This window comes from Vigna umbellata, chromosome 4, assembly GCF_029865625.1.
Source record: "Vigna umbellata cultivar VRB3 chromosome 4, Vumbellata_1.0, whole genome shotgun sequence".
Classification (NCBI taxonomy): Eukaryota; Viridiplantae; Streptophyta; class Magnoliopsida; order Fabales; family Fabaceae; genus Vigna; species Vigna umbellata.
The window spans coordinates 36,592,429-36,736,607 of record NC_142168.1 but is presented as its reverse complement, the minus strand read 5'-3'; the positions used below and the strand labels follow the sequence as shown (position 1 = coordinate 36,736,607).

The following is a 144,179-nucleotide window of genomic DNA, read 5'->3' as shown; positions in this document are numbered from 1 at the left end:
GATCTTATTGACTTTGGTTTCATTATGCAAGTACAGGCTCGCCTAACGAGAACCAAGTCAGAGACCACTGTCAAAGTAGCGCCTAACGCCATTATCCTGCACCCAACGCTCTGGAGCGAAAATGCTCCCAGACTTTGAAAAAAATGAATTAGCACTCAGCGCCATCGCAGAAACCAGAATTTCATTAGGAAAATTTTTCTTGATTTATTGAATCTAATTGGTATTTTTCACTTCTTCTTTAGTTCATATAGATGGAAAATAGTTTCTAACTAGTATCAATTAGACCAATTTCTCAATTTAGAATCCTCTCATTCAATTTCATCATCAACCACAATCCAACAAACCAAACAACATATGACAATACAATTATATCACATAAAGCATAATTTCTACACTACATTAACAATGATCCAGTAGCATATAACGACACCAAAGTGTCAAGCCATCAACATGCATTGTTCAATTCAAGCCAAGCAAAAACTAGAAAATTAAAGACATAGACTAGCTTTCCTTACATGACAAAATTACTCAAGATAACTCCAAAACGACACACGTATACCTCCAAACTCACAACATGCTCTATTTATATGTAGTTATATGTAGAAACATCATAGAGAATCATACAAAAGACTTAAAAGTCACAGACAAAGGAAACAAGTTTGGATTGAGAAAAAAATGAAAAAACAACTTACTTAGATGGAGAAACTAATTGGATGGTTAGGAAAATCTCGACGCAAGGATCACTTTAGCGGTCTTGAATATTTGAACATATTAGTAGAGGATAAAAATACTAAAATATAAGTCAGAGAACTCTAGAAAAATTGTTTCTAAAGAGATAATGTCTTTTAAAGTAATGAAACTCATTTATGAAATTTTTATTTATACTTAAGTATTTTAATATTAAAATAATTGACTCTCAAAAAAGACAATATCAATTCTAAAATACTATCTTATAGATCCTTACAAAATACATTCATTTTCAAAAATAGAGTTTAAATGAAATTATACTATCAATTAAGTTTCAAACTTAAAAGCATAATATATTTTCTTTCAAATTGTTATTTAGTATTTGTTTTCATTCTAAGTCCTTCAAAGTGTATATTACATTTTCTTTAATATTTAAATGCATTAGAATCAAGCAATCCTTTAAAATAAGTTGTGTTGTTATTCATGGTGGTCGTTCAAATAGATGAACATAACTAAAATGATAGTTTTGATGACACATGGCAAATAATGTGACATGAATATCTTTTACATGTTTGTAACTTATATAGGAACCAATTTTAAATAATGCTTGATGTTAATATTTAATTTTTAAACAATTTTTCTTTTTTTTTTCCTTTTATTCAAATAAGATATTTTTGGTATTCTTCTTCATATGCGTTTGTTTGTCCTTTTTCATTTCTTCTTTCTTTTTCTTCCATTTTCCATCCTTTTTTCTTTTTTTTTCATCTTCTTAATATATTTTTTATTTTTCAAATCTCAGAAAAATACACTTTAATAACCTCCTAAAGAATAAGAAAGAATGAGGTTAAAAAATATGTCCCTAAAAAAATGATATCACTAACTATTATATCTCCCTAAAAAAAGTTAGAGAAGAGAAAGAAAACGAGAAACTATCGTAAACTACCTAAAAAAAGTTAGAGAAGAAAAAGAAGGACATGAAAGAAGATACTGGAAAATCAAGAAGAAAAATCAATGAAAATGAAGAAAAGAACAAAAAGGGGAAAAGAATAGATGAATATAAAGAAGAAAAAGAAGAAAAGATAAAAAAAAATTATTTCAAGATGAAGGAAATTTTATTTAAACTATAAATAATTTTAATTAATTATATATATATATATATATATATATATATATATATATATATATATATAATATAATATGATATAATCTTTGTGTTGAGAGACTGTTTTAAAAGACCTCTTAAAAAAATTATAATAATCATTCAAATTAAAATAATAGGCCATTCTAATTAAAACACAATTATAAACATAATGTATAATTAACAAATGAACACAAACTAACGTATTTTCTTCATTACACAAAGAAAGTCTTTTGTTTTGGAAAGAATAACAATGATAAATTATTATGAAGTTGTTTCTATCCGTTTGGTGAGAAATGGGCAGAAAAGGTTGAAAACAAAGCGCTGAAATGAAAATAGAACTTTCACACACTACCACCACACACCTACGAACATGTTACACATGTAATCTTATTTTTCAACACAATGATTATTAAGTTTTGACACTTAAATATATTTTTATTCTTGAATTCTGATTTTGTTCTTTATATTTTTTCTATTTTTTTTAAATTATTAGTTCTAATCCTTACAAAATGTATGAATCGTAATCTTTGCAAAATATTTTTATTCATTTCTAAAATTTAAAATCCCTAATTGAAAATGTATTAGAACTCTAGTAAACACCATTTTAAATAATTACTTCACTTTTTTCAACACACCAAACATCACATGATATATTAGGATAGAAAAAACAATGATTTTTAATTGAGGAATTAAAAAAAAATGCACATAAGTTTATGTAATTATGGAGAAAAAGTTTCTTTAAAACCAAACATTAAGTTAAACATATTTCATTAATATTTTCAAGAATTAGTCTTTAGTTTTCAGTTGAAAAGTATATATATATATATATATATATATATATATATATATATATATATATATATATATAAGCTTGAGTGGTGCATGTTGACATACAGGTAATTTTTTCTTAATTAAAAGAGACATGGAAAATGAAGTTGATTATGAAAAATTTCTTATTCAGACAACGTATACATGGTCCCTTTGACAGCAAGGTACGAAGATGCTTTGTTTAAGCACTTAAAAAACACGAAAACTATTGTTTCAAAGCACTTTGAATGGTCGTGAATCATGCATGCTGATATTATTATTGTCTTGTTGGTTTCAACTCCAACCAAACCCTAACACAGAGAGATTGAAGCCTTTGTAGCAAAGAGAAAAGTAAACCTAGGTTTTGTAGCCCTAACATGTGGATGAAACTGGTTGGCTTGTATTAATATATGATATCCCTAAGCTCTTGGATAAATGTTTTTGCCTCTTTTAAGGAGACATCCACCATGTTTCCTACTAATGTTTACTATTATATTTCAAAGATTCGATCTGTTCATGATTTGGTTATTAGACTATTTACATGTTTAGTTCTCTAACCTTTTTCAAATTATAATTAACACATGTGACTAAAAGTAATTAATAATTGTAGTGATCAATTTTAATATTAATTTATAAATTACAAATTATTAATAATTAAAATTATTTTTCTATAAATAAAAAATTATAATTGATTTCTAAGTGATAATTAAAATAGTTTTATGATAAATTAGTTTCTAAATTGGGTATTCACATTTATTATCAAAAAATTTATTATTAAAAAAATAGTCTTTAAATTAGTCTCTAATTATGAAATTTGTTTCTAATATATTTTTTGTCACTAAAATTGATCATTAGTTTCTATCTTATATATACTTTAATTAACACATACCTCCATTTTTCTAGCATTTAAAACATAAATATGATTTTTTCTCATAATTTTAATCTATAAAAAATTTAATTAATCAAAATTCATATTTTATTTCACTAGTGTAAAAGATATTTTTTATTTAAATTATTTTATCAAATTATAAGTCACCCAATATGAAAAAAAAATAGTACATCTATGTCATACAAACATAAATTGATGTAAAATTTACTTTAAATAATAATATTATAACAGCCAAGATTTAAGATTTGGTAAACTTGACCTAAGAAGGTGCAATTCCTAAAGTAAATAAGGATAATTATGTAGGTTAAATATTAACTTTTTTAAAGTTTGTTTTGTTTCCAATAGTAAATGCGCATTTATTTTTACTTTAAATTGTATTTTTATAATGTAATGAAAAGATATTGTAATGTAACTCAGCAATTACACTATCTCAATATAGACTGTGGTTCTTTTGAGGAATTGTAGTTTATGGTTAGATTGATTACGATTTTAACTCAACCTTAATTAATTTATATTTTTTTATAGTAATTTTAGAAATATCAGTGTTTCAGCATAAACTACATTTTTATTAATTGTAGTCTATCCATAATTATTTCATATATTTACATTAATATTTATTTACATGTAGTATTATAAATTTAATATACTTTATAATGACTTTTTATTTTATTTTTTTCATAATGGATTTAATAATAATTTTTTTATTTAATTAATGATAAAATATGTTTCATAACATGGAAAGGACACGCATGTGTATAAGGAGATTACGTATAAAAGTTGTTCATAAAAGGATTAATTATATTATTCACAGTATAGATTTGCATATCCTCAAAATATTTTTTTTATGAATAATATGTTTCTTAAAGATTTTCAAAAAAGAGCTCACTGCAGTGTGACATACAGCTGTAGAATGGATTTAATAATGGGATTTACTTGATGAGTAGGATTCTTGCCATAAACTATGAATTTAAATTTAAAATTATTTTTCTTTTTCTCGTCATTTAGGAATAAGTTCATTTGTAAAACCTATCTATAACTTTTATTTATTTTTTAACTTACCCCTAAGTTAATTTTAATTATATTTAACGAAAAAAAACCTCTAATTATTTTTATAAAATATTCAAATCGAAAATTTAACCATAGTTCATGCTTAGTGATACTGATTATTATTATGATAGCAACCATAATATCAAACAAACCATTATTCCTTCAAATTTTTCTCTTAAAATCCTTCATAAAGTTAGATATTTTTTAATTCAATTTCTGTCAAAAAATATTATTTCATTGGGTATCTAAAATTTTTATATTTTTAAATTGAATATATATTATTTGATTTATCATCAACTAGGTTTGTGTGATTGTTACTTTGAATCGTCGTTGTTTACTTGTTTGCACATTAAACAGAAAAATGACATAATTAAGTTTTAAGTCCATCTTAAATTTAAATATTTTTAATTCAGTATATGTTAAAAATATTCTTTGTTCAGTGTAAAAAATTATTTTATTTTTTAATTGTCTCCCTACCATCAACTAGGATAACATGAATGTGTGATTTCGTAAGTTGAAACACTACACCACAAATTTGAACTATTAGAAAAATAAAACTCCGAAATCTTGACTATTATTACCAAACACAATTTTTCATGTCTCTACATTGTTGATTTTATCAAGAGAAAAAAAAATTTCTTAGATCAAATATTTATCTTTTACATAAAAGTTATAATATGTAATTATATTTTATTTTAATATTCTCATTCAAGTTGGAGAATAAATGTTGATGATTTAACTTGTCAATAAATTATGAAAGACATAAGAAGAGTCTTTGTGAATTTATAAACTATTTGATATGCTCAGTTATGAATATGAATGAGTCAAGTTGTTTTTGAACAAGTTTACCAAATAAAATGATAGTTAAAGTCTATAGTTTTGGATTTCTCATAGATTAGGAGCAAGGTGCATGACAAATTGATTGTGACAAAAAGAATATAATTGTGTCAATTGAAACTTCAAAAAAATTTAGTAATCACTCTAGCGAGAGTATTTCATTGGCTACTAAAGATAAACACAATATTATGATTTTGATGAAGACTTGAACATGGTACCTTATTGACAAACTTTCACGATATTAGAGAATCACTAAGAAAAGCACAAAAACTAGTGATTGATTTCCTTATATATGAATATTTGCCCTAGTTTGCATAGCATATGCTGAAAGATGAAATTGTTGTTGGTTAAGAAAAAAGACCTTAACTTGAAAAAAATGGTCAAATACATAAGTTTTCCAATTAATCTTTTATATGGTGAATATATTAGGACGAATGAATTGTCTTTCAAGTAACTCTTCTAATTGTTTCTTTAGTTTTATTAGCTTAAAAGGTGACATACTATATAATGTTATATAAATTGGTCTTGTTCTAAGCATAACATTTATTGAGAATTCAATCTTTATTGGGTGACAAACCAGGAATATCATTGAGAAGTCTTTAGGAAAATATTGAACAACTACTATATTTTTCAAATTGTTCTCTTTTGTTTTCATAAAGGATAATAACAAATATTCTTAAATTTCATTCTTTAAAGACTCACTAAGTTAGTAGATGAATTTAAGAAATCCTTATAATTTGAAAATTTTATCAATTTTTCTGCACAATTCTAAAGGACTTCATGAAAAAATAACCAACCTATATCTAAGATAACATCTAATTAAAACAAAGGTAGACAAATTATATTTACAAATAATTTTCTATTTTCAATGAACATAGAACAATCTAGACAAACTTTATTGGAAAATTACAAATTTACTTGTGGGAGTCATAACAATTAAACTAGTGTCTAGGAAAGATATTGATAAATCCAAGATGTTGAACACAATCATTAGTTGTGCTTGAGTCATACAGTACATTTAAGTTTTCTAAAAATACTAGAATTTTCTAAAAAGTATTGGTTGAGTTGAGATCTCCATTTGGGCCATTGTAAGGTTTCTCTACGTGTTGTCTCTTTTTATTTGGTTGGGTCCAAAATATATAGATTTATTGTTTTCCAAATCTTTCATAAATCTACACTCGAGAATAAGCATATGAAAATAAAATAAAAAATTCTAATATTCCTACTAGTTTTCTCAATTCAAACCTAAGTTCATTCTCAAACTTTATACACTTCACCCTCTCCTATAGGTAATAAAAGATAGTAGAGTATTTTTCTCCTAAATTCAACTAAACACTGTGAATTAATGGTTCCTTCAAGTCTTTGGTTCCTTAATAAAGTAACAATAGTGTCTCTCATAATTTGTACTGCTTCAGTCAATTCATTCTTCCTCTTATTTCATATGAAATTGCATAAGTTAGTATACAAATCTTATAATGAAAAAATTTCACAGGTCTCACATGAAACATTACTTTGATATTATTTAATGTGACCTTTATTCAGCTCGTTGTTTTGTAGTTAATGAATTGTATTAAAGAATTTTTTTAATTACAAATAAAATTCTCTTTTTATTTTTACTAATCAATTACTCAACTTATAAGTTATGTATTTCTAAAATAAAATATAACACTTTTAATTATTTATTAAATAATTTACACATTTTCATTTCTATATATAAGTATTTCACATGATTCCTAATCGTAAGTATACATTAATACTTACCTATTTTGAGCTATACACATACCAACATATATTTCAATAGTAGGGTTTTAACTTTATTTCATCTTTTTAAAATAGACTAGTCCAAGGACATAATATACGAGTTTATACGATTTAATGTGGCGGTCAATTAAGTATATTATGGACGAACCATTAGAGTGTCACGAGTATTTATCATTGTCTCCTAAAAGTCACAGTATTGTTTTAAGCATCAACATTCCATTGCATATTTAAAAATGTAACTTGTATCATGATGAAGATCCATCTTCATTTCAAGCGTATGCGATGTTATGGTGATTAAGTAAGCTCAAAAAAGATCCCCACTAGATATTAAGATAACTAAGGTGTTATACTAAAATTCGAACAATAACCTTTTCAATTGCATCTTTTATCATTTTTCATAAAACCTAAATTATGTATATATATATATATATATATATATATATATATATATATATAGATATATATATATATATATATAATAATAATAATAATAATAATAATAATAATAAGATATTAACTTTTACTATAAGGACAAAACAATAATTTATATTTTAATCTATTAAAACTTTTTTATCTATAATATAAATTAAATCACAAATTTTCATTACTTCTGAATCTATTCATTTTCACTTCAAAGAAACAACACAAACTTTACATCTAAATCCATAGCTCACTCTCCTTAAATTCAAAAGGGAATATATACCGTAATGGTTCACCCTAATGTATAATGATTCATCTACCTTACCAAATTTCAATTCTTGCATAGTTGATATTTAAAATTCAATGTGCAACACATCTCACCAAGATTGAATAGAATAAATTTAGCATTCTAACAAATTAAAAATCAATCCAAGTTGGGAAAAATAAAATGTTATTGATTAATTTGGATTTATGATTTAATTTTAAAAAAATGATATATAGATTTATCTCATTCTTCTTCACTCCTAATCCATTTTTGGTTCCTCTCTACTTCATATTAGATGGCTCTCATCGTTTGTTATTAAATTATAGTCTTACAATTCATCGTTGATTATGTTGATATTCTTTTTGTTTAAGAGAGTAAAATCTTACAACATTAATCTTCTATTGGAGATTACAATAATACACGTTGAATGCTATATACATAAGACTAGAGAAAGAGAAAAATCACAAGACTTTGGCCCGTAAGAATATTCAGATTCTATGGGCTTTCATTAGTATTGAGCAACACATTTAATACAAGCCCATAACATTCGTAGGTAGTGTACATAGCAATATTACTGTTTTATTAGAGTAAAATCTAATGTTTGTTCCTATGCTTTTTTTTTCTTGTACTCACACATACCTGCATGCTGTTATGGAAAGACAGTCATTACAATTATAGAACAACAACAAAAGGGTTAAGTTATTCTCTTTAAAACATTTCTAATTTATTTAGTTAACAATTATAATCAATGTCATTCATTGTCTACCACAAAGTCATCACAAACATCACTAAAATATAAATACTATAATATGACTTTTAGAAAATCAGATTAAGTTCAAACTAAGAGATCAACATTTATCATATATCTCTTCTATGTGTCAGAAATCATATATCCACCTTATTAGATTACATGTATCAATCTCATAAGATAATTTCTTATAAATCTGATTTAATATTAGAAACTTTATCTCCAACTATAGTATAGAAAAAAAATTATCTATTTCTACCATTTATGAGTTTGACTCACTTGAGTTATGGTTGGTATATTGTCTAAATACCATATTAAATGACCATTTTAAATGATTTTATAAATTATAATATATCACTTTTAAGGTGTTCTTTTTAAAAATATACTAGAGAATAATATTATTTGGTTGAGATGTTTTTATTAAGCGATATTCTTTTAAGGATGTTAAAAATTTCATCTTATAAATTGATTTTGTAATATTGAGTTAGACATAAACTCATTTGTTAAAATGATATCAAAGTCATATTAAATAGTTTATCCTAGTCAAGTTCACTATAACTATTGCTCCACTTGCTATCTTAAAAGTCTCATCGTTCAAGGTTAGGAGTGACAAAACTGATTGATTTCACCCATTTTGATTTGGCCTGTTTATACAACATAGGCAGAGAATACAACCCATCCCATCTTATTATGGACTAATGGGTTAGACCGTCTAGCTTCTCCTTTTCCAACACCTCCAACTCATAGTTCTCTCCATTTAACCATTTCTAAATTCCAAATCTAATCTCTTCTCTCAAACACAAATTACACTAAAAAATCCTAATGGAGAGCACTAGAATCAAAATCTCAAATAAGAAAAAGGGAAGAACAGAAATTCACAACACTAAGAATCAAATAAAATGGGCAACACAAAGAAATAAGGTTGAATGATCATGGAAATGGAGGAGCGGCGATTGTAGCTTCCACCCTTAGTCAGGCCAATAGCAGAAGTGGTTGTAGTAGGGTTTGATCATGAAGGCAGCGCGACGCTAATAACATCTTCGGATATGGTGGCCGTCACCTACGTGATCGTCGTCCTCATTAGTGAGCTTGTTGCCTGTGTTGTGCATCGATTCTCCTCACGTTCTTCTTCCCGTCTCACTAGGAGGTCATAGAGCATGAACGATTAAGGCAACGATCATCCCCAACAAGAAGAGAAAAAAAAATTGTACTCCGTGAACACACTTGGGTCATAAGTCATTGTGGGTGACCATCATCGTCGTCAACTCGCTCGTCCCCATTTGCATTCTTCTTGGATTCTTAGTGTGCCTCTTGTTTTCTCCTTCTTGAGTGAAGGTGTTTTTGCTGCTTTGTGTAATGTGAGTGAGTGTATTAACCTAAGCACATAACACAAATAATTTAATGATACAAACCATGATGAGCTAGCTAAATTTTATACACTAAATCAGGAGACGAGCAATGTGTTCTACAACTCAATAGGTTGATTGACTAAATGGGTTGGGTTAATACAGGCTAACAAACTACAAATCTTGACCCAACCCAATTTTTCTCCACGGACTAATAAGTTGATCCGTCAAACCCAACCTTTTTTGTCATCTACTCAAAATGTAAATTAAGACTTAAGTACTAAAATTTGTAACTTGAATATTAGTGTAAACCTTTACTTTTATAAGAAAGACAATCAACTCTCTCATTCAAATATCATTATTTGACCTATGAATTTCTAAAAAATAATAAATGTCAATGTAGACCAACATGTCACCTAAGTGACATATTTGAGTATAAATCTAATTATAATAAATTTTAATTATTTTTTTAAAATAAAAAACCAATTAAAAATCTAAAATTAAAGATTAATGAAGACATAATTATACACTTGTAATTCATTATACACTCCCTTTTCCAGTAGAATACAACACTTTTATACGGCTGAGTTTTTTTTTTTTTTCTGAGTCCTACTTGGTACTCCCTTGACGAAAAGGTGTGGTGAAGTATCATTTCTATTTTCAAAAATAAAATAAAACAAATTGATTATGTAATTCAAGAATCCAAATATTCTTTTTTATGATTAAAATTTCAATGACAAATATGTTTTATTATAAAGAGTGTGTTTGTTACAATGAATAAGTTATTTACTAACCATTAGTTTGATTTATATAAAAATATTTGATACATATATCAAAATAGTTCAATAATCTTTAGCTTTTTTAATTTCTTTCAATTAACACCTTTCTATTTTAATAATTTTTTTTATTATCTTTAATTTCCCTTTACGTATTTCTTAATCCAATTTTGAGAAATAACTAACCATAGTACTATTTTAAGTATTTTTCAAATTACTTTTCAATTTTGTATGTAATTTAATTAAAACAAATTTAATATTGTAAATTGAAGCAACTACTCTTTCATTACATTCACAGATTGAAAATTGTAGAAAACAAATTCAATGAAACAATAGTTTAAATTAAGAAATTAAAATAAATAAATAATATTAATAATCAAATCCAATAAAAAAGTATATATATTACTTTTAAAAAACAAATAAAAGTAATAAAAAATGTAATTATTTTAAAATGAAAATTATAATTACATAATATATTTTTATCTAACAACACAAATCTTAATTATATGTATAATAAAATTTATATAATTATATTTTTTTTATCAATTTACATTTATTATCTAAATTTATGAGTTCAGAACTTATAAGCTAGTTTCCAACTAAATCATAAACTACCAACTATCTTTTAAAAAGAAACAACTAGATGGGCTTTTGACTTAGAGTTGTTTAAACTTTTTTTAATTTATTTTTTTAAGCTACTGATTTTAAAAAGAAAATAAAATATTCTATCAAAATCTTTTACTAAACTTAAATTAAAAATAAAAAAAAATGTGAATAGTTTATCTTTTCTTAAATTTCTTTCTCCAGATAAAATTGGGATAAATTAATCACTAATAATTAAAAAAAAAATGTAAGAAAAATATCCTTAAGAACTTGAGAGCACAAATAACTCGTATAATAAAAAAAATAAAACCCTACATCTTAATTAGTTTAGTTAATCTTTTTTAATTTTTTTTCTTGTCGAATCCTAGCAAATTGAAATGGTAACGGTGTGATGCCAATGCCATTGGTGTGAACATTTACCACTTCAGTTTCGGTTTCACTTTCTCCTAGCCTATCCCAACTTTCAGGTTCTAGAGTTTAATGGCGGAGCCACCGCAGTCGCCGGTGACGCCGCCGGCAACGACGATAACCGATCTGGACGAGGACTCCATGGTTAACTGCGCCACCTACCTGAGCCTCCGAGACGTTTGCAATTTGGCGATGGCATCCCCTGCTCTCAAACGCCTCGCCTATTCTGATTCCATCTGGCAACGCTTCTTCAGGTCACAATGCCTTCTTTTACATTTCATTCTTTCAATTCGCTTTCTGTTATTGAATTACTGAATTGAAACCGAATGTCGCAGCGAGCAGTGGCATCAACAGTTTCCTTCGCATTGGAGTGGAAACGGAGCTAGGGAGGTCTATCTGGCCAGATACGCCGCGTTGCGACAATTCAAGTTTCTCGATCCCTTCCTTCTGGAGTTTAGTGAGCAGGCTAAGCCTTGCAACCACTTGCTCCTCTGCGAAAATAGTCTTTTCTTCTCACAGGTTGGTTTTTGTATCAAAATTGATTTTGAACGTAATTGATTCAAGGCTTAAGTTAATTACTGGTTTGGTTTTTGCACAACTTTGTCATTCCTTTTAGTTCTTTGTCGTCCAAAATTATCGAGACTAATAAAAACATTCAAGTTTTTTAATGCAATGAAATATATTATAACAGCCTAAATTTATCCCAAATTTAGTAAAAATTCTCGGTAAGTAATGGCTATCTCACCTATGGAGACAAAAAAGAGGTAAAATTCTAGGGATGGGTCAAATACGTAATTCTTTAGGTGCTGATTTGACTAAGGAGCCTCAACATGTCCAAATGGCAAAGATGAATGTTGATACAAATTCACAAAGTGCAGAATGACTTCCTAAAGAGTGGAAAATTCCCACTGATTTGTCTTTGGACAATGTCCTAGGAGATGTTTCAAAAAGAGTATCCACATAAGACAATTAGAACAATTATGCAAGAGTCTAGCTTTTATATCTCAACCAAAATGTCTGTTGAAGATCTTTAATTTAAATGACGAGTATTATTTTTTGGCGTAAGAAGAGTTAAATCAATTTAAAAGGAATGAAATCTGTCAATTAGTCCCCAAAAACCAATAACTTATTGGAACTAAATCGGTGTTTCGAAATAAATTGGATGACACTGGAACTGTCATGAAAAAAACTATAAGGATACTGCTAGCTATAGCATCTTAATAGATTTTAAGCTTTTTCATGGATGTGAAGAGTGTTTTCTTAAATGGTTTTATTAAGGAAGAAGTCTTTGTAGAATAGCCACCTGATTTCATTGATTTTGATCCTCCAAATCACATTTACAAGCTAAAAAAAGGTTCTATGTGGATTGAAGTAAGCACCTAGAGACAGACTTAGTCACTTTCTTATTCAAAATATTTTAACAGAGGTAATGTTGACTCAATTCTATTTGTTAATAAATCTGATAGTGATATGCTTTTTGTCCAAATATATGTTGATGATATCAAAGAATCATAATTTAACTGTGCAAACAAAATTTAAACAGAAGAAAATATCAAAGAATCACAATTTTTTTTTATACAGGTTCGATTATTCTCAAATTAACATTCAATTTAATCCAAGCAACTTTAGCTGGACTTTTTACAAATTCTTGATAAATATCTAATTACAAGATTCTCTTGTGCAACTAGATCAAGAACAAAACAACTTCCTCTTGAAACATACTTCAAGAGAGAAAAGAAAATTACAAGATAATGGATACAATGAATTACCTACAATATCACAGCAAGAATTCAAAATGCAAGAAAAGTAAAGGAGAAATATCACCTGTATTGTCATTGATTTACAATGAAAAATCTATAATATTGAACATTCTCCCTTGATGAATCTTGAGAAAATAAAAATTGATTTTTACTGCACTACATTCTTAGATATCTCACTTTTGCACTTTCTAATTTCTGGAAAAGAAAAATAGTATCTTCAATTTGAGAATTTGAGAGAGGGAGTTCTTTTAAAGATTATCTCCAGTTTTACTTAAATTCAGTTGATTGTATTGAATCTAGATTTGTCTAATTATCTCATTTGGCCCTAGCCCATATTGGTTAGAACCAAAAAAGCTCACAGCACCAAACAAATCCTTTATTGAAAAAACCCACGTGACCAAATATCTATAAAGCCCCTATGGGTTAGGACTAACCATAGATCTTCTTTTAAATTAACTATTTTATTTTTAAGAAGTTTTCTGATTAAGTTAACATATTGGTATATCTGAAGTTGTAACTTAATAATATTCACTAGTCATGCGTTCCATTGTATTAACATCTAGTTTTTATTTTTTTTTTAATTTTATAAAATTGAGTGTTTTTTTATTTTTGATATACGAAAATGTTTATGTTATATTAACTCTATTTTATAGAAACAATTAATTATTTGATTTTTTTATGGATGATTCTTTTAAGAAAAATCCATTTCTTTTTAAACTGAAATGTCCTTATTATATTTTAGATGTAAAATCTAAAAGTAAGTTAAAAGCTTAATTTTATATATAATCTTTTTTAAATAGTTTATCAAAATAAATTCATAAAAACTTTTAAAACACGAAAGAATTAAAAGAAAATATGCTCCAAATATAAGTAATTTCATGGACTTATAAAAAATGACTTATTTTGAACATTTTTTTCTTTTAAAATTACCTTATTTTTAAGTTTAAAAAACTCAACATATATTATATTTTCAACTTTTTAAAATAATGAAATTATGTATCTAAAATATAATTACAATTAAAAAGTTTTTTTGAATAACTTTTTATAAAACTAATATTTATATATTCTTTAGGAATAATACATTAGAAGCAAATATAAATTAACTTTCATATTTCAAAATCTTTGCAAAATAATCATTACACTAATTTCTATCAAAACTACCTCTTTTTTATTAGATAATAAAAAACTACCATTGTGCAATAAAATTCTTAAACTGCAATATTTTTGGGTATTCAACCTTGCAGAAAGATGTTTGGAGTGAACAAGAAAAAAAAGATATCATTAAAATATCATGTGAAAATTGTTGGGTAGAGATTGCAAAGCAAATTGAAGGAAATAATCGAAAAAACATTAAAAATGAACTAATTTAATTTTGGGGGGCTAGCCCCACCCTAACCTTGTCCCAACCCATTTTATGTGTGGCATTGGAGACTAGGGCTTTTAAAAAGCTTTGTATTAAGTGGACTAGAAAAATAAGACTTGATTCTACATGGGGTAGGAGCTCAAAATGACAGCAATAAGGCTTGATTCTACATGGACTAGGAGCTCAAATGACAGCTCTAATTGAACCTAATAAATTATTTGCACATATAAGAAAATTTTCTTAGCTCAAATATAATTATATTTTATCCTAATCGATTATTTTATTATCAGATTAAAAACGCAAGTCTTGACTTATCACAATTTGAGTTGATTATGTAGTAAACTTAATCGATTATTTTGTTTATGAAAATATTTTGTCTTCTTGGAAACATTTTGGGAGATATTTCAAACTTTACAAATATTAAACTACCCTAATAACTATTTGTAGAAACCCTTATGAATATTTGGGGTGAGGACATCATGAAAAACTTCACATCATGAAAAACTTCAGATTTCATGGATCACCAACAAAAATTGTGTACATGCAGAGACTAAAATGAATATTTTCTAGGTTTAAGGATTAAAACACAAAGATTGTGTAGGTATATAATAATGACCAAATGAGTTACTAAATTTGATGTCAAGAGATTTATTTTGCTTTAAATTGGATTTGAAGTAAAGTGATTAATGTTTGTTTTTTTTTATATTCTAAAGGTAAGTTAGTAAAATAAAGTTTATTGGTTTTGTCTATCCAAAGCGCAAGCTACATAGAGTACTCCATTAATTTCTTTGAACCAAATTGATTCCTTAATGTGGAATACATGTGAAAACTTACCTCAAATTATGCTTAGATATTTCTGAGTGAATGTGTAGTAGTAGTTCAAGAATTGAGCATTTTCTGAAGTTTGCTTCTTCACAATTTTGCTCTCTGCTGATTTGTCGGGTGTGGTGTGGTGAGCAGGGTTCACTTGTGAAAATGATGGATTTGGATGGCTATCTGAAAGGAACAACAGATTTTTTCCACACCTTAAGTGATCATAAAGCAAGAATCACCTGTATGAGGTAAATTAGGTAACCTTTGTTGCTGTTACCTTTGTAGTTTTTATATTAGGCTCATTACATGTTTAAATTAATTTCTATCATGACAGCATGTCCATTTCCTTGTAAATTACGTTCTCACTTTCATTCTTTTTAATTCGATGCCATACATACTGTCATTTACATGCTGTTGGTTCAAATCTTTTTCTTTTCTTTATAACTTTTGGTGAATTAGCTTATTTTTTGAGCCTAGAATAAGAGAGAGACTAGGATTTTTAAGAACCAATTTGGTTTTATGCCTGGAAAGTCTATAACAAAAGTTTTTTATTTTCTAATGAAGGTGATGGGTAGTTACTGAAGCATAAAAAGAAACTTATATTTAGTTTTAGGAAAGATATATGATTAAGTGTGAAGGGAAATATTGTCGAGAATTGATAGGGAGTTGGGTTTTAAGGGAGGACAAAGTCCCACAAGGTTAGGTCGACTGCATGAATCACTTGATGCTCTTCAGCTTATAAAAGATGACAGAGATTGTGGAAAACATGATAAAATCAGAAAAGGTGATTTGGACATGTGCATATAAGGGAACTGAAATCACCTGTGAAGAGAGTAGATTGTGGGTTGGGCATTGGAGGAAATTGGTAAGAGGTATCTCACTGTGAATAGTATCCCTTTGATTATGGTCTTCTACAGAACTCACTATTCATTTAGCTGATCACACCTAGTGAGATATGACTGTAGTTGTTAGTAAATTAGCTGTACTTGCTTCATAAAATAATTTGAATGGTTTGTTGGTTAGTAACGATATTCCTAGAATTATTATATGTTATTTTGATTTTCCAAGTTAGATATTTTTCCCTTCTAGAAACTAAATTTCTGTGGAATTTGGGGTGAATTGGCTTAAGCTGAATTAAAATAATCAAACTGCAGGTTGTTTTCCCTTAATGAAGCGACTTCATTATTTCGAGGCAAAACACTGGGGGAAGAGCAAAGTGTTTTAGTTACCTCCAGCTGCGATCACTCCATTCGCCTGTGGTGGAAGGTATCACATAATTTACGACATTCTAGAGACCCCCAAATGTATGTCAAGTCAACGTTGTTATTCCTATTATTCCATATGCTTTGGGTGTTCCCATTAGGAAAGGAGAATGGAGAGTGAGAAATGAAAGGATGGAAATATAACAATTTTCCCTTATAATACTTGATAAAGAAGTTGAATGACGATTTCCGTGGTAAGTAGGTATATCCATCTTTATCTGTATCTGTGCGATCAAAAGTAAAATATATATAAACAAATACTTGAAGTTGTTTTGGATTACAATTCAATTTTCTGTCCCTTGTGTTTTATTTCTAGTATGTACTGTGTTCTACCAATGAACAAAGTACCACAATTTGATCACTTATGCTTGCTCCAAGAAACACTTTTCTTTTTGTCAAATTTTTCTTGGATTCACTTTAGCAAGATGAACCTTGACACTATCGAGGAAAGTTATTCTTATTCTTTTTATCATGTCTATTTTTACAGTGTTTTTCATCTTTTCCTTTGTGTAGGGTTCAAGCTTGAGGTGCTTTAGAGGCCACAACGGTCCTGTTTTGTCACTGTCAAATAAATTATTGGGTGAGGATAGCAGCAAAGTTTTAGCAAGTGGAGGAGAAGATGGTACTGTTCGACTATGGTCTCTTAGCTCGAGTGGTGGACGAGGACAACGTGCTTTGAAGGCTACACTTTATGGGCACGAAAAACCTGTAAATATAATGTCCATTGCTGGGTACGAGTTGATATATTTTGGTTTTCACCGTTACTATGCTTTTCTTTCTTTGATTTTGTGTTAGGGTAGTGAACTATGGGGGTCCAATGTTGGTAAGTTAATCACAGTATTCCAGTAACATGTCATGTCTGTTTTTATGCATTTTATTTTTATTTGCTTAGAACTTAAATTTTTATATAATTGATATGTATCATGTTCAAGGAATTGTAGTTCTTATACCCAGGGGAGGGTTATTGTACTGAGATTCATTTGGATTTACATTTTGTTTATTTATGTCTCACCCTGTAAAATGTACTTTAATTTAGAGATGCATGGTTGGTTTAAGTTGAATACTGAGAATTCTTATAATTTTCACCTGTATGTTCTGCCTGATTAACTTGTAGTGATGCAATTCAACTGTGTAAAGGTGTTCATATTAGTCATCAGCTACAATGATAGATCCTTCATGCCCTCATTTTTCAGGCACAAAACTTCACTTTTGGCGACCATCTCAAGAGATTCTAAGGTAATCCTTATATTCCTGTCTTTTACGTTGTCATGTTAATTTACTTGTGTGTTAATTACCTTTGTTTCCTAAAGGATAAACATAGCATGCATATTGTGTCATAAATTTATCAAAAATGAATATGATAACAGTCAACATGTATGGATACAATGGTATCTGCTTTAAAAACTTAATTGGAAAAAGCTTACCTGAAATACATAACTTAAAATAGTTTTTTTAATATAGAAGTAATCGAGCTAACCAAGATCTTGTGTGTTTTCTTCCTAAGGTGTGATAAGTACCTCCTGTTTGAACTAGTTGAATATTTTCTCTGTCTAGTATGTAAGATACTGGTTTATGAAAGGGAAAAAACTGCAAAGACAAAAATAGTGGAGACTTTTTATTCAAATGCTATTTGATTGCTAGTATATCAAATTCATTCCCTTGGAAAGTTAAACCTTATATTCCAAACCTTTTTTCTTTCTGCTCAAACAGTGCGAAGAAACCTCTATGTTTATCCAACCTTGCTTTATGCTTTTTTTAAGTTGTTGATCAGGATTTGCTAAAATATGATGTCTGTTGGCAATTGAGGTTAGATCTGGTTTGCAATCGATGATTTTATTGTTTAGTTTACTGTAGCAGTTAGAGAAAAAGTGGCGCATTGTTATAGTAACTAAGCTTAGGTTTTAAACCTATAATCCATGTTTTCAGATTTCTTTTTAAGTTGACAGTTTTTAAAATAGATCACACTGTATGGTTCGGTGGTAAATATTGTTTAGTGAATCAAAATAAAACCTTAATAATATTTTTGAAATTTGGCTATTCTTTTACAATATTGGAGCTTTTAAATCTTAATAGGTGAGGGTATGGGATACTGCTACTGCTACATCATCTGCTGTTCGTGCCTCCTGTTGTGTGGGCATGACTTCTGTTCCTGGTACGCCTGTGAACATGAAATGCCATGAATCACTATTATATGTGGCGGCTGGTTCCTCTGTCACTGCAGTTGATTTAAGGACAATGCAGAAAGTTGTCACCGCAGCTATACATCAACCAAAGTTGTGTTCATTTGATGCGGTTCCTTCAAAATATTTAATATGCACAGGTGGTGATGGCAGGTATGATCAGTTACTGTTTCGAGAGAAGAAACTTTGCTGTTGTTGCCAATCGTCAAAATTAGTGAATCACTCTTGTCTCTTTAGTTGTTTGTACTCTGTGAAGATCATGGTGAAACATCATGTTATGTTTTAGTTGGTAGTATTTTCCAATGGATGGCACTGACCACAACTTCAATGCTGCAGGGCAATGCTCTGGGATATTAGGAGAAATCAAGAATCATTAAAGCCAGAGCCTATAGCTGAGTTGGATGGACATTGTGGACCAGTAACTTTACTGTACATGGATTCACACAAAATAGTTACTGGGGGGCCTAAAAATGCTGACGTGAATGTATGGGATGTGGACACGGGTGTACAAACAAATTCCTTGCCTTGCTCTTCAACTGATGGTGCTGGATCTGGCTGTGATGCCATGGCCGTAGAGGGGTGTAGAATTACTACTGCTAGCTCTTTTGAAGATTATTCTGTTGTGTGTTTCAGGGACTTCAACAATGCTACCAATCCTGTTGCAAAACAAGAAAACGAACTGACATCAAAATTTTGGGACTCTATATCTGATGATGACTGAATCTTGGTGGCTCCCAAAATTATATAGATGAATTTAATTTTCTTTTTCAGTTTGGTTAGAAAGTTAGTTTTACACAGAATCTTAGTGTTATGTCTTTCTTTAGTAGGAATTCAGATTGAACTCGGCATGGTATCATCGCATTTGGTTATTTGGTATGTGACCAACTTCTTATATGGACATGACTATATCTAATTCCAATCAGACTCGACATGAACATTTTCTAAGGATGCCAGTTTTGTTTATGGTAACTATTTTTTTTACAATCCAAACAAATGCGTTTTTAAGCCAAACAAATCCTCTTTAAAAATATAAAATTATGAGTTAAGCATAAATAAATATTATTTGGAATTATTTGTGTTTTTCATTTTTAGATTATAGTTGAGAATACACTCCATGACTTCGGTGATGGTTCAAGATAAGAGAAATATAGAAATTCAAGACCTTTTGATGCAAAGTCAAATTGGCCAAACCGGTGAATTACACCATGTATGTTCAGTGTAGTTTGTTGAATTACGACCAGGGAATTACTTTTTTTATTCCACAAGGAATTATTAAATTCGCAAACGAGATTAACATGAGAAAAAAACGGAAGTAATTCACACAAAATGGTTACTTAGTTTTAAAATCTAACATTAATACTCCAAAAATAAACTTTAGTCTTCAAATTGTACGAATAAAAAAAATGTGATTAAATGGCAACACTTTATCAAATGGAATCTCATTTTCCCATCACGTTAAAAAGTAATTTTGAAAATATTTTAGAGAATTAAAAACACACCAGTCCAATTATTTAAAAAAAATGTATTTTCTAAACCAGAAAAAAACTAATAAGAAATTCAATTAATACTAAATTCTGTCTCTCCATCAGACTACTACCTTCAGTCATTCTTCCCAGTCGCTCCCAAAATGGAGCAGTGAAAGTCCACACTTCTGACTCTGCCGTCCTCCACGGTACCATGTGGCCCTCCTCCGCCGTCGGCCTCTGGGCGCTGTGCGTGGTGGTGGTTCTGGCGACTGCGTCCTCCGCCGCACCAATCATCGGCCTAGACTCTTTCCTCAGCCAGCAATCCCGCAGCGACCCTCATGCTTCGAACGACTCCTTCCTCTCCCTGCCTTCCTCCATAAAAAGCCCTCTATCCCTCCTCTCCGACATCTCCCCCTCCTCCCTCCTCTCCCTCTCCCTCCCCATCTCCCTCACCCTCCACCTCCTCGGCGACTTCCCCCCCGACGCCCACTCCCTCCTCTCCGACTTCCTCTCCGCTGCCGCCCCCACCGCCTTCCAAGTCATCACCCCCTTCGACTCCCACCCCCTCTCCCACTCCCTCTTCCTCTCCCATACCCTCCACCTCGACATAACCCCCTCCCGATCCCTCTCCTCACTTTCCTCTCTCCTCACCCAAACCCTAACCTCAAGCATTCGCTCCACCCCTTCCTCTCTCCGTTCCCCTCTCCTCACCATCCCCCACTCCACCGTCGACGACATCATCCAAGATCACTTCCGCAAACAAAACCCCAACCCTAACCCTAACCACGTCCACCTCTACCTCCTCAATCTCCCTCCCCTATCCGATCCCAAACCCTACGCCTACACCTACTCCCCCGGAGAATCCTCCCCCGCCTTCACCAAATGCTCCGGCACCTTCTTCACCTCCGGAGATCGCTACTTCTGGATCGACCTCCGCGCCGGTCCGGTTGACTACGGCCCCGCAATCTCCGGTGATGGCGTCATCCCCCGCGGCGAGTTCCACCCCCTCGCCGCTGTCCACGGCCGTCCCAAATCCAGCAAGGCCTTCGCCGCCGACCTCGCCTCCCTTATCTGGAGCGCCTACAATGTCTTCCTCGCTCCCTCCCTCCGGATACCTGTTCCGTTCGAGAATTCCCTCACCGTCCAGTTCATCCACATCCACAGCGATTTCGATAGCACGGGTAGCTCCGGCCTCGATTGGAAATTGATCGAGAAGAGCTTTAGGTTTGAGACTGATAACAGCAATAATGGATTGCTGTTAGGAGATCAGAGGTTGAGTTTTAAGAATTATGGAATTAGGTTTTCAGAGTGTTCGATTTGCTCGTTTGCTATAGCGAGGTCGATTAATTCGTATACCTCTAGGTTTTTGTTTGATAATTATACTTTGATTGTGAGTGAGTATTTGGATTCGAAACGGTTGCACCAGATTTTGTTAGATTCTGGTGATGAGTTGAGGAAGCTGGCTGGCGTGCCGGAGGAGGATTTTGGTAGGGTTGTGCCTGTGTATGTTTTTGACTTGGATTACACTTCGTTGTTGCTGCTCGACCGGTATCATCAGTCGGTGGCGTTTAAGGACATGGTGATTGCAGTTAGGACGAAGAACACGCAGACTGTGAGTGATTATAGTTGCAATGGAAGGCATGTGTTCACGCAGACCAGGGAGCTTGAGCGCCCGATTGTTGGGTCGATTCTGCAGAGCATGTGGGGGGTGTCGCCGACGCATTTGAATTGGAGCCCTCAGCATAATGAGACTTTGGTGGATTATACATGGAGTATGGGGCAGACGCCTTTTGGACCATTTTCTGAGATGTTGAGTTTGTCCTTTGTGCAGAAGGATGCTGCCAGGAGGAATGTTCTGTTGACGTCGCTGAATTACAGCATAACCAGTGCGATTGATGTTCTTCAGAGCGTCGAGACTCATGGTGGGGCAAAGAATCTGCTGAAGCAGAAGCAGCATGTGGAGTTTGTCCAGAGGTGGAACTTTTTCAAGTACAAGCTGAACAAGGCTGTTTCTGCGATGTCGCATTTGGATTTTGAGAAGGCTCTGTTTTACTTGAGGTCTTCTGATCATGATCTATATGCCATTCATTCCATCGTCTATCACGCCTCGCAGGAAATAGAGGCCTCCCTTGAGTGCTTCGACGATCCTCCCTTTCCATGGGGTTCCGTGTCAGTTTCTGCGTCCGCTTTCCTTGCTCTCTCTTATGTTTATGCAAGACGGGACAAACTTTTCAGGAACAAAAGGAAGCAATTTTGATGCTCTTGCTAGAGGAGGACAGAACGGAAGTTTGTATGATTTTAAGAAAACACAAAAAACAGAACATGTATTCATTGTACAAGAGAGATATGCTGATGGGTTAAGTATTTAGATTCTTAAACTATTTACTCCCAGTTCAACCATACGTTTTCCAACTTTTTTCGTGCTGTGATCGGTATTGTTTTCTTGGGTTCATCTTCCCTCTTCCTTTTCAGTACTGTGACACTAGTTGATCATTGCTATATAGCATATCACTGATATGGGTATTAACAGAACATAAGTAGATTAGACATCCTAGAATTAAATCTGCAGAATTTAAGAGAAATAGGAGCCAGAAGAAAAAATGGACGAGGATATCTATCTAAGACAGAGCCAGTGAAACAGCCTTTTGTAGTTCGTAACAAGGTACATGAAAGAAAAACCCTTTATTTCTTGAAGTAAAACTGCATCAATTTTATAATCTTATGCTTTTTCGTTCCTTGGTTCATGCTAGACTAGTGTTAGCAACCATCTGACCGCAGTACCCCAAATACTGTCCATGCTGCTGTTGATCACCCTCTTGCTTGCAACGTGTCTTTTGCTTTCGAGTTGTCAAGTGTTAATTGATGTTGCATATTCTGGAGAAATTTATATTGTTACTGATGTGTTAGTGATAAGAATTTTGGCTAGCTGTTGCTTAGAAAGTACCGTGTATATCAGTGATCTAATGAATGATTACCTGAATTTCACAAATTCAAAATTCGTACTTGATGTTTGGTTTTTAACTTTGGATTAATAGATTGAATTTTGTTATGCCAGTGCAGAATTGAGGAGTGATCCATTTCATTTGATCAGTGTTTTGATGAACCTAACTGCTTCTATTTTGAATTTATGCACATGGTGCACGGTACTTGTGAGTTATTATTACTTGTAAATGTTAGAAATGTACAGATGATTTAGTGTAGTGTTATTCATATATAAATTGTTTATCACATTCCTAACTTCTCATAATAACTGAATAACAAACTGGTGGAAAAATGGTTTTATAGAAGTTATAGAATCCGGACGGACATTGTACAAAAGGAAGTTACTACTAAGAGAACAAAGTTGTTCATATTTTATATAGGTGTTGTTTATATGCATTTATCAAGTTATTAAATGTCATAAATACAAAAAAAAAAATAACTGATCAAGTTGAGGATTGGTCCCAGGTTGGTCAGGCCGCAAGCTTTGACGCAATGGGAACAGTGATTTTATTTATCTTTCTTAAATATATGAATGGCTCATTGCATTTGTTCCAATAAGGGAAAATTGTATGAAAGTGTAGGACACCTTGTTTATTTACTGTTTAGATTTTTTTTATTTTAAATTAAATTTTTCTCCAAAATATATTGGAACTGGCTGTCTTATGAGCATATTTTTAAAAACAAAATTGTTACCTAACCCCTCAACAGAACGCTTGAAGAAAATGAGAAGAACTGTTTCCATGTTTTTTTGGTTTTTATAACCCGTATATTTGGCACTAATTTTATAAGTTAATGAAATTTAAATGTAAGCCTGATTGTTGTCTTTTAATTTTCTTACTTTTTTCAGAAGTTGAATACAATTGGAAAATTTACAATAAATTTATTATAAACTTCTCTTCCTATAGTGTTTCATACAACACTACTCCCACTGAAATTTACCAATAAGCGAAATCATATATACACGTGGAAACTATCACCAACAATGTGATTCGCGAGTGGAGAGGATTGCATGATAGCACTATTCATTTTGAATTTACAGAAGGTAGAAAGGTAGATGCCATTAGGTGTATTTTGCTCGTTATCTTTTGTTAAAAGTAATCACTTCTATACTTGAGTTTACCTTCACATCTTCATCGCACCTCCAAACTATAGGACATTTTCATTCCAAATTTCTAACTTAGTCAACTTTGGATTTTATTCCATTAAGATTTTGTAAAAAAATTCGTCTCTAACTTTTTCTCACCACTTTTCACACGTGTTATATATTGAGTAATTGCAGAATTTGATTCCTAAAACTCATCGCATGTATTGTTTAAAGGTTATTTGTTTTACGTTCTTCGGACACGTTGCGAAAAGAGTCCAATCCATATAGCAACTACGCCAATGTTAGGATAGCAGAAAATCGCATTACAAATATTCAGAGATTAACACCTAGTCAACAACCCTTGCAAGAACACTAACATCGACAAATAGTGAATCATGATTGGATTAATAGAATATATTATTCACATAAAATTTAAGGCACGTATTAGGAAATTCAATTTAATTTCTGATTTTTTTGTATATAGTCAAGTTAATGTAGCATAATACATCATCACTTAGCTTCATAATTCTAGTATTCTTGAGGGTCATAGTGCTTTTTACAGCCATCTCAGTCACACTTTAGTGTCACTTAATTTCAACCGAACCTAGACTTCAATCCATCAAAAGAATAATCCTAAGTCTACTTCAAACGTTCTGGACAAGTCACTTCATCATTTTTAGATACTTCAAAACCTTAATTACAGTATATCTAATTTCTTGGTATTTGAATTTTTAAGATGATGAAAGCACAATCATGCTTTATTTCTTTGTTGAACCAACTGATGCAAAATATATTTTTTTTTTCTCTACTCATGCAATTTGTGATAAACATATCTTGTTTTTTTTTTCTCTCTAACTATATATGAATCAATACTGACAATATACAACTATGTTTAAGCTGTTGGTTTTACACCAATGCAAACTCTTCTGTCATTGTTTCTGGTATATAATATATATATATACTTGACATAGTCTATCAGAAGCAGAGTGACAAGAGGACATAGTAGGTCAATGCCACAGGCAAGGCCATGAGCATTCCTAGCAAGACCCTGTGACCAAAACAGCAACAGGTGTTGTCATATATATGCAAAGGTTGTCAAAGAAATATGCTAAGAAGTTTTACTGACCCTGTGCTTAAAATTCCTGGGTGGACATTATACTCTCTAGCAAAAACAAAAGGAACAATTCCTTGGGGTAGAGCTGCCTGCACATACAAAACCATTTCATATTAGTGATTATTTTTATTTTCTTAACTTTACATTTCTTTTATGAAAATAAGAGATGACTATTCAAGTTAATTGATAGTATTCACTGTCAAAGGAGTTTAAGTACCACTATAAAATTTTCTCTGATAAAGAGTACAGAAAAGAAAGTAATGATCACCTGAATGATTGCCACTTTGAGCATTCTATCTCTTAATCCAATCACAATGGAGGCTACAGCCATTATAGCAGGCCCAACAAGAAATTTCAGGCCCATTGCCACCATTGTCATCCTTGGCCCACATGCTATGATTCTGTTGTTTGATGCCATAAATAGACCTGTTGAAATTTCATTCAAGGAATGAGGAACAAGGCTTCATTATCCAACTCTTGATTTGTTATTTCATCAGTTCATAACAGGAATCCATTGATCTACTTTCTCTTACCTAAGCTGAAAGTTGCCATGCCTAGACCTCCACTGGCCAATATTTCTATTGACTGGTTAACAACATCTGGCATATCCACTCCCCACCTGCAATAGATTTGTGTAATCATCATTAGTTCTTCCTAAATTGTATGCAGTTATAAAAGAGTTTGTTTTCTATGCATTATTAGTATAATATTGGAATATTGTCTACAAATCAGAAACCATTATTCATATTACTTTTAAGATATTTATTGTAAAAAGGAATAAATTTACCATGGAAATTGCTGAATGGATGAAAATGTAAGAAATTTACATTGTTAATTAGTTAGTCTTAATGATTTCTATTCTAGCAATGTGAATTGGACTTCTTAGTGTGCTTACCTGAAATGTATGCTTGCCCAAATAAGACCTATGAAAGTTGCATAGGTATTAGGATTAATGATTAATTTATTCCCCACTTTCATAAGAATGATCAACATCCTCGTTTTGCTCTGTGTTCTATGTTCTTCTTCTTCTTCTTCTTTTGATTGTATCTCCTGAGAAGTCTCAGATTCTCCTTCATGCAGAAACCAAGAATGGAACAACATACATAAATAAACCCATTTTCAAAAGCAATGTACTAAAACCAAGATAATGCTTTTTACAGCAAAGCTTGTATCTAAATTTTGTTCCATATAATCACTCTATGGTGCATTATTTGTCTTTTAAGATAATAAACACCTTTAATCACAAATTGCAAAGGTGAAATGATTTTCTTTGTGACAAAAACACTCTTATCCAAAGAGTTAAAAATGCAGTCATAAGTTATTAGCGTATTAAGGTGAATGTCAAATATGAAGACAACACTATCAACATGAAGCTCAGACACTTCAATGACAGAACACAGTCCAACTAATTTGATGCATTGACAGTATGATAGTTTGTCAACTTTTAATTACATTTTAGAGGAATAGGTATTCAAATGGAATCTGATTGAGGAGAGAAAGAAAGAAAAGAATAGAAAAAAAAAGAGAAATTTAAAATAGGTTCAGGCCCCACTTTGATTGTCATGGATTACTTCAGTTGACTGAAAAAGAATAATTTATAAATACCTGTATATAATATAAGACATCAAGTGATTAAACAATGAAGAATTTATAAATACATGCAGGAAAATTGGAAGGAGAAAAAAAAATGAAGAATTTAAAGAGAGCTATATACATTTGTTCAAGAACCTGTCCATTTTTCTCATCCCTTTTTATATTCCATTCTTAGCATACTACAGAATCCTCTTTCCCTCAAGAAAATGTAAATGTTCACCTGAGTCTTGTGATGGTGGTGCAACAACAGGCATGGTCCTTGCAGGAATTGCAGCATCCAACTCATGAAGAAACAACAAGAGATTGTACCAGACCATGCTCTGGAGGAAAATAACCTGTGGCAGGAGAAGAGAAGCTTCATCTCTGTACATGGCCTTCATGAGAGGAATTCCAAGGATCAAAGTGTTGGGAAGTGTTGAGAGTGAGAGACCAGTTATGATCCACTTCAAACCCCCCCTGCCCTTGATCTTAATGATTGCTGTGAAGATCAGGAATGCAAGCAATTTCTGAACACAGTCTGCATAAACCAGTTTGAGGCTCATTTTGTAAATGTTGTTGGATGAAATGACTTGGAATGACAGAATAGGGACTGAGAAATTGGCCACAAATTTGTTTATGCCTGAACATTGTTCTGGGGTGAAGAGCTTCCACCACTTGACTGAGATGTAGGCTAGAACCATGGTCACATATAATGGGACAGTGGCAGTGACAACATGGTAGACATCTGCTAAGGAAATCATGATGCCTAACTAACAACTGTTGAAAGATTTAGGACATGATCTACAGCTTATAATATGCTATCCTACATGCTTTTTAGGCTACTTTGCTGATTTTTCAATTACTAGGATAGAATAATCTCACTAGGAGTAGCATAGAATAATCTATTTTACAAGATGCTTCTTCACAGTGACCTATCACCCTTTTCTCTATTCTCTCTCTATTCTTCTCCCCATGCCCTCATGCTTTTCTCAACCAAATATATAACCCTTTTCTCATACACTCATTTCATTTATGTCAATTCATCTATCATTCATTTTTGCAGCACTAAAATACAATCTTGGTTCCATCATCCTTTTCAGTCCTTCAGCATAAAAACTTCCACTTTCATCTTTTACAGTGTCTCTCTGTTAGACCAAATTGGTTTTTCTGTTAGTTTTTGTCACTAATTTTGACAGTTTTGTCACAAAATTCATCTTCTTATAGTATAGATTCTACGACAATGGAAACTGCTGAAGTTTTCATCTTTAAGTCGGCTCTGCTAGATTCTGTAATATAGATTTTAGTCAACATTTTCCATAGTGGAATAATTAATTTCCTTTTGTACATGTCTCTCCTCGTTTTGCAATAAACATCCTTGGTATGATGTTCTATGCTACACGAATTCTTTTATAGTATTTCTTCAAATTGGAATTAATTTTTTCAATTTGTAATTAACAAATAGATTGTTGCATATATTTTATGCTGCAGAAATCTGTGTTTAACCCTGCTGTATAGAGAATCTAATTGATTTTTTTGGGGATATAATGATTTTGTAATAATGCAATGAAAAAGAATAATAACCAATAAATAAAAGTGAGGGCATTTATGTTCACACGAGCTAAAGAAGATAGATTCTGATTTTGATCTTGACATGTCTTTGGATTCATAGATTCTTTTTGCAAAGGTGGCTTACAAATTTGCAAAGATTTACAATTCCATGCTCACCCAAAGTTCATAAATCCTAGTTAGATTGATGGCAAAATCCTGATCCCTTAATTTTGTTCTTTCTTTCTTCCAAAAAATTATATAAAAAGTTTTAGTCCTTATTCAGTGATAAATGATTTTACCAGAATCATTGTACCCCTTTTTCTGTTATAGTATAGTCTTCTTATTTTAGATAAGAAAATATGTAATTTTGATCCAATCCTTACTAATGTTCCTCTTCTTTGTCATATTTTAAATGTTTAAATAGTTTTTTAATGATATCTTGAATGAAAACATTAAATCTAAGGTTCATTTGAGTGAAAATAAATTTAATTAGATTAAATTGTGAATTTTTAAATTATTAATACTGAAATGACATGAAAAAAAGTAAGTTGGTCAATATAGGATATAAAATAAATGAAGGTGCAAATTCTTTTTTCAAAGTATGCAAGTTTAATGATTATATTTTTGTCAATATTATTGATATAACTCTTCAAATAATTATGATAAAAGTTGACAAATTTGTGATATGTTAACAATTTACGATTGAATGATAATGTGTAGACGACTTACTCAAAATATTCATGTGCCATGATATCCATTTATCTTCTATAAAAAGAAAGTTTTGAATGCAGAGAAGAATAAAGAAGTGAATTGTGAGTGAAGTAATGAAAGAAAGAGTTGGTTCAGAACAATGTGAAGAAGAATAATTTCCCAATTTTGATGAAAAGTGTAAGAATATGTGTTCCAGCAGGCAATTTGCTTTTCAGAGTGAGCTTTTATTTCGCCACAAAAAGAGCCATCACCTCTTTCTTTACTTCTCTATCCATCAAAGGTTTTTCTGTAACAGTTCATCACTTTCCATATAATGATATCACAGATAATGAACAACAATGGAGGAACTATCAGTATATGAGAATACCCTTTTTGCTAAAATGTTGCCAACAAGTTTTTTCATGCATATCTTGGAGGATTCTTCAATGTTGCACCCTTGCAGATTTGTCTGAGGGCATAAATCCTCAGAGGAAAGAAAACTTATTGTCTACACAAAGTTCTTATCAGAATGCTTATGAGCCACACAAATCACAACTTCACCATTAATCCACATTTGCAGGCTTTAATGTTTCCAATAAAGTTTTATTTTGCTTATAAAATATTTCATTTAACACCTTTTCAGTTTTAAATTGAAAAATAGAGTCTCAAAACAAAGAAAAAGAGTACATAATGATAATCAACTTAAGTACTATTATATGCATATATTTATACCAAGAATAGTATATATATATATATATATATATATATATATATATATATATATATATATATATATATATATATATCAGTATATTTTAAACACTCATCAGAAAAACAGTATTGAAAATTCAATAGAAAATTCAAACTCATAATATGGATAAATATATATAGTGTTGAAAGAAGAATAAAGAAGAATGGTATGTTTATATATAAACTCCTTTTCTCCATATGACTAACTTTTATTTTAGCTAAATTTATAAATGTGTGTTGAATGAATTATAAATTTTACCAACTATTATACTATTAAATGTCTTCATTTTAAGATCTTTTGCTGGATTTCAAATTTTTATCATACAAAGATTTTATTATATTTTTATATTATATTCATAATTATTTAATTTCAAAAAAATTTAGTCACATATTTATAATTTAATAATTAGAAAAAACATATGTTATACCCTTGTGCTTTTTATATTCTGCATGAGAGGCTTTTGACTATAACCCTACCACTTAGATTATGAATGCTAAAATATTTAGTCTTTTAAAAGCGATTTAATTAATTAAAAGCCATTTTTCTCGCGATTCTGTGTTAAAGAAGTAAGTAAATGCAAGGCTTTGCCTTCTTTTTCTTTGCCTATTTTTTTATTTTCTCTTTTTCCAATATATTTAGGCTTTGGGAGATTCATCAAACCACAAAATAACATTCCTTTCCCTATTTAAAAGCTTAAAAGTTAGGAACTTTGATTTATTTTTGCATCACTTTTTCTTAAGAGATATTTTTTTGTTTGCAGCTCATATAAAAAACCCTCTTTCTTCTAAAAAGAAATCATAACTTCTTTATATATATGTATATATATCGATTTGACATAACTTTTTATTTAATTATTTTCTTAATCATGGTAATTTAATTTTCTTAATATTTATAAAGTCATACTAATTTTGACCCTTATAGTTTTTTTAGTTGGCAGGGAAATATTAATGAAGGTGTTAAGTGGTGCAAAAAATCCACCTCAAGCCATGTTCCACATAATGATTCCACCACATACATCTACTTGTGCTAGTTAATTGGCACACACATAATAAGAAAAAAAAAAAGTAAAATTGTGTTGTGGTGCAACGACATTTAACAATTGAGTTTTTGAGTTCAAAAAAAAAAAATTAAGGAAGAAGTTGATGGACACTAGAGATAAGAAAGAATCTTAAGAAGACAACAATGATTTTCCCAAAGATGAAGAAGACTTTTGTAATTTTTGGAATGACGTTTGCATAAAATGTCATGTAAGAGGAGAACAATATTTAATAACCCTTTTAAATGTTTTCCAATTGGGGTGTCATGTAGGGACATTCAGATTCTACTTGCTTCATGCTTCATTTTATATCCAATATTTTTACCAAATAAGGGTCACATAGAGGGCAAATGAGATTCTCGGTTCTGTGGTGGGGATTTTTTCTTATTTTTTTCAACATATAGTATTCATTTTTTTTAATTACCTGTATTGTTTATTTCTACATGGTGTATATAAAACCCATTTTTGTTGGTTTATCTAACTCTTAGTTCATTATCCTATTTCAAGGAACAACTTTTTTTTTTATCTTAAAATTTATCACATGGGTGTTATTTGTAGGATTTGGATAATGTGACTAACTGAAGTTGAGGTAAACAAAAAGAAAAGAAAAAAGAAATTGTAGTTTCTAAGTGTTCTCATTAGGATTAAGAGACCCTATAAGCATCTTGTATGTCTTTTATTCTATTGGTTGCTTTCTTTTTGGTTTTCTTCAAGTTTTTTCTAATTTGCTTTTGATTGGTTTTTTCGGAGGTATTTCGATACTCAAATTAATCTTTCTTTATTATCTTTATTGATGATAGCTTTATTTATACTTGTATTTGTCTTAACGATATGAGTTCTAGAAAAGGTCAATTCCCTTCATCTTCTTTGGCACAAAGATAATTAATTGATTAAGGTATATTATACTTAATTTAATATGACTTACATTTTAATGGTTCCTTACGTACTTTTGGTTTCGGTCGTCAATGAGATATAACTTATTTTGATTTCAATTCGGTCGAGTGACATCATTAGGGTTAATCATTTCATATATGATGTATTGTTCGCTTTGAAAGAAATATTTAAATTACTTTTAATCTCGATTTCTAAGTGATGTGGAAGGCATGATAAGAAAATAAGCCCCTCCGTCGAGGTTTGAGGGAAATGTTTAGTCATCCTTAATGGAGAATTTAAGGAATCTATGGTTCGTTTGAGAACCTTGGTGTTCAAGGTAGGGGTGTGTGTATGTGTGTGTATGTGTGTGTATGTGTGTGTATGGGGGGGGGGGGGGGAATTTACCTTCAAAACACTCTCCGACATTCAAGCCAATAAGAGAGTTTGAATTTATGAATATAGTTGTAAGCATGAGTGACTATTGAGTAAGTATTCCTTTTCATATACTATGTTTATAAGATCAATATGGACCATGGACCTATGTTATCATTGAAATAATATTCACCTTAAGTGTAGTTAATAATAACATAATGATACATCGTCATAAATAATAACCATAATACCAAACTATTGAGATTAGTTATGATATGTGGATATCGTTCCAATAGATGTAGGTTTAGGTTGTTTCAAAATGAAAATACATAATGATTCTTTTTGGATCGTGCTATTTAGTATGTCTATTGGATCGGGTAGGGACATGACTAAATTACTTAGCACTAACATAATCAAATGAATCAATATGTGCTCTTGGTGTCGAGTATCTATATTGTTCACTAAGTAAGATCTTTTTATGAATACACATGTAAAGTTAAAATGGATAAGTTTTGTAACTATTATTAATTGTGATTTAGAGATTTATGTGAAGGAAATTTAGAAAAGAAGAAGGTTCGAATGAGTTAAATTTTTTATAGATAATGTGGATGACAAACTTAATTTGGAAAATTGTTAATATTTATGTAACTAAAAGTGTATTGATACAAGTTATATAATATAACAAAATTTTGAATATTTGATATGAAGTCATTGTGCTTTTTCAATCGATCGTTTGAAAAGAATAAATATATATGAAATAAATCTATATAAACAATGTACATTATTGTTAAGTTAGTTTATTCTTTTTTCCTCTCAATCTTTTATAGTCTCCTCCTCAAGCTAAGTAGCACCAAAGCATGAAGATGAGACAATAAAGATTTGATGTATGGAAGTAATGGAATTTAGAGGCTAATGGCTCTTGGTTTTGGTGTTGGAGTGAAGGTATGATGGTGTTTGATAGCTCTTAAAAGAGGTCATGCTAATTCTCAAGGAAGGAGGCTAGAAAAGACCACATGGGATGTTCTAGCCATCACTTTAGAGATAGGTATGATGGCACAATAATTTGACTGTATAACAATATTAATCTCAAAGTGAATTTACATGGGTGAGACACCTTTATAAGTTTAAGTGTAGAAGCAAAACCTTAAAAACATTAACTTTGCTTGGGTAACAAGGCTAAAAATCATATCCACTAAGAGGAGGACATGTGGTTACTATAATCCATTAGTAGAATGACATATAGCCACTACTAAGAGGAAATCATCTCCATTAGGAGAAGGACACTTGGCCACTACTCTCCACCAAAGGAGAACCAATCAAGTCATTGCCTTGCTTCCTAAGGTGGTTTAGGTGGATGTTAACTAAAGTCAACCACAAGAGGCTCTACCTATGAGTCAACTTAGGGAGTTGACTTAGCAAATATTTACAACTTTTCACATCAAACAAGGAAGGATGCTCCAAGACGAAAGACCCAAAAAAGCTTCCAAAACAATCAAGGGTGGTTGGAAAACACTATGCACCAACGACGAAAACTAGAAAGAAAATATTGTGCATTCGTAGACAAATGAAAATGTTTAACTCTTTAACCCTAGAAAGATATATAATGACAAAATGTCATTATATATCTCTTAAACTATATAATTATGATTTCTTTGTGAAGAATATATAACGACAATGTCTCTATTAATCATTGTTGTTTTTCAATTTACACATATAACAACGATCATTTGTAAATTTATCGTTAACATTTTTTCTTGATTACTCTATTGTTACCACTTCATTTATTACTCTGCCAAAGACAAAAACGTTATTATCAATTTTTGCACTAGTGCTTGGATAACTATAATATATATTCTTCTATATATTAAATTATCTATTTTTAAGTATTAATTATGTGGGATTTTATTTTAGTAGATGTTATAAATACAAGATTTAAAATTTTTCCAAAATTCGAATCGAGAATGAATTTTGAGAAATTGCAATCCATATCAATTAATATTTCGGTTTAACTTTCCTAAGTGCTCCATTTAATGTGTTTCTATACCGTGATTGATAAATTTACTTCTGATCTAGATAATTAATTATTGAAAAGGGTAAAAAAAATAATTTATATAAAACTTTGAAGACTAGTCTCATTACTACAAAATTATTAAATAACGATCAATTTTAGTAATTAAAAATTATATTCAAAGACTAATTTTTTAATTAAGGATTAATTTCAAGATCATTTTCTTTGATAACCAAAATATTGATAGTTAATGTTATAGTGACCAATTGAAATACTTATTCATAATAAAAACTATTTTAGTTACTAATTTAGAAACTAATTATCATTTTTTATTCATAATAGAAACTGCTTTAGTTAGCAATAATTTTTAATCTATAAATTAATATATAAATTAGTAACTATAGTCACTAATTATTTTTAATCACTAAAATTAATCATTATTTAAAGATTTTGTCAATGTGTCTAAACTCTAAAAAAACTTAAACAGACGGGTTTAGAGATTTATGAAGTGATACTATATTTTCTCCTATTCTTCTTAATCAAACTTGCTTTGAAGTTTGTAAGTGAGATTACTTGAAACTATAAGCTGGAATCACTTTTACTTATTCCTTCCTCGTAGTTACGGTGAGAAGTTATTAATTTAGTTTACATTTCAAACCTTATATAATAAAAGTCTCTTTAAATAATTCACAAAAAAATATAATAATACTACCCAAAATCATTTTTATTTACTAGAAATTTAATTTCACTTTTTTAATATAATTTTCCAGACATGGATCCAAAATATTTGGTGAAATTCAATATAACAATTACCTATTATCTTATTATATAATGGAGATTATGTTATATGTTCAATTCCTGTTATGAAACTCCGATAAATTAATTATCTTTTAATTAGCAAAGAAGATATTTTGTGTAACATCCAACATACAGTAATAACCATCAATTAGAATTAATTACATTGTATAATCAAGTAGTGCAGTCTTACACTAAAATCATCGTTCAAAAATCGAACGACAATAAGTATAGAGTTGATTTCAATATAATCGAATAAGAAAAGGAGGCAGGATCGAACGGTTTACAAACTTACAATACCGAACGACCACTACAAAACACTAAAATTAAAAAAAAATCAGCTGAACGACCTAAGGCTCGGCCTTAACTTCAATGTCCACCAAGTTCAATAACGTCTTCTAGTAATGCCTCACCTTCTGCTCACATCCACACGGATGATCATTGCAAAGACAGGACAAATGTACAAGGACGAGAGACAACACAAGAAAAAACACAAGGTAAGCTTATGTAATTTAATTCACACATCAACAGATAAAGTAAACATTCCAAACCACACATGAATCTAGTTCAATATACATATATATATATATATATATATATATATATATAAACATACGAACACTATCTCTAGACGGACCGTCCGGACTGTATGAATCTGTGTAGCTACAGGCGCTCTTGCACCCGGGTGACGTAGTAACTGGGATACACTCAACAGCTGCCACCCGAGGTTAGCCCTATCCAAAGTACCCCTAAGGACTAGGACCTCCTGCCGTTCCCACACATGACCTACCCCCTCTACGTGAGGACGAGTACTCACGGAACATCAGGATGAACTGCCAGCATTAGCATAACCACAGTCATACTTTACCAATTCCAATATTCAATACATGAGTCGTTCCTCCCTGGAACGCTCGTTCAAAATCCATAATCGTATATTCATCACATATAATGTTCACCCTTTATAATCTTTTACTTTATTCTCATTTTCATCATTAGTTACAAAGACCTAAAATAACGAACGTTCAACCCTTTTCAGAACGAGGACGAACGTCAATGATACGACCAATGATTCTTCCGTTCGGAACAGGATAAGACCAAGAGAATTACTTTTAGATTTGAGAAGTGGACTGATTAAACTAGGCAATCTGTGACGAATGGTAATTACCATGTGAGTCAGTTAAATGAACTAACTCTCTTGAGTTCAAACCAATACTTAAGAATTAAGTCGAGTATGGAGACCCCTAGGCCGAATCCAATACAAGAAAAAGAATTGAGATGTTAAGAATTATATTTAGAATAGTTCACTTACGGAAATCCAATGTTAGTAAATGACCGAACATGGTAAAAGAAAATATTACTAAAGTTGGACGAACGCTATTTTATCAAGGGTGATTATACAATAGTACGAGCGCTTGGTATAGGACCGAGCACTACATAGGACGGACGCTAGGTGTGGGACAGAGCGTTACTTATTACAACGCTAGGTATAAGACCGAACGTTACTTATTACAAACGCTAGGTGTAAGACCAAACGTTACTTATTCTTAAAGTACAAGATATATATATTATGCTTTGTTTCAAATATCAGGGTACGACTGTGTTAATCCGAACGCTCAATCATAGTATTTTCACATGATGACGTTCGTTCTCGACTAGAGTTCTTTCCAAATGAAAGAATTCCATTTTTAACAGTTTACTAGGGAAACCGAACAGTAAAAGACCGTTCGATGACGAGCGTACAATTTCTTAGAAAGAATTTCATATTAAATTTTTCATCTATTTCTAACTCAACATTTATCACACAGTTCATATCTTATAACTTCATATCAATTATCAATTCATATACTTTATAGGATTCATATTAACAATTCATACTCCACAATAATTATCCATATTCACAATCATACATATCAACCATCATCATACATAACAACCAGCATATACCTCATGCATTAAGTCAATAACGGACGCTCATACAACATACAAGTATCAATTAAATTAAATAAGCTTCCCTTATCTCTAAAGGTTACCGAACGTTCCCAAACGCAGAAACACAACTTCTCTACTACAGGTTCTCCTACCGTCAACGCTCGTTAATCCCAACTACAACAAGTGAACCCCGACACCATCAGATCTACTCATTTTAAGAATGGTGATCAAGGTACGAACTCAGAACTGAGTTGCATGCTTGGAAAACGAACGACAGAGAGCAGGGAAAGACTTACCAATCCAGCTTCACAAACCGAACGGTTTCTCTGGAAGCTCTTGTCACCGTGAGTCCTTCTATGATACCGGAATACTGATCGGAGAAGAGGAAGTGGTTGTGTTCTTAGAGAGAAGGTGGAGAAGTCGTAGACAGAAGAAGGAGAGAAAGGGTTTCTTCAGAAACATGGAAGGAGTGTGCATGCAGAGAGGGAGAAGCGTTTTTCTGAGAATGACTGTTTTGCTTCCAGCGCCGAACGAACGTCCTCTCTCTGGTCGACACGTGCTTTCCACTACTAATTCCTGACTCCTCTCGCCATGACACCTGGCGTCCGTTGTTGAAGTGTCGCGCTCTCCGAGTGACAGCAAACTCCACCGAACGCACGTCATTTCCGAGACCTGACATTTTGTATATATTTTAATCTTGAACTAGTATTATAAATTGAAGAAGCTAACAGATACTAGTGTATAACATATATATAATAGTAAATACGATTATATTAAGCAAGAGGATTATATTAAAAAGATACCCCTAATGAGGGTGATAAAATATATTGATGAACAAGAGAGGACAGAAGTTACAATGAATCCCCAAAAAGGTGATAAGTAACTTGGAACTTTATTATTTGCAATTTGAACCCCCAAGAAGTACTTTATTCTCTCTCACAAGCTCAAACAACAATGCCTGTTGCATAAGACTCAAGTCTACTCATCCTCCATCTAAAAGCGCACAAACCATACATCTTATGTGATGTCTCAGTAAGCATAACAAAGAAAAACTGAACACACACACGTACGTATATACATACACATGTGTGTATATCTATTGATGTATAGATATAAATATATATTCCTAGCAAGGCAAACCAACAAAGCAGTTGAGAGCGCCAGCATGGCGTGTGAGTCTGCTGACATGAGTGCCATCTCTTGGCTTCATGATGAGACCCTTCTTGTGTGTAATCTTGATGGGAGCACCGGAAGTGTTGAAAGTGGCACCGTTCATGAGAAGGTCCATGTCGGATTGCCACTGCCAGTTCTTCCAGACGTCTGGTGTAGCAATTCTGTGTGTGACCTCCTTTGCAGCGTCGTTGTTGGGAGCAATGAAACGGTTTCCTTGGCTAAGAATAGTAGGCCCTGCGCTTCCACCAATGGCGTACATCATCCAGTGAGTGTAATCGTTGTTAAGAACGTGGAAGAATCCCCATCTGCACCTTGGCATCCTCTGGATCAGTCCCTGCCCGAAATGGTTGAATGCCACTGTTATCTGCATGATCTTGTCCTCCGTGTACGAGTCAGTCGCACCGAACAACATCACATCGTTGTGTCTGGTCATGTGGCAGTTGGAGATGGTGATGGCTGTGGAGCCTTGGATCACATCGATCAGTCCATCGGCAGCGTTAGAGAGAGAAACATGATCGATCCACACGTTGGAGGCTCCGAATAGGGAGATGGCATCACCATCACTCCTCGTTCTCAGTCCAACGTGGTTGTAGGAGTCCCTGATCATGCCACCCTCCTTAGGCACAATGTTCTTAACGCGAATTCCGTGGATGATGACGTTGTTCGCGAACTGTATGGTGAGGCCACCACCGTCCTTGATCTGAACGTTGGCACCACGACCGTCGATGGTCTTGTCGGAGGAAATGAGAAGCTCCTGCTTCAGAGTGATGATCATGCTGCGTTGGAAGATGATCCAAAGTGGACCCTTTTGGGTGACGGCATATCGAAGGGTTCCTGGCTTAGGGTTGACCATGTCCTCGTCGGAGTTATCGGTGACAACGTAAATGGGTCCACCGAGCCCACCCACTGCGCGTCTTCCGAACCCTTTTCCGCATCTGGCCAACCGATACCTGTCGTTGGCCCAGTCTTTGTTGCACCTCCAGCAATTGTCAATGGGGTTGCTGCTGTCACAGCGCCCTCCAACAGGGTTCTTGGCCTCATTCAGTCCCCTCCTTGTTCTGTTTTTCAAGGCACGATGAACGTGGTAATTGAGCTCACCGGTGACCAATTCAGGAGTTGGCACATAGGACTGGAGAGCGATTTCGTGGGCTTCTTCAGCTTGAGCTTTGAGAAAGTCGTCGTATTTAGCAATGCCAGCCTCAAGGCATGGGATGGTGATGGCCAGAGTGACCAACAGGGTGAAGACAACCTTTGCACTACTTCCTCCCATGTTTATTGTTTTCCTCTGTTGATGTTTTTCCTTTTTCTGGTTTTGTGTGACAAGGTTGTCCAAGGTCTTGGGAGATCTCAAAGAACCCAACAAAGACCTTGGCAAGCCTGTGCCAGTTAGAGTAGAGAAGAGATAAGTGTTTGGCTTGTGGCATATTGGTTCGTGAGTTCATCCCTTTTATAGCACACAACTTCTTCACAAAACAACGGTAACCCTTCTATGTTGTGTATGATTCCAAATTTAGAACAAAAAATGTGGCATGCAAAAATAGTTCTGTTAAGTCTCGCCTACAAAATTATGCTATTTTTATATTTGAAAAACAAAAAACCATTATATCTTATTTTTCATCACTATTATACTAAATTAATTTAATCTATTCTTATCAACCATATTAAAACATTAAAATATGCATAGAGAAGTTTTATTTTATAAGAAGGTAAAAATAATTCTTGTTATTATTATTATTATTATTTAATTTCAATCGTTGTTTTTAGATTAGATAAATAATATTAGTGGAATAAATTTAAATATTAATTATTAGTGATAAAATTTTAAAGTTACTACTCTGTCAGTCTCTTGAACGTCCGTCCTGGAGGGGGAGGGACGTTTAATATATATAGACGTCCGTCCCCCTCCAGGACGGACGTTCAAGTGGCTGACTGGTTCAACTACTCTGTCAGCCTCTTGAACGTCCGTCCTGGAGGGGGACGGACGTCTATATATATTAAACGTCCCTCCCCTCCAGGACGGACGTTCAAGAGACTGAGAGAGTAGTTGAACCTGTCAGCCCCTTGAACGTCCGTCCTGGAGGGGGACGGACGTTTAAGATATATAGACGTCCGTCCCCCTCCAGGACGGACGTTCAAGAGGTTGACAGAGTAGTTGAACCAGTCAGCCCCTTGAACGTCCGTCCTGGAGGGGGACGGACGTCTATATGTTTTAAACGTCCGTCCCCCTCCAGGACGGACGTTCAAGAGATTGATGGGTTGAACTACTGTCAGTCTCCTGAACGTTCGTCCTGGAGGGGGACGGACGTTTACGATATATAGACGTCCGTCCCCCTCCAGGACGGACGTTCAAGAGACTGATTGGTTCAACTACCATGTCAGCCTCTTGAACGTCCGTCCTGGAGGGGGACGGACGTCTATATATCGTAAATGTCCGTCCCTCTCAAGGACGGACGTTCAGGAGACTGACAGTAGTTCAACCCATCAATCTCTTGAACGTCCGTCCTGGAGTGGGCCGGACGTTTAATATATATAGACGTCCGTCCCCCTCCAGGACGGACGTTCAAAAGGCTGAATCTTCAACTCTCCCGTCAGGCTTTTGAACGTCCGTTAGAGGGGTCGGACGTCTACTGTATTATAGACGTCCGGCCCCGTCTAGGACGGACGTCTCCACACTCAATTATTTACATTTATGCCACCGGTCAATTATTTACGTTGGGGTTTTGATGGACGGACGTCTATGAGGTGACGTTAAAGATCAATTTTGCACTAGTGATATGAAGAATTTGTTCAACATCTTTTCTTTGAGAGTATGATACCTAACTTCGCTTGTAATTTTTGCTTTAAATAGTTTGGAGTATTAACAACCAACATAGCCAAACTTTTCAACATTTTGATCAATTTTATAGGTCTGATTTGAATATAAAAGGAAATAAGTTTTGGAAGGCGATATGGATGGTTAGGATTAAAAGTATATTAGAACATAGGAATTCCATTGAATTTAGAAACAGGCAAAGGTTAAAAGCTTGGACATGGTTGAGAAATAAAACATCAAAGGCAATTATTTCATATTCTAATTGGTGTCTATGTCTAAAATTATGTATTCAATCTATCCTAAAATATTTCAAAAGTGGGATAAAAATAAGGGTTTCATCTAGGCTTAATTACCTACTTAGTCCCTATGTTCGGAGGTAATTTGCTGTTTAGTACCCGGTTTTAAAAATGTAGGCATTTGATACCTATGTTTTGAAATTTGTATCAATTGAATCCTACCCACTTAACGCCGTTATAAATCTAACGTTTTTCTGACTGTGTATGTGATTTGTGGACGAGCGTTTGTGGACGAGCGACGAGGACGCTCGTCCAGCGAAGAGGACGCTCGTCCAGCGAGGCAGAAGAGGACGCTCGTCCAGCGAAGCGAACACCCAGTCAGGCAGAAGAGGACGCTCGTCCAGCGAAGCGAACGCCCAGTCAGGCAGAAGAGGACGCTCGTCCAGCGAAGCGAACGCCCAGTCAGGCAGAAGAGGACGCTCGTCCAGCGAAGCGAACGCCCAGTCAGGCACAAGAGGACGCTCGTCCAACGAAGCGAACGCTCGTCCATAACCGCTCGTCCACAAATCACATACACAGTCAGAAAAAACGTTAGATTTATAACGGCGTTAAGTGGGTAGGATTCAATTGATACAAATTTCAAAACATAGGTATCAAATGCCTACATTTTTAAAACCGGGTACTAAACAGCAAATTACCTCTGAACATGGGGACTAAGTAGGTAATTAAGCCGTTTCATCTACTATAATATTATTATCTATCATTCTAATCCCTTGTTTTCATCACTTATGATATGTGTTGTTAAGGCTTTTCAGTATACTTTATTGCAAAGGAGGTGGCTATGTTTTGTTTTGTTTGTCTTATTATTATTATTATTTATATATTAGTTATTAATGATAAAAAATAAACAAAATAATAATCAACTTTAATATGTTTTATCCTCTTATGAAAATTGGATTCTGAACAACATGTAATATTGATTGACTATCATAATACAATTACATCCCTTTAGAATCATAAATTCCCAATTAATCAAGTAATTATTTGAGTCATTTTAACTCACATGTATTCACTATCATAGTGCAATATTCAACCTCTATAGAAGAACGATAGATGATTGATTGTTTCTTAGTTTTTCAAGATATTGGAGAATAACCAAGAAGCACCACCCAACCAGTGAAATAACATCTTATAAGTGGACAACCCGTTCAATCTCAATCACACAATCCTTGTAGTTCCAATTTACTATCAGATCGTAGTAAAATACCTTGTTCCAAATGTTTCTTCAAATATCTACCCTTAAGACTACCTTTCAATGCTCTTTACGATGATTTTACATAAATTGAGATAAAATGTGATCTAATCATAGACAAATAGATTAATCATCCAATCAATCTTCAATAGATTTTGGATCTTATGATGTTGATCCATTGGAAAATCCACATGCTTGACACCTAATAAACATGTGTCTTCGATGATTTCTAATACATACTTTCTTTGAGAGATAAACCCCTCGTGATTACGAAATCCCAAAAAATATTTTAAGACTACTAGGTCCTTCAAACGAAAATAATAACTTAAGTAAGTTTTTAAAAAAATTTATAGTTGAAGTTATCCACATAGCTAATCCAAAAGATGTATTTCTCTCCTGTGCAATATAAATAGTGAATAATCTGAATACAATTGAACAAAGTCATACCGCTTCAATATCGTTAGCAAACCAACAACGAGGAACTTATTTTAAGTTGTACAGTTACTTTTTAAAACCTGCAAACTAAAGTTAGAGTTTTGAAAATCTAAAGGAACTTTTATGTAGATCTCCTCAACCAAATCACTATAGAGAAATGCATTATTAACATTTATTTAGTGAATTTTCCACTTTTTAATTTCCGTCACTACCAGAAAGGTACATATAATCTTCGTCACACACACAATAATACATCTCCTAATTAATAATAAAATAAATAAATATAATAATAATATTTCAATAATTACATCAATTTAATTAGCTGGTTAAAATAATAATAAATATCAATAAACGCTAGATTTTATTAAAATATATAATTTTATATTTTTAATGTATTTCTCTAATAAGCTTGTCTTAATAAGGATGAATTACGTATACTTTTAAATAATTAAGTTTTCAAAACTACTTATTTCAAAAACACATACTTTAATTTTTTTTTTAAATTACATTAACTTTTTGTAAATATTACTTTATTTTATTGTTTTGTTCACTCACTTTCTATATATATATATATATATATATATATATATATATATATATATATATATATATATATATATATATATATATATATATATATATATATATTCAAAAATACATATCCTACGTAATAATAACATAAATAAATATAATAATAATATTTCAATAATTACATCCAATTTAATTAGTTCGTTAATTAAAGTAATAATAAAAATCGACAAACACTAGATTTTATTAAAATAAATAATTTTCTATTTTAATGTGTTTTTCTAATAAGCTTATTTTAATAATTTTTCCAAAATATTTATTTAAAAAACAATTTTTTTTTAAATTATGTAAAATCCCAATTTTAGAGGTGGTAGTAGTAGTGAGACTCGATTATTTTAATATTAAATGATTTATTTATAAATAGTTTTGTTATAAACGAGTTTCATTATTTTAAATATTTCATCTCTTCAAAAATCACTTCTCTAGAGTTCTATACCTTCTTTTTAAGAGTTTTAACTCCTAAGTCATCTCTTTGACAATCAGGAGGTACCTAATCGAACACGGCAATAAGGTCTACATTTTTACTCGATTGGTTTCTTCAATAGAGCAAGTAAGTTTTGGCTCCTTTTTTCTTTTGTTGTTCTATTCTAAAATCTATGATTTTTAGGATTGTTGCATGTGTTCTCCTTTATCTATTCCTCGTTCTTTGTCAATCAATCGTCCTAATAATTTATTATGATCTTAATTCTGAGGTTTATAGGCGTTCCTAGGATTTCTTGAGCTTGAAGTAAGGATTTGAAGTGTATAAAGTTTGGTAGTTTTGGTGTAAGATAAGAGAAGCTAGTGTTTGTCTTTAAATTGGATTATAATGTATGAAATTGTGACTGGTGATATTATATTATTGTATATTGTTGGGTATATCTAAAATGATCGTTTTAGTGTTAATTGTGTTTGATTGAAAAGAATAAATGATAAGATTCTTGATTCCAAATCATGTCAAATGCAATATTGATACAACTTCTTATGTATAGTGAGAATAAAAATATAATTATACATATGTATAAACTACACTATAAACTTCTAGACAAAGTATTTTTACTATATGTGTCAAATACACTAACACAAATGTGTACTCATACATTTATGCATGTAATTAAGCTTTTTTTTTTTTTAAATATGACTATTAGAATATGGTAAGGAATTAAAGATAAACATTTTATTACATTCAAATTTAAAATGTTTAACTGTGAAAAAACATCGTTTATTTTTTCTTTTTTATCTAAATAAAAAGTATCATGACGAGATGAAAAAACTATCACACATCACTCAAAAATGTATGTGTCCAACATTTTCACTTTCTAAAATTATATTACAAATAATTCATCCATCGCTAAAGCCCATCAATTATAAAAAATAAATAAGGCATGGTGATAATTATAGTTTAATTTATCATATTATATTCTTAACTTTAAAAAACGTTCAAATATATTTCATTTAAAATGTTATATATTTGAATGTAAATAAATTTTATACGTACCACTTAAGTATGCATGAAATATACACTCTAATTCTCTTCATGATTCTAAAATTATATATACTATCAGAATCATAAGGAAAGAAATCAAAATCATGTATCCATGTATGTATATATATTTAGTTCGATGAATCAACAGTCACAAAAAAAAATATTGTAAATTCATGTGAAAAGTATTTATTCAAATAATTATCATACACATATAAGATGAAATAATGAGAAAATGAAAGTTAATTTATGGAAAGAAATTGTGCTATACCCAGCGATGAGGTTTTTGCACCAAACTAGGCATATTTGCCTTTAATATTATCGAAATAGGTAAATTCAACCAAAATTACGAAAATGGGGAAGTCGTGGGGGACCCAAACGACTTCAATTGAAGAAGTCGTGTTCCCCCTGCACGACTTCACCCTGTTCATTTGACCAGGGTTGAAGTCCTGCACCCCAAAAACGACTTTAGGGTATGGTAATCGATTACCACATGTTGTAATCGATTACCATACCGTTTTTAATAAAAAAATATAAAAAAAATTGAAATCGTAGGGTTCACGCCTAAGAATACCAACTTAAGACCGAACGCTCACAATCACAATTCACCAAGGCCGAACGCTCAAAATCCAAACCTAAGAATACTATCTTAAGGCCGAACGCTCACAATCACAATTAAACTAAGTCACAAAGACTGAAAGCTCAAGATTGAAACCGAACACTCAAGATTGACCGAACGCTCGGGATCATTATCCGAGAATACCAAATTAGGACGAACGCTTATAATCACTATTACACCAAAACCGAACACTCAAGATTGAAGCCTAAGAACACCAACTTAAGACCGAACGCCTACAATTACTAATACAGAACCAAGACCGAACGCTAAAGATCACTCTCTGAGAATACCAATTTAAAGACGAACGCCTACGATCACTGTTTCACGAAGACCGAAAGCTCAAGATTGAAACCTACCAATTTAAGACCGAACGCTCAGGTTCACCAGCCGAGACTACCAAATTAGGACGAACGCTCACAATCATTAATCTACCAAGACCGAACGCTCGAGATTGCTTCATGAGAATACTAAATTAAGGACGAACGCCTAAATCACCAATTCACTTGAATACTGCTTGGACGAACGTCTAATATATTACTAACTTTTATTCAAGGAAGAATCCTACCGCTCGTTACATGAGAATACAAAATCGAACGCTCACTTGGTCTAAAGTCGTTTTTGGGGTGCACGACTTCAACCCTGGTCAAATGAACAGGGTGAAGTCGTGGAGGGGGGGCACGACTTCTTCAATTGAAGTCGTTTTGGTCCCCCACGACTTCACTTTGGGTCAAAATTTGTCCATTTTGATAATAAAGAAGGCATATTTGCCTAGTTTGGTGCAAAAACCCAGCGATGAAGACGATTTTCACCCTTCTTACTTATATATACTTAACCCTTTAACTAAAATCAAGCAACCCTTCTTTTTTTTTCCAGTACTTGAACGTTCCTTCACGTTCAAACACCAAAAACATAACAAACGAACACCAAAAACACAAACAAAATCACAAACCGCAAAAAACAATCCACATAATAACTTAGGATTTCATCAGACATACACAACTTCTTCCACCTCACAGTATTCGACGAACGAAATCACAATCTTCAAATTCCAAAATGGAAAATGGGAAACCAAAACACGTACAGAGCAAACGAAACCTCATTGCAAGTGATTTACGAAAAATTATACTTTAATATACATAAATTTTGTACATTTATTTAACATTATATTTTCTTATTTTCTATTTTTTTTTCTTAAAAAAATTAAAAATTTAATCTTTTATAATAGTGTTATTCTTATATGTTAAATAAATATAAAAGTGTATTCACTACAAAAATCTGTATTTTTACCGGCGGTTATTTTAAATGTTACCGGCGGTTTTAACCCCCGCAAATCATATTTCCCGCGGTTGGAAAAACCGGTGGGAAAACGTCCGTCGCCAAGCAAGCACCGGCGGTTTTGAAAAAACTGCCAGTATTAGCGGGGGTTCCCTGGAACCGCCGGAATTTCCAGGGGTTTTGTAGAAACCGCCGGAATTTCCGGGGGTTTTGTAGAAACCGCCGGGAATAGCGGGGCGAGTCAAAAACCGCCGGAACAAGCTGGGGTTATCTCAAAACCGCCCCTACTTTTGATGGTTTAGTTTACCGGGGTTAAAACCGACGGGAATTTGTATAGTTCATTTTTTTTTAATGTAATAAAATTAGATTATAATAGAAATGGTTTTATTGACAAAACAAACAATAAATTAATATGAACTAAAATTTAATAATATTGTATAAAATAAACTACATTATTCAACCTAATAGCATTCATACAACTAATTGTTCAACCTAATAGCATTCATACAACTAATTGTTCATACATAAAAATTAAAAAGAAAGATGTTCATTACATATGTTCAATATAGATGTTCAATACTAAAAGTATGACTCATAAAAGTATTCAATAACTATCTAATTTTTTTCTTCATTACATCCATTGTTTGGTCCACTCCCTTGATCAGATACCTATAATATAACATAATAGTTAGTCGATAATATATTTAATAAAAAATCGTACAAATAAATTTAACAATTATTACCGATGATCTTTGAAATACTGCAAATTGTGAAGGCAATGGACCTTGATGATTTTGCAACAAAAGTGTCATGATTGCCTTCATTTCATTGACTTGTGATGTCAATGAAGATACCTATAACAGAAAAATTTATTTAAAAAGTTAGAAATATGATACCTAACATGTTAATCTTAAAAGAAACAAACCAAGTAAATATTCATTAACCTGAGATTCCAATTTAACATTAGAAGAAGTCAATGAAGATACCTATAACAGAAAAATTTATTTAAAAAGTGAGAAATATGATACCTAACATGTTAATTTTAAAAGGAACAAACCAAATAAATATTTAAATATTCATTAACCTGGGATTGTAATTCAACATTAGAAGGAGTAGATGAAGATGATCCAATATGAGAACGAGCATGGATTCCAAAGACTTTAGATGGGCAAGGACCCAAACCTAGACCGCGAACACGTCCACAATGCTCTTGGCTTCCTAAAGCATGAGCCAATGAATCTAAACTTGATATTTCTTTTGATTGAGACGATGTTGTAGATTCATATGTTTGAATTTTTTCCTACATACAACGTAATCAATGATGCCAACATTAAAAACATTGCATTTGTATAAAGAGACAAACTATTGAGTTGGCAGCAATATACTTATATTTAAACTTAAGATGTTTGCAAAAACAGTAGCAAGAATTGTCAATCAATAATTATATCACTAAAGAGATACATCATGAATTGTCACTAAAGAGATTATGACAATCCAAAGAAAGATCACATCTAATGCTTAACTGTCTGAACTATAATGGTTTCTTACAATGAATGGCTTTGATTTTACAATATATGAAGCAAGATGATGCTTTACAAGGGAATTCTCATGCGTTATGTGAAGGCTTCAAATGCCTACTTGGGGAAGCAAGAGGATGCTTTAGACTTTGATATTACCTACTACAGTAGCAAGGACCCTATGAGTCCTAGGCTCTATGAAGACATTGTTGAAGAGATTGAGCAAATTGGGATTTTCAAATATGGAGGATTACCTCATTGGGGTAAGAATAGGAACTTGGCGTTTGAAGGAGCCATCAAGAAGTACAAAAATGCAGAGAAATTTTTGAGGGTTAAAGAGAAGTATGATTCAGAAGGGGTTTTCTCAAGTACGTGGACAGACCAAATGCTTGGACTAAAAGATGGGGTGATGATAGTGAAAGATGGATGGGCTTTAGAAGAGGTGTGCATTTGCTCACAGGATAGTCATTGCAATCCAAGCAGAGGTTACTATTGCAGAGCAGGCAAAGTTTACAAGGAAGCAAGGGTTTGTACTCATTTGAAATCCCAATGAGACCAAAGTTTACAAAAGATGATCCATTTATACTGTGTGATAAGTGATGATATTTATAGCTGTAATTTACATATACCAAAGGATTAATAAACGCATTGTGTGATGCATACAAAGTTGAAAGGGTAAGTTATTTGTTGTTGTACTAGCTAGGACTAGTTATGTGAAAAGTCATGCAGTAGCCATTTAGTGAAAGTGAACTATAATTTCTGACAAAGCAAATACAAGGTTTCATTACATATACCAGCCAATGCAAGCAAACAAATTTGGTTTTTAATTTGATTTTGCTGGAGCATGCAGATTTGAATTTAGGAGTCTCGACCAAACATGATTGATTAATTATGTGTTTTTGATCAAAGCTAAAATTGATGTGTTTAAGACCTCTACTATTGTAGAACATACAAGCAAAGCCTACACACTTAAATCCCAAGTTGATCAATCTCAATTCAGAATACAAGAGCAATGATGCAAAAATGACTCTTAGCAAGTGCAATTTCAAGAAATATTTTCTAGAAAATTTCTAAGTACACCAAAGTACAGGGAACAAAATCCAGCCATCAAAGCACTAAAATGAACAACGACTGAAATAACACCAATTTGACATAGCAAACAAATTAATTAAAACGAAATACCCGAAAGAAAAGGAACCGTTGATTTCTTACAAGAGGTGTGTTCATCACAAAGTCACCTTATGAAACAATATGCCGAAATACAACAATTATAGGAAATACTAAAAAGATTGGAACTTACACCAATTTCCAATGAACTTTGTTTCATACACATCCAAGGAGGAAGGTTGTATGGTATGAGAACAACTGGCCAAATACTGTGATTGGTGCTCAAGTTCCCATATGGATTGAACCCATCAGTAGCTAAACCGAGTCTCACGTTTCGAGGGTCTAAGGCAAATTGAGGGTGCATCAAGTCAAATTTCTTCCATGCTTCAGAATCTCTTGGATGTCTTAACATGCCTTCATCCGTACTTTCTGATGCATGCCATCTCATATGCTCAGCTATTTTAGATGACAAAAACATCCTCTGTAATCGAGGCTTCAAAGGAAAATACCTTAACACCTTTGCAGGAATCTTCTTTCGCTTATTAACAACAACATCGTCACCAATTGTATTTCTCTTTTTTGGCTTCCATCTTGATGTCTTACATTTCTTACAAGAATCTTTATCTTTGTCTTCTCCAACATACAACATACAATCATTCGGGCAAGCATCAATTTTGGTGTAATGAAGACCAAGCTTGCTAATCACTTTTTTGGCTTCATAGAATGAATTTGGAATTTTAGCATGTTCAAATGCATCTGCTAGCAATTCCAGTATCATGGACATAGCTTTGTCACTTATTCTGCATAGACATTTGATGTGATACAACTTCACCAAGAAAGAAAGTTTTGAATATTTATCACATCCTTCATATAAGCTTTGTTGTCCATCTTGCATTAATTCAAAAAAATTTGTCCCATCATGACTTCTAGTATGGCTTGACTCTGCACCCATATTATCATTAATCATTTCACACATATTATCATTAATTTCAACTCTTCCACCATCTTCTTCAACCATTACTTGAGGAGCTTCGGCCATTACTTGAGGAGCTTCGACCATTACTTGAGGAGCTTCGGCCATTACTTGAGGAGCTTCGTCATTTACTCTTCTCTCCCCGTGTAGATGCCATACTGTATAACCTTTTGGAAAAGGTTTAATAATTAAGTGCTCATATACTTCTTCACGACTTTGCCATTTCTTAAAATTGCATTTCTGACATGGACATACTATCTTTCCCCTAACACCACTATTAGTGAATGCAAAGTCCAAGAAGGTATTCAATCCTCTCATATATTGATTTGTATTTCGAGGCATGTCTATCCATGATCTATCCATTACAACGACCTCTGTTCATGCCAAGAGGATTGGAAGGTTAGAATAAGTGACGATATTCAACGAAATACACTACATGAGATGAATTTACTAAACTTTGAGAACTAATCCAAGGAAAATCATTTACAATCGACTTTCCTTTTATGGGGAAAGTCAACTCACAATCCCTTAGATCAAGGGATTTATGGGGAAAGTCAACATTTGAAGAAGGAACTTCAGATTTTAAGGAAAGAATATTTTAGGAGTAATATTAAGGAAATAATACACAACATAAAGAAATACAAGTAATTGACAAGAACATTTTTCAAAACTGAGGACAAAGTCGGAATTTTTTGTATTACCACTTGAGATTTTTTAGCAGAATAGTCTCCAAATCTTGTAACACAGCTAATAGGACTCCCTGATACACAAGAAGTGAATACAAAAATGTTGTTATAATATTGATTATGAATTTTTAGATCATCAAAATAAATTAGAATATATACAAGAATACACTTACTAAAAAGAATGAAATTGATCTCTCAACATAAGTTGTGCCAACAAAAAAATTCACAAAATATGAAAAGTTCTAATGTTGATTGAACAAAGCAAAGAGAATTAAAAAAATGAGTGAAGCTTTGATTAAAACTAATGACATAGTGTTTATTTTTAAACATAACAAAATATAGTTAAACACTAACTTAATTAAGATAAATGGATCACTGGATTCAAATCTAAAGACCCATTAATATTAAATTATACTATAAATATTATATTGATAAAATTAATTTATTTACGTTCACATTAATGATAAAAGTAATTATACTAAATTTAAGGATCGGAGTATCTTCTAAAAATACAAACCTGATTCACCTTATTAATTAAAAACAAATACAAAAAAGAAAAAAATTACATACGTTAAAAAATGAAGACCGAGGAAGTTTATGAAATTGTAGTATTTAAAAGATACCTAATTGATCTTGTAAAAAATAGAAAAGAAAGTATATATATATATATATATATATATATATATATATATATATATATATATATATATATATATATATATATATATATATATCCACAAGCAATCGAGTATAATTTCAATGCTAAATATCCACAAATGTACATCTACTGTTTATAAATATAAATAACAGTAAACAAAATTGTATATAGCAAATAAGGAAAAATGATAATATAAGTAAACTATAATGGCTGTTACCCTGCTAATATGCTACTGAAATGATTCTCTTCGCTAACACATGAATAACTAGTTTATAGCCAAAGTATTTGCTGACATGTATGGTGAGATGCATCCCTGAACCTGAAAATAAGTCATTTTTTGTATAAGAAGAAACATTTTCTTAATCATGAATTCCAGTCAGAAATAATAATAATTATTATCGTGTTAAATATCTGTTCGTCTATTAGCTACCATCAGCAATAAAGAATAAACCTACTAATATAAATAACTGAACACATTCTAGCAACTAGTAGAAAAGGCTGAGACAACAGAAAGAAAGCAGATTGAATGAACTTCAACATATTATCTTTCATTTCTGTAATATTATGTTAAGAAGAAAGAAAAAGCATGTAAAACAATATCTTGCCTGCAACAAACAAGAGGGAATTTGAATATAACCCTGTAGCAAGAGGTTGACCTTTTCCAAGGAACTATGTGGCACAGGAGTAATGACATATAGCACACCTTTTACTGTGTCAATGCCCCTCACAATCCCTGAAACATAAGAAATCAAGATGTGTTAAAAAATGATTTGCTTAGAATTATCAAAATGCATAACTACTCAACTAGAACAATAGCCTTTTTGATTTGTGACAGTCATATTCTTGTTTTATTCTCTCTCTTCAACATCTTTGGAAGCATGATAGCCTAGATAGGTAGAGATCTCTCCAGATATACTACAGTTTATGTCATTGCAAAGCTGAGACAGTGGTAAACTTCTCACAACCAATAGACAGATATACAAGATAAGCTAACTCAAAAATGCACATTTAGTTCACAATACTTTTGTCTTACAAAATTTGAAATTGTTTAAGTTCAATAATACCATTTCTTTCAAATAGCATTACCATTTTGTTTACAAGGCATTTGATGTTTTCAAAGACTTGTAAAACATAGAATGGGCATTTTCAGGTAGTTTGCTTTACTATTGCAACCTTATTAGCTTTTTAATCTAAAATTTCAATGCTGCAGAAGTATTTCAGTAAAAAATTATCCTCGGTTTCAGAACAGAACATAATGAAACACTTCAAATTCAGGAAGTTAGTCAAATGACGTACCAAGGCCAAAACACCAAGGTAAATTTTCAGGTCCTTCAGAATCAACAGCTAAGCCAACAATAGTAGCATTCAAACTGAAGAATATTTCAGAGCTTGGGACCTACAAAAATACCGGTAGATCATTTGTGGAGGCAGAAGCTTTGTAGAAATTTGTGGAGGCAGAGTGTGCAAGATAGGAGAACAAGAAAGTAACTCGTATCAGAAAGAGGCACTTCAGAGGCAAAGCATATGAAAAAACCATATTAAGAAAAGAATCAGAGAAACTTGCTTTATTTTCAACAGAAAAATATACCTAATCTAAAACCTATTCCAAAAATGAAACAGAAAAAGGGTAATAAAATTAAACCTTGATTCACAATCAAACATTCCAAGCAACACCACGGACAGATATGGAGGAGGAGGAGCAGCGAGTGCAAACAGCTCCAACACTGTGCAGGTATTTTGGCTCCCCTTTCCTACAGAGTCATAGACGCCTCCATCATCAGATAAATCATCAAATGTTCACATATCTCAAGCAGGAGAAGACGAACACGAAGGAGAGCAGGAGAAGACGAACACGAAGGAGAGCAGGAGAAGATTGTGGTGCGGTGAAGGGTTTGGGGGAGAATTTGATAAAGGCGGGGAAGGAGGTTAGGGTTTAGTGATAGTTTCAGAGAATTAGATTAGATGGATTTCGAAAGTAATGAGTGAAGGCGAGAGCGGGGATATGTTGATAAGTATTTTAAAAATTAAAAAATTATATTTTAGGGGCGGTTTTGTTATAACCCCCAGAAATACATGCGGTTTTAGACATAAACCGCAGGAACTACTCGGGGTTTTTAAAACCGCCGGTAAATAACCCCCCTTAAAATTAATTATTTTTGTAGTGATTTATCCGTTGCTTTAGATTTAATTACCCTTCGTACTACTCAAATGGGCCAACGTTTGTTTAAAATATTAATAAACGCCTGGTGGGTATCTTCAAGTCAACATAGAAATTGTGTTCTCCTATGATTTTGTCTGACTTATATATCTGCTGTGTATGTTTTCAAATATATGAAAAAATATTTTAAATTACCGACATAAGTGTATTTTAAATGCTTCGATATAGGACAGCATAAAAAAATATAAAGAATCATGTAAAGAATCAATGTAATGCTACTCAGACTCAACTCTACTCATCCTCCAACAAAAACCGCACAAACCATACATCTTGTGTGATGTCTCAGTAAGCATAACAAAGAAAAACTGAACACACACACGTACGCATATACATGCACATGTATGTATATCTATAGATGTATAGATATAAATATATATTCCCTAGCAAGGCAAGCCAACAAAGCAGTTGAGAGCGCCAGCATGGCGTGTGAGTCTGCTGACATGAGTGCCATCTCTTGGCTTCATGATGAGACCCTTCTTGTGTGTAATCTTGATGGGAGCACCGGAAGTGTTGAAAGTGGCACCGTTCATGAGAAGGTCCATGTCGGATTGCCACTGCCAGTTCTTCCAGACGTCTGGTGTAGCAATTCTGTGTGTGACCTCCTTTGCAGCGTCGTTGTTGGGAGCAATGAAACGGTTTCCTTGGCTAAGAATAGTAGGCCCTGCGCTTCCACCAATGGCGTACATCATCCAGTGAGTGTAATCGTTGTTAAGAACGTGGAAGAATCCCCATCTGCACCTTGGCATCCTCTGGATCAGTCCCTGCCCGAAATGGTTGAATGCCACTGTTATCTGCATGATCTTGTCCTCCGTGTACGAGTCAGTCGCACCGAACAACATCACATCGTTGTGTCTGGTCATGTGGCAGTTGGAGATGGTGATGGCTGTGGAGCCTTGGATCACATCGATCAGTCCATCGGCAGCGTTAGAGAGAGAAACATGATCGATCCACACGTTGGAGGCTCCGAATAGGGAGATGGCATCACCATCACTCCTCGTTCTCAGTCCAACGTGGTTGTAGGAGTCCCTGATCATGCCACCCTCCTTAGGCACAATGTTCTTAACGCGAATTCCGTGGATGATGACGTTGTTCGCGAACTGTATGGTGAGGCCACCACCGTCCTTGATCTGAACGTTGGCACCACGACCGTCGATGGTCTTGTCGGAGGAAATGAGAAGCTCCTGCTTCAGAGTGATGATCATGCTGCGTTGGAAGATGATCCAAAGTGGACCCTTTTGGGTGACGGCATATCGAAGGGTTCCTGGCTTAGGGTTGACCATGTCCTCGTCGGAGTTATCGGTGACAACGTAAATGGGTCCACCGAGCCCACCCACTGCGCGTCTTCCGAACCCTTTTCCGCATCTGGCCAACCGATACCTGTCGTTGGCCCAGTCTTTGTTGCACCTCCAGCAATTGTCAATGGGGTTGCTGCTGTCACAGCGCCCTCCAACAGGGTTCTTGGCCTCATTCAGTCCCCTCCTTGTTCTGTTTTTCAAGGCACGATGAACGTGGTAATTGAGCTCACCGGTGACCAATTCAGGAGTTGGCACATAGGACTGGAGAGCGATTTCGTGGGCTTCTTCAGCTTGAGCTTTGAGAAAGTCGTCGTATTTAGCAATGCCAGCCTCAAGGCATGGGATGGTGATGGCCAGAGTGACCAACAGGGTGAAGACAACCTTTGCACTACTTCCTCCCATGTTTATTGTTTTCCTCTGTTGATGTTTTTCCTTTTTCTGGTTTTGTGTGACAAGGTTGTCCAAGGTCTTGGGAGATCTCAAAGAACCCAACAAAGACCTTGGCAAGCCTGTGCCAGTTAGAGTAGAGAAGAGATAAGTGTTTGGCTTGTGGCATATTGGTTCGTGAGTTCATCCCTTTTATAGCACACAACTTCTTCACAAAACAACGGTAACCCTTCTATGTTGTGTATGATTCCAAATTTAGAACAAAAAATGTGGCATGCAAAAATAGTTCTGTTAAGTCTCGCCTACAAAATTATGCTATTTTTATATTTGAAAAACAAAAAACCATTATATCTTATTTTTCATCACTATTATACTAAATTAATTTAATCTATTCTTATCAACCATATTAAAACATTAAAATATGCATAGAGAAGTTTTATTTTATAAGAAGGTAAAAATAATTCTTGTTATTATTATTGTACTATAGGATACCCAACGGTCAACCAATAACAACCACTGAAGGTTACTGTAATGACGTTCGACCACACAGCTTGGTCGATCACTTGATAACCAACCGTAATAGCTTACGACCACGTGACGCTCTCGACCATTTGAGGCTCGACAGCCGCATAAGCGATGTCGCGACATGAGACATACGTCCGACACGTCATCCACCTAGGTCGACACGAATGATGATCGACATACAGAGGCTCGACAAACAACCGCATAAGCGATGTCGCGACATACGTGCACCTCCCGAAGATTTGCATAATATCGTTTCTCCTTGGCCATTCGCCCAATGGGGTCTCGACATAGTGGGACCTCTGCCGATCGCCAAAGCCCAAAACAAGTTCCTCTTAGTGGCGGTCGATTATTTCACAAAATGGATAGAAGCTGAACCACTATCTGTCATCAGCGCCCAACGAGTGCAGAAATTCATTTGGCGTCTCATCTGTCGGTTCGGTCTCCCTCAGAAGATCATCACCGACAATGGTCGCCAATTCATCGAACGCAAGTTGGAAGATTTCCTTAGCAATTTAGGCATTAAGCATGTCACCTCATCAGTCGAACATCCTCAAACAAACGGCCAAGCCGAAGCCGCAAACAAAGCAGTTCTGACAGAGCTAAAAAAGCGACTCGGTGACGCCAAGAGTTTATGGGTGGAGGAGCTACCAGAAGTCCTTTGGGCATACAGATGCACTCCCCATGGATCTACCGGGGAGACGCCCTTCAACTTAACCTACGGCACTGATGCCATGCTCCCAGTCGAGGTAGGCGAGCCCTCATTGAGACGCCAAATCACTGATATGTCGCTTAATGACGAGCAGTTACGAACGAATCTCGACGCCCTTCCTGAACGTCGAGAGGTTGCCACCGTCCGCGCTGAGGCCCAGAAGCGCATGCTCTCTCGACGATACAATACCAAGGTCAAGCCCCGAGCCTTCAAAAGTGGCGATTTGGTGTGGCGAAAGCGGGGAGAGGCTCGGAAGAATCGAGCCCATGGCAAGCTTGCAGCTAACTGGGAAGGACCCTTTCGGGTCGCAGAGAACATGTTGAACGGCGCATATCGCCTCCAGCTTCTTGATGGACGACCAGTCCCCAATACCTGGAACGCCACCCACCTCAAACATTACTTTAGTTAATGTCTTGTTCATTCTTTTTACAACACTATCGAATTCAGTTATCGAATAAAGATTACATTTCATCATGTTATTGTTTAGATTCATTTATCACTGTGCTAATGTCGAGTCCCAGGCTTGTCGTACCGGACCCTTCTACACATAAAGGGCTTAAGAGCACACTCACTGGTAGATGTTCACCCTTGAACACCCAGTACGTTCGGGATACACTCCCATTGGTCGATGTTCACCCATGAACACCCAATATGCTTGGGATACACTCCCTCGGGTAGATGTTCACCCTCGAACACCCCATATTCTCCTCACTCGACTATCGCACTCGACTGTCCCACGACACGTTACCAGTGTACTCGACACTCACACTTAACGATCACTACAAATATCGCCACACATGCAAAACGCCTTCTGTTTCAACGTCAAGCATTCATGTATTATCAAATTTCAAGATAATAGTCATCAACAAAATACCCAAGTATGTATGTACAAATCCTTACTACATCCTAATCTATTACAATTTTAGATGTATCGCCTTCAACCGTTTCAGCACTCTCCTTGGCGGACTCATTGACCTCCGTAGCTCGTTCGGGCTCGTTGTTGGCGACCACCTCCTCATCCTCTTCCCCCTCGAGGACAGCGTCCTCCGGAATTTCTTTCAAGGGCTTCAGCTGACCTTCATGCACATCCTTACGAACGTCAAATTCAGCTCCCTTAGTCGATACCTGAAGCAAGTGCCCGACTTGCCTCAAAGCCTTCCTGAAGCCTTTCTTATGTTCATCCATGACCGCATCCTTCAGCTCCTCGATCAACTCCTTGTGCTCAAAGATTTCTACCTTCAGCGCATTTCTCTCTCGGGCCACTATCAGCATCGAGTTCTTCGCTTGATCCAGATCCCTCGCCATCTGATCGCGTTCTTGTTGGAGGACCACCCCAGCTTCCCGAGTCTTATTCCACCGTGCCTCACCCTCCTTCAACATTTCTTCAGCACGCTTCTGCCTGACCTCACAGCCAGCATGGACCTCGGCAAGCTCTTTCAGTTGGGCACGCACCTTTTCTAACTCAGACCGCATCTGACCCCTATCCGAAGCATACGCCAGATGCCAAGCCAGCGCTTGGGCTCGTGTATTCATCTCCAGCAAGCTGTCAGCAATTTGTTGCTCGCTCATGTTCTCGATCACCTTTTCTCTGAAGCATCCAGGTTGAGGTCCACTCTATGACCCGGCATGAAGGCGCGATCCCATATGCCCAGCGGAAGGGGACGTTCAGTGTCTTCAACCACCTCCTTGCTTTTCTTTGACGCCTCGCGGTTAGGGTCGACTATCTTGGCTTTCCTTTTGCGCACAAGGGGCACCTCAACTTGTGTTGTCTCCCCAACCGACGCCACTGCGACTGGAGGTGGACCAGATGGTGGCACCTGGGAGCGTTGTTGCTCAACAGACGACCCTGGCCGATTACCTTCATCCCTCTCGCTATCAATGCTCTGAAACCAATTGATACCCCTACCTTTCCTTCCCATTATCTCTGCAAACACAAACATCCACCCACACTGGTCAGCAACAACATAACAATTTACAAAAGTAGTAGGTAAAGACACATACCAAACACCCTCGCCCCCGCGTCATCGAACTCGAGGCAATCTATAATCTGACGTGAAGAGAAGGGGCGGGGCAACGAGGTCAACACACTCAAAGCCTCCAACTCTTCAATCGTCATCTTATCCTCCGGCCACGAGGTAAATTTCAGAGGCTCCTGTGTCCAATATAAGGGAAATCTGGGATTCCCCTCACCATCAAAAAAGAACCGTCGACCAGCATCGGTGATCGACACCTTAAAAAATTTTTCCTTAAAACCCCTATACGATTGCAGGTAAAGCTCTAACATTGCGTTACCTGGTTCCGAAATCAGTGACACCCACCCCTTCGTCGCAAGCGGGCGACATCTAAAGAAATACAAAAACAAGCCTACAGTAGGCCTAATTCCTAACACCCCACACAACACTCCGAAGGCCTGTACATATCCCCAACTATTGGGATGCAGTTGGCTAGGTGCAACATTCAAGGTTCGCAAAACATCTATTTGGAAAGTGGTGAACGGCAATCTTACATACAAATCGTAGAATAACGCAGCATAACAGTAAAAGAATTCATCAGCAGCATTCTCCCTCCCATGACAAACCCTCTCATCCTCCCGACACGCTACCAATTTCACACAAGTCTGATACCCTAGGGTCCTCAACACACAACTATTCTCAATCCAATCCATAAGGATGGCCCTACTCCTAAATTGACTCCTCAGTTCCTTTACCTCACGCGCCGCCCAGGCGTATTCATCTCCGCTAATCAGAGATATCATGCGTCCCCCTGGACCCTCACCACATACGTTTCCATATACAAAGGCTCTCTCCCCATACGGTACTGTAGTAATTGCGGCACATTCCACCGTAGATGACGGCCCCGGCGTTTCACCCCCAGTATCCTGCCCCCTCCCTTCCATGATCAATAGTAAGTACACTAAGACGAAAGAGATTTTAAGGTTACCTGATTGATTCTCGTAGTAACGCAGGCAATGAGACTGACGGAAGAAGAAGCACTCTCGCTAGCCGTACACGCTCTCAATGTCTGATTTTATGCAAAAGTGACCCTAAACCCCTTCTGAATCGTGCTGAAGAAGCCAAAACGGTTTATTCGTCAAGCGCCGTAGGATTCTTTTGATCTAACGGCTACTAATTCGCGTCTCTTCACTTCCCTAAAGGAGCGGGAAAACCCTAAAATTCGTAACGCCGTAACCAGCTGTCATCCACGTTTTATCCACGTCTCCTCGTTTTCTCAACGACTCCTCGTCTACTCCACGTCTCCTCGTTTTCTCCACCTCCCCTCGACTCTCCAAACAATATTCAAAGTCCTTTGTAACTTTGTCACCCATATACTCGGACTTGGGGGGCATGTACTATAGGATACCCAACGGTCAACCAATAACAACCACTGAAGGTTACTGTAATGACGTTCGACCACACAGCTTGGTCGATCACTTGATAACCAACCGTAATAGCTTACGACCACGTGACGCTCTCGACCATTTGAGGCTCGACAGCCGCATAAGCGATGTCGCGACATGAGACATACGTCCGACACGTCATCCACCTAGGTCGACACGAATGATGATCGACATACAGAGGCTCGACAAACAACCGCATAAGCGATGTCGCGACATGAGACATACGTCCGACACGTCATCCACTTAGGTCGACACGAATGATGATCGACATACAGAATGTGACACCGTGATCTAGCAGTTAAGCAGTTACACACCTTGACTGAATAACGCCGCGAATCACGACCATATATCGTGGAAATAATTGACTCAGTGTCAGCGCACAATTCGACGGTTACAACTTCCACTTCAGTAACTGACCGGATTTTCAGGTAAACGGTTTATTATGTTAATTTAAATATACGAAGCACACCAGAAAAAAGGTACGTTTTTTCCCTAAGAGAAAATTGATTGAGATTTCTCATATTTCGAACAACACCCCTGTTGACTTGAGCGTCGGAGTGCCTTTGCAGGTACCCAGCCCACTTTGCTTACGAAGATCCGAGAAGAGAAAGAGAAATATAACACAGTGAAGCTAGCACCAGAGAGAAAGGGAGTAAAGTTGTTAGGTTCGTATCTTGGTCTCTACATCCCTACCGAAACAATTATTATTATTATTTAATTTCAATCGTTGTTTTTAGATTAGATAAATAATATTAGTGGAATAAATTTAAATATTAATTATTAGTGATAAAATTTTAAAGTTACTATATGTCCAATATCATTTTTTTTTCAGTAACAGATGAATAGTTTCAGCCATCCAAAGTAAATAAAATCAACAGCTTAACACACAGACATATAAAAATGGAATAGACCATATAATTATAATTATCTATTACAATTGGGATACATAACTTATCTTTTTAATATATATTTGTTTTCTTATAACATTACAAATAAGTAATTTTCAGTTTTCTTTGAAAATATTGATTTATATTTTGTAATATATATAGTACGAATTGATTTAGATAACATTTTTATGTATTGTTTTAACTTATTTTATCATGCCAATTCTTATCCTTTTTAATCAATTTCTTTTATTTTATTTTCCATAACTTTTAAGAAACTGTTTATATAAATAATGCAGAAAGGGCTTTAAACGTCTGTTATTTTGGGTTTTTAACGTCAGATTCCGATCCAACATCTTTACGGGTGACATTAATGACGTCTATTAAAGACGTCGGATTACATCAAAACCGACGTCTAAGGGCACTATAGACGTCTGTTAATGCCTTTAACTTATGTCTATGGGCACTATAGACGTCAGTTAATGCCTTTAACCGACGTCTAAGGACACTTTAGATGTCGGACATGACATTAACCAACGTCTACAGCAGCTCGTGTCTTTGGGTAGCGTAGTAGCACCTTCTTCCTTTGCTAGTTTCCTCATAAGAAAAGCTTGTGTCTTTTGGATCTCTTGTGGCATTTCAACCGAAAACCGAATCTGGGTCCTTGGCTAGTTCCATTCCAACCGCCAATGAAAAAGAATACGGTGACATGAGAACTAGACAAGGATCCAGGTTTGATTTTGGGTTGAAATGCTATAAGAGATACAAAAGACGTAAACTTTTCTTACAAGGAAACTAGCAAAGGGAGAAGGTGCTACTACGCTACTCAAAGACACGAGAATAACTGCACGAAAACACAACGAAAACTCATTTTGATCGGTTCAAATGGAACATAATCAAAGACTAATTTAATCAGAGTGTTAAATTTAAACGGCTCAAAAGAGATAAAGCGCACCTGAAAATGTAATGCCGCGGAGAGAAAAGGCGAGGAGAAAGACGATGAAGTGTGCGTAACCGCGGGTTCGCGATTTCTGATTTAACTGGAATCAAGACATCGGTGCCCCCAGTGCCCGACGTCTATTCTCGACCAGACGTCGGCGACCTCACTAATATGACGTCCATTCGATTTAAAAATTAATATTCGCAATGTATATAGATGTCGGATGTGGCGGGATCTGACGTCTAAATGGCGAAAAAAATGACTTTTCACATTCTGGGTTTACTTTTCATCTACCCTGTCAGCCATATAGACGTTTGTTACAGGGTGCCGACGTCTATAATCGCATATAGACATCGGGGATGGCGGGATCAGAAGTCTATATGACGGAGAAAAATGACTTTTCACCTACCTTTCAGGCATATAGACATCGGGTAGGGGGGCTTCGACGTCTATAATATTATAGACGTCGAGGCCCCTCTTAACCGACATCTAGATGTCCAACTTATTTACGAAAATGTCACCGGTCAATAATTTATGTTGATTATTTTGTGGTCTGATGTCTACGGGATGACCTTAAAAGTCAATTCTCCACTGGTGTAATGATACTTTTTTTTTATCATTTTCATAATAATTAAAATTCGTAATTTGCATTCATTTCTTTAATTATCAAAGTAATATAAATATATAATGTTCATAAAAAATAATTATGTTTGTAAAATAATTAATATTCATAATAATATATAATAATTATGTCTACTAAATAATACCTATAATTATGCTCATCCAAACCAATGATGTTCATAATTATATTGATAAATAGGCTAGGCTAAGATATGTTTTTTAATTAATAATCTGTATATATTTGTTTTGTAGTTCAAATACAAAAAAGTTTCATGCTCTCGATAATTGTTTAGTTGTTATTTTTTAAGTATTCATAAGTGACAAGTATGTGTATACACTTAACCAATTAAAGGATAAAATATCACTCCTAAAAACCAACCTCGATAAATGTTCAAACAATATATCTCATAATTAATAATAAAATAAATAACAACAATAATAATATCTCAATATTCCTTCAAGTTAAAACATATATCTTGAGTGCCTAACTTGTACAAAGAGACTCAAATAATATTTTTTTCCAAAACTTAAAAAAAAATGTCTGCTAGCTGTACTTTGGTAGGAAAAACATATCAAAGACAAATGGTGTCAGTTGTTACTTTATTATGAACAAAATGAAAAGAATGCAATTTTCTTACAATTTATGCGCCTTGTGTGGTGCATATGAAGAATTTGTTCAACATCTTTTCTTTGAGAGTATGATACCTAACTTCGCTTGTAATTTTTGCTTTAAATAGTTTGGAGTATTAACAACCAACATAGCCAAACTTTTCAACATTTTGATCAATTTTATAGGTCTGATTTGAATATAAAAGGAAATAAGTTTTGGAAGGCGATATGGATGGTTAGGATTAAAAGTATATTAGAACATAGGAATTCCATTGAATTTAGAAACAGGCAAAGGTTAAAAGCTTGGACATGGTTGAGAAATAAAACATCAAAGGCAATTATTTCATATTCTAATTGGTGTCTATGTCTAAAATTATGTATTCAATCTATCCTAAAATATTTCAAAAGTGGGATAAAAATAAGGGTTTCATCTACTATAATATTATTATCTATCATTCTAATCCCTTGTTTTCATCACTTATGATATGTGTTGTTAAGGCTTTTCAGTATACTTTATTGCAAAGGAGGTGGCTATGTTTTGTTTTGTTTGTCTTATTATTATTTATATATTAGTTATTAATGATAAAAAATAAATAAAATAACAATCAACTTTAATATGTTTTATCCTCTTATAAAAAATTGGATTCTGAACAACATGTAATATTGATTGAGTATCATAATATAATTACATCCCTTTAGAATCATAAATTCCCAATTAATCAAGTAATTATTTGAGTCATTTTAACTCACATGTATTCACTATCATAGTGCAATATTCAACCTCTATAGAAGAACGATAGATGATTGATTGTTTCTTAGTTTTTCAAGATATTGGAGAATAACCAAGAAGCACCACCCAACCAGTGAAATAACATCTTATAAGTGGACAACCCGTTCAATCTCAATCACACAATCCTTGTAGTTCCAATTTACTATCAGATCGTAGTAAAATACCTTGTTCCAAATGTTTCTTCAAATATCTACCCTTACGACTACCTTTCAATGCTCTTTACGATGATTTTACATAAATTGAGATAAAATGTGATCTAATCATAGACAAATAGATTAATCATCCAATCAATCTTCAATAGGTTTTGGATCTTATGATGTTGATCCATTGGAAAATTCACATGCTTGACACCTAATAAACATGTGTTTTCGATGATTTCTAATACATACTTTCTTTGAGAGATAAACCTCTCGTGATTACGAAATCCCAAAAAATATTTTAAGACTAGTAGGTCCTTCAAACGAAAATAATAACTTAAGTAAGTTTTTAAAAAAATTTATAGTTGAAGTTATCCACATAGCTAATCCAAAAGATGTATTTCTCTCCTGTGCAATATAAATAGTGAATAATCTGAATACAATTGAACAAAGTCATACCGCTTCAATATCGTTAGCAAACCAACAACGAGGAACTTATTTTAAGTTGTACAGTTACTTTTTAAAACCTGCAAACTAAAGTTAGAGTTTTGAAAATCTAAAGGAACTTTTATGTAGATCTCCTCAACCAAATCACTATAGAGAAATGCATTATTAACATTTATTTAGTGAATTTTCCACTTTTTAATTTCCGTCACTACCAGAAAGGTACATATAATCTTCGTCACACACACAATAATACATCTCCTAATTAATAATAAAATAAATAAATATAATAATAATATTTCAATAATTACATCAATTTAATTAGCTGGTTAAAATAATAATAAATATCAATAAACGCTAGATTTTATTAAAATATATAATTTTATATTTTTAATGTATTTCTCTAATAAGCTTGTCTTAATAAGGATGAATTACGTATACTTTTAAATAATTAAGTTTTCAAAACTACTTATTTCAAAAACACATACTTTAATTTTTTTTTTTAAATTACATTAACTTTTTGTAAATATTACTTTATTTTATTGTTTTGTTCACTCACTTTCTATATATATATATATATATATATATATATATATATATATATATTCAAAAATACATATCCTACGTAATAATAACATAAATAAATATAATAATAATATTTCAATAATTACATCCAATTTAATTAGTTCGTTAAAGTAATAATAAAAATCGACAAACACTAGATTTTATTAAAATAAATAATTTTCTATTTTAATGTGTTTTTCTAATAAGCTTATTTTAATAATTTTTCCAAAATATTTATTTAAAAAACAATTTTTTTTTAAATTATGTAAAATCCCAATTTTAGAGGTGGTAGTAGTAGTGAGACTCGATTATTTTAATATTAAATGATTTATTTATAAATAGTTTTGTTATAAACGAGTTTCATTATTTTAAATATTTCATCTCTTCAAAAATCACTTCTCTAGAGTTCTATACCTTCTTTTTAAGAGTTTTAACTCCTAAGTCATCTCTTTGACAATCAGGAGGTACCTAATCGAACACGACAATAAAGTCTACATTTTTACTCGATTGGTTTCTTCAATAGAGCAAGTAAGTTTTGGCTCCTTTTTTCTTTTGTTGTTCTATTCTAAAATCTATGATTTTTAGGATTGTTGCATGTGTTCTCCTTTATCTATTCCCCATTCTTTGTCAATCAATCGTCCTAATAATTTATTATGATCTTAATTCTGAGGTTTATAGGCGTTCCTAGGATTTCTTGAGCTTGAAGTAAGGATTTGAAGTGTATAAAGTTTGGTAGTTTTGGTGTAAGATAAGAGAAGCTAGTGTTTGTCTTTAAATTGGATTATAATGTATGAAATTGTGACTGGTGATATTATATTATTGTATATTGTTGGGTATATCTAAAATGATCGTTTTAGTGTTAATTGTGTTTGATTGAAAAGAATAAATGATAAGATTCTTGATTCCAAATCATGTCAAATGCAATATTGATACAACTTCTTATGTATAGTGAGAATAAAAATATAATTATACATATGTATAAACTACACTATAAACTTCTAGACAAAGTATTTTTACTATATGTGTCAAATACGCTAACACAAATGTGTACTCATACATTTATGCATGTAATTAAGCTTTTTTTTTTTTAAATATGACTATTAGAATATGGTAAGGAATTAAAGATAAACATTTTATTACATTCAAATTTAAAATGTTTATCTGTGAAAAAACATCGTTTATTTTTTCTTTTTTATCTAAATAAAAAGTATCATGACGAGATGAAAAAACTATCACACATCACTCAAAAATGTATGTGTCCAACATTTTCACTTTCTAAAATTATATTACAAATAATTCATCCATCGCAAAAGCCCATCAATTATAAAAAATAAATAAGGCATGGTGATAATTATAGTTTAATTTATCATATTATATTCTTAACTTTAAAAAACGTTCAAATATATTTCATTTAAAATGTTATATATTTGAATGTAAATAAATTTTAGGCTTAATTACCTACTTAGTCCCCATGTTCGGAGGTAATTTGCTGTTTAGTACCCGGTTTTAAAAATGTAGGCATTTGATACCTATGTTTTGAAATTTGTATCAATTGAATCCTACCCACTTAACGCCGTTATAAATCTAACGTTTTTCTGACTGTGTATGTGATTTGTGGACGAGCGTTTGTGGACGAGCGACGAGGACGATCGTCCAGCGAAGAGGACGCTCGTCCAGCGAGGCAGAAGAGGACGCTCGTCCAGCGAAGCGAACGCCCAGTCAGGCAGAAGAGGACGCTTGTCCAGCGAAGCGAACGCCCAGTCAGGCAGAAGAGGACGCTCGTCCAACGAAGCGAACGCTCGTCCATAACCGCTCGTCCACAAATCACATACACAGTCAGAAAAAACGTTAGATTTATAACGGTGTTAAGTGGGTAGGATTCAATTGATACAAATTTCAAAACATAGGTATCAAATGCCTACATTTTTAAAACCGGGTACTAAACAGCAAATTACCTCCGAACATGGGGACTAAGTAGGTAATTAAGCCTAAATTTTATACGTACCACTTAAGTATGCTTGAAATATACACTCTAATTCTCTTCATGATTCTAAAATTATATATACTATCAGAATCATAAGGAAAGAAATCAAAATCATGTATCCATGTATGTATATATATTTAGTTTGATAAATCAACAGTCACAAAAAAAAAATATTGTAAATTCATGTGAAAAGTATTTATTCAAATAATTATCATACACATATAAGATGAAATAATGAAAAAATGAAAGTTAACTTATAGAAAGAAATTGTGCTATACCCAGCGATGAGGTTTTTGCACCAAACTAGGCATATTTGCCTTTAATATTACCGAAATAGGTAAATTCAACCAAAATTACGAAAATGGGGAAGTCGTGGGGGACCCAAACGACTTCAATTGAAGAAGTCGTGTTCCCCCTGCACGACTTCACCCTGTTCATTTGACCAGGGTTGAAGTCGTGCACCCCAAAAACGACTTTAGGGTATGGTAATCGATTACCACATGTTGTAATCGATTACCATACCGTTTTTAATAAAAAAATATAAAAAAAAAATTGAAATCGTAGGGTTCACGCCTAAGAATACCAACTTAAGACCGAACGCTCACAATCACAATTCACCAAGGCCGAACGCTCAAGATCCAAACCTAAGAATACTATCTTAAGGCCGAACGCTCACAATCACAATTAAACTAAGTCACAAAGACTGAACGCTCAAGATTGAAACCGAACACTCAAGATTGACCGAACGCTCGGGATCATTATCCGAGAATACCAAATTAGGACGAACGCTTATAATCACTATTACACCAAAACCGAACACTCAAGATTGAAGCCTAAGAACACCAACTTAAGACCGAACGCCTACAATTACTAATACAGAACCAAGACCGAACGCTAAAGATCACTCTCTGAGAATACCAAAGACGAACGCCTACGATCACTGTTACACGAAGACCGAAAGCTCAAGATTGAAACCTACCAATTTAAGACCGAACGCTCAGGTTCACCAGCCGAGACTACCAAATTAGGACGAACGCTCACAATCATTAATCTACCAAGACCGAACGCTCGAGATTGCTTCATGAGAATACTAAATTAAGGACGAACGCCTAAATCACCAATTCACTTGAATACTGCTTGGACGAATGTCTAATATATTACTAACTTTTATTCAAGGAAGAATCCTACCGCTCGTTACATGAGAATACAAAACCGAACGCTCACTTGGTCTAAAGTCGTTTTTGGGGTGCACGACTTCAACCCTGGTCAAATGAACAGGGTGAAGTCGTGAAGGGGGGGGCACGACTTCTTCAATTGAAGTCGTTTTGGTCCCCCACGACTTCACTTTGGGTCAAAATTTGTCCATTTTGATAATAAAGAGGGCATATTTGCATAGTTTGGTGCAAAAACCCAGCGATGAAGACGATTTCCACCCTTCTTACTTATATATACTTAACCCTTTAACTAAAATCAAGCAACCCTTCTTTTTTTTCCAGTACTTGAACGTTCCTTCACGTTCAAACACCAAAAACATAACAAACGAACACCAAAAACACAAACAAAATCACAAACCGCAAAAAACAATCCACATAATAACTTAGGATTTCATCAGACATACACAACTTCTTCCACCTCACAGTATTCGACGAACGAAATCACAATCTTCAAATTCCAAAATGGAAAATGGGAAACCAAAACACGTACAGAGCAAACGAAACCTCATTGCAAGTGATTTACGAAAAATTATACTTTAATATACATAAATTTTATACATTTATTTAACATTATATTTTCTTATTTTCTATTTTTTTTTCTTAAAAAAATTAAAAATTTAATCTTTTATAATAGTGTTATTCTTATATGTTAAATAAATATAAAAGTGTATTTATCCGTTGCTTTAGATTTAATTACCCTTCGTACTACTCAAATGGGCCAACGTTTGTTTAAAATATTAATAAACGCCTGGTGGGTATCTTCAAGTCAACATAGAAATTGTGTTCTCCTATGATTTTGTCTGACTTATATATCTGCTGTGTATGTTTTCAAATATATGAAAAAATATTTTAAATTACCGACATAAGTGTATTTTAAATGCTTCGATATAGGACAGGATAAAAAAATATAAAGAATCATGTAAAGAATCAATGTAATGCTACTCAGACTCAACTCTACTCATCCTCCAACAAAAACCGCACAAACCATACATCTTGTGTGATGTCTCAGTAAGCATAACAAAGAAAAACTGAACACACACACGTACGCATATACATGCACATGTATGTATATCTATAGATGTATAGATATAAATATATATTCCCTAGCAAGGCAAGCCAACAAAGCAGTTGAGAGCGCCAGCATGGCGTGTGAGTCTGCTGACATGAGTGCCATCTCTTGGCTTCATGATGAGACCCTTCTTGTGTGTAATCTTGATGGGAGCACCGGAAGTGTTGAAAGTGGCACCGTTCATGAGAAGGTCCATGTCGGATTGCCACTGCCAGTTCTTCCAGACGTCTGGTGTAGCATTTCTGTGTGTGACCTCCTTTGCAGCGTCGTTGTTGGGAGCAATGAAACGGTTTCCTTGGCTAAGAATAGTAGGCCCTGCGCTTCCACCAATGGCGTACATCATCCAGTGAGTGTAATCGTTGTTAAGAACGTGGAAGAATCCCCATCTGCACCTTGGCATCCTCTGGATCAGTCCCTGCCCGAAATGGTTGAATGCCACTGTTATCTGCATGATCTTGTCCTCCGTGTACGTGTCAGTCGCACCGAACAACATCACATGGTCGTGTCTGGTCATGTGGCAGTTGGAGATGGTGATGGCTGTGGAGCCTTGGACCACATCGATCAGTCCATCGGCAGCGTTAGAGAGAGATACATGATCGATCCACACGTTGGAGGCTCCGAATAGGGAGATGGCATCACCATCACTCCTCGTTCTCAGTCCAACGTGGTTGTAGGAGTCCCTGATCATGCCACCCTCCTTAGGCACAATGTTCTTAACGCGAATTCCGTGGACGATGACGTTGTTCGCGAACTGTATGGTGAGGCCACCACCGTCCTTGATCTGAACGTTGGCACCACGACCGTCGATGGTCTTGTCGGAGGAAATGAGAAGCTCCTGCTTCAGAGTGATGATCATGCTGCGTTGGAAGATGATCCAAAGTGGACCCTTTTGGGTGACGGCATATCGAAGGGTTCCTGGCTTAGGGTTGACCATGTCCTCGTCGGAGTTATCGGTGACAACGTAAATGGGTCCACCGAGCCCACCCACTGCGCGTCTTCCGAACCCTTTTCCGCATCTGGCCAACCGATACCTGTCGTTGGCCCAGTCTTTGTTGCACCTCCAGCAATTGTCAATGGGGTTGCTGCTGTCACAGCGCCCTCCAACAGGGTTCTTGGCCTCATTCAGTCCCCTCCTTGTTCTGTTTTTCAAGGCACGATGAACGTGGTAATTGAGCTCACCGGTGACCAATTCAGGAGTTGGCACATAGGACTGGAGAGCGATTTCGTGGGCTTCTTCAGCTTGAGCTTTGAGAAAGTCGTCGTATTTAGCAATGCCAGCCTCAAGGCATGGGATGGTGATGGCCAGAGTGACCAACAGGGTGAAGACAACCTTTGCACTACTTCCTCCCATGTTTATTGTTTTCCTCTGGTTATTTTATTTTTTTGGTTTTGTGTGGCAAGGTTGTCCAAGGTCTTGGGAGATCTCAAAGAACCCAACAAAGACCTTGGCAAGCCTGTGCCAGTTAGAGTAGAGAAGAGATAAGTGTTTGGCTTGTGGCATATTGGTTCGTGAGTTCATCCCTTTTATAGCACACAACTTCTTCACAAAACAACGGTAACCCTTCTATGTTGCGTATGATTCCAACTTTAGAACAAAAAATGTGGCATGCAAATAGTTCTGTTAAGTCTCACCCACAAAACTATGCTATTTTTATATTTGAAAAACAAAAAACAAAACCATTCTTTCTTATTTTTCATCACTTTTATACTAACTTAATTTGATAGATTGTTATCAGCAATAAAACATTAAACTATATCTACAGAACTTTTATTTTATAAGAAAATAAAAACAATTCTTGTTTTTATTACTATTATTATTTTTTATTATTATTATTATTTAATTTCAATGGTTGTTTTCAGATTATATAAATAATATTAATTGATTAAATTTAAATATTAATTACTAGTGATAGAAATTTTTTAAGTTACTATATGTATAATATAATTTTTGTTTCAATAATCCAATGTAAATAAACACAAAATAAGGTACAGCAGCTTAACACAGACAAATAAAAATGGAATCGAGCATATAATTATAATTATTTATAACAATTGGGATACATAACTTGTCCTTTTAATATATATTATCTTCTTAATATATATTTGTCTCAACACCCAATAAAAATAAAAAAATGTATATAAAAAGAATAATAATTAATGATAGATAAAGAAAAAATAAATAAATAAATTTTCTTAATATATATATATATATATATAATTTTCAACTTTAATTTAGTTCAAGAATTCAATAATGTTATTCATATCTTTATTCTTCTTTGTTTTTTATATTCGACACTAAAAATATATTTTGAAATCTTTAGATAAAGATATGATTTTTTAATATTGTAATAATTTAAATCAATATTAAGCAATATTCATAATGATAATTAGAAATAATATTTTGATATTATACTTAATTTACTGTGTTAATTTATTTTTAAAATAAATATATGATCCAAAAAATTATAAGTTTCTGAATATAATTATAATCAATTTCTTACAAATTATAATCAATTTCTTACATATTATATGATTTTTTTAAAATATGTTACAATCAAGACAATTTATTTACCTATTTTGTTCCTCATCAATTAATTTACAATTAAAATAAGATTATCTGTAATATGTATATATAAATATGCACTCTATCATAAAAATAAATAAACAGAAAAGCACGTCAAAATAATAGAAACATAAGAAGAGAGAAAGAAAATATAAAAAAGAATAAGCTCTCACGTAAAAGGGGATTTGAACCATTATTAAGTAAGAAATAATTACAGTACCATTAGAAGGTGTAAGAACCTATATATATATATATATATATATATATATATATATATATATATATATATATTAAAAGAAGCTGAATTCATTTTTTTAAAATTGTTCCTCTCTCTAGAAAGCTTCTTCTTCTTCCTCTGACTTCTCTCTAGATTCCCAACACCTTGAACCATAGGAATTTGATTTTGGTGCTACCCAAGCGTCCGCGGAGTAGAGGGCTTCATTTCTATCAAACGTCTGCTTCTTTCCGATCGGGGCAGGTTGAGTTTTTGTGCTGTGGGCAGTTGCAATAGTTGTGCTTGGAGAAACCCGAGTAAGGAGAGCTATATTCTTTTCTATGGGTTGTATGAACCATACATGTGCTGAAATCTGTAATATTCTGTTGTTTGATGAATAAGTTTGTGTTTAGAGTGATCTTGTTTTGTATGGATCTGTATGAGTGAATGTGGAACTGAAAATTTCTGTTGTAACTGGGTCTAAGTACATCAAAAGTCGAATTTCGTGGTTGCTGTCAACTGGTATGGGGCTGGACGCCATCTGGTTCGCGCCCAGCGCCTCTACCGGGGCGCCCAGGCGCGAGGTCTTCGCAAAAAGTGGCTTTGTCTTTGTTTTTGATAGTTTTTGGGATTCCGGATGTCCGTTTTGGACGTTCCTTAGGTCATTTTGGAGGCTTTGAACCTGTCTGGAACTGTTGGTGATGGTTTCAAAGCCATTTCTTTATCTAAGTATGAGTTACGGGGTTTTGTGTTGTTTAGTGGTTCTCTTGGGACTGTTATTGTCTGGTAATGTGTATTGGATTTATTAATGTTGTTTGCTTAACATATTGTCATGTACGGTTATGTATGAGACTTGGGTGGTTGGAAAGAACATGGTTGTGAACTATAATGATGTGATTTATGTGGGAAGTATGTGAATGTATGAGATATGTTGGATTCACTATGATAATATGATGGTATCTGGTTAGTTCGGACGAGTCGGTTTATAAAGTAACAAGTCTTGTGATGTTAGTTTACCATGTTTGGGTGACTTTTGCATGTCGTGTGAGGTTGTATAACATGCTTTTTATATCTAGCTCACCCTTGCTTGTTTGTGTTGCTTGTGTATGTTTCTTTTGCGATGGTCACCCACTTGGGTGGGAGCAGATGGCGAGGATGATACTTTGGAAACAGCTTTGATGGAGACGATAGCGCTGCATCTCAGAATGTTAGCTTTTATTTGCTAGCTTTGAAAAACTTTTATGTTTTTAAAGTTTTAAATTCTCTGTAATTTTCAGAGAGAAACTCTAACATTCTAAGGATGATTATAATCCTTAATTACTCTATGATTATAATTCTTAATTACTCTTGACTGCTTTCCTATATTATGAAATGATGACATCTTTATTATCTCATTTTTTTATTTGATTTGGGTATTATATTCACAAATGCCACGTAACAAATACATAGGATTAAATTAGCTTTTTGTATTTTATAAAATTAATCACCTACCTATATAAAAAATAATGTTTTTTACCCTTAATATATAGAAAATATATTAATTTAGTTGTGACATTCACTTTCTTATCAAATTAGTATATTCAATAGTTAATAAATGTAATAATTTAATTTTGATAATTATTTTTTATTGTTAGTTTAAATATATTATTCGAATTAATATCAAACTAAATTACAATATTTAGAGTTTTATAAGTGCTAAAACAATTTATATATATATATATATATATATATATATATAGATATAGATATAGATATAGATATAGATAGATAGATAGGACCATTCTTTCACCCGAAATTTTTTTAGCAAAAAATAATATGAATTTAAGTTTTAAAAGATAATTAGGAGTATAATTTAAATTTTTGAGATAGATACTATATTAAAAAAGTTTTTTTTCTCTTTTTGTCTCATGCGTAATTGTATGCAATTTTTACAATTTATAAAAGTTTTCATACTAACATTTAAACAGTGTTTGGATTGTGTTGAGGATTTGAGAAAGAATAAGTAAATGAATTTGAGAAAATGGATGATGGATTATGAAATTATTTGGATTAAGAGATTTAAGTAAAAATTTAATGAAAATTTGTGTATGATGTGATTAATATGATAGATTTCCAAAATATTTAAATAGATAAAGTTAAATAATTATTAATTTCTTTTTAAGAATAAATATGATATAAATGTAAATATAATAATATAAATTATGAAATCTAGAGACATGTGATAAACAGTAATATTTTACAAAAAAAAATTATTTTTACCAAAAAAAAATTATTTTTTGGAACATTCTTATTTTCTTAACATCTCAAAAAGTAATTTTTAAATATTAAAAAAAATTGAGAAACATTTGTAAGAGTTTAAAAAAGTAAAAATATATTTTAGTATGTATGATTTTTAGAACATATTTGTATTTTTCTAATACCTTAGAAAATACATTATGAAACATAAATATATAATATTATTTTGAAAGTACTTCATGGAGTGTAATGAATATAAAAATAGTATTTTTTACAGCTTTTTTATAAGAGTGTGTGCAAATAGCAAGAGCTAAGGAGTAATATGTTAAAATACTAAACGGGTTTAGGATGTTGAAAGCCCAGGAAAAAGAAAAATCAACCCAACTAATTATCCACTTAAATAATATGTTTAACTCTCACCCAATTAATTAATTTTAAGTCTTTCTTATACTTTAATATAGCTTTAATTAACTGTCCCGCAGATATGATCCGATCCCTAAATTTTTTATTATCCAAACTTTTAATTCTTATTATATATATATTTTTTAAATTTTATTGTAATTTATTCACAAATTATTAATTATTTAGTTTACTAATATTGTTCTTAATTAATTACTATTACCTTTTTAAACTACTTTACTGGAAAGAATATAATTTCGATGCAATTCTTAAAGTTATCAATTAATATACTAAGAAAAAAAGATAAAACATCTATTTATGTAATTTTTGTGAATAAATAAAATTAGAAAAAAATGGCGCTACACTGTGTTTGAATTTTAGTTAATTCAAACTTTTAAACTATACCTTAGATTTGTTTTTTTTTTTAATTCAGAAAAAAAATCCTAAAAATTTATTTAATTTCAAAAATATAATAATAAATTTAATTAAACTTAATTTTTGACTGAAATTAAAAAAATAATAGCTTATTAGCGAATCCCAATTCTTAAAACTAAAGATAAAAAAATTACAATCAGTGGTACGTTTTTTATTTTTAATTATTTAAAATATTGCTATCAATTAGTTAAATATTAGTTACTAGTGATAAAAATCTTAAGTTACTATAGGTCTAATATAATTTGTGTTTCAATAATCCAAAGTAAATAAAAACAAAATAAGGTGCAGCAACTTAACACAGACAAATAAAAATGAAATCAAGCATATATTATTATCTATAACAATTGGGATACATAACTTATCTTTTTAATACATATTTATGTTCTTATAATATTACAAATGAGTAATTTTCAGTTTTCTTGAAAATATAGATTTATATTTTGTAATCTACATAATACGAATTTGTTTAGATAACTTTTTTTTTTATGTATTTTGTTTTTTACATTTTTTATCATACATATAATTTATTATGCCAATTCTTATCTTCTTTGATCAATTTATATATATATATATATATAATATATATATATATATATATATATAATATATATATATATATATATATATATATATCACTTTAAAAAACTTCATAATATTTATAGGTATATATATAAGATAATATCCATAATTATGTTTATCAAATTATATTCATAAATAGATTAATAATTAATAATAAAATAAATAACTTTAATAATAAAAAATTTGCCAATCATGCAAATAATATGTGCATGCTATTTTTATGTTCAAATTCAAAATTAGAATTGAATGACATTTTGTCAATGCAAATAATATGATTATGCTTTTTTTATCTTTAAATTCAAAATCAAAATTGAAAAAGAGAAATATTTATTCAAAATAGAGTGAATATGGAACCAAAAAATAAAAACTTGAAAGCCATTAGTCAAGAAGAAAAGGTGAATTACGCAAATATGACAAAAAGCCATCTGCTTCGTGTTCGACAGTTGTTGGAAGAGAATAGTTTTCGCTGTGCTAAGAGGGAACTGGAAGAGGCCCAAAGATGCTGGCGTATGATTCAAAATAACCCTTCTCCCTCTTCTAGGATGTGATGTGAGGTGGTAACTAGAGAAGGGTGGTTACGGGAGTTAGGAGGAGTTGAATAGCGTTAGGGATAGTTTCTTAAGTAGTAAGGTTTCTTTGTTAGTTATGTTTTGATTATATCTTTTAAGGATGGGTGTGTATTTGTTTTCAGTGTATTTTAGTGATGGTTGAGTATTTGTTTTCAGTGTATTTATTTTCAATAAAATTGTTTCTCACTATTTTATATCCCTTGTCGCTCGCAGTCTTTGATTTAATGGTTTCTGATATGTTTTCATATCCTTTTGAGCATATTTAAAAGCTTGTTGCTAATTAAATTAATAGTCTTTTATTAAACATCCAATAACAAGAAAACATAAAGGACTCTGCCCACAGATGTACCATAATTCAAATTCAATAGAAATAAATAAGTGTAGCCTCCAAGAATCTGAGCATTCACATGCAGAAAGGGTAGTACTTTATTAAGTGCATAAGATTTTAAATCGAAATAGTTACTGAATAAGTTCACAAGCATGAAATTGAATTGGACTTCAATCAACATTCTAATAATTAGTATAGTGATTGAACACCAAAGTAGGTAAAACATTCAGACTGTTTTCTACATTGTCCATTAGACAAATGTTGATCTTTTAGTTTACTACTAAATAAATTTATTTATTTTTCGTGTAGTTCCATTACCTCTTTCAAAATCAAACAAAGAACAATAACTGTTCTGTTCAATCCTTCACCTTTTAGTCAATCACAAAGACCTTTCAAATTATATGGTCGCAGAAAATTGTAAGGAAATGATAGAGACAAAACTCGTTAGAGAGTTTCCTTCTACAATCACCATAAGTAATTACTGTAACATATAAGGATTTACTATGATTTTTCAAAAAATATATACGAATGATGAACAGCAAAGAATAAATTACTTAGCTTTCTCTTGTCATTTTAACAGAAACAACCCCTTCAACATGTATGCTTCTCCTTCATTCTTCACATCCTGCAGCAAAAGAATGCTAATTAAGTGTTGGACAAATATAAAATGCTTACACAAATAAATCACAAAATCACTTCCTGGAACAGCCTCATGTGTTCCATCTTCCTGCAACCATTGATACTTTTAGTTTTTACTTTCGTTAACAAAACAGAGAAATAAGAAACGGCTATAGTAAGAAATTCAAATTTAACTCAATGCCAATCACTGAAAACAAACTTATAAACATTTCACTAATAAAAGTAATAATAATAATAATAATAATAACACATAAATAAAAATAAGTTTATAAACACCTCACTAATAAAATAATAATAATTAATAAATAAATATAAGATTAAAAACACTCTAATGATAAAATAAAAATAATAATAATAAATAAATAAAAATAATGTTATAAACACTTTATCAATAAAATATTTAAAAAAAAGTGGATTATAAATTCTTCATTGATAAAACAAAAATAATACAATAAATAAATAGAAAAAGGTTATCAAAATCTCACTAATAAAATAATAATAAATAAATAAATCAAAAATATTCTTTAAATATTTATTATTTAAATAAATAAATCAACATTTATTATTTCAATATTTTAATATTTAATAATAAATTTATCATTCACTATTTAAATATTTTATTTGTAATAACATTATCCTTCACTATTTAAATATTTTAATATTTATTCATGGTATTTCATATCTTATTCCAAGTGTAAATATGATATTTCTTATTATAAACCTCTATATCTTAATATAATGATTAAAGTGAAGAATACTGTCATAAAAATATGTTACAAAACTGAGTTTAATCTAACTATTAACAAAGTTAAAATTTAATTGTTACTGAAATAACTAAAAAAAATACGACGCTAGTTGAAACTACAAAAATGTTTTTCTTTTGACAAAAGACCGCTAAACAAAAATGCAACAATCAAAATGAAATAACTATGTTTTATGAACTTGAATTAAAAATATCATCAAAACAAAAAATAAAAATTTTATCAATATAACTCAAAACTGAATTGTATGGAGAAACATAACTTTTATACTATAATACAAACTTCTATTTGTAAATTCCACCACCAAAAGAACAAAAATTATTTCTCTTAATACAAACTTCTATTTGTAAATTCCACCACTAGTAGAAAACTAAATTTCAATAATACTTTGTAAAAATTATAATCTAATCTAATAATTCATAAAGTTATAAATACATTTTTTTCCAAACAATTTAGAAATAAGATCTAGTTAACACCTTAAAATCATCCACCTTTTTTTTTCTTTTACCTATTTTTCTCATATTACATACCACAGTGATAAAAAGACAATTGTACACAATCTAATTCAATTTTTTTTTAAAAAAGTAAACTAAAATAATCATCATAAATATTAAACACTTACATTACTTTGGGAATTTTATAAATTTTTTCTAGTCTTACAATCTCTTTAATAAATCCTCTCTTTTATAAACTCAAATTTATAATATAATAACAAGGAGTGGAAAAAATACACTCCTGGCTCCTCACTTTTAATCCTTTTAATTTGTAATATTATATAAAAGTAATAAACGATTTGGAATATATTTCGAATTTGTTTCGTTATTTATGTGTAATTGTTTTTTTAGATTTGTATATTCAATTTTATTTATTTTAAAATATAAGTAAAAGTAAAAGCAAATTATATATATATACATATATATATATATATATATATATATATATATATATATATATATATATAGACATATACACATAAACAAACACTCCAAATAAGAGAATCACTTCTAAATAATATAAATAAATCTCGATCAAAATAAATCTTGAGTCATCTCCCATTCACTCAAAACTTGCATTTATGGCTCAAATCCTTTGATGATAATTTTCTTTCATATCAATATTTGTACCGAAAAATTACATACATTTACAAGTTGAATGGATATCAGTAAAATGAAAATAATCTTTTAAATGACCTCCAATATGTAAGCATTTTCAAAGTTAAACTAACTTCTTTATTCTTGATTTACTTTGTCTTAACTAGTAATGGTTGTCCAAAATATAATTATATAAAAAATAAAAGAAAAAAGGTCTTCTAGTAATTAATAACCCTGGTTATACACAAAATAGAAGACAAGACGACTTTCAGTATCAATATGCAATGAATAAAGTAAGCTAAATATAACAATTTAAACCCTATTCATGCAAAAGTTGAAGGTATATATATGTTACAAGTCCTACATCGGTGGGTCAAAAACCCAAGGGACTATCATTTTATAGGCAATATATTAGGAAATTGGGTCTCAAACACAGACCACTGATTTAATTAAGCATAGGAACCTAATCAACGCACTAAGCTCGTCCTTCCTCTATCGTCGACAAACCAGGCAAACCATCAGAGGACAAAACCCTTGAGTTCATTCACAAGTTATCAAGCCATTTCAAAGAGGAAAAACTTTTGTCAATTTACGGAGCATGTGCGTAGAAGCCATCACCGGTAAGAAATATAAGGAGCCGGACTTACATTAGCTTGCATGGCATGACAACACGTATCTATGGAACTGCATTAACTGACAGTGTTGAGAAACAGCCTTAAGAACTGTCAGAGTCATTTCCAGAATCAATATTCATAGGTTGGGGATTCTTGTAGCCACTGATCTCATCCTTGTAACGTTTTTTATCTTCGCGTGCTTTTGCCTCGTATGGTTCCTTCTCATCCGCTGTGCATTCAATAGGTAAACAATACACAGTTTAGTGGATTTATACATAAACGTAATAAGCTCAGATCAGGAATGACACAGCAGCCATACCTGACATCTTTTTCCATTTCTCTCCAAGTACTCGTCCCACGTCCGTAAATGAAATTCCAGGATTAGTTTTCTTTAGATTCTGCAAAAAAAAAATACTTTCAGGAAATATTATGCAACAATAACTAAACTTGTATAAACCACCCTCCTTACAAGACAACGTTTCTGGTAAACTTTATAAGTCAAATCCAAAACCATATGACAGGATAGAACACACACCTCTCTTTCCAATTTAGAAAAGAACATGAAACCGGACATTGCCCTCTTGGGTGCATTCGGGTCCTTTTTCTTCTTCTGTTTTTTCTTCTTTCCATCCTCATCATCTTTAGATTTCTTTTTTGAAGTAGTCGCCTTAGAAGGCAGGTCCTTCTTTGGTTCCTTTTTGACAGGCTTCTGAAAATTGGTCACTATTAAGGTGTCAGAGGAGCCTTAGATTTAATAGTAGAGAATTATCACAGATAACAAAGGCAAACAAAAAACCACTTGCCTCTTTCTCATCACCACTATCACTACCATCGGAATCATCTGCCCCAGAATCATCAGTAGGAGAACCTTCATCATCCTTGTCAGCAACAAAATCGGAATCCTGTAGACATTTACCACCATTTAATGTATATAAACAGAAACAAGTGCGGGAAAAAACTGCCAAGCTAAGCCCCCAAAGACCAAAGTAGACCAATTTAAATAGAGTCAAGTTATATATGTGTGTGTATGGGTGCAAAAGCAGAAGCACAGAAGAAAGGCACATAAACACTAGAAAACACAAAATGGATAGACACTTAAAAAATAGGAGAAAGGCCAATTGCATGCTTAGGGATGAAAATTCAACAATTGAAAAAAATTGAAACATAAGCTTGCTCAAGTTTTCATGCCCAACCATTTTCAGACGTTAGTCACCCTAACTTAATGTTGTGGCCTTGTTTATAAAACTATAACACAATTTTACTAAATGCTAGTCATTGACTATAAATAAGATGAAAATTATAGAAAAGATCTGTTCGATCACCTCCTCGTCACTTTCATCTCCACCAGCTTCATTTTTAATACGCTCAAGATGTGGATCAACAGCATCATCATCATCATTCTCAAGAACCTTCTTAATACCAACCGTGGGTTGGGCATCTCCCAAATTCATAATTTTCAAGCCCTTTGAACTGCATGTGCAGGCCAAAACAAATTGTTTATATGACAATCAGTTGTATGTAAAATTAGGCAATGGGAATGGGATAACATTTACCTGATAAATTCGTACAGATTGTGGTACTCATTTCTCTGAATATTACGGAATAGATGCTCTTGTTCAGATTTCAGTCTGATAAGAAGGTCGAAATAATGCATATTGGAGCCACCAGCAGCATGCCTCTCAAACTCCACATAGTCAATCTAATAGGAAAGATCAACAATTAAAACCTCCATTAATATCATATCCAATATGAACCAGTAATTGACATTTGATCAAGTCATCAAAGTCAGTCTTCACCTCTTCATGAAGAATTAGAGTGGGAGGTTTAGGCAGAAAGAAGAAGCTCTTCTCAAGAGGGTACAGAATTCCATCTTCAGCTTTCAAAGATGATTTCACTGCATAACCATCTTGACAACTCCTAAATTTTCCAGGCTTAGTCACTTTGGCACCTGACAACCCACGTAATATTGTGGTGAACACTTCATGAATAAGTCCCTGATTATTGAATTGAAAATGAAATACGTCAACAACCACACAATATGCAGAAAGTTACAAAAAGCATGCATCACTCAATCATGTAAAATATGCAAGATGCCCTTTTTCCATTTTTCCAAAAAAACCTTGAAGAGTGGAATCTCAAGGGTTGTACAGATGTATGAATCAATTATCAACAGTTTAACCAAAATACCTTATAAGACAGCTCCAATTTATCCTTATACTTTGTGTTATAAAGATCTTCAGTTATTGCCAATTCACTTTGAACAACATAATCAGTTTCAAACTACACAGAAATTAGCAAAACAATGTTAGAAGCATGTAAAATACAAATCTCAACTTGGAAAACCAAAAACCATTGAGCAAACCTGCATCACAATATGAGGGTACAAAGTTTGTCCCTTCCGAATAGGGGGGTCAAGGCTAATGATAACGAAGGTATGTGGTTGATTAGACTACAGATACATGAGAAATTGTCAGCAAATTTAAAAAGGCCCAAAGAAAAACAGTGATTCATCCTTAATCACTTAATATGAAAACAAATATCACAAGACCCGGGAATGAACCTTAGGAAGCAAAAATAGGCGAACCACACTGCTATACTGAATTTTGAAATCATTAGCTTGTCCCTGAAGCCGCAAGAATGACATGTGTAACTCAACACTGTATCGTCCCCTGCATAAAAGTAAAAATTTCTGTTAATGGACGTTAATGTGTATATATTTATTGAAAGTACAAAAATATTAAATATAAAAAAGAAGAAAACCATGCGAAAAATGCTTGCATAATAATTTTATGTGCATTTTAATACATTACCTTGGTGTAAGGATTGCAATACCCTCAAAGGTAACAACAGCATCTTCACCTCCAGCACCAACATCAGCCATAGACATTATTTTGTCACGGAAAACCTGATATTAAATGTCAGTTAACCTAGAAGTTATTATAACATGAAATCTTTTATATCTGTGAACAAACTCACCTGAGCAGGAGGACGATTTTCATCACCAACGAACTGGGTGTTGGAATTCGGTATATGGAAACTTATCTCCATCAATGAATCTTTCTGAGATCAAAACATAAACTACATTAGACCGTAAAAATTTCACAATCAAATTGAACCTAATAATTAGAGTCTTCAATACTGTAAAACCTAAATGGTGAATGAGAACAATTTTCTTGCAAAAAAGCTGCCAGTTTGACAAAACTCTATGAATTTGCTTAAGCATGTAAAACTATACAAGTGAATGAAAGTATACATATACCTCATTAGCTCCAGTTGTGTCATCCACGTGAAACTCCAAGATCACATCATTCTTCCCTTGAAGCTGTGTTTGAGAGACGTCTGCTAAAGAAACTTCAAAAGCTTGCTTTGAACCAACCATAAAAGCCAGCATATTTCCTGAAATGCAAACAGAAACATAAGAACATCCACTACTCAGTTAGTAGCATAATTACAAAAGAAGTCAAGTCAAGTTATTCAGCAGGATTTGATTTACAAAAGAAGAAAACAAGAATGAGATGAAGTTTCTGCTTGAGAAGTCAACCACCACCCTCACCTTCCAAACACATACAGTCATACACATATACAAATAAAACCACTTCCTTCTCTTAACAACTATTTTTCACTTAAAAAATTGCACTTAATGTGATTACCAAGTGGAAGTAAGGGTTCATTAATGCATTTGACATTTAAGTACACTAAAATGAAACGAAGCAACTGCAAATTAAGGAGGGAGAAAAGCAGCAGCACATAATAAGTATACAAGAAAAACCAATGCTCTCCAAGAACAAACTGGATGATATCAACCGAATTTCTTTCATGTTAAGAGAGCTCAACCCTGTGGTAGAGATATTAGATACCATTTACTCGTGTGCTATCAAACAGAACAGTAATTTTTTTTCCCCAAACACTAAAATTATAGTAACTAAGGATGACAAAGAGTAATGTTTGAGTTATACGTGACACATCATGCACAGAAGGTCAGTTACATGCTACAACACATAAGTCAGTTCGTGTAATATTATCACTAAGACACTAACCATTTAGATCTACTTCTCCCCAATTACGTCCGCTAACAGAAAGTTGTTTCTCCTCTACTGATATTCCACAGGTGTTTTGAAAAAAATTGGTCAAACTTACAACATCCTGCAAAATATTATAAAATAACATAAGAAATTAAGAACCAGCATTTGATAGAAATTCAAGCACAGATTCTCAATATTTAGATCTTCAAAAGTGTTAATGAATTGATAAAAATACAAGAAAACCAAATCAGAAGTTTGAATTCTTTTTCAATGACTACTGTACGACAATGCACATTTGAAGTGGTAGAGAGAGTAACCTGGTCGCGAAATCCTGTGAACTTGTAGTACAACCCATCTTTGATTTGAACCCCAAGTTGGTTAGTCCTTGGAACCTTCATCCATGTCACCCCCATTATGTCAGATTTATCAACTTCAATTAATTTACCGCCGCCCTGTCTCTTCCATATAATTCCTCCAGCATAAATCCTTATCTGCCCAGAATTCTGCAACCCAATTACAAAAAAAGAAGTGTTATACATCGCCATTGCTAATTTCAGTCTCATTCACTGAAAATTTTTAGTTCTTCAACTACAACTATCATTAATTTTTCATTGAAATAACAACGAAATAGACAAAAACTATACATGGGACGGGCAGCACAACTCTGGGTAGGGTATATGCCCAGCATATTCAGTTCATTCCTAAAGATGTTACATAAACAGCGCATAAGACAACCCAATACTTACTGGTACAAGTATAAAACTTGTAACCAAAAACAACTTTTCAACTGCTTGGTACCACTAGAAACATGACACAAAGAAAACCTTTTTTGTGGATTGTCTATTTTCCATCCAGGTTTTTGAGAAAATGTGCATAACAGATGTTTTGGGCGTTAAGGTTCTGGGGTCTCCACAACTGCAATTGTCGCTGATTGGGATCTCCACGACCGCAATTGCCACTAAATAAACTATGTTTGTCAGTACATTCCCACAATACCAGAAACCGCAATAAACATATTTTTTCGTGACTCCCACGATATCAAGGACTCAACAAGCATGTTTGCCCTAAATTTCCCACACAATATAAGAACCGCGATAAAACAGCAGCCACAACTGCAATTTAAAACCCTGTTTTCTATTGTCCCAGTTTTCATCTACTCGGCCAAAGCAACATGTCCTTAGGGATTTAAGAGCGAAACAAAAACCACTAATACACAAACATCCCACCCTAGTCAGTACTAAAGAAACAAGTAAAATCTCAACGAATTTCTATAACAAATAAATAATCTCCAACAACAACACTACGTCAATTATAACAACAGTAATTAGGGTTTAAAACATACGAAAAGAAAACGCAGAACAAAATCCTGATATAAGCTATCTAACCACTTGACAGCGCCACAAATGTAACTGACAAAAGCTAAGTGAAATCGAGAGGTTGAAAGCAAAAGCACAATTGAACGAAGCAAACTAAAACCCTAGGGTTTGGGAAAGAACAAAGAAACGAAGGATAGAAGGAAGAAGAAAAATCGTGTGAGAGAGATTACCGTGCCTCCGCGGCCTCCGAGGGTGATGTTGTTGAAGAGATGGCCGTCGGACATGGCTGACGCGAACGGCGAAGAGCGAGAGTGTAGAACAGAACGAACAAGGGTGTGTTTAATGTTGCAGACACAAAACGCGGTTTTCGGTTTTCAAATATGTCCGGAACCAAACGCTGTTATAAAAAGGAACGCAGATAAATTTTCTGAGCAAAAGAAAGAAGGAATAAATTGGGCCAAACAAGAGAACGAAGAGTTTTCTTGGCAATTGCTTGTTACACTCCCAACATTTCTTTCTGCTCCAAAATATTATTTTTATAACTTAAATCATTTTTTTTCTCCCATATAAATTTACAAAAAATATTTTATAGTTGCCAATATTTTTTTTCTTCCATTTCTTCATCAATTTCTTTTTAATTTTGTTCTTACTATTAACTGATATCCATTAACTGAAGAGCTTTTTTATAAAGTGACGCGTTACAGATTGAATAGACTTTTTCTTTTTCTTTTAGTCCCAATAAATTTATAAATTATGCCTTTTTTCTAAAAATTATCTTAATTTAGTATTTCATTTAATATTGTCATATTGATATTTTTTCATTAAATGGTCGTGTTAGCTGTGAGTATATTTTTTCTAAAATTATTGTATATAAAAAATTTATTAATTTGAATTTTTGTTTATTGTGAGGATGTTTCACTCTGCATATCTAAGGTTGTGTTCTTTTTGATGGATTTGAGAGAGATGATTTGGGGGAGATGATTTGAATGGATTTGAGTGAATTTAAAGATAATTTTTTTGTTGTTTTTTTGAGTGAATCTGTGGGTAATTGAGAGTGGATTTGAGGGTAAAGTTTGTGAGAATTAGGGTAGGATTTGATTGATGTGACAGATTTAAAAAATTAGTTTAATTGGTAGAAATTAAAGATTACCAAAATGCCCCTAGCTATTAAAGTAATATAAAAAGTTAATTTTTAATGTTATATTTAAATGTATAAATGTTAATAAAGAGAGGAAATTAATTAATAATAATTAAAATTAATTTTAAAATATTAATAAAATTATAATGTAGTAAAATAAGTTATTAATGTTATATTTAATTTTAGAAATGTTTATAAGAAGAAAAAGAATTAAAATTAATTATTAAAATGTAAAATAATAATAATAATTATTATTATTATTATTAATTATTATTGTTATTATTAGGTTTAAACCCTCGGTTGATCCTCGTATTTATATGGAAATCTCAAATGGGTCATCGTTATTTTTCGGTCTCAATTGGGTCATATTTTTTTGTAAAAATGAGCCAATTTTACCCTAACCATTAAGTTGTTCTAAACGGCGTTAAATTAGGTTGAGCTGTATTTTTTGCTTTGATGATGTGGCATTGTTCAATAAAATTTAATGGTTGATGTGTTTTAAAATTGTTCACGTCACATCTCAAATCAACTTCTTCTTCTATCTCACCACTTTCTCTCGCTCCCATCTCTTCCAACACTCAAAAGCTGCAATTTTTCTTTGTTTTTTCCTCTTCAAAGACTAAAAGTGCCCGCCAAGAAAGATTTTCCTACTGAAACTAGACCACCGGTAGAAGTGCAGAGAGAGGTCCAAAAGAATATTATCGAGCACTCTGTTCTAAAGGAACACAACAAAATGGGCAGCGGAAAAAGAAATATATTTTTCAGAATTTGGTTTCGTCTTAGAAAGAGGGAGCTAGTGAAGGTTTCTATTGGCTCAATTGCAACAGCTTTCTCTGGTATCTCAAAGCCATTTTTTGGGTTTTTCATCATCACCATAGGAGTAGCATACTTTAAGGAAGATGCAAAAACGAAAGTTGGACTTTATTCAGCCATCTTCACTGCAGTAGGGATGCTTTCATTATTCAGCCACACCGTCCAGCATTACTTCTTTGGAGTGGTTGGAGAAAAGGCCATGGCAAATCTCAGACGTGCTCTGTATTCAGGTATCAGATATCCCCTATTAGAATTTCCATAAATGAACCTCATTTCTCTTTCCTGGAAAAAAAAACTGCTTGAGTGTTGGAAGAGATGGGAGAGAGAGAAAGTGGGGAGACAGAAGAAGAAGTTGATTTGAGATGTGACGTGAACAATTTTAAAACACATCAGCCATTAAATTTTATTGAACAATGCCACGTCATCAAAGCAAAAAATACAGCTCAACCTAATTTAACGCCGTTTAGAACAACTTAACGGTTAGGGTAAAATTGGCTCATTTTTACAAAAAATATGACCCAATTGAGACCGAAAAAATAACGATGACCCATTTGAGATTTCCATATAAATACGAGGACCAACCGAGGGTTTAAACCTTATTATTATTATTAATTATTATTATTATTATTATTGATTATTATTAATAAAAATATGTAACCTGGAAAAGAAATCCCATTGTGGTGTGCGTTGGAGTGTTTCAAACACTTACATCTCTTTTTCCATGCATACAAAGTTAAGAAAATTTTTCAGAACAACAACACAGGCATTTAAGAACAACCATAACTAAAAATGAAAACACACAGAATATTCACCATGCTCAATTTCCCTCACAAATACCAACAAAATCACCATGTTCAACCCAATGAAATACCCCAATACCCACAACGGACCCCACCTGAGATCCCTTCCCTGCCAAAAGTTCAACTTTGTCCCCTTCCCTATGAGCAACCCCTCATTCCTATCTGTGATCCGGAAATCGACCCGAATGTACCATCGGAAATAGTTACCGATCCAGCTCTTAGCCACCTGAATCGCATACCAGATGCCCCAAAATGGAGGTCAAATTATATAATAATTATAGGGCAAATAAGATATTTTGCACTTCATCCCTTCAAATCTCCGCACATCTACGGGTGATGAAAAAGGTATACATCCCGCAAATCCCTTCCAATCCGTCTTTGCATTTCTTTTGAAACGAACACAACACAGAACTCAATTCCTTGCTTGCAAAACTTCGTGAACAGTGAAATCTGTTCAAACGAACAGAGCGTAAGGGTTACATCATGCACTACTAATTTTCACAAATATCATCGTGATCAATGAGGTTACCGAACTTGAACGAGGGTGGAAGTTTATGTACTTCCCTCCTTTGCACCTGGGTGATAAAAAATACGGGTGAACATTTACTTCCTAAGAATAAAAACAGTGGATATGGGATATTTTAATATCTGTTTATAAACGACTCATGTGAGTATTATATTATTGGGAAATATCCGTTATTCGTAAAAAAATAAAAATTAAATTTATATTTTATTAAGTTAAATTTAATCAAAATTAATGTTAAATTATATTTTATAAAGTTAAATTTAATTCAAATTAAATTTTAATGTATATTTAATTTAAATTTTATTATATTTTATATTTTTATTTAAATTTTATTTAAATTTTATTTTAATAATTTATAAAACTATATTTTTTTAAATATTTGCGGGTATCCACGAGTTTTAAAATATTCACAGATATTTTTTAAGCGAGTATTTGTGCAAGTAGTGGGTCAGGTGGCGGTGGATATTTTTTTGTCGGGATGGGTTATGGGTAGGCACTATCAGTGCCCGACCCAACCTATTGTCATCCCTACTTACATCTCGTTTCATTTATGTTATCTCCCTTGCACCCCCTTTTTATTTTCTACTTTGTGGTGGTCCTTGAGAAAGATTTGAGAGAGATTGTTCATTGAGAAGTGTTCTAGACTCATGGTGGAGGTGTTGCTGTGTTGGTGGTTGCCATTGGAGTTGGGGGATGATTTTTTTCAAGCTTTTCATGTCAAACATATGCATGAAATCATTACAAAGCTCACAGGTCTTAATCAGATTTCGTAATTTGATGAAGATCCAGTCAGATAACGAATTATGATTAAATATCAAAATTCGATTTGCCCTTCATCAGATTTTGACATCCGAGAGTCAAAAATTACGTATCAATTATCAAAATTCGAATGACACTCCATCAGATCTCGAAATTCGATTTTCCCTTTATGGAACTTTGAAATCCAATAAAAAGAAAATCGGATGAGGACCATTCGTATTTCGATATTCGATTTTTGGTTTTTCGAATATAATTTTATTTTAAATATTTAATTTATTGTATTAATTTTTTATTTTTTTAAATTTTTGTATAAAATAATATGTATGATTTTTTTTAATTTATTAAAAAATTGGTATTTAAAATTTATATGAAAAAATTAAATAATTTTTTCGGTAGTTTTAAGTATTTTTATTTTGATGTTTTATTTAAGTTTATTATATTATTTATAAATGTTTAATTTATTGTATTAATTTTTTATTTCATAATTTAATTATAATTTATTGTATTAGTTTTTTATGATGTAAAAAAATTAAAAATGTTTCTTTTAAGTTTATTAGATTATTTAAATAATGCTATATGTTTTTAAATTATTATAAATCATATTAGATATTGAAAGATGAATTTTATGTTATAGGTGATTATAGTCTAAATGGAAGAATATTTTTATGAGATGAATTCTCAAATAAATTCAAGCATGCTACCATATTTTTCGTCTTTTATAAATGAGATTGCCAAAGGAAATTTGACAAATCATTTCACAATAAATGAAATATTTTTCCCTCGTGAAAACTTAAGTGAATGGGTGAGGATAATTGCACATGATCTAGGATTTGTTGTGGTAACTATAAAGAACGGATAAAGTTACGAGTTAACCTAGAAGGAAGACGTTTGTGTTGCTAAGATGTAAAAGAGGTGAAAAATATATAAAATACAATCCGGATGTGCAACCTAGTACATAGGACACCTGAAAATGTGAGTGTTTTTTAAGTTAAAGGGCAAACCATCTTGTAATGGCGAAGGTGGGTATTTTAAGTGATATGTGGATACCATAACCACAATTTGTTAGAAACTTAGTAGGTCATCCTTTTGTTTGTAGGTTAAATCCTATTAAATAAATAGTACTTATTGATATGACTAAAACTCAAGTAATACCTGTAAATATTTTGTTGATTCTTAAAGAAAATAATGATCGTAATGTCACTACAATAAAACAAGTTTACATAACAAGGTATACATATAAATGGTCATTGAAAGGGTCGAGAACTGAGCTGCAACAACTGATGATGATGTTGGATCGTGACAACTACATTCATTAGAGTAGATGTGCGGAGGAATCTGAGGTTGTCATTGACTACTTCAAGACACATCCTGATGCAATCAAATTATTGAAGGCATTTAATATTGTTTTATTGATGGATTCAACTTACAGAACAAATAAACATTGGTTGTCGTTGCTAGAGATTGTTGGTGTGACATCTATTGGATTAACCTACTAAGCGGCATTTGCATTCTTATCAAGTGAATGCCAAAATAATTTCACTTGGGCTCTTGAAAGGCTGAGAGGTTTATTTCCGACATTTAAGGACAATTCACTTATAGTCAACGATAGAGACTTGTATTTGATGAATTTCATCGACAATGTGTTTTTTGACTCATATCAGTTGTTATGTCACTTCCATATTCTTAAAAATGTCAAAGCGATGTGCAAAATATTAGTTGATTGTATCGAAGCATAGGAGGATGAGGTAACATAAGCATAGGAGAACGTCATTGATTGTGAAGATCTATGTTTGATGACTATGTCAATCGCTTGGAATACACTTGTCGTTCATGGTTTTTATTCTTTGAATATGTCAATATTTGGATCATTTCATACAATACATAATTTGTAAAGGTGTTGACAAATTTAGAGAATACAACAAGGAACATGTATGTTTTAATGTTTTATTACTATTTAATATTTTTTAATATTATTGTTATACAAGTATTCACATATGCTTTGGGACTCATCCCTTAAGAATTACAATGAGTACAACATGTAGGACTGAATAGTGCAAGATGTGAATGCATATTGAGACAGACGTATGTGCGTGTGAATTAGCATGTTATGACCTTGGTGTTATTCATTTGGCTGAATTTCATTTCATGTGGATAAGATTGAGTATTTCAAATATTGTATCAAATAAATCTCAGCTAAAAATCCATTCAATGTGAATTTCAAATGGTTGAAGAACGATTTAAAGAGATTGACATTAGAGGTAGAGTGGTGATCAAATAAAAGTTACTTACATTGTTTGTCCTGCAACGACATCTATGATACCTCCATTGTACAAAATGAAGACAAAAGATTCACAAAAAACTAAACTTTCAAAAAAAAAAATGTCTACAAAACATGATCCATATTTTGATAGTCAGTCGATTCTTGTAAGTTAAAATTTATATAATTTTTTATTTTAGTAGTTTTATCTTGCTAAAATGGAATGTCACTAAATTAACCATGTCAAACCGATGACAACTCACTTAATCCAACATTTAAATTGAAGAAAAACCAATGAGTTCAAGATAAAAATATGGAAAGTGACATGAATTTGAGAAAGAGTGAAATATAAAGAATTTCAAAATTTTACTTTTTAGATAAAATTTAAAATAATCTCATTAATAATTATTCAAACCACTGTTCTAATTTCATAAAATTTTAAAAAGTATTTCCATTGAAAGAATATGTTTTATCATAAAATATTTCAAATTCTTTAAAGAAGCAAAGGATGAAAGCATGTGCAACAAAAATAGTAAAATATAGAGAACTGCAATTTTACAAATTTACAACTTACAAGATAGGACTCAAGAAGAACACATCTTTTGGAAAGTAATTCTTATATAGCATATCCCCAACAATAGGATTCACAAACACCTTGTCATCAAAACTATCCTCAACACAAGTATTAAAAAAACTGCACATCAGTACTTAAGATGTATTATGAACACATGCAAAATAGGAACAGGAAAATATGCAGACATTCTAAGTCCAAACAAAAGAAGACACATACACACTACGTCATTTACAACTCCGAGAAAGCTTAATTTGTCTGTGAAGCACTAGCCTGAAGAAGACCATCCCTAATCTGCACGGCGATGTCCTTCACGGCGCCAGGGCCGTGCGGTATGAACACCGACGACGACTTCGAAGATGCCCCTATCTCTTTCATGGTGTCAAAGTATTGAGTCACCAGGACCATGTCCATCACATCTTTAGCTGTTGTCCCAGGCACGTTCTCAGAGAAGGCAAGCACACTGTCCCTCAGTCCATCCACAATGGCCTGACGTTGGCGAGCTATACCGAGTCCTGACAGATACTTAGATTCTGCTTCTCCCTCTGCTTTCTTGATCTGCAGAATTTTTTCTGCTTCAGCCTTCTCATTTGCAGCCAACCTTAATCTAGCAGCTGCGGATAAGACAGTGAAAAGAATGAAGATATACTTATGTAAACATGCTGTTAAGGTACAGAAGTTTGTAAGAATGCAGTTCTGCAATTTGTAATTCCTACTACTTTATCCTATCAGAGAATTTATAACTTTTGTGTTCTGGCTGAAAACATAGTTATAGCTACCAAGCAAACCATATTGCAAAAATGCTTACACACAAAGTCAGTTCCATCCAAAACCAACGCAAGAACTCAAACAGTATGTATAACATCTCTATGTACTCTTATGCAAGGTAAGAGTAATTTGATACAGGAAACTGCAACTTAAATATATTCATAAAACATGTTACCTGCATTAATCTCGTTCATTGCTCTCTTGACATTAACGTCGGGCTCAATATCAACAATGAGGGTCTGGACTATCTCAAATCCATAAGTTGACATGGCCTATAAACATCAAGGTTGAATAAACTTGTTAATAGGGTTGATTACAAGTTATGACCTTGAAAGATCTGCAGATGAATATTTTAAAGAAAAAAAGGGAGAAACAAAGCAATTGTAGGAAAGAATGATTACCTTCTCAAGCTCCTCCTCCACAGCTTTTGCTATATCATTCTTCTGCTCAAAGACAGAATCCAACTCCAACTTTGGTACACTGGCCCTGATAACTGAAGAAATGAAAAATATTAGCAATGTTAAAGAAGTTGGCCACAGTTATCAATTATGCTGACACAATACCCAAAAGGTATATTGCTTCACAAACGACAATCACAAATGATCAAAGTTCATTATTAACTTTGAATGCAATGATTACATATACATGGAATTTCAAATAGAAAAGTCATCGTTCGTACCATCAAAAACATATGATTGGATCTGCTCCCTTGTGTTGGTAAGCCTATAGAATGCATCAGATGCTTTCTCAGCAACAGCTCGGTATTGCACAGACGCAACCACAGTGACAAAGACGTTATCCTAACAAGTTAATGGAAGTCAAACTCTAATAACATATCACAGTAAATCACATAGGAAACATCCAAACAATTTAGAAGAATCTTTTCCAAATATTGGTAAAACAAAATATTGATAGCATAAATTGACCAATAAAAACTTATACATTGCATAGATAGATCAATGAAAACCAATGACAATATTTTCCCTAGAACTCTGATGTGAAGTTATTAGAAATACACAGATAAACTTCGTTGGAAATTGTTATTTATATCAATCCAGTATAAATTGTCATTGTTATGTACCAAACAATTTCATGATATAAACAAAATAATGAACAGCACCATGAAACAACGTAGGTGAAGGAAAGGATGCAGCAGATACCTTTGTTTTCGTCTCACATCGAACATCAAGTTGCTGCACACGCAGTGACAAACCACCAGCGATCTGATACCCAAGACACCAAGGCAGACAATGGCATCCAGGTTCTAGAACATCAGAAAATTTCCCAAAATGCTCCTTGATGGCCACATTTGACTGATCAACTTGATAGCAACCGAATGCTTGACCCATTCTTCAATTCTGCAATAGAATAACACTACTCAACAACATAGACCAAACATAGTGAAATTTAGCATTTTGCTTCCACAAATCTGCTTTAGTCTTCTGAATTCCCATCACCAGTTTACCAAGAAAGTGATAAAGTAAAATCTAAAAACAGAAAGCGGATATAGTGGATGGAAGAAATACAAAATTTCAGAAATATGAATGTAAAGAAACAGTGGGTAAAAAGTCAACAAAAACCAACGGCTCTCAACCAAAAGAAATACTCAAACCAGAGGAAAATAAATGCAATAAAAGTGAACAATGTTTATGTTTTCAAAGAATAAGACAATGGATTAAGTACGACACCACAGTAAAAAATTACAATTTAGTTTATCCAATATACCTGTATTTTTAAGGGGGAACAAAATTAAAAGACAAAAGACAAACGAAACAACAACATAATAAGATTCAACTACACATCCAATAACAAAAACTCGGTTTTCAACATAATAAATACTCATTTGGATTGGAATTCCACATTCTCTGTTTTCCTAAGAATCGCGCAGAGGAAAGCAACAAAATTCCAGAAAAACAAATACAGAACCCTAAAAGTGAGAAACAGTGAGACACGAATTATCAACCAAATATTAGGATCGAAGAAACCAAAAAGTTCCCAAACCAAAACTTTAAGGAAAATTCAAACCACCCAACAAAAAAGATGCAATTTTGAGCTGATCCCAGAAAGCAAACACAAAAATTAATACAAACCCCTCTGACAAAAATGTTTAAGAGAACACAATTTAAAGTTATAACGCGTGAATCACGCATAAGAAAATTCAAAGACCAAAAACTGGTTCTTTTTATCAGCACCCAAAAACAAAGAGCAGAAATTCACCTTTTAGGCTGGGAAACACTGGAATGAATCTTTTTTAATATGTGCAGCAAGTAGGTGCAGAGTGCAAACCATACAGCAGGCTATATATATGTAAATATATAGATATAGTTATAGATATTTGTTTATTATTATTTGAAAAAACAGAAATATATTATTGAGAAAAGTTGTAACAGGTTCACTTTTATAATTATTTCTGAAATATTAAAACACAATTAAGTAAGAGTTGGTGAATCTTATGGAGATAGGTATTTATACCTTTTAAATATATAAATATACAAATATTACTCTAATATTAGAAGAGAAGCAATTTTAAAAAAGAAACTAATAAAATTTTAATAATTTAAAATTACGTGAAGAATAAATAGCCAAATATCTAAAAACCAAATTATCTATTTTTTTTTTAAATCAAAGATGAATAAGAATATTACGAAGATAGCGTAGGGTTAATCCTTTAATATAAGATTAAAATAGCTGCTTCCTTGTTTGTTAGAGGGGACCACATGTTGTCTTATCATTCTGGGTTGTAAATATCTCCTGCCACTTGTCTGTTATCCAAGATCCATTATATTAAACTTTTGTGTATTGGCTGTTCATGTCAGACCGGTTTGGACTTTCGGGGTGAATGAATTTATTATCTGTAAAGAGAAAAATATCATTCATTAACATTGCTGGTGTATGGCATCGGATAATAATTATATCTACGATGAATTCGTTCATTTTTACGATGACTACTCTAAAAATATATTAATACTTAATATTATCAAAATTTTAACCCTTTTTAATTTAAGTTATAGTTTTGTTTTATTTCCTTTTTTAATTTTAATTTAGAAATATCAATAAGCTTTTTACTAGTTTATAAGTTAATTTGAGTATTTTATAATCTAATTCGAACATTATATATATATATAATATTAAAATAATCTATTTTAGGAGTTTTTAGCTCATAGATTTTAAGTTTACTTCAATAATATTTAGTTTTTGTGATTAGGAAATGTTGGTAGGATAACGGATTTTCAAACAGGTGGATATTTGTTGATAGTTTTAACTTTCATATTCATTCGACTTTTCATCATAAGTATGATTTGCTACACATCAATACATTTTTCTAATAAAAATTTAGGTAAAATAAGTCATGTGAATTCATGAAGATATAAAACTTTTTTTAAACCAACAAAATGTTTGCAAAATCAAAGAATATTACGTGAGATTTGAGAGCCCTCGAAATTAAATTAACCTAATTTATGGTAAATAAGGTAAAATTATTAATTTCTATAATTATCACTTGAAAAAAGTCAAGTCTGAAGCATTTTTAGGTTGGTGAATAATACAAAATTCAGATAAAAACTTATATGTAGATCTCAAACTAAATTCAAAAGTTCATCATAGTAATTTACAAAGTAAAATATTTTATTAAATATCAGTATAGTACGAGATTAAAATTTAACTCTAATTAAAACAACATAAATAATAGACCAGTTTGTTTAAACTTAAAATTCAGATACAACTTATATAGTATTTGTGTAGATCTCAAATTAAATTCAAAAGTTTATCATGGTAATTTACAAAATAAAATATTTTATTAAATATCATTATATAGTACGAGATTTAACTTTAACTCTAATTAAAACAACATAAAAAATGGTTGGAATAAACTTAAAATGGTTATTTATCTTAAAAACCGAAAAAAATTACTTATTACAATAAATATAAAACTTATTTTTTAACAAATAAAAAAGTTTAAACAAATACATTAAAAAAAATACTTGTTTTATTAAATAAACATTTAAAAAAGTAGTACATACAAACTTTCTCTCCATAATACACATCTTGGATTTGTCCATAGTGTTTGTTTGTTTCCGAAATCCATACGTGACGTTCAAATAACTTCTCACATAATTGCACTTTGGAACCTTAATCTTAGTTTTGAGTTTAAAATAGAAGATAACGTGATTATTAACTAATTGTTGTAATTTATACAGAAAGAAGTTGGCGTGGTGTGTTTGGATTACGTGATAGCGAAACGGGCTTTCCATTGTGGGAAATTTCGGAGCAATGGGAAGAGGTGTGAATGGCATAAGCGCGTTTGACAATTTACAATTTCAATTTTTTTTTATGATAGCAGAACAATGATGTAACATTTCCCAAGTTAGCTTTATAATATGCTTTAAAATAACTAAAATATAAATATCTCGATTAAGAAAATATTTGAAAGTGATACTTCTTTACTTTTTTTATGATTTTCTAAATTTATGAGTGGTTGTTGGAAGAAGATAATATCGATTTTTACATTTTTATATACTGATAAAAATTAATTTTTTTATGTTTTTCTTGAATAATTAAGTTAATAGATTAATTAATTTAACTTTTATTTATATAAAACAATATAAATAGTTTAATATTTTATATAATAAATATAGTTTATTAATATTTTGTGAAATGTAATTTTTATTATATATTTAATATATTTAATGTGATTTTTTATATTTTATATTATTTTATTTTTTAATAAATTTTTATTTAATAATAAGTTATTGATGAATTTAGATCTCAAAATTCATATTATATTTAATATAATATTGAAAATTCAAAATTTTATTTTGAATAAACCCTTTAAGTAAAGCAAAAATATATTCTTCCAATTTTCTAAATAACTTTCATATTCTGTGATAAGTCTTTAGTCAAATTGATTATGACTTACACCAATCAAATATTTATTATGATATCCCATATTTTTAATGCAAAATTAGATAATTGCATAGAAAAAACAAGTCGTTGCCAAAGTCTTGGTTGCTTTGCCAACTCAAAATTCTTCAAAGTTGACTTTTCTTTCAAATATCTGTCCACCACTAATACAAGATATCTCAAATATATAATAACTACAAAGTGATTTTTTTATCTGGTTTAAATAAATAATTATTGCTTCACGTTATTTTTTTTCTTATATTTTATTTTTTTTATTGATGTGCATATTATGTTAAATGATAATATGAACAATGTCATGTATTTGTTCTGTTATTACTTGTCCAAATTACTAAAATGTCATTTTAGAAAAATTGAAAACATATTTAGAGATTTTGATGTGTATGTTGTCTTCCATACTGTGAGGAGAATTAAAGTAAGATAAAAAATAAAAAACCAATGTATTTTGGATTTACCTAGGTTGTCTGAAAGGATCTTGATTACAACTTTATCATTAATAATGTTCCTGTTTGTGGCTTATCTGGTATAGTTTCATGTGGTGAATATGTTTCCTCTGACTCTGTCCTTATATTATCTTCATAATTTACAAAATAAAAAACTATTAAAAGTCACTGTTTTCTATTTTAGAAAAGCATTTTAATAACATGGATAGGGATATGTGGAATTTGTTTTTCAAAATATATACACTTTAATTAAAAAAAAACTTATTTGAAGGATTTTGCTTCAACTTCAAGCTACTTGAACATTTTTAAGGATTGTAAAATATTTGGTGGCAGATGATTTTTTTTTTCTTCTAGGTTACAAAACTTTTGCTGTTTAATTTCTTATATTTGATTTTTAATTTTATATTTTTTTCCAATGATTTTCGTCTTCATAGTTAGAAAGTTTAAGTTTTGGTATAATTATTAATTTTCATTTGTTTATTTCTATTATTTTCATGTTTTAATTAAGTATATTATTTATTAATTATATCTTAAACAAATAAATTAATTACAAAATTCAATAGAATCAAAACATATATGTAAAATTATAAAAAAGGAGAATAAACAAAAGAAGACAGAAATGGTAAACTAATGGACAAAAAGATTTTTCATAAAACCATTAAACAAACAACATTTACAAGCAAGTAAAATCAAACATATAGTCTTAAAGCATAAATCATATCAAGAGAGACTATTCTACACTGAATCATCTAGATAAACACATTAATGTTGGACTACAAGGAAATTTTAACACTTATGATGTATATCATCCACCTACAACGTTAATCCCGACTAGAACTTCAAAAAGAATTTTTAATTAGGACCTTTTGTCACTCTCAACCCCTAATCTATCCTCTTCCGTATGAGTGTGAATGACCTATCATGATAACTTCCTATATGAGTTCCTACATTAATGCATACTCCAATAAACATATTTCACAAGGATTTTCCCTTGAAAATCCTATCAACCTCACAATCCATATCTCATCATATTCTAAACATTCATATTATCATTGATACATTTATGTAATCCAAACAATCTTCACACAACTCACATTCACAAAATTCATTGAACATGGAAATGATTAAAAAACTTTATCAATCTCACTAAGGGAAATCATTCACCCACTTAGCAAGTAGTGCTAAAAGCCTCACTCGCTTAGTGAATTAGAATGATTCTTACACAGAGACAAATTGCACACACCCAACAAGAGCACCATTGGAGCTCCTAATAACTTTTATGTTAATCATCGCCCAGCGAAGGCTCACGCTCAACGACAACCAAGGTAGTGAGCTTTCTAACTTTGGAGTCGCTCAATGAGAATACTCTTGCATAACGACCACCAAGTCAAGGGTTCTTTGTCTTAGGAGTCGTCCAATGACACTACTCTTTGCTCAACAAGTCTGCATAATTGTAAAAAAATGAAATTTTGCAATTATGCATATCTAGACCTACCAATTTCCATTCCAATGCCTTAAACATAGCATAAACATTCCAATTGGTTGTTTAATAGTTAAACTCAATCCAAAACACCACATTTACCATATTATTTGTTATACAACCTAAATATGTAAATTAAGATTCTACGTTTCCCCATTCAACAACTCTTATACATTAATCATCATAATTGATCATACAATTGTAGTTGCATAAACACATTCATTCAATTGATCAAAGTTAGAATTTTAGAATAGTTGTGCTTCCTTTACCTTTGAGACAACTCAACATGCTTTAAGAACTCATAAACCTTACAACAACCTCAGACACACATGAAGCTCTATTTATCCCTAGAAATAATACAAACATGATCAAGGTATGTCACCATTGATTAGAAGATAATCATATAAATCACTTTAAAGACATATGCAAACAAGGTAGGTCCACATGCAAAAAGAAAAATAAATTGAACTTAGAAAAGAGTCAGAAAAACAACTAAAAGTGATTTCTAAAAATATTCTATATTTTAAAATAATAAAATTTATTTTATTCATACTTAAATGTTTTATTAAAATAATCGAGTGAAATAATGGATGTTATAACCTTAATTTTATTAAAATTATTACACTTTATATATTATTTTGTACTAGTGAAAACATTCGTGTTTTTAATTTTTTTTATGATAATAAAAAATAATGAAATTATTATTATTGTTATCATTATTATAATTATGGAATTAAATAAAAGTATTTTTTTTATAATTTTAGTGTAAATGGTTTTTATTTATTTAAATTAAAAAATGGTTAAAATTAAAATAACCAACAGATTAAAAAACTGTTAAATTTAATTCATAAAATAATTATTTTAATTTTAAAAAAATATTTAAAAGATAAAATTAGAAGAAGAAAAATGTAAATACTAAAGAAAAAGTTTTCATTCTTGTATGTAATATAGATGATAACATATTGCGTCTCCCCACTCTTAGATATTTTTATTTCTGGTGTTGATGAGTTTTTAGAATAAGTGTTTTACAATTGGTAGAAATAAACTTCCACTTAATTTTCACGTAACAAACAAAATCAAATTCATTACATTTTTCATTTGGGTTAAATATGTTTTTGTCCCTTAAATATCACACGATTTTGGTTTTAGTCCTTACTCGAAACTTTGATGGTTTTTAGTCCTCGTAGTTTTGAAACTATTAGTATTAGTCTTTAAAAATGGACGGCGTTAAGTTTTAGTAGATGTGACAAACGGCGATGCCAGGTTCGATGCCATGTTTGATGCCAGCTGCGCTCTGCACTCTCTGCCATGTTGCTGGCCAATAAGAATCTGACACTCATGTGGCCATTCTCGTTCTTCCTCCCTCACCCTCACTACAACTGGAATTTCAACCGTCAAAAGGACTCAAAATGTTGCTGCCAAAGCCGCTGCTCAGCGCCTCGCTCAGGTCATGGCTTCTCAGACTGCCGACGACGACGACGGCGAAGATCTAGGTTTTCGCTACACTGCTCCCCCGCCTATATCGCTCTCCAAGAACTCTGCTAAGTCCACTACAACTCTCAGATCGCCATCTCCTGCCACGGTCCGATTCTTCCCATTCCACTCCACATTTATCCCATCCATCATTAACTGACCTCCTTTCCTTATTCACCTCCTAACTTAATCAGGTACCTGGAAACCTCCCGGAAGAATCAATGTATCTTCGCGCACCAGCACCAGCACCAACTCTACCTGCTACTAACAGACCATTACATTATAATAATGTCTGTCTGTCCACCCCCTAAACAACAATTACAATTCGGGATTCCATTAAATTTGCAGGTTTTCGTTTGATACTAGATTCGTTCTACCATGGCGGAGGTGCAGGGGCAAGTTTCCCCAATCTGGCAAACCCTAATTTGGGGTGGAAGGGAGCTGACACGTGTCAGATTCTTATTGTCAGATAAAAAGAAAAACAACGTGACAGAGAGTGCAGAGCGCAGCTGGCATCAAACTTGGCATAGCCTTTTGCCACATCCACTAAAACTTAACGCTGTCCATTTTTAAGGACTAATACTAATAGTTTCAAAACTACGAGGACTAAAAATCATCAAAGTTTTGAATAGAGACTAAACCCAAAATCATGTGATACTTAAAGGACGAAAAACATATTTAACCCTTTTCATTTTGAATGGTGGATAATGATAATATGTCCGCTGCACGTGTTAAAAAAGTCATATGTGATTTAACGTTTTAAAAAATAGTAATAGTATTACAATATAAATGTGTTTTGATTTTAGTTTTTATGACTTATTTTTTCTTAGTGATCCCATCATTAATTTTAATGATGATGATATCATCATCACAGTATCAAAATATTATGTTAAAAAAAAATTCACATTTCAATATCCAATGTCATAAAAATAATATATTTATAAGATTAAAATAAGAATGGTATTTGATTTATGAGACTAAATAAAAATGTCTTTTCTATATATATAACTCTCAATACATATATTTTAAATAATTGTCCTGAAAACATATCGGTTTTTAAAAGATAAAATACATTTAGTATTTTAAACTAACTAACAAATAATAAACATAACACTTTTACATGTAAGGGGATTTTCTTTTAACATTCAATAATATTTGTTTCCGTATTAATTACAATTATAATACAATATCACGTTAGGGTAAGTTTTTAATTTAATATTCTCAAATTAAAATGTTCGTAATTTATTTAGTACAATTGTTCTATTTAACGAAGTATACCAAGGCATAATTTTATATCATCTTTCCTATTAAAAAATAATACATGTTATCTATCAAACTACATTTAACTCATTTTATGAATTTGTTTTATATAAATTTTAATTTTTTAAGTTTCCAAATTTTTTAATACTAATGTATCTTTACTAAATCAATTATAATTTTATGTTTGATAATAAAATTTAATTAAATTATCATGAGTGGCTGTTAATTTTTATTGATATTAAAAATGATATTTAGTCAATTAACAAATTTTTTTAATATTTTTTTTTAATTAATCATAGTTTTGTTTAGAAAAAAGAAAATGATTAGTTATGTTTATTCTTTTACTAATTAATTATGATTTCTACTGATTGCTTTAAATTATACTCCTTGATTGATTGCTTTTTTTTTAAAGATTACATCAGTATTTTAATTTGATACATTAATCAGTACTTATCATTCTTCTTGTTTGTTGAGTTATTCTTTGAGAGCTTTGAAATTTCCATTCCTTGAGTTTCATGCTCTTTATGCCAATTTTTTTTATCTTCATCTCTCGTTGATATGTTTTTCTCTATTTGTGTTGATAACATATATACCGTTCGGTTATACTACTGTTCGGCAGTACAGTCTTGTACTGTTTAGTATACCGATCGATTTCACTATGTTGATCAGTGAACCGTTCGGTTATATTACTGTTCAGCAGCGCTATACCGAACGGTCTTGTACGGTTTAGTATACCGTTCGATCTCATTGTGTTGATCAGTGAACCGTTCGGTTATACTATTGTTCGGCAACACTATACCAAACGGTCTTGTACTGTTCAGTATATCGTTGGGTCTCACTGTGTTGCTCAGTGAACCGTTCGGTCTTAGTGACCTCCTTTTGGGCCTACACTGGGCCTACTCTTTTTCTGTTATTCTGTTTCTTCAGTTTCTGTTCTTCCCCTATATATTTCTTCTTCTGTATCACTTTTGTAATGTAAATAAGATTTTACTACTTTCTCAGCCTGTGTTTTCTGGCTTCTTACTTATCTTTTCTCTCCTTCTTTTTCCTTTCTCTTCATCACCGCATAGTAAATCTATGATGTGTTGTTATTATTTTTATTCTGTTATTTGGATTTAAATTAAGATTAGAAAAACATATCTTTTTTGCACAATTTTGTTTATTGGTGCTTTTCAATTTATGGATTAGAGAGTTTGAGGTGGCTTTGTAGTTTTCAATTGTTATCCGTTTTATCCAAATGCAACCTTAATGCTTTCATGCTTAAATGCTTTATTATGAATCTCGTGACGGTTCTTTGTATTTAGATTAGAAGCTTATTAAAGTTATTTTTTACACTTGAAATGTGTGTATTGTGAGGGTTAATCATGTGTGAAGATTTGGATATACATTTGTACTCGTTTAGGAACTTTTTGCTGCAAAGTAAATTCTATTAATGGAAACATTATATGATATGGTATTATCTTAATCAATATTTGTCAATAATATGCATTTTAATTATGATACATTTTATAGCATCCGTGAATGTACAACGTAACACCCATGTACATGAAAAAAAAATAATATTAAAATATTAATATAATAATACTATAATTGTTTATACAATGAAACTTAAAAGAAGAGAAATGAAATTCTCCTAATTCTTCCCTGCCTGCATCTTTCTTCCTTTCTTATTTTTTCCATTTTAAAGAAAGATAAAATAAATTATTAATCAAATTTCAAAATAATTGGGAGTGACTTAATCCATTGAGCAACATAATTTAGTTTTGACAAGTTATTTTGAGATAAATGAAACTAATCGTCTTTCTATTTTTGTCTTATGATTGTGTTATTATTTTATAGATGATTGATGAATGAGTTGATTTGCTTTGGTGTGATGATGAGATTATTTAGTGATGACATTGATGAATTTATAAGTTGTATGTAAGGAAAACATATATTACATTGTTTTCTATATTTTTCATTTATAATTATGTTAATTTCTATTTGTCTTTATTATCAAAATTTATTTTAATTTGTGATATGTTATTAACCTCATCTTTATTATATTTATTGTCATGTTTCATTTGGTGGGGTATTATTATTCACATTTATATATTATCTTTGTTATTGGGATTTTTTTTTGGTTAAATGTGTTTTTTATCTCTAAAATATCACACGGTTTTAGTTTTAGTTCCTCCTCAAAACTTTGATCCATTTTCATTCTTCTTCTTTTAGAAAGTTTCAGATTTAGTCCTTCATGACCAATGCTGTTAGTTTTTTTTTCTGACATGGCTAATGGTGTGTCACTTCCTTAACACGCATGTATAATTAATATTTCAAATTAAAGTGCAATTAGAATGAATGGAGACGAGGAGAGCGAAGAGTAGAGATGTAATTTGTAGAGTTTGTGTTTAACGAAATTGCGATCTAGCATTCAAAGATTAATGAAGTGGAAAAACTTTAATTTCTACACTTTTTGTTTGAGAAGATACCTAAGTTCATTCTTTCATCTATGTGAGAATAGAGGGTGGGATTAGGGATCTAGTGTTTCAGCATGTAGGTAATTTAATTTTGAAATCATTGTTGTAGTGTGATGAAATCTGAGAGTAAAAGATTTTGTTCTACGTGAAGGAGCATGGGTTCGAGAATATCAAGAAGTGATGGAAGCATGATCATGTTGTCGAGCTCCATACTGTAGAGCTCCTTATTGTCGACCTTCACGGTTATAATTGAATGTTGTTGAGGTCTATGTTGTCGAGGTCCACGCTACTAAGGTCCATGTTGTAAAGCTCCAAGTTGTTGAATTCCATGTTATTAGGTCCACGCTATTGAGGTCCAAGTTGTCGAGCTCTAGGTTGTTGTGCTCCATGTTGTTGAGCTTGATCGAGCTTTAGGCTGTTGAGGTCCATGCTGTCGAGCTTGACTGAGCTCAAGGCTACCGAGGTTCATGATGTTTACCTCCATGCTTTTGAGGTCCACGCTGCCGAGCTTTGTTGATGTCGTGCTTCTGAGATTGAAAAGAGTTATTCAGATGTCATGCTTCGACGTTCATTACTTACACGTACACGTGTCTTGAAGACATGACACACTGTTAGTCACGTTAGAAAAAAAAACTAACATTGGTTATGAAGGACTAAATATGGAACCTTATAAAAGAAGAGGTGAAAATCAATCAAAGTTTTGAAGATAAACTAAAATCAAAATCGCATAATAGTTTAGAGACCAAAAACATATTTAATCCTTTTATTTTATTTGTTGAGGTGATCATAATATCATTTTCATTTATTTTTATATTTTATGTTATTTAGTGGGGATGTTTTTAACCTAATTTTTTATTTATTTGTCTTTATTATTGAGATTTATTTTATTGAGTGAGGTGTTCATAATCTCACTTTCATTTAAATTTATTTTCATTTTCATTTTATTAGGTGTTCTTAACTTTATTCTTATTTATTTATCTAAATTATTTGAATGTATTTTATTTAGTTAGTTAATAACCTCATTTCATTTCACTAACTAGTAGTTAGCGGATTTTCGTTGTGTAAATTTGGTTCTAGTTATATAATTTATTTTAATTTATATTGTTCAAGTATTTTAATGAAAATGGAGTGTGATTTTGTATTTTGGAATATGTGATATTGAATTATGTATGTATAAACGATTGTTAGGTTGATTTAATTGTTATGTTAATAAAAGGAACTTGTTCTGATGGTGTTATGGTTAAGTAATTTACTTCTTTGATATTAAAAAGTGTTATATGAATTCTAGTTAGAGTTATGTATGTTAGAATTAGGCTCTTTTGAGCGTTGCTTGGACTCTATTCAGAGTGGCTCTCTGAGTGGTTAGTTGGAGTGAATCCCTTTTTGGTAGGTAGCTCAGTTGAGTGGAAGGTTCTTAGGGTGTTGAGTTTAGAGAACGCGTGTCTTTGGACAAAGAGCTCTAAAATTTGTGTTTGGGCTTACTTGTGTCAAGTTTAAAAAACGAGTCTTTTTTAAACAAAGAGCTTTAGAGACTCGTGTTTGATGTTGGGTTCTTATATTAGAGGACTAAAATCTCTAAATAAAGAGCTCTAGGAGCTAGTATTTGGTTTAATGTATGTGACATAGTACTATTAAGTGAATATTGTAAAAAGTTATGACATGTGGTTGATTTGTTTTTATGTTATCTCACTCTTTTGTTTGTTTGTGTCTGTGTTTATGTTTATGTTTTACTATGATGATGGTTATTTATCAAGGGAGTTCGGGTAGAAATGCACAACTATGAAGAGTAGAAAAAGTCGAGAGAATAAAGTTTAAGAATTTTTTTTGAATGGTGTATTTTATTCTACAATAATAAAATTGATGTAAATGGTATAATTTCTGTAAGTGTGGTTTATATTATATGTGAAATTTAAATAGATTTGATAAATGATTTTTTTTTTGTTATAAATTATGGTCATAAGTAAATACTTTTTCTTATACTAAAATTTTGAGATGTTATATTTTTAATGTAAATAATTTTATTAATAAAAAATATCATTCTTAAATTTATTTTAAGTCTCTTATATATTTTTACCTCTTGTGTTTATTACTTTCTTTCTCACTTATCAAAGAAGAAACAAAAGGACTAACTAGTAATGGATAATATTTTTAACATACAACTCCTCTAAACCACAGCATACTCACATTATCAAATAAAATTCAACTTTTAGCTTTTTATTTTATTATAAATAAGTTGTTAACTTGTCGTTATCTTATAATAACACTTTTAATTATGTAATCGAGTTGCTATTTTTCACGTAAAATGCGATAGCAAAAGTAAAATAAAGATTAAAATCAAAATATCCGTATAGAATTAAAGGTTGAATAAAGTCTTTAAAAACATTTTTGCAAATTTATGTCCGTAACCACGAATTCTTATGCCAAAGACAAAAAGTAGTTGCTGTTAGTGTAAAACTTACACAAAGTAATTAGTTAAGGTATTTTTTTTATTCTATTTCAAATTTGTTTTAAAAACTTTAAAAATAAATTTAAATGGCAAAACTCTATTGACTCAACATATTTGTCACCTAATTGCTTGAGTTGATTTTTTAAACACACAAAATCAACGTAATTCGATTAATTTCAATTGAGTCGAATAATGGATTGAATAAAATTAAATCCAACTCAATTTACTGAACACCCATTACTTTTTAATATTTAATAAAATTATATCCAACACCCTAAATGCTACTATTAAATATAAATAAAGAAACACTTCTGCATGTGATTTTCTTAATGCAAAACAAAACATTTTATGTAACATTGTAAAGTACTCGATTATTTGCATGCATATATTTTCCTCATAAAGTACTAAACTCGATTATTTTAAGACTGAATTATGTTCCTCTTTTATACATAAAATGAAAAGTTAAAAGTTCAAAATTCATTTAGTTTTAAAGATGAGAGAATATTGGCATAATAAGTTCTCAAATTCTTTTCTCTTTTTCTTTTTCACAAGCATGCATGGATTTAAGTCTGAGTTTATATACTTTAGTCATAATCAAAAGTTGAAAATTCAAAACTCCTTTAGTTATAAAGAGAAGAGAAGGGATAAAAGTAAAGAAAAGAAAACAAAATAATCAAAGTAAATAAGAATAAAGGTATAATAAACTCTTATCGTCTCAATAAAGCATCGAATAATAAATATATGCTACCATGATGAAGAAGTCGAATTTGTCTATAATATATTCAGTTTATTTATACCAAATTAAATCCAAATTCAGTTAATAGAAAAAAAAAATAGATTAGATTAGATGATTTATATAATTGAAAGAACTTTTGCCCTTTTAAATTAATTAAAATAACAAATTAGCAATTACCATTTTAATTAATGAATTACAGAGTAGCAATTAATTAATTACTTAGAAAAATAACAACAAAGTTTTACCTTTTTAAATAAATTTCTGTAAACTAACGTTTCTCCCCTAAAAACATTTTAACACTTAACACACTAACTACATGAAATTACTCATACACCACCCAAAAATGCATAAAAAAAACTGAATGCATACACATTTAACATATCCATTAAATAATAAAAATGATAAAATATTTTATTCGTTTATGATAATGATAAAATAGGTTTATCCTATCCACACGTACCCCCAAATAGTTGTTGAACACAAGTTATAAATTTGTATCATTTAAAATATTTGGCACACCCTTTTCATTTTGAATTGTAAAATTATATTTTGAAACTCCTTTTCTGTAATTAAAGGGAATGCATCAGGATTTTTGAAGGTACAAGAAAATGGGACCAGGTTGTGACCCTAAGACAAACATGTTCAACCACTAGTTTGGAAAAATCACTATCTTAGAAAAAGTGGTCACATGGTTGATCTTTGAAAATTAAAAAACAAAAAAAAAATGATTTTTTTATTAATAACGGAACCAAATTGAATAAATTAAACAAAAAACCATATTTTTGTTGTATTTTCAAATATTTCTCTAATATTAAAATCTTCCTAGCTTGTAGCTTGCTTTACAATTGCTTATATTTATTAGCATAAATATATATTCTGAATGAAACGTTCACACACACTGTATGCAATGCTAAATGTTGCATTCACAGCATCATAATATAAACTAAGAACACTTCAACTTTAAATAAAATAAATAACTATTACAATACCAGTTGATAAAGATAACAATACATTGTACATAGAAACAAACAAAGCTCTTTCTTAACAACAAACACATTTGACAAAACAAAAAATAAAACAAACATTTTTCTAGTACAACATCTGACTACATCAGTGTGAGTTCGCCGAAAAGTATACTGTCCAATGAGAGTGTAAAAATCTATGGCTAACATGAGCTAACACCACAATTTTTTTTCTTCTTTACAAAAACTACATTCTGAAAGGAAGAAAACCAAGACAAGGTGGAAAAGTTATACAATTTCAGTGAATAACAGTTATCCCACATGAAATCTGTGTATGACAAGTCCCTAAAATTACCACGTAACATGAAACTGTCTCATGCAGTTAACTTATTTGAGATTATGTAATGACAGAGAAGCCTTTAATGATTCCATCAGAGGTTTCAGAGAAACTCTTCCAGGACACAACAGTTGCTGTATGTACAGCTGATGAACTAATTTGTGGGAACTGAATGAATAGAGCATCATCAAAATAAAGATGGTGAAACTGTGATTCTTACCCAGTAGGTTTTGGAGACTTGGTATATCGAATGTATGGAGAACCATGTGGAACATTTGAACTAGACAATGTCCTTACAGGTTGACCCTTCCTTGACACAGATACTATCTGTGTTCTGATGCCATTTTTATGATTCGGCATCGACATGGTTCGGTCGACTCGCGCAATCTGGAAGTGATAAGATGAGATAGCCATGTCCTTGAGGCTTGGTAAAGGCTTCAAAGCTTGAACAACTTCACTCATCAAGGGTCTGGATTTTGGATCACGGCTAAGGCATTGAGCAGCAAGCTGCACAGCTTTCTGTACCCCTTTAACCGAGAAGTGGCCTTCCAGGCGGGGGTCGATTATCCGGTAGAACATCCTCCGGTCTCCAAGAACAGGTCTTGCCCACTCCACCAGATTGTGTTCCCCGTTTGGTCTCTTCTTGTCAATTGATCGCCGGCCGGTGAGCATTTCAAGTAGTACTACTCCAAAGCTGTAGACATCACTTTTTGATGTCAAATGTCCTAATAAGAATTGGACCGTAAGTATACATCTATGCACAAAACATGTAAATACAATCATTGGGTAACAATTTTTCAGTTAGAGCAGTAGGCAAGACCTGAGGTAACTATCTTGCTTTCTATTTCATCATGGTACTTCTTGAGTTTAAGATAAAGATCACACATTTTGAAAAAATAATTCAATAACTTAATATGAAACTTTTAAAGATCATTGGTGACCCCTTCCCCTTTTTTCTTCTACATGGTTTGGATTGAACATCTTGCATTTCAATGATATTTTCATGTAATGTGGCCTTGACTATAACTTTGAAGGATCAAACTGAGGGTTTTATCCATAAAGGAATCATGATAGTCCAAGAACTTATAAAACAGAAAAGCTTTTAGAGTGCAAGTGCAAATTCTAGACAACATAAGCTATCTTCATAGTAAGTTATACAGTGAAAGTACTGAGTTTAAGAAATGTTACCAATTGAAAAGGAATAGGGAAGGCTCAAAACTCACCAGTCATCACATACTCGGGGGCTGCATAACCATAAGTTCCCATAACTCTTGTTGACACATGTGTCTTTTCGCCTTCAGGACCATCTTTGGCAAGTCCAAAATCAGAGAGCTTGGCATTGTATTCCTGCGAACATTTTTGCTTTTATTTTCTGTGTTGGAGAATGAATATGAAACAATAAATACTTTCTTGACCAGTTGACTTACATACCGCATCTAATAGTATATTAGATGTTTTGAAATCACGATATATTATGGGTCTTTGAGCCTCTTGGTGGAGAAAAGCAAGACCCTTTGCAGCACCAAGTGCAATTTTCATTCTGATAGACCAAGGAAGAGGCAGGGGTCCTTCAACAAAACAAATGGTTGTTACCAGAAAAACAATCATGCACAGAGCACATGCCTATCAGAAAGAACAAATGCATTATGAGAAGAGAACCATTTTACTTTAGCTTTTGTTTTCTATATGCATGCTATAGAAATAGAAAAGATTTACCAGAGAAATAAAAAGGGTTAGTAGTTTACTTCTAAAGAGGTGGTTTTCCAAACTGCCTCTGGGCATAAACTCATAAACCAGTAATCTTTGGTCATCTTCAATGCAGAAACCAACCAGTTTAACAAGATTTGGATGGACAAGATCACCAAGATAATTTAACTCAGCCTGAGAAGAAGCAAAGACAAATTGAGAATGTTAGCATCATATGAGCTATAACAACAACATGAATGAAAATGTAGAAGTTGAGAAGGATATATAAGTTCCATACAAGCCACTCTTTGTGACCCTGATGTCCATTGTGGTTGAGGGTCTTGACCGCAACCGTAAGCCCGGTACCTGGTTTCACAGGTGCAGTTCCATTCTCTTCAATCCAACCCTTGAAGACACAACCAAACCCTCCTTCACCAAGAAGACTCTCTGGTCTAAAATTCCTTGTGGCCACCTTAAGTCCGTTGAATGTGAATTTTCTCAGGCAAGAAGCAACCTTCAACTCCTCACTGAATATTGGAGTGGAAGGGTTACTTTCTGCATCACTTGTTGTGGTAGAGGACTCCGGAGGAGCAACCGTTTCCTTTGTGATTCTATCAGATGCAGATTTGTTTTCCTCTGATTCAGTTACCGCTGACTTGACATTTTCACCTAAAAATAAGAGCAAATGAACACTATTACACATGATTTCATCATACCATTCTTGACTTTAAACAACTTCATTGCAATTTCACTACACTTGTATAAGACCAATATAGTAAATGCAATCAATGCAAAGTTGTTCGTGTCAGTCAGAATATAAACCATGAGCCGGTCAACTTTTATAACTTCTTATATGATTGAATCATTGGATAATCATTCTCAGGGTACAACAATAACAAAGTCTTATCTCACAATTGTCAGAACAATTAGATATCATTTACAAAATACATTTCTTGGCTCTTTTTCCCAACATCAAGTGCAGACAGTGGTTACAGAAAAAACATGCTGTGGTCAAAAGGTAATGCAGAAAAGAATCTGTCTTTGAAAGCCTTTAATTATTTCTAAATGAATTTGTTAGATCTTCGACATACTCAACAAAAATGCACAATAATAACTCAAATCAGTGTTATTGTCAGAAATCAGAATTCATTAGTTTCTCAAAACAGATTCACACTCACAAAAAGGGTTTGGTGGGCAGATCGTACAACCCAAAAAGTAAAGACACACAGCCAATGTTGGCCACCTAAAATTAATGACAAATGACAAATAGAACATATTTTCATGAAACTAAGGAAATTAATGAGGAAAGAAAATTACCATTATTAGGGGCACTAGTGCCACTAACTTTTGTGCTATCAACTTTTGATTTTGAAGGTATGCAACTCCCAAAGATGCTAAATCTAAACCCCCATTTTCTCTCCTTCACACCACCTTCCTTGTTCTTCCTGCCCTTTGACTTGTCCACATCCAAACTCCCTGCTTGAACTGCATTGCTCCCAAACCCCATCTTCCAAAAACTCTCACAAACAACTCTCCATGCACCAAAGTCTCAAAATTGTTACACAAAGCCACTTCAACTTCAAGCTAGAAATAATTGAACAACTTTCCTTTGGGTGAACTCAAGATATATCTCTGGGTCAAAAGTCAGAGACTAATCTCTCAAAAACATGTTAGACACAAAGCTAGAAACTACTGATTGAACAATATGGAGCTAGCGAAAAAAACAATTGCATGGCATTAAATGTTGTAAAAGATGAACAAACACATGAACACAGATGAATGACTGAGACCAACACAGCACAAAAACAAAGTCACAGACAAAAACCAAGTTGTGAAGTGAGTCTAAAATCCAAAGCAAAGAGGAAGAGAGAGAGAGAGAGAGAGAGAGAGAGAGAAAGAAAGAGAGGGAGGGAGTTGGTGTTGTGTTGAAGAATGAAGAGGAAAGCGGGAGAGTGCTTGTGACAGAGGGAAAGGTTTTCCACAGCGGGCAGGTCGGGCAGGCTTGAAAACGTGAAAAGTGGGGAAGTGGGGCAGTGCGGGCAAGAGAGAGAAAGTAACAGGCATTTTTCTTTTTGCTTTTTGAAAACAGCACAGAGCAGTGCCACTTGGTAAATTGGAACCTACGACATATGACTTTCACTTTGCTCTCTAAATTATTCCACAGATAACGTTGTTTTTTCCTTGTGGAAAATCATTATGCAAAGGGTCATCCTTAGGCTATCCTCATTTTGCTTCATACATGCTCTTCCAACTATTCTTTTTTCTTTTCTTTTTTTTCTTTTTCTGGTTTCTTCTAAATTGAGTATTAAAAAATGTGTGATATAATTTCATTTAATTAGAATATCAAGGTTGGTTGAAGTAAATTTTTCAGGCCACATAGGGAGCTAGAACTTGAAAGGCATGAATTTGATGAGTAATTTAGGATATAACTTTCAACTTAAAATATTTAAAATATTATGGTGTAAGAAAGTACAAATCAAATGTATTCATTTTTGGTATGTGGGTGCTATTTGTGATGAAGTTAATAATTACATTTTGTTGTTTGTTAGGTTGAAATGATTAAGTATAATAATATATAAAAAAATAGATTTAACTTTTAAGTTTGAGTTATTTATATATTTTATTTATTTATGTTTTTATATATTTTATTTATTTAAGTTTTTATTTTTCAAATAAAATTAATTTGATCTCTCCAATAATTAATGTCATTTGCAACAATCTCATATGTTAGAATTTAGATATTTTACTTCTGATTTTTTTTCCTTCTTTCACCTTTCTCCATCTCTTATTGTTATTTTTTTCTTTTTTTTTCTATAAAATATAAAGTCAATCTTTCTCAAGTTAGTTAAGATTAATTATATTTTTATTCCATCGATCATCACAAAAATTTATAAATAGATCATATTTGAAACTTTGATTCGGTTTGTTTCAAAAGCAATGATTTTAGTACATCATTTTCAATAGCATTAAATTTTATCCCACATGACAAATGACATTTCACATAAGTTGTCACATATAGCGATATGTGGTCGTCACGTGTTGAAGTTCATTATTTTGAATAAAAATTATATATTTCATAAAATTCACACCAACTTTTATTAACACTTTAAGAAAAAAATAAAGTTTCTTCAGGAGTTGATTAAGGTTTTTTGCATTTGTAGCAAAAAAGGCCACCCATAAACGAAAACAACCGAGATGTTGCGACGGTAAAACTCATAGAGGTTGATGTGATTTGTTCTGGCACTATTGGTGACGAAGAGGTGGAGTGATGGGTGGAAGACTTTGGTGGTGATACAGTAGATGGTGCTATAAGAAACCTCCAACCACCTAGAAGCAACACCTCCTCCACCTATGCTAGGGCCTATTTTACCCAGCCAAGACGTTGGCAATGTTGTCGTCGATAAATGTAGCCTTTGCCAGTGTCAATGAGACATCTCCTCCTTTGCTCCTTTTCCAATGTGTGAGATCTCAACATTATAACCATAACTCATCGTTGCACATCTTTGCTTGCCAAGGTTGTTGTTAGAGGAGTCGTCGACATTAACCGCATCAACCACCGCACAAAACCCTTATCTTCTTCACACACAGAGGCTTCTCCTCCAAACCTCCATATCTTCATATTAGAGGGAAACAAAGGGAAGTCGACACACTTCTCCAAGTCTCACTGGAGCTTAACTATTATATCTACAACTAGGGTCTTTGCTAGCACCGCAACTATAATGGCTCGTCTTTCTCTACCACCATTCAACCTTTCTCCTCCCTTTTGTGTTTCTAGTTGTTTTGTAAATTGAAATTTTTTGTTTGTATTGGGTTGGAATATTGACTTGTTGAATGAGAGGGTAATGAAATATATGTATGAAATCTCTGAATGAAATTCATTACTTTTAGAATTGGTTGCCTATTGAAAATGATTTCTCTATGTTGATGAGAGTGTGTTTGTGTGGGAAGATTGTGCCCATGATGATGAAGATGGAACATGAATGTGATGGATGAATAAACTAAGGAATGATAACATGAACAAAATGGATGAACATGATGGAGAGGTGAAATTTGATCTTTATGAAATTGTGTATGTGTGGAGCTTAATTGGGGAAATAAAGGTATAGAAGATGGATGAAAATAAAGGAAAACAAAGAATAAAAATGGAAGTTCTTAGGTGGAGTTTGAATGAAAGTTATTGCTGGTTATTGAGAGGTAAAGAAGAGAAAATGTGTGTTTGTGAGTATCTGTTTTTTTATCTTTTATTGGTGTTGGAAATGAAGAGATGAAGATAGTGTGAATAAAAAGGATGAAGATGATGGAGGGGCAAAGGGAAGATATTGTGTTGATTCACGGTTGTGTTGATGGAAATGATAAAAATGTTGGTGATGAAAATAATGGGTGGAGAAGATAAGTGGAAGTAATAAGTTGTGATGAAATGTGTATTCTTGGTGTTATTGTGCACAACATTGAAGATATATTGGTGAAGAAAATGGAAGAAGGTTAAATTTTTTTTTAAACGCTAAAAAATTTGAGTTGGATTTTATAATTTAATTTTAAAAAATAATGATTTTTAACACATGACAATTACATGTCACTTTACGTGATAACCTGAGAACATCAGTTGTCACGTGGAATAAAATTTAACGCTATTAAAATGAAAAACTAAAGTAATTGTTTTGAAAAGTAAAAGGACGAAAGAGAATCAAAGTTTTGAGTATGGACCATTTGAAATTTTTTGTAATAGTTGAAAAACAAAAACATATTTAATTCATTTAGTTCAAATACATGGTTATCTTGCATATCAATTATTATTAATTTTTAAATGTAATAATTTATAACAAATGTATTTTATTTTCTAACAAGAAAATATTTGTTTATATATATAATTTCATAAATTTAAGAAAATTAAAATATGTTAAATTTTATTTACTTTTAAATATTTTTTAATAAATTTGTTAAATTTATATTTTATATTTGAATTGAGCATTTTAATCCAAATATAATTTTTTCAAAAGGAATATTTAATAATTATAAAATGTGGATTAAATATGTTTTTAATTGATATTATATTAATATAGACTACTTTTTACCGAAATTCCTAATAATTTCAAGTAGTATCAATAAAGGTTTTTTTTCATTTTATATTAGTTAATGTCATTTTTTTTATCGGCTACAATTATTTTGTCTAACATCAATTAAGATTAATTTTTTAATGTTGTTGACCAATATTTTTTTTTCTCAACTTTTTTATTAGTGTTGGTTAAAGAATTTATTTTGATAATAGTCATAGTTAAAGGTAATCAATAGTTTTCCCACTCGTCACTAGAAAAATAATTTCAAATATCTATAAAAAATTCGGTTTACATTAACCAAAAGTTAATATCATCATTGGCTAAGAAAATCCTCACTAATATTTTAAAAATAAGTTTGACGTCTCTAATCTAAATTGGTAGAAAAGTAATTCCAATAATGTCAATTAAAAAGTAAATTCTATTAATATATATAAAACTAATCCTTGAACTACCGTAAGCTAATGAAAAACATTTGTTTATATTAATAAAAAAATCTCAATTTTATAAATAAAAAAGTAATTTTGATTGACTTTATTGTGAGAAAAACCTTCATCAAAATCAGACAAATAATTAATAGAATATTGTTTTATGATGCAGAATATGGTTTGGTAGCCTATGATGGTGCACCACAATTGGTTAATATATAATTGTTTTGGTCAATGTAATTCAAAACTTATTAGGAGCACTAGCACTACCACCCATAGAATTTAGACACGTTACCTACATTTATTTTATTCTTTTCATTATTCATTTTGCCTATGTTGCCTTTGGCACTCATTGTTGCAATCCAACTTTATTATCCACTTCGATTCTTTATTATCCAATTCTTACATCAATATTTACCTTTTTGTTTTTCTTAATCTAGTTATCGTTATTAGTATTATAAATTGTTATTATTATTTATTTGAACTTTTCCTTTTGTTATTATTTTCTACTTTGTGGATCACATTTACAGTCCAACGAAATATATATTTATGAATATTTATTGTTTGCACCTCAATGGTTCCTTCTGCACCCCATGAAGTGTTTAAAAGACAAACTTAACCTTGTACGTTCCTAATTGTAGTTCTTCTCTTGACTCTCCTTGTATAATCCTAAATCCGACATTTAACCTTAAATTTTCAAATTCGTAACCCTAAATCCTCAAATGCATTTCTTACCTACGTTTTCGACATCCATTTCAACAAAACAAATATAAATTTCTATTATCCCTAATATATAGTAAATGTTAATGTGTACTTTGTTCGTTGTTGGGGACACGACCTTCTTCAAACGTGGGAGAGTAAAGAGTGTGATGCTAGGGTTAGGAAAATAAAGTGATATGAAGTGGGTGGGTGGGTAAATATAAAGAGAGAGAAACATTTTTTTTACCCTAATCAGGTTCAGTTAAGGGATTTAAAATGATTGAGGCTGTAGGAAGAAAAATTGGAGGTGCAGGAAGAAAGATCCTAAGTTTAGACCTTAGTTTTGTGGATACTCTAAATTATGTGATCCAAAAATTTTCAAATCGTAGAACATATGAGAATGACTTTTAAATTATTTAATTTGGAACTATGTTTTGGGATGAGAATTTTTTAGATTGTGCAATCTAAAATATTTGTTCTCATTTTTATATAACTAATGAGTATAAAATTTTTGTTTTATCCTCAGTATTGGATTGTTCTCATTATCTTCATACATGTTTCAAACATTAATTAAACATTTTTTACCTAAACTAAATACTATAATAAATAAAATATGTTACTATCAAGTATTTAATGTAAAAATAATACAAATATTATTTTTTCCTAGATCAAATATTAGGAAAATATAAAATAAAAGCATCAAATAATAACTGAATAAATATCAAATAGTTATAAAAAAGAGCAATGATCAAATATCTATCATAGAAATAAGTTAGAAAACTAACCATCAAGCAAAAGTTATATAAGTTTGTTAGATTATCCAAGGTTTAATCATTTCGGAGGTCCCTATTTGTATACATTCGTGTCAATTAGGTCCACGTATTTTGAAAGAGTTTAATTGGGCCCCTTTTATGTAAAATTGAATCAATAAAGTCCCTGTCGTTAAATTCTGCGGACGGCGTTAAATGTGTTGTCTAGTGACATGGTGAAGTGGCATTTCATAACCACGTGGCACATAAATCAGATTGAACCAGATTTTGCCAAGTGTCCCAGATCCTAACACACCATAATGAACCAGTTAAATATGCTGACACATCATCATCCCTGCCACGTCAATTATCACATCATCATCCTCTCCACAAAAATCATAATTCCCTTATCCTTGCCGCCGTGCCTCAACTTGTCGCCACCATCATTGTCCTACGCTGCCGCAAGGCCGTCGCCTAACCCTAATTCGCGTCGCAAAGCCGTTGTAACGTCCATCCTAGCACCGTCAAACCATATCTCCACCACCTCAACCTCACTGTCAGCCGCGAGCCTCCATGGCCACCACCATCAAAACCACAAACCGCACCATCACTGCAAATCCTCCATTGACGCCGCCAAACCCTAGCATCGCCACCATCCTCACCACCAATCCTCAACAAGCCGCCTCCGCCACTACTCGCACCAGGCTGCACCACGAGAACCACTTTATCGTCATTGTCACACCATCTATAGCAACGAGATCATCTTTTTCACCATCAATAACCAGAAAACCACAAACAGATCTGCAAAAAACCAAGATCTGACCACACCCTAAATGTTGTCGCTACTGTAGATTGCGAACGTCTTCTTCCACCTTGCGCAGCTCCAGTCGTGCGAATCGCCTACAAATAAATCCATCACTGTTTGGCAAAATCTGGTTCAATCTGATTTATGTGCCAAGTTGTTATGAAGTGCCACTTCACCATGCCACCAGACAACACATTTAATATCGTCACAAAATTTAACGGCAGAAGCTTTATTGATTCAATTTTACATAAAAAGGTACCCAATTAAGCTCTTTCAAAATACGGGGACCTAATTTACACGAATCTGCACAAATAGGGATCTCCGAAAATGATTAAATCATAAATTAAAAATATTTCAATAATTTAAAACAAAAATAAATATGAGGATGATGACGTGTATTAACAAGAGTATGAAGAATAAGATGGGACAAATATGTATATATACACATTCTTATTCTTATACTTATGTGGACAAATTTAAATATACTTACAAAATCATGTTGTTTATTTTCACCTAAAAACAAGCTCTCTAAAATATTAAGTAATCTTTCCTTCTACTTTCGACTCAGACTTTATTATAGTAAAGATAAATAAATATTTTATTATTTAGGTTTTAAAACTAATTTAGTTCGTATTTTGTTGAGTTTATTCAATGCGGTCATCTTTTTTTGTGGTCATTAAAGTTCAAAACAACATGTGAACAAGGTATGATACGTGTCACTTTATGTTTTTTTTTTTAATTTCAAAAAAAATGTCTGTGTCAAGTCATTTTTATTAAATATTTCTAGAATTATTTTTGAACTAACTCTAACTATATTATCATAAAATAATTATTATATTTATATTTGATTTTTACTACATGTAAAATATAGGGTTAGAGTTGGTTTAAAAATAATGAAAAAATTTCTTTCTAATTTTAAATTAACTCTAATCATATTATTTTGACATAATGAAGAATTACATAAATCTAATAATTATATTATAATAATATAGTTAATTTTAATAAAAATATCATTATAACATTTTAATAAAAATAAATTTCATCTCAATTTAGAGAGGAACAAAATTGCTTAATTTTAATAAAAATATTAGTATAACATTTATATAAAAAGTTAAATTTGGTCTCAAATTGGAAAGAGACAAAATTGCTAAAAATAGTAAGATTGAATTAAATTAAAAGAACAAATATAAAAACTAAATGGAATATAAGACATTTACATGTAGCACAGACACTAAGACGTGACACTATTATTTCTATGTAACACGATATTGACTCGACACGTGAATAATTTTTTCATTAAAAGTAAAAAATATATATAAAAAAAGGAAAGTTAAAAAATAAAACATGACATATCATATTTATATGTTGTTAATTATTTAGATGACATTAACAAAAAAAGACTAACTTAACCAAAAATTAACGAAAATAGAGATCTTATTAATCACGAAAAAAAAGAAGAAAATCATATTGAATAAACTCAATGAAAATAAAAACTAAATTAATATTAAACCTAACTACAAAAAGAAACATGGGGTGCAAAAAGAAATCACTTTTATTTATATTGTATTTTATATCTGTTTTTTCTCACTAGCCCAAATTGGCCCAGTTGTCCTAATAGTAGGACCATGCGATTTCCATCCAACTTTTCGCTATTTTTATTCTATGATTTGTTTGTTATTTTCCCTTAAATATTCTGAATAGAAATCTCTATATTATAATATACACAATATAAAATTTGTTTTGATAATGTTAGAAGCTGCACCCTCTTTGAGTAGGAAAAAAAAGCATTTTCGTTAAGTGCTGTTATTTTTGGGAGAAAATAATTAAGAAAAACAAATAAATAACTATTTTTCATAAATTAAAATCATTTTTTTCGTAGTTAATTGAAGAAGTTATCTCATTCAATATCTTTAAATCTATATTTTTATTTCTGTATAAGTTAGTTTTTAACTTATGGAGATATTTTTTCTCTTTGTTTTCTCTTTTAGAAGTGTATACGTAAAAGCTTGTCCAAATATGTCTATTTGTGGAATAAATATGGACAGTTTCTTTTGATTAATATTTTTTTACTTGATTGAGTACAACACCATGCTTATCTTAAGTATAACTTAATGTTGTAACTTAATACCTTTATTATAGTGAAATTTGATTTTTCACTTTGTAAAACACCATTTTTACCTTTTGAATTTATCAAAATTAATTTAATGCAAGTTGTGGAAATTCCTAAGAAATTCCGAACAGCTTTTATGAGTAAGCTATTTATATTCCTACTGTACGTCTCATTCAAACTAACCTACCCAAGAAAAACACCTTGTAATGAGTACTTTTAATCGACGTGGGACCTCCGAAACTTCCAAGAAACTTCTTTTCTCGCATTGTCAATCTTACATAAACTTCTTGGATACTTTCTCAGAACATGTTTTCCAATGTTTCCAAGAAACACAAGAGAAACATCTCAATCCTCACCTTACTTTCCACGAAATTCCTCTTTGCACCCAAATTTAAGTGAATTCATTTCCGACATCTTCCGTCACCAACATCATCAACCCCATTCCCTGATCATCTCACAACACTGTTCCAAATTGTTGTTGAATTGCAGTTTTTTCCCATTTTTTTATATCATGCTCATGATTGTAGTCAATTATCCTTGCAAACTCTTCTAAAACCTTGATTCCAGTGTCAAAATTGAACTCAGAGTCTTTCCCCACATTTTGTCACTCCAGTTAAATTTGCAGTCACGTAACATAACACTACATTCAAGATTGTAGTCATCAGAAACTACAAAAATCTTGACATTATTGTAATCCATATTACAGTCTCATACACTGCAAAGATATTGGAACTGTGATTCAGATTACAGTCACAGACACTCCAAAATCTTGACACTGTTGAACATCTCAAGAATCTTCAAGCTACAGCTGAAACTGTAGTTGCAGGCACTTCAAAAAATTTGAAATTGTTACAGTCAAATTTCCAGTAACAGACACTACCAAAATCTTGATACTGCTGTCAAAATTTACCATTTTCTTAAACCTTATTCTCCAAACAGAAAAACCATGACTGCTTCATCATCACTTCACCTTCTTCCTCTGACAACTTCTTCATTCGATGAAGCACTCCAAAAGCTTAAAAGCGTGTTACCCTTCTTTGGATTCATCAACATGACGATCAGCAGCATGGTCACGATCTACAGCGCGCACAGAAACAACGACACTCCCACCATCGTATTCGTGGCTTTCGTCTACTTCGGATCCTTGTTCTTGGACTATTGCTTCCGCTTGTACCACTCTCTTCCCCCATCTTCGCCATCTTCTCACAACATTAAGGTCGTGATCTGGGTTTTGATCAGTTCCATCATGTTGGGGTTTGCATTCGAGTTTTCAACTTTTATGGGCTTTCTTGAGTCTGTGTTCTTCTTCGGCCTTGTGATCAGTGGCAACTCGTATCTGTTCTATGTGTACTTCATTTGGGACAGTGAGAAGAGTGGTGGTAGTGCTTGCAACAGTGATGATTGTTGTGAGCGTAAACCATTGACAGAGGTTAAGGTTGTCGATGAAGTGTGATAAAGGTACCACCAGAGAGTGAACTAGGTTGAAGCAATGTCTCTGTTTTGATATGAATAAATTCGTTTTACGTGTGTTTGTTTATAAGCAAAAAAGTGTATACCGTGTTATCAACTACTTGGTTTGTGTATTAAAAAGAAAACAAGGGAAATACTTTTATAATATAAATACAAATACTATATATTTTTTTATATAAATATTATTTATTGAGTTGAGACTTTGTATTATATATATATATATATATATATATATATATATATATATATATATATATATTGTACATGAAAAATTCGAGATATCTTGACACGTGAATGACATCTTTTCAAAACCTAGAGATATCGAAAATATCTTGTTCGATACTAGAGGTTCATCAAATATTTGGTATAATAATCTCGTATTACGAACTCATCTAAACAATAAGATAGATTGCAAAAATATTAAAGATAATTATACAAATGAAGTAATCTTGAAACAAGGTAATCCTACGAACATTAGATCCAATGACCATGGCTCATCCAGTTACTATATACAATCATGGTTCACTATGTATGTTACTAGTATAACTTTACTATTTTATTACTAGCAACTAACTTGAGCGACAAAATATCTTTGCTGGCTCCTCGCCAAGGTCATCCCACCTTACTGACAAAGAACACATCAATATCAATGGTAGAGGGCACATAGACCTGAAAAAATAAGTAGAATGGACACGGGAGATTTTTGCACCTTTACCTAGTAAGAAGACTTGTGTACTTCGAGGAATATCTCGACTTAGCAAGAATAGTTGGCGTCCATTATGAGGCCGAGTTGCATCGTCAAGCATGTGTCCACTAACAACATGACCAACAATAAACGTAATAACGACACGAATGTGGGTTTGAACCCTATGGCGATGATTGCTAAACTACAAGAGGAATTGACTGAATTGAGGAAGCGTAGTGCTGAAGACATCGAAGCCATAATTAAAAAGGAGATTTAGGGACGAGAAGAAAGAAGGAGGAGGCCAACCTCAAACTTACTCTGAAACAGTAGTGCAGGGGACAAACAAATGCACAATTGACACAAGTAACACATCCACAATGATCCTAGTCACAAGGAGACACCCTTTCATAGATGGTATCATAGAGACGCCTCTCCCTCAGGATGGAAGGCACTCCAAATGGACAAATATGATGACACTACTGACCCGGACGACCATATACATGCCTACCTTACCCAGGTTAGCTTGTATTCCACTAAAGACATAGTTATGTGCAAACCCACTTTCCTTAAAGGCACAACCTTCACTTTTTTATAAAAGCTTCCCCCTTCTTCATAGACTGCTTTAACACCTTGGTCGCTCACTTTGGAACCCAAATTTCCATAAGTAGACCTTATCATCTTACTTTTATAACCTTGATTAATATAGCTAAGAAAAGGAGAAGTCATTACAAAAGTTAGTGAAACGGTTCAACAAGGTAGCACTTAACATCCACAAACTTTACCTCGAAGTCGCCTCCACCGCATAGTGACAAATCTATGGTCGGGCCCGCTCACGGATAATTTATGCAAAAAAGAAATTGTTGGTATGGATGAGCTACGACAAAGAGTTGCCAAATGCATGCAGCTTGAGGAATTAAAAGAGTTTAAGAACAATGTCAGGGCGAAAAATAGTACAACAAAGAAAAAACCAGACCGAGAGCCAAACCATAGAGGAATGCCCCAACCTCCGCTACCCAAAGCACCAAGGTTTTCCAAATACACTCTGTTGAACCCACCTAGGTCTTGTGTACTAAAGGAAACCTTGCATGCAAACCTCCTCACCACCCCGAGGAAGGCAAACTCACCTCCAAATGAAAATACTACCTAACAATGCCGATACCATACGAACTTTGGTCATAATACCAACAATGCCTCGCACTCAAAGACAAAATAGATGAACTTATCCAAATTGGATATCTACAATGTTTTTGATGCTCTAAAACAATCAGTTTTTTCAATAAGTATACTATGTAATTTGTAGTATAATAAGTGTCATATCCACAAAGATTTGGCAGAATACACACGGTTTTAAACTAGTTTGACTTGAATGAAACAGTAAAAAGATGAGTGAGAAGTGTGAAAAAATATTGATGTAAGGAAATAAAGTTAGTTTCAAAGAGTAACAAGCTACAAAAAAAGTTTTGATTAAAAATGTGGCTTCAAAATGATAAAAACATGTTGAAGCTAGATTTTACCATTTTTGTGCCTCTCATATAAGGACTTAATTATTATTTATCAAGATGTAATTAATCATGTCTTGGAAATTTTCTTTGAATGTAATAAACTCTAGGTCCATTCTTGACACTTAGAGCCTAAGATTACCAAACTTTAGTATGATTCTTCAATGACTGCTTGAATGGACAACTTGCAAAGATTATGACTCTATGACTAGCTAGAACCTTAGATATATTCTTTACATCTAAAAGTAGGAAGAGAATTACTTGGACCACAACTTGAAACCAGTTACTCCTCAATCCCGAGCCAATGAAATAAGTTGAGTGATCAGTTCATCACATAATAGATATAAATTAATTCATAAACATGTAATAAAAATATATTTTAATAGATAAAACCGTACCATTAAAATATACTTCTTAATGATTACATCTTTTCTTCAACACCTAAAGAGATTTAGCTCCCCATAATAAATGAGAACAATACAAAGTAGTGTATAATCATCCTCTGTCATGACCTCTAATAATGTTCACTAAGTATAGAGGTAAGTGTCTAAGAAGCTCTCTACAAATCTCTCAAAAAACCATCTATAAAAGTTTGTCAAAATAGGGGTGCAACTTTGTTTTTATAAACTATTCAGGGCATAACTTCAATAGTGCACTTGTGGTGGAACTCACCAAGTTATTTCATGTAATAACATGAAAGACCTTGGACATGGGTGCTTCTTTGCAAGGAGAGGAGGAGGTATTGTTGACCACTATATTAAAGGAAGGTGTCATATCGTTTGCATGGACATTAACGAAACTAACCAACACACACCCTAGTGTAGCATTCAAAAGGACCAAGTAATTTTCAGCATCCTAAAAAAGAACAACCAATTAATTAGATCTTTAGGCTGGGTACTATAATGGTGTATGAACACTATAGGAGAAGGTTTCAAACCTAACAACCTATAAAATATTGAATGCTTACGAGGCAACCCAAACATTGGGATGAAGTTATGTAGGTGCCATATTCAAAGTGCGCAACACCCTAACAGTGAAATCATCAAAGGAAAGTCTAACATGCAAATTGGTTAGGATTGAGTACATGTAGAAAAATCACCTAGATATCCTTCTTGACTGTGACATGCATTATCCACCTGCCCTACTTGGTCTAAAGACACAACATCATCTGGACTATCCTTGTCCAAAATTGTATAGGCCTCGATAAACCTACAGACTGATAAAGACCATTTATATTTCAAAAAGTACTCACGCACACCCTTGTTAACCCACACAAGGGGAGATCTTTCGACATCTTCTCTAACGAGAAAGTGTCGACCTTATTAAAACTACTAGATGAAACGGTCGAAAATGCCTCTACACGTTTTAAATGGACCCTATCGACCCAAGCACTAGACATAGAAGACGATGACGAAGACACACTTGAAGCAAGCACCAACCAACTAGGAACTCTTTGACTATCAGAGCAGGCAAAGATGGTCCCTTCATGTCCTAAAAGCCTATTCATAAAAAATTATGTGGACTAATGAAGGTTGTATCTCTTCATATACCAAATGTTAGATCCCCCAAATCAAAGGGTCTTAACTAAATGACTATCCTCCTTCCTAATAAAATGTCACATCCTCTTTGGCCAAACCCATTTTAGGTAAGCAAATTTTCACCATCCACTTGTCTTTAAGGCTAGGGCCTAATATACTAGTATGACTTGGAAGGATAGCACAACCCAAGACAACAAGTCATTTTCTTACAAAATTTCTAAGACTCTCGACCAAGATATCTCGAACATGGAGGGCTAGTGTACTTAAGGAGGTCGAAGACACCTTGGCTACAAAGGTCGAGGACACCTTGACGTAGAGAAGATCAAAGATATCTTGTCCCACACTAGGGGCTCCGTACAAATAATAAATTTGTATTGCAACCTTGCGGAACGAATCTATATAAATAATAAGACATATAACAGAAATATTAATGATAATTAAATAAATTAGAAACTCTAAAACAAAGTAATCCTACGAATTATAAACCTAATGAACATGGTCTATTTAGGTATTGTATATAATCACTGTTTACAAGACATGTTGGTGGTATCATTTATTACAACTTTACTATTTTAATTTAAGTTTACTATTTTATTCCTAGCAAGTGTCGAAGTATCTTTGCAAGCTCTTATGTCAAGGTCATTCCACCCTTATCGATAGATAATACATCGACATCAACGATACAAAACACATCAACCTAAATAGAGAAGTAGAGCGAACACCAAGAGTATCCTTATTTATATATATATATATATATATATATATATATATATATATATATATATATATGATGATTTAAAAAAAATATTTGAATACTAGTTTAAGATGAATTTTTAAATCCGTAAAAATTAAGTTTAAATTAATATTAGTATGTGTGGTAACCGATATGAAATTAAAAATTCACAACTTATGAACTACAAAGAAAATAAACTTTAAAATTAATTTTAACCTTAGCAGTTAGTTTTAATCTCTTAGCTCAAGCTGAATCAATTATTTTAAAAATATTAAAGAAAACGAAAATAGATAAAGAATAAAAGTTAAACTTACCAAATTTTAAAATTTTCACAAATTTAGATATTTTTTATAACCTGTTTTATTATTATTTTTTTAATATTTTTAATCGAATGTCTATTATTTGATTCTTATGTTAAGTCGGATATATTGCCTAATTAAGATTTAATCTTTATTAACATTTTTCGGTTTATTAAGTATTAAAAAAATTATAATTTTTAATTAAATTTATTTATGTCATCAAATATTAGGAATAACTATTTGATTTTGTAGTCTCAAATATAATATTACAGACACTAAAAAAAATAAACTATACAACTTTAATCATCTTTATCAACACTATCGCTATCATTAGTTTACTTTTTATTTTGGTTTAATGTCTCCGTAGGTCCCTATTTTGGTCATGAATTTCAAATAGGTCCTCGTCATTTTCGGCGTATCAATTGAGTCCTTGTTTTTGTAAAATTGAATCAATTACAGGCCTGCCGTTAATTTGGACAAACGGCCGTTACGGTATTGGTTAGGTGGCATGGTTGAGTGCAGTAACTAATCAGACGTGGCATTTAAAACGGTTTTTGTATTAAATAATTGGTATGCACGTCTGATTATTCAGTTTTGGGTAAGGGCATACTAGGAAATTTGAAAAAATTCAAGGCCAACAGGTTTTAATTGACGAATGCACATGAGATTGGGGGAAGAAATTGAGGGTTTTTAATATTAGGGTTCGCGTGAGAGGCCAAAAATGGGATCCTAAGTTGGATCCAAAAATCAGGTGTATCTTTGTTCGATTGGAAGTGGGAGGGTGCGCGTTCTTTGTTGGATTCGAAGTGGGAGGGTGCGCGTTCTTTGTTGGATTCGAAGTTGGAGGGTGCGCGTTCTTTGTTCGATTCGAAGTGGGAGGGTGCGCGTTCTTTGTTCGATTCGAAGTACGAGGTCGAAGTTGTAGTTTTGCGACGCAGCTGGGTGTAGTACTAGTTGTTCGAAGAGAATGTCGAAGTAGTACTATTGCGACACAGCCGTCAATAGCTCACCACCATACTTCCCTTTCAAAAAGGCTCCATCTAATCCAATTATTGGCCTACAGCAGACAAAACTGTCTTTGCATGCCTTCAGACAACAGTAAAATCTCTTGAAAATTAACTCACCCTCATTATTCTCAACATGGACCTTAACTGTAGATCCTGGATTTCTTTCCAACAACTCATGCGCATAATCATATATCCTCTTATATTGCTCATTAAAGGACCCATCAATTTCATTAGAAGCAATAGCTTTGGCTCTATAAGCCATAGACCTTGATATACCTATGTTCCACTTCCTTTGAACTTTTTCACGAATATCAACACCCTTCATCTTAGGATTTTCCTGAACTGTTTTCACCAACTTTTTGCTCAACCACTTGGCGTCAACTAACTTCAGGTTGAACTCCCTGCTGCATGTATGAATGTCTTTTTTAGTTCTCAGCTGCCATGATTTTACAGCCTCCATATAACCAAAGTATATGGTCCATGGGCATTCTCCTTTTGCACCAAAGCACTTCATCCTCAATCTTCTCTTGTCATTTTTTACAAACTTTATATTCCTCCCATTTTCCAAGGCATACCCTTTTACAGCATCTAAAATATCTTGCTTTTCTGCAAAAAAAGTCCCAACTTCCCATGTAAAGTCTACCATACTTTTTGGCATACAAAAAATACCAAACCTCCCATAACCTTCATTGTCATTAACCTCTTCATCACTATCTGTTGCACTAAGAAATTCCTCAGATTTCCACTCAAAATCTGACAATCCTCTATCGTCATGATCATCACATTCAACACTGACATTATCACGGTCATCATCACTATCATAAAGACTTTCTACTTCTACTTCTGCTTCGACATTACAATCTACATCACCATCTATATCACATTCAACACTCACATCTACTAGGCCCTCTAAGCACTCATTAATTCCATGTACATCACCTTCTTCACTAGATGTACTCCAACTACAAACATAAACTTCATCCTCCACGACTCCTTCACACACATTCAACTCTTGCTCTTCTTCAACCTCATGCAACTCTTCTACGTGACCATGACCTTCAACCTCTACTTCAACAGCACCACCATCTTCTTCACCCTCGTTCACCTCTTGTAACTCACCATCAACTACATCATTTACTTCAACACCGTCACCATCTTCTTCACAAACATTGACCTCTTGTAAGTCACCATCAACTACACCATTTACTTCAACACCGTCACCATCTTCTTCACAAACATTGACCTCTTGTAAGTCACCATCACCTTCACCATTTACTTTAACAGAATCACCATCTTCTTCAACCTCTTTTTGTACTGTACCATTACCTTCAACTTCTCCTTCATCATTAGTAATGTCTTCAAGCATATGAATGACTTCGGGATCAGAAACTACATGGACAACGTATAAGTGAACTTCACCATTAAGCCTAGCTAAGTTAGCCATATGCATGGCACCTCTGTCATCAATCAATTGTTCCAACCTATTTTCCAACACTAAACCCCCTCCTAAACAGTACCATAAATCTTTAAAATTCTCATATCCTAAACTTTTGACTACACTGACAATCACAAAAAAACTCCACGTGTCAAGGTCAAAGGACAAAGTTGTTGTCTCCCCTTCATACTTTAGGGTACTATCATTAATGAACTTTCCTCCATGGTGGAACACACACACAATAGCGTCCTCCATTACGCACAACACAAAATAAATATATCTACATACCTATTATGAAAACATATCACGACAAAAAAAATATATATTAAAACAGGCACAGAGATCAAATAACTTTAAACATACGCACTCAGACAAAGTCAAATAACTTTAAACATACATGGGGGACCACCAAAATGCAATCAAAACCAGAGACCAAACCATACAGCAATGGGGGACCACCACAAGTGATTGTAGTTTCGATTGAATCAAAACGAATACAATAAAGCAGAAACACTTACCTCCACTGACCACGTGCTTCAGCTTCTTGCTTCCAACAACAAAAGGACCCACAGACACCGCCCACTGCATGCACTCTGCCGCTTCAGTCTCGAACTTACGATCGCGATTTTTGGCCTCTCACGCGAACCCTAATAATAAAAAGGTTTAATTCTTTCCCCAATCTCAGTTGCCCTTTTAATTTTTTCAAATTTCCTACTTTACCCTTACCCAAAACTGAATAAACACACGTGCATACCAATTATTTTATACAATAACCGTTTTAAATGCCACGTCTGCACTCAACCATGCCACCTAACCAATACCGTAACGGCCGTTTGTCCAAATTAACGGCAGGCCTGTAATTGATTCAATTTTACAAAAACAAGGACTCAATTGATACGCCGAAAATGACGAGGACCTATTTGAAATTCATGACCAAAATAGGGACCTACGGAGACATTAAACCTTTTATTTTAATATTTAATTTTTAAAAATGTTAATTTTTATAAATATAATCAGGGTTATTAAGTTTATAATATTATACTTAAGACTACAAAATTAAATTATCATTTCATTTTGCTCGATAACAAAATTACACAAATAAAGACTTGATAATAAGGACTCAAATGTAGAAATTTAAAACTTAGTTATACCAGAAACAAAAATAATAATTATGTAAGATAACAATTATATTATTTAATAACAAAATCAAATCATAAGAACTTCACTTAAAAACATAAAAAAGTTTAAGTACTCAATACAACAATTTTCTTAAACTCATTTAAAAATATCTAAACTTATAAAAAACCTAAAAACTAATCAAATGGAAATTATATTTTTAACTTAAAATATAAATAATAGAATTAATTTAAGTTTTTTTAATTCTTGTAGAAGTAAAAGTAAAAGTTTGCTTGAGGTGTTTCCTTGCCCCCATAATTTCTCACAGGGAATATTTCATCGCAAATTAGAGGCAGTTTTACTCAGAACTCACAACGACTTCTGTTTCAATATTTACAAAATATGAGAACTTCAAATCACTTTATTTTCTTAGCTGTGGGACATTGAAAATCACAAAGAAAAAGAAAAGAAATTATGAGAAACACGTTGAGAAGAAACTATTGAAACAAACCCAAACATCACTCCAAAAAAAAAAAGTAAATAATTAATAAATATATATTTCTATTAATTTATTCACTTATTCAGTTAATTACATAAGAATATTACAACTGTAACACTATTCTTATAAAATTGAGTTAAAATTAAAATTTATTATAAATTAAATTTATTTTAACCTCTATTAGAAAACAACTATTTTAATATAAATATCGAGAATAAGTATAAATATGAATTTTAGAATTTTAGATTAAGTAGAGATAAAGAAGTTAAACAAAATAAAACAGTTAAAATGCTAACTTAAAACACTATAAAAATGTTTAATACACGTATAAAACGAATTTTAATTTTAATTTCGCGTCGATTTCTTTTTGGTATTATTTACTGTGAAACTAATTTAGTCGCTAGAAATTTCCATGAAGCTTAAGATGAAGGTTCTCAGAAGCCCCGTCAACGGTTTACGTTATAAAAGCAACTCTTCATTCTCAACACAATCACTACAAAAAACCACATCACACTTCAACAATGACTGCACCACCACCGCTCCTCCCCGTCACTTCTTCCGGTGACGCTAACGCGCCACCCATCCGCGTGAACCCGCTCTACATTCTAGCTTTCCTCGCCACCACAATCAGCACCTCCTTCATAACCTACCTCGCCTACACCCACAACGACAACCCCATGCTCCTCTTCACCTCCTTCATCTACGTCCTTTACTTCTCCGTCGACTTCTTCCCTCTCCCCCCCGCTCCCTCGGCGCGTGCCTCCAACGTCAGGCTCTTCCTCTGGGCGGTGCTCAGCGTCGCCATGTTCGCATTCGCCTGTTCGTTCTCGCTCGTTTTAACGCTCCCTGAGAGCATGTGCTTCTTCGGGGTGGTGCTCGGTGGCAGCGCGTTGCTGTTGAGCGCGTGGAGCGGCGACCGTAAATTTGTCGCGAAAAAGGAACAGTACTCCGACATGGTGCAGTCTTTTGGTCCCATAATGTTGATGTTTTTCGGTTTGGGAAGGCGCTATGTGACGATTCAACTTATTCTGCACGCCGCCATCATGAACACCAGGAAGCTCGTCGGACCAACAACAACAGTGTATATCAATGCTCAGATTTCAAGTTCTTCCTTTCGTTTCTCTTCTTAAAACTTCTTATAAACTTTTCATCACTCATTCAATTAAGTTCTTCACAAGTTTCATAAATCAAATCTTAAAATATAAAAATTTATGACACCTTTACATTCTGGAAATTTGAGTAAGAGATTTCTGTAAGTTTAGTATTTGAGTGAAAAAAGAAAAATAATGTTTTGAATATAAGAAATTAATAAAAAAATATTTGAAGTATTAATATACAGATTACAGACCAGACTCAAACCATTAAATTAATTATTTTAAATATTTTATCATGAAATTAATGACTGAGTCTCCAACGACTTTCGTTGAGTTCTACATGAAAATGACATTTGATTTCTATATCTTTTCAGCTTTTCTTTAACAAATTTCACTGTCAAAATTAAATTTAAATGATTAGAATTCATTGAATATATTTAATTACTTTAAATAAGACAGGAATGTTGTAATGTACAAGGATTCAATGAGAATAATCCAAGAAGTAACAGGTTCATAAATATGATACGAAATTCCTTAATAAAATTCCAAAAACCGTCCTGTATGCAAAACTTTATTTCATATTTTAAATCCCATGTTCAGATTACTGATGGTGATACATTGAAAGTTATTAAAAAGCAACATTTTCTTATAACACCCGTTAGATGTTATCATTGTAATACGATACAAGAAATTTATTATAAAAGGCTGAGAAACAAAGACAAGTTTTTTAACTCCAACAGGAGGAAGAAGATTTTTAGAGAAATCTCTTTCCAATCACAATTTAAACTGATGATTTGTTGATAGATAGTAGACTTCAAATTGTAAACATAAACAAAACTCTGAAAATGCTATTAATAGTTTCATGTCTAGAAAAAGTAGACATGCATAAGAACACTGTTAACCAAAACTGTTAGAACAAACATACAGAGAGTGTAGACACAATGTCTTGCTTGCTCTCAGTGGAGGAGACAGACTGTTCTACGGGTTTAAAGTATTGGTTGCTGCTCTATGCTCACACTGCTAACTCCATTATACATAAAGGAGTTATGCATAAAACTCTTGTATATTCTAGACTGTGTATGATTGCTGTATTGTATCAATGTCAAGGCCCTTCAGTCTAACCACAGACTCAACATGGCCCTTCAATGTATGCAGTTCTCTCAGTCTGCAAAGACAAATCAAAGAAGAATAAAAAGAGATGCAAGCATAAGTGCAAGATGCTGAAGATTCTTCACATTTTCTTTCACACAAAAGTACAATGAAATAATGATTGCTATACTATAAAGTTAAACAACTTTAGGTTGAAGAAAGAGAGAGAACACCACAAGACTGACGAACTGGCTAAGAAAAATGCATGACGAGTTAGATAAGGAATTCTTCATGCCAAGATTTTCAACCATAATAACCTTGTCCACAAGGACTTCTAGGAGAGAAAAATAAGAAGAAACAGATGAAACGAGTTTCTCCATAAGCTAAAATTAACTAATCGATGAGTTAAAAACAATAATTTAGATAAGCTATGCGAGAGAGCTTTGGTTTATAGAGAGACTCTTTTGGAAAAGTTTGTCCAAACAAGCCCTAAGCCGAAATCAGCTTATGGACACATCATAAGCTCTTCCAAAACACTTGGTGGTAAAAAGGCTCTGAGGTGCATATTATCAGCAAAAATTCACTTGGTTGTAATATCTATAAGATGTGAGAGGGTATGTATATACAGAAAACCACTTCATAGACCATATAATTGTAGAAAAGCATGGATTCATACCTTGCAATCTCTGCTCGTCTTTTAGCTTCTTCAGCCATATGATTGAGTTCCGGGTAAGTTGTTCGTTCACCGAACATCTTAGTCTCTGGTGGATGAAGGCCATGGAGTGTTCTCTGTGCATGTGCCCATTTAAGTTCACGTTCCTCCCTTCCAAAATTCTTTTTCCTTGTAAAAGCAATCTGGCAAAGATTCCACAATAGAAAGTTAGCAACAGGTTCAAATGTTGAATTAGTCTTTTCAACTGGTTGAGAACACATACCCTTTGTTCAATAACAAGATCCCAAGCCCTTCCACTCAAAGCATACCGAATTATGAACTTGATAAAGTCAAGTGGCATGTAAAAGACAAGGTTGTAAAGCCAAACAACACCAGCCCAACCCCATCCAATCCCTTCAATCGCAGCAAAACTCCAATTTGCATAAACTGCGATCAATGTAGCTATCTGCTCCACCAAAGCACATTATCAAGTTATAATCTTGCTATTCTATTCACAATGTACACATGCTACTAAAAAATTACTGCTTTGTTGATTTCACTCACTAGCTGGGCGATAACAAAAGCTGCTACTAGTAACAAACCCGGACGTTCGACATAAGACCAACTTCTTGCTCGTGTAACGAATATGAGAGCCTGACTAATTGTGCTAACTTGCAGGTATATTGCCGAGGCAAGCTTTCTATAGTCATCCCTGTCCTTTTTCTGAAGGCTTGAAACTCCAAAAGTTTGCTGAATATTTCATTAGGAGAGTCAATACAAGCATTTGAGCAAAGTTAGTGATTCAAAGGACTAGATATTATACAAATGGTTGATGAAAGAATGTTTCTTACTGGGAAAAAATCTGTTTTATATGCTGCCCAAAAGAAAATAACTGTCATCATAGCCAAATAACCACCAAGAATTATTCCAGTGGTAAAGATTTCTGCCAACTTCCAGCTATCTGGATATGGAGATGGTTTTACCCTGTCCTTTGATATTGTCATAATGGTACCTGACATTCAAATATTGATATGTTTAAGGAAGGAAAAAAGGTGATGAGAGGATTTGACATCAGAAACAGGATCTCTTTGACATCAGTGAAAAACGAGAAGCGTGCTATTTGACAATAATTATAAGATAATAGTGACAAAAATATCCATGACCTCATCGGTAAGAAAAGGGGATCTATATAAGAGTAAAAGAATGAGGTGCATACCATCATTAAGAATAGCAATAATCAGCACCATGAATGGTGGAAAATCAAATTGCCATATGAGGGCCAGTAACATGAAACCAAGCTGTCAAAATAAAAACAAAGTTGGCAATTAAAGTCGTGTGTCTGCAAGAATAATAGCTTATAAACAACAACCTTAGACCATAAAACTTACCACAATTCGAATTGTGATGGAAACTGCGTAGATCTGCTCAAAAGAAAATCATAAACGAAGAGTAAATAATCATAATGACCATTTTTTTAACTGAGATGAGATAATGGTTCTTAGGCAGGGATTTGCGTTTTACTACCTCCCACAGTTAGAAAAAGAAGTTAGAACTGAATGTAGGCTCACCGTGTAATTCTTCATCCTTTGGAATATGGCTCGACTAGTCAATACAGCACTGATGATAACACTGAGACCAGGTTCAGTTAGAACAATGTCAGAAGCACTACGAGCTGCATCAGTAGCATCAGAAACAGCTATTCCAATATCTGCCTTTTTAAGAGCAGGAGCATCATTAACCCCATCACCAGTCATCCCACATATGTGTTTTCTAGCTTGTAAACGTCTCACAATCTCATATTTGTGTTCTGTATTAAACAAATTTTAAGTCAAAGAAATAAAAAAGAGAATTATACCATATGAAAGTAAACCATCAGAAAACAATGGTGTTATACCAGGAAAAACACCAGCAAATCCATCTGCTTTTTCAATCAAATCATCAACTGGCAAGGTAGCAATTGATTCATCCTTGTTTTGGCCCAGTAAAGCGGACGAGGGGTACATGTTGGTTCCCATTCCCAGACGGCGCCCTGTTTCTTTTCCTATTGCTAGTTGATCACCTAAAAGAATTGATACACATAAAGATATTATATTACACAGAAAAAATATCCATAAACAATCTTATTACTATGTTCAACGCACAAGTGATACACCTAAATGTTACAAGACTTTCTACAAAGATTGCTTCACAAACAAACTATACAAATGATTAGAAATTCAAGCACTTAGTGGAGAGGCCAAAACTGTTAATATTAGCCACACTTGTAATAACAAGTGTTATTCAAGTTGGAAGCAAAAGTATTCCTTCCTGTACTTTATTAACTTCAATTACTTAACCAACAGCAAGATTGACACCAATGCCATTACATTCATCAATGTTAGAATTTAATATAAAAAAATATGGAGCCATCAAAAGCGACATTAATGTATTACTTTCTACCTTTGAATATATATAATACATTGCAGGGGACAAATACCTGTTATCATTTTAACATTCACTCCAAGGTTTAATGCCCTTCTTATTGTCTCAGCACTATCATGTCTAGGGGGGTCAAACAGAGGCAAGAGTCCAAGAAATTGCCAAGGCCCTCCTTGGCTTTCTTTTATCCCATCAGGAACTTCCTGCGAAATAGTTATAAATGCTGTCAGCAGTGACATGCAATGTAACTTTAATTTGCTATTTCCACCGCAAAAGTAAGAGCACAAATACACATGTATGATGTACCTGGTAAGCCACTGCAAGAGACCGTAAGCCACGCTCTGCAAACTTATCGATGACAGAATGAACTCTGCGTTCTATCTCTGACTTATTGTGTGAAAGATTCAAAATCTAGTCATAATTAAAAGTATGAATCAGTTCTGTAGTTTGAGCAACCGTTATACAAAAGTAGTGAGCTGGCTCATGAAAGTACCTGTTCTGGTGCGCCTTTGCTGACACGATGCATTTTACCTTCACTGTCTACATAAGTCATGGCAGTCCGTTTGTCAGTTGGATTGAAGGGAAGGAAGTGAACCTCTTGAACACCAGCTCTTGCCTAAGTTTTAAACAAATCAGATACAACAGCATGTATCAATCAGAAAAGGTAGTAATGAGCACAGTGCTACAACAACATTTAAATTCAACAGCATGGTTTTCATACACGAAAAAGATGGATTATCATATATGACTGTACCTCTTTTGGATCACCTAACATCCCTACAACTGCAGCATCTATAGCATCTTGGTTTTCCAATCTTGCAGCCCGAGCAGCCATGAGAACAACTGTATCTACATCAACTCCTTTAGTAAAAATCTACAGAGAACATTAAAACCACTTGTGTAAGAATACCACACAAAAAAATCAGCAAAAAACACAATTCAAAACTGACTACTTCTAACCTCAATAAGATTCTTGTCTACTGACAGTTTATTCAAAGTCAAAGTTCCAGTTTTGTCACTACATAATACATCCATTCCTGCCATCTCTTCTATGGCTGTCATTCTTTTAGTAATAGCACCCTGCAATGATTGTATAATGCATAACCCCTTAAATTCTATACTATTTGATATAAAACATGAGACAACCACTTTTCAAGAAGCACTAATGTCTACCTGTTGAGCTAAGCGATGGGATCCAATAGCCATTGTCACTGACAAAACAGTAGGCATGGCTATAGGAATTCCTCCAATGAGAAGCACAAGCAGATTGTCAATCCCAGGACGATATTGTCGGTGTTGAATTGGGTACATGACAATGATCTCTATTATCATTCCCACAGCAATGGAACATATGCAGAAGTTCCCAATAGCAGTCAGAACCTATTTAAGTAACTCAGAACAAGCTAAGTATCATTGTGAAGCAAATGGTTCTATATATAAAGGAGACAACAAAATCAAAAGGGGCTCATTGAAGCCAACAAATTAAAATCACATATCACTGCATGTTTTCTTAAATTATCTTTAGGTAGTGGTAAGCACATGGAGAAGATAATACAAGACATTTTGTTATATTCTTTTCTTTTTGGTTCCTCCGTTTTCAGTGAAACCAAAATGTACCACCTTTTATTATGTTCTAATTTAAAAATGTACCAGACATAGAACAAAACCTATATATTTGCTAAACAATACCACAGTAAAGTCTTGCTAATTCTTTAGGTCCTAGTCCTGCACTGAGTGACATTAAGTTGCATCTGCCCAGTAAATTATTTATTTCCTTCTTATTTTTGAAGAAATACAGTTTCATTAAAGAGATTGAAGTTCATTTTACCTTCTGAAAATGACCAACTTGATTTGTGGAGTCCACAAGGTGAGCAGCTTTGCCAAAGAAGGTATGAACTCCCGTGGCTATAACAACTGCATTTATCTCTCCCTGCTTGCATGTGGAGCCTGAATAAACACTATCACCAGGGCCTTTTGTCACAGGAAGAGACTCACCAGTAAGTGCGGACTGTAACCCAAACCAGAAACTTAAGCAACCAACATAATAAATATGATAATCAAATAGCAGAAGATGAAACAGTAAAGACTACAAGTTGCACCTGATCAATCTTCAACGGATCACCTTCAAGTAAACGAGCATCCGCAGGGATAATATCACCTAGCTTAACACTAACTATATCCCCTGGAACAAGAACACTGGCATCCTCTTCAATCCATTTCCCATCCCGAAGGACCTGAATAAGAATTTTATAATATTATCAGTAAAAGTCAAATTAAGACAAAACATCATATTTCACACCAAAGTCCTTTATTGTATGCTATCCACAACAACAAAGGATCTCTTAGGAATCATGTTAGCCCAACATGAAACCAGTTATTATGGCTGATATTAATCGGTGCATGAATTGAGATACATCAAATGGAAGCAAATTATTTTCACTTTCTTGAAAATGAGTTACCTAACAACTAATACCTTTGCTTTAGGTGCTAGACGAGCCATCAAAGCTGCTGCGGCATTACCAGCATTGTTCTCCTCTATGAAACTTATTGTTGAATTGATAATAAGGAGTGTGATAATCCCAACGAAGTCTTGCCAATCAGGAGGTTTGCCCTGATGAATGTGAAGATGAAAAATTCAGGAAATTGGCAAAACCAATAACATAATGCAATTCCAAAAGAAACTTGTACTACTATTTCAGAAAGTCTTTCTTCCATTCTCAGCATTCACACACAGAAATCAAAATAAACATTTTAAACAAAACAATTATTAAAGGTGTGCAGCAACTTACGCCTCCATTGGCCATAGCAATGGCCATGATTGCTGCAGCTTCCATGACCCATGAAAGAGGATTCCACATAAATCCCAAAAACTTCAAAACCTTGCTCTCCTGCAAAAACAACAAAAAGCTCAGCACAAAAAACTTAAATTGCATCTAGGAACCAGCTTCCAATTAAAAGTAGGAGCAGCTCGCTTTCTAAGTTCTTCAATAAATTTATTACCAGCAACTCATAATATGATAACAACTCTCTTTGATTTCCTTTGACCTCAATTTTCTTTCTATGTCTATTCCTTTTTCATCATATCACTTACCATATATGCCACTTTCCTTACTTTTTTTTCCCTGTCCATCTCTAATTTCCTATCAACCCAAAATGGAGGTGAACTTTACATTTTTCCCATCAAATAATGGAGAAAGGGATGTTTTCCCATCTGCAACTACAAAGCACCTTTCCCTAGTGTAGATGGAAAAGGCCAAAAATGAAGCACAAGAAGAAAAATTGAAGGGAAGGACCTGTTTCTCTTCAAGTTTGTTGTGGCCAAAAATGGCCAACCTCTCCTCAGCAGATTTTGTTGTGAGTCCATTTGAATCACACCTCAGAGTCTGAAAAACCTCTTCGAGTGGCACGTTTTCCTGCAAAAAAATTTAACCAAATGTAACAATAAATAAATAAATTCAAAACAATAAAAATCCAAACTAAAACAGTGGAAATTTGCCAAAAACAGAACAAAACTTTAAACTCCCAACTCCAAAAACAACAAAACAAAACCCAGAAAACACTCACCATCCCCATATTTTTTCTTTAAAAAGTACTAAAAAAACTGCAAAATCACAGGACAGGAACCAAAGATAAACAGTTCACAAAGTTGAAGCAATTATGTGAACAAAGAAGTAAGAAACAGAGGTATGGGTTGGTCTGTTCAGTACCAAATCCACAGCTTCCTTCAAAACAGCATGCATGGCTTCTTCCTTGTCAGCCATCTCAAGCAAAACTTGTCCACAGCACTAAAGGTGAGATCTTTTGATGAAAATCACGAACCCAGAGAAACCACAAAGAAAACAGAGCACTTCCTCTGTTTTTTTTCCTCCTTCACCTCTTCGTCCCAATTTAGAATGTGTGCTGTGACGTTTCTTCTGCTTTTGGTCTATTGTGTGTCCTAACTCTTGATGTGGCAGCTTTCTAACGACAGCATGGTAAACAGCTCTATGAGGATTTCATGTACTTTCAGGTACACTCTGTTTCTACAATATTCCACACTTGTACTTATTGTGTCTTTATTTATTATTTATTCTAGACTCTTTTCTACCTCCATATTAAATATAGAATTATTTATTAATCGTAAAAATTATACTTTTCAACTTTAGATTATTTGATATATCGGTATTCTCCTAATGTTTTCTTTTGTTGTTCTAGTATATATATTTGTGCTCAGTTCTCAACATAGTGCCCTAGTGTCTTTCATTGATAGTGATATCATTTCATGCAAGGTTAATCCTGTTTGGATTTAAATTTTTCTAAACATAAATTAAGAATATTTTCATTTGGTGTTTTGGATGTTGTTTTGATTATTATTAGAGTTTTACTTTAGTAACTTCTATCATAAAAATATCAAGATTCATATAAGTTTTTAATTTTTAGAATATAGAGATGTTCTTATTTATTTTAGTCTATTTATTATTTCAAATCTTAAATATTATAAGTTTTTAATATTATTTTCTATTTTCACTCTTATTATTTAGAAAATACTTACATTGTTTTCTAATTTATATCAGTCACATAATTTCTCATTAAAGAAAACAAAAAGGCGGGAAAAAAAATATTTTACTAAAATTGACCCTTTTGTCTAATTAAAACTCTAATTATAGTTAAAAATTAATATAAAAAAGAAACATTTATACTTAACTTTTTTTTTCTTGTGTTAACAGCTTCAATGGGTTTTGATGCCTCAACTTAATTATAATAAAGAAATGATATTTTAAAATTTTTATAATATGATGTAATGACAACGTGTTTGATGAAAAAATTACTTATATTAATTGAGTTGTTGAAAAAGTGACGTAGAGAGCATACCAATCAAGAAGATAAAAATAGTTTTCTATGAGTGAGTGTAGGGTACCCTACGTTACATCATTACCATTATTAAATCATTAATATAAATTAGTTTAGGGCACTCATCAATTCGATAGTTATAACTCTCAATGTAAATGATTGTGTTCACAAAATCACAATTTGTTCCTAAACTTCTAATTTTCTTACCTTACTTTAACATCACATAAAATGCTTCTTGCATTGAAAGAAGAAAAATGTTCAATCTAAGTGCTATTTTTTAAGATGAAATAAAGTATTAATTGTTTTACAAGCCATATCTTTACTTTTAATACTACAAGTAAATAAACAATTTTTTACTCTTATATGATGTACTAATTGTTTTTAGTACAAGTGAGGTAAATTAATAAGCATTAAATTTAATGATTAACATTAAGTTCAAAGTCACAAATTTAATTCTTAGTTAAAGATAATTAAAAAATATATATATTCAAGAAATTTGTCTTGCAATTTCTAACATGACACGACAGCTTAACAAATCTAAGAAATGTTATAGTAAATATACTTTTATGTCAAAAACCAGAGAAAATAAATAATATTTTTAAGGTTGATCATCTTTAAATATAATTCGTGTGTTTTAGAATCGTTATTCTATTATAAATTACCGAGAAAGGGTAAACATCTTACCTTTTCCTATAATTACCTAACAAATGAAATTAATATTTTTAATAATTGTTATTAAATTCAAAATAAAACGAAAATACTTTTTTATTGACGACGAAATTAAAAACAGCATGTAATAAAAAAAAAACAAAGAGAAAAAACAGCCTTTGGAAGAACGATAGAGGTGTCCACACAAACACAAACTATGATTAGGCACTGCAAAAGACAACACACAACTACCAATTACAATCAAATCTTTTCCACCACATATTTTTTGCTTAATAATAAGGATTAGTGAAGAGATTAACGTGTACACTCTTCAGTTGCTATATATTGCTTTTAAGGAATTTGATGGTTGATTAGTATTTGACTAATTAATCAGATAGCTTAAACATGTTTGGATCAATCTTCAACTCTCAGTTTGATGCTGATGTTGCTGATTCTAAACTTCAGTATTGAAATGAGATTTTATGAAACTCACAATATTAAATACTTTTTGTTTTAATATTAAATTTATCGAGATAATATTAAGATTAATCTTTTCATTCAAAAAATTATTCATTTTAAATATTTAAACTATTGTTAGTCCAGGACTAAGAAAAAGTTGAGGTTAAGGGAACGAGAGTTTCAACTTCTAAAAATGAAAACTTGTGCTTAAGATTTTGTTTTCATCTTATAGATGAAGTTTATTAAGATGATATCATTAAAGTAAATCATTACATTTTAGAAATTGTTTGTTATATAACTTTGTTATTCTTGTATTCTTAAAAGATGTTTTCAGAAAGTTGAAAGAAAAAAATATATCTAAATTATCAGTAAGATTAATGATGTGAAACTATTGAATACAATAACTTTTAAATCTTAAGTTTAAATTTCCTTGTCTCCATTGTTTCATATTTATATTTACTTAAATATTATTACTTTTTAAGATAAAACAAAAAGGTAGGAAAATAATCACAATATATTTAAATTTAAATTGATTAACTTTCAATTTATGATTATTTACATCGAGAATAAACTTATTTAAACAAATAAAATCATAGAGTAAAATTATAAACCTATATAGAACTACAAATCATAAAAAATATTAAGTTTTTCAAAAATAGTTTTGGTTTAGATTCTTTATGTTGAAATATAATATAATAGTATGAAGCAATATGACCAAGTTGGTGATCTTGAAATGTATCTACTTGAGTTTTCTTGTTGAATAAAAAATGATTGGCTTTAAGAATAAGAAAAAAAATGCATGAAGTGTCGTGTCTCACTTGAATTTCTAAGGGCCAAACTAGGGTTAATAACCATTGATGGTGGAAACATGAGTTGTGCAAGTTATTTAAAACAAGACACTTCATCTTCACTATTTCCTTATCTTCTTCATTCTCTCTTCACATAAGACAAAAATGGTGATCTTCTCAATTAATGTATTTTGAACTTATCTTCCTTCTAGGCTTGCAAAATCTTTACCTAAATCTTAGACTTCCCAATTCAAGCATTGCTTCAGCAACAACATGTGTTATTAGGTTTCATGTTTCATAGGAGTTATTATACATAATTTCACTAATTATATGTTTGTTTTTGTGGAATGATGTTTGAAGGGTATGGTCAGTTTTTAATTGAACATATCTAGCTTTGACAATATTTGTGGGTTTTTTTTTTATAAAATTTAACTGATTAATTTATCATGACTGCATCTTCTTGAAGTTTGTAAGTAATCGTCTTGTCAATTTAGTACCATGCAGTAGTGAGTCACAATATAAAAGGTATTAATATTATGAATTCAAATTTAGGAGTCACTATTTTTGAC

General features: G+C 32.4%; 10 protein-coding genes and 4 pseudogenes across 12 annotated transcripts; 5 read left to right on the top strand and 9 right to left on the bottom strand.

The window, feature by feature from the left end:
• The first annotated feature begins 11,688 nt into the window (after window positions 1-11,688).
• LOC124831978 (ribosome biogenesis protein ytm1-like) lies at window positions 11,689-20,035 on the top strand. Its single transcript, XM_047306119.2, has 8 exons — window positions 11,689-11,989; window positions 12,071-12,254; window positions 15,819-15,919; window positions 16,826-16,937; window positions 17,447-17,664; window positions 18,127-18,169; window positions 19,007-19,266; window positions 19,450-20,035. Exons 1-8 carry the CDS (start codon window positions 11,808-11,810, stop codon window positions 19,832-19,834), a joined length of 1,485 nt encoding a protein of 494 aa, XP_047162075.2. The 5' UTR covers window positions 11,689-11,807; the 3' UTR covers window positions 19,835-20,035.
• A 670-nt stretch (window positions 20,036-20,705) lies between these two features.
• Window positions 20,706-23,031, top strand: LOC124831790 (uncharacterized). The gene has a single exon (XM_047305909.2). The coding sequence runs from the start codon at window positions 20,791-20,793 to the stop codon at window positions 22,834-22,836; it is 2,046 nt and encodes a 681-aa protein (XP_047161865.1). The 5' UTR covers window positions 20,706-20,790; the 3' UTR covers window positions 22,837-23,031.
• A 2,393-nt stretch (window positions 23,032-25,424) lies between these two features.
• Window positions 25,425-28,303, bottom strand: LOC124831884 (putative auxin efflux carrier component 8). The gene is made up of 6 exons (XM_047306012.2): window positions 27,573-28,303; window positions 26,655-26,829; window positions 26,293-26,378; window positions 26,028-26,185; window positions 25,772-25,848; window positions 25,425-25,693 (listed from the first exon to the last, which is right to left on the bottom strand). Exons 1-6 carry the CDS (start codon window positions 28,090-28,092, stop codon window positions 25,621-25,623), a joined length of 1,089 nt encoding a protein of 362 aa, XP_047161968.1. The 5' UTR covers window positions 28,093-28,303; the 3' UTR covers window positions 25,425-25,620.
• A 9,886-nt stretch (window positions 28,304-38,189) lies between these two features.
• LOC124831451 (pectate lyase pseudogene) lies at window positions 38,190-39,912 on the bottom strand (annotated as a pseudogene).
• A 7,676-nt stretch (window positions 39,913-47,588) lies between these two features.
• On the bottom strand, window positions 47,589-54,099 carry LOC148200054 (uncharacterized). Of its 3 annotated transcripts, none has more exons than XM_088114002.1 (10): window positions 53,769-54,099; window positions 53,423-53,633; window positions 52,732-52,859; window positions 52,344-52,445; window positions 51,484-51,542; window positions 50,003-51,156; window positions 48,270-48,485; window positions 48,130-48,171; window positions 47,929-48,039; window positions 47,589-47,854 (listed from the first exon to the last, which is right to left on the bottom strand). In XM_088114002.1, the coding sequence occupies exons 6-10, from the start codon at window positions 51,143-51,145 to the stop codon at window positions 47,801-47,803; spliced, it is 1,566 nt and encodes a 521-aa protein (XP_087970128.1). In that variant the 5' UTR covers window positions 51,146-51,156; window positions 51,484-51,542; window positions 52,344-52,445; window positions 52,732-52,859; window positions 53,423-53,633; window positions 53,769-54,099; the 3' UTR covers window positions 47,589-47,800. The 3 variants fall into 3 exon arrangements, with proteins under 3 accessions (XP_087970128.1, XP_087970130.1, XP_087970129.1); XM_088114004.1 differs by having other exon boundaries at window positions 53,423-53,560; XM_088114003.1 differs by having other exon boundaries at window positions 53,423-53,522.
• Window positions 48,495-49,996, top strand: LOC148200055 (putative L-gulonolactone oxidase 6 pseudogene; annotated as a pseudogene).
• A 455-nt stretch (window positions 54,100-54,554) lies between the features above and the next one.
• On the bottom strand, window positions 54,555-56,177 carry LOC148200053 (pectate lyase pseudogene; annotated as a pseudogene).
• A 13,600-nt stretch (window positions 56,178-69,777) lies between these two features.
• Window positions 69,778-71,397, bottom strand: LOC148200052 (pectate lyase pseudogene; annotated as a pseudogene).
• Window positions 71,398-80,006: 8,609 nt separating this feature from the next.
• Window positions 80,007-86,070, bottom strand: HMG (high mobility group). The gene is made up of 16 exons (XM_047305807.2): window positions 85,909-86,070; window positions 84,680-84,865; window positions 84,378-84,483; window positions 83,600-83,736; window positions 83,317-83,400; window positions 83,151-83,245; window positions 82,901-83,009; window positions 82,703-82,789; window positions 82,528-82,620; window positions 82,137-82,334; window positions 81,894-82,039; window positions 81,663-81,810; window positions 81,144-81,242; window positions 80,876-81,049; window positions 80,660-80,738; window positions 80,007-80,569 (listed from the first exon to the last, which is right to left on the bottom strand). Exons 1-16 carry the CDS (start codon window positions 85,960-85,962, stop codon window positions 80,442-80,444), a joined length of 1,923 nt encoding a protein of 640 aa, XP_047161763.1. The 5' UTR covers window positions 85,963-86,070; the 3' UTR covers window positions 80,007-80,441.
• A 6,420-nt stretch (window positions 86,071-92,490) lies between these two features.
• On the bottom strand, window positions 92,491-95,685 carry LOC124831617 (hypersensitive-induced response protein-like protein 2). Its single transcript, XM_047305702.2, has 6 exons — window positions 95,528-95,685; window positions 94,471-94,668; window positions 93,990-94,110; window positions 93,712-93,803; window positions 93,486-93,582; window positions 92,491-93,156 (listed from the first exon to the last, which is right to left on the bottom strand). Exons 2-6 carry the CDS (start codon window positions 94,657-94,659, stop codon window positions 92,792-92,794), a joined length of 864 nt encoding a protein of 287 aa, XP_047161658.2. The 5' UTR covers window positions 94,660-94,668; window positions 95,528-95,685; the 3' UTR covers window positions 92,491-92,791.
• Window positions 95,686-109,463: 13,778 nt separating this feature from the next.
• On the bottom strand, window positions 109,464-113,588 carry LOC124831537 (serine/threonine-protein kinase PBL34-like). Its single transcript, XM_047305587.2, has 6 exons — window positions 112,827-113,588; window positions 111,808-112,178; window positions 111,569-111,704; window positions 111,255-111,391; window positions 111,047-111,170; window positions 109,464-110,548 (listed from the first exon to the last, which is right to left on the bottom strand). Exons 1-6 carry the CDS (start codon window positions 113,014-113,016, stop codon window positions 110,040-110,042), a joined length of 1,467 nt encoding a protein of 488 aa, XP_047161543.1. The 5' UTR covers window positions 113,017-113,588; the 3' UTR covers window positions 109,464-110,039.
• An 8,010-nt stretch (window positions 113,589-121,598) lies between these two features.
• Window positions 121,599-123,015, top strand: LOC124831366 (uncharacterized). The gene has a single exon (XM_047305373.2). It carries the CDS (start codon window positions 122,298-122,300, stop codon window positions 122,802-122,804), a length of 507 nt encoding a protein of 168 aa, XP_047161329.1. The 5' UTR covers window positions 121,599-122,297; the 3' UTR covers window positions 122,805-123,015.
• Window positions 123,016-132,116: 9,101 nt separating this feature from the next.
• Window positions 132,117-133,380, top strand: LOC148200051 (uncharacterized). Its single transcript, XM_088112509.1, has one exon. The coding sequence runs from the start codon at window positions 132,154-132,156 to the stop codon at window positions 132,760-132,762; it is 609 nt and encodes a 202-aa protein (XP_087968635.1). The 5' UTR covers window positions 132,117-132,153; the 3' UTR covers window positions 132,763-133,380.
• Window positions 133,381-133,554: 174 nt separating this feature from the next.
• LOC124848903 (ATPase 11, plasma membrane-type-like) lies at window positions 133,555-140,889 on the bottom strand. The gene is made up of 21 exons (XM_088112508.1): window positions 140,593-140,889; window positions 140,179-140,298; window positions 139,675-139,773; window positions 139,359-139,496; window positions 138,985-139,119; window positions 138,714-138,893; window positions 138,059-138,265; window positions 137,846-137,965; window positions 137,640-137,759; window positions 137,379-137,501; window positions 137,192-137,296; window positions 136,944-137,088; window positions 136,362-136,526; window positions 136,036-136,274; window positions 135,856-135,888; window positions 135,684-135,765; window positions 135,319-135,479; window positions 135,032-135,217; window positions 134,751-134,933; window positions 134,492-134,670; window positions 133,555-133,891 (listed from the first exon to the last, which is right to left on the bottom strand). The coding sequence occupies exons 1-21, from the start codon at window positions 140,644-140,646 to the stop codon at window positions 133,795-133,797; spliced, it is 2,871 nt and encodes a 956-aa protein (XP_087968634.1). The 5' UTR covers window positions 140,647-140,889; the 3' UTR covers window positions 133,555-133,794.
• Window positions 140,890-144,179: the final 3,290 nt, after the last annotated feature.

Excerpts from the sequence above, each read along its gene's own strand:
- LOC148200054 (XM_088114002.1), bottom strand. The coding sequence starts at position 51,145 with ATGGATAGATCATGGATAGACATGCCTCGAAATACAAATCAATATATG. Across the intron at positions 48,486-50,002 it reads AAAGTTCATTGGAAATTGGT|GAAAAAATTCAAACATATGA; the intron begins GTAAGTTCCAAT and ends CGTTGTATGTAG. Across the intron at positions 48,172-48,269 it reads ATGTTGAATTACAATCCCAG|GTATCTTCATTGACTTCTTC; the intron begins GTTAATGAATAT and ends TTTCTGTTATAG.
- LOC124831978 (XM_047306119.2), top strand. The coding sequence starts at position 11,808 with ATGGCGGAGCCACCGCAGTCGCCGGTGACGCCGCCGGCAACGACGATA. Across the intron at positions 12,255-15,818 it reads ATAGTCTTTTCTTCTCACAG|GGTTCACTTGTGAAAATGAT; the intron begins GTTGGTTTTTGT and ends TGTGGTGAGCAG. Across the intron at positions 17,665-18,126 it reads AATATAATGTCCATTGCTGG|GCACAAAACTTCACTTTTGG; the intron begins GTACGAGTTGAT and ends CTCATTTTTCAG.
- LOC124831617 (XM_047305702.2), bottom strand. The coding sequence starts at position 94,659 with ATGGGTCAAGCATTCGGTTGCTATCAAGTTGATCAGTCAAATGTGGCC. Across the intron at positions 93,804-93,989 it reads CCAATCATATGTTTTTGATG|TTATCAGGGCCAGTGTACCA; the intron begins GTACGAACGATG and ends TCATTTCTTCAG. Across the intron at positions 93,157-93,485 it reads AATGAACGAGATTAATGCAG|CTGCTAGATTAAGGTTGGCT; the intron begins GTAACATGTTTT and ends TCTTATCCGCAG.
- LOC124848903 (XM_088112508.1), bottom strand. The coding sequence starts at position 140,646 with ATGGCTGACAAGGAAGAAGCCATGCATGCTGTTTTGAAGGAAGCTGTG. Across the intron at positions 138,894-138,984 it reads ATCCGTTGAAGATTGATCAG|TCCGCACTTACTGGTGAGTC; the intron begins GTGCAACTTGTA and ends TTTGGGTTACAG. Across the intron at positions 134,934-135,031 it reads CTTTTGTTATCGCCCAGCTA|ATAGCTACATTGATCGCAGT; the intron begins GTGAGTGAAATC and ends TTGGTGGAGCAG.
- LOC124831537 (XM_047305587.2), bottom strand. The coding sequence starts at position 113,016 with ATGGGGTTTGGGAGCAATGCAGTTCAAGCAGGGAGTTTGGATGTGGAC. Across the intron at positions 111,171-111,254 it reads CTAATATACTATTAGATGCG|GAATACAATGCCAAGCTCTC; the intron begins GTATGTAAGTCA and ends AAATGTTCGCAG. Across the intron at positions 110,549-111,046 it reads CCCCGAGTATGTGATGACTG|GACATTTGACATCAAAAAGT; the intron begins GTGAGTTTTGAG and ends AATTCTTATTAG.
- HMG (XM_047305807.2), bottom strand. The coding sequence starts at position 85,962 with ATGTCCGACGGCCATCTCTTCAACAACATCACCCTCGGAGGCCGCGGA. Across the intron at positions 82,335-82,527 it reads AATTGGAGCTGTCTTATAAG|GGACTTATTCATGAAGTGTT; the intron begins GTATTTTGGTTA and ends TTCAATAATCAG. Across the intron at positions 81,811-81,893 it reads AATCTGTACGAATTTATCAG|TTCAAAGGGCTTGAAAATTA; the intron begins GTAAATGTTATC and ends CTGCACATGCAG.
- LOC148200051 (XM_088112509.1), top strand. The coding sequence starts at position 132,154 with ATGACTGCACCACCACCGCTCCTCCCCGTCACTTCTTCCGGTGACGCT.
- LOC124831790 (XM_047305909.2), top strand. The coding sequence starts at position 20,791 with ATGTGGCCCTCCTCCGCCGTCGGCCTCTGGGCGCTGTGCGTGGTGGTG.
- LOC124831884 (XM_047306012.2), bottom strand. The coding sequence starts at position 28,092 with ATGATTTCCTTAGCAGATGTCTACCATGTTGTCACTGCCACTGTCCCA. Across the intron at positions 26,830-27,572 it reads ACCACCATCACAAGACTCAG|GAGAATCTGAGACTTCTCAG; the intron begins GTGAACATTTAC and ends TTCTGCATGAAG. Across the intron at positions 25,849-26,027 it reads TCAAAGTGGCAATCATTCAG|GCAGCTCTACCCCAAGGAAT; the intron begins GTGATCATTACT and ends TTGTATGTGCAG.
- LOC124831366 (XM_047305373.2), top strand. The coding sequence starts at position 122,298 with ATGACTGCTTCATCATCACTTCACCTTCTTCCTCTGACAACTTCTTCA.